The sequence below is a fragment of the Cupressus sempervirens genome, chromosome 3, assembly GCF_028749045.1.
Source record: "Cupressus sempervirens isolate cs-2001-9-10 chromosome 3, ASM2874904v1, whole genome shotgun sequence".
Classification (NCBI taxonomy): domain Eukaryota; kingdom Viridiplantae; phylum Streptophyta; class Pinopsida; order Cupressales; family Cupressaceae; genus Cupressus; species Cupressus sempervirens.
Genome location: NC_143120.1, coordinates 665,671,964 through 665,816,142, shown reverse-complemented (window position 1 = coordinate 665,816,142; position 144,179 = coordinate 665,671,964). Strand labels below are relative to the sequence as shown.

The 144,179-nt window shown below is 35.5% G+C and overlaps 1 protein-coding gene across 1 annotated transcript; it reads left to right on the top strand.

The window, feature by feature from the left end:
* The first annotated feature begins 32,675 nt into the window (after positions 1 to 32,675).
* Positions 32,676 to 105,758, top strand: BLOS2 (biogenesis of lysosome organelles complex 1 subunit-like protein). Its single transcript, XM_089821389.1, has 2 exons — positions 32,676 to 32,858; positions 105,239 to 105,758. Exons 1-2 carry the CDS (start codon positions 32,763 to 32,765, stop codon positions 105,527 to 105,529), a joined length of 387 nt encoding a protein of 128 aa, XP_089677515.1. The 5' UTR covers positions 32,676 to 32,762; the 3' UTR covers positions 105,530 to 105,758.
* The last annotated feature ends 38,421 nt before the right edge of the window (positions 105,759 to 144,179 follow it).

Here is a 144,179-nt window from a genome sequence, read left to right as displayed (position 1 = left end):
ACAATTTTAGTTACAATCTTGAGACCTCTAGTTTTAGCTATCATACATATAGATCACCCGAAGTCATCCTATTCTTGACATCTTTATATTTTCACAGTTGAAAGTTATAGCTCTTAGGTTTCTAGATCTTGGCCCATTTCTAGTTCTAATACAATCTGACAAGGTTTCTAAAGATGTGAAGTTACATCCTCTACTAACCCTCAAGGTAAGTACATTTCCCTTTGTCATTTAAAAAAACTTACTTTTATAAACTAGATTAGATCTCATGTTCTCTATCATTGTATGTTTTCTTACTTTTGTTGCATATCAACACACAAACCATGAGAAAATAGATACCTTAGAATTGCATAAATTACTTAAACTTTTCATTAGTACCCCTACATTTATTTGGGTTATTCTAACATGATTTGTGTTCTCCAAGGGGTTTTATTTAAGGGTCTCCCTCTTTTCCCAATAGTACATATAATTTGGTTGTCTAGTATTATTGATCACCATTTTATGCATCACAACTTCAACAGATCTCAAAGAGCTTGGTGAACTAGGGTGCCTAGTTCACTAGGCAACCACCATCTCCCTAAAATATGATGAATAGTTTATGATAATCCAAGAACTTTCACCTCAACTTGATTTAAACACATATGATGAGTATCATCAAGAGAGGGCATAATTCATTTACATTATAACCATCATATCGAGTCGAACATGTGTAGGATTCTAACCTAGGTGTATAATTAAACTCACATGGTTGAAATTTAATGAGCATCCTACAAGTCATTGAAGGATTTAACCAATCATAAAAGAACTTTGATATACACAAAGTACACTTTCTTTAAAAGTAGCATTGTAGAGTAAGTGCTAAAATTGGTCAAACTTGGATTTCATCTTATCCTTCATCTACATAGTGGATAGAATTGAGAGCACTACTTGGGGTCTTTCTCTTGGGGTAAGTACCTCTTTTGTCACCAAGGCAGACCTCCCTAGAGAATTTTGTATGTCTTTGCATCAAGATAAATACAATTTCTCTTACACCCAATATCCATTGAAATACAAGAAAGATGATACTTTTATCCAACCTTAGGATCTAATTTAACACAAAGTATGAAAATCTACCAAACAAGTTAAACATTTGAGTAAGAGTCAAAACTAAATGTGGTCCAATCTAAGACAAATAAGGGTTTTTTCTAAGTACCCAAACTAAATGTGACCTAATATGTAAAATCTAAAGCAAATCTAGAACCACAAAGCATTAGTAGTTTCAAATCAATTCTTGGACCCACATAGACAAGCTACACCACTTGTTAGTCTATTAGGGCTAGTTGGAAAACTAAAAATTAATTGTATTCAATAAAAAAATCATACAAAAAAAAATTAAAATACAATGGTATACCTTTATGAAAATGCAAAAATAGTGAAAAAGAAGCTCAATGCTAGTGAAACCTTATAAATATAGTAATTAGTAAGAAAAAGCATAAAAATAGAATGTAAAAGCATAGGCATACAAATCATAAGTGTAATAATAAACATCAAAGTATAAAAATATAATTTAGAAGGATAAAATCTTTAAAAAGGTTCACGATCTATAATTAAATAAATGGGAAAAGTAACTTTTTAGAAAATAGAGTTAAACACAATGAAAATAGAGAGGAGGAACATATGATTAGGGATCAAATTCCTACTTATGGTGACTTTGATGATTTCAAGCCTACAAATTCACAAATAACTTCCAACAAGATTAGAAAGGGGAAAAGAGTCCCACTAGGTGTGCCAAAATGGTGATGGCCAAAATGAATATACAAAAGTATTGTGAATGCTACTTTATCCCAACCATAAATAAGGAAATTATCTTCAAAAAAGTATAAGTAAAGTTAGACAAATACTAACCACAAGCAAATGATTTCATGAAACACTTGATTTCGTTGTTCTCTTATCTTCTAATATCTTTTATGGATGGAATGTGAGTGCTCTTAGCTTCATAGCACAAAGCACACTAAGCTATGGGTGAATGGATATAGTTTATTGATCAAGGATATGTGAATGAATGTAGTATAAACATGATAGTAACATGATAACTATGAACTCTCAAAGATTATAGTATGCAAGGGTACAAGTACATAATTTCTCTAAAGGCTCAAGATCACAAATGCTCTAGTAAGATCAAATGAAAGGAGAAAATATGTTTTACAGAATCCTCATGAAAATCAAGGGATAGGATTAAGAGGTTCTAGGAGAGTGAATATGATTGAAGATGTCATGCCTTGAATTCCAGGGTAAACTACAACTACACTTTCTTTTTTAGGTAACCTAGGTTGTTTCGAACATTGATCATTATAAGATACATTTAGGTTAGCAGTATACTAGATATGGGATGGCTTGGTGGTTACACTTAAATAAGAAGGTTGAAGTTTTGTGATGATGTATTCATATTATCCTTTGACATTTTCTATGCATTATAGTTTTAATCTAGCTCAACACCTCTATGAGATATGAGAGGGCACTTCTAGTAGGCAACAAGTTTTGGGGTGATTTCTCATATAATGACCTATTTATTAATAACTGGACAATTCCAGTAATATATTGTAAGGTCTTCTACTTGTAATTCATAAAACTCAAAAGCATGCATATGTAGCAAAATATTTTAGAGAGGGGTAAGTTTGTTGATACTTTAGTTATGTAGTTTGTAACATATATTTATATGGATCTAATATGTCTTATAAGATCTTTAGGAATATCAAATCTAAGTATCTTAGCTCATGCGAATTGACTTGATGCAATAGTAGTATAAATGGATACATATTTAGAACCCTATTAAATTCCATTTTAGGATATAATTTTTTTCTATTATATCTAAAGTACATATTATGATCATTAAATAACTCATGTTAGTGCTAAATAATTTAACCATATAAAATTGACTAATGACCTAAACATACATTAATGGTTGATTATTTTACCTATGCTAGATGATATGTAACATTGATTGTAACTATGTCGTTAGTTTCCTTCTAATCCATGTTTGATTCACCTCTTTGTATTAGACAATATATAAATCTAATGATTGGTAATCTTTAATCATTGCATATTGTGTACATCTTAATTTTTATAACAATTAAAATCTTGATTATACATCATGCATGTCAACTATATAATATAACAATTAAGCTGATATTGTAGATTATCACAATTAAATAAATGACCCTTATGCTTCTAATCCCTATCTAATTAATTTACTAATCTACTTACCATGCAAATTATTACCACATACTACTTTTACTAATCATTTATCATACTAGCTTACTCAATAATCCTTTTTATATTATATTAATTACTAATTTATCTATTTACTAAATTACAATTTTTTATTGCATTATACAACTACTACCTAATACTAATAGTATCCACTAACTAATCTACTTCTTAACTACTTCTAACACTAATCTACTAACACTAATCTAATCCTTAACTACTTCTAACACTAATCTACTAACACTAATCTAATCCTTAACTACTTCTAACACTAATCTACTAATCTTACTACTACTAACTTATTTACTAACTATAAATTACCTTTCCACTTTTCTAAAAATTATGTCCCTAAAATCTAACTAATTAAACCCTACACTAACCACTAGATACAACATCCAAATTTAATTTCACAATTCCCAAAACTTATCTACCCACATGGCCCCTTTTACTTCCTAAAGTGCTACTTTCTAATCCCTAACTATCCTAACTATCTCAGGCCCTTAGGCTCTTTCATTCCTCCAAAATTTCCCTACCTACAACCCTAATTCCCCCACTCCTCTACCTAATTCCTATGTGCCTCATTGGTGGTGGCCTATTAAAGGTGGACATCGACCAAGAAGTTACTGGCTATAGGGCAACTTATATGCACTTGTAACTAGCATTAAATAGTGAAGTCTCTTATATTTGCCTTAAATAATGGTGCATATATGTTGCACCATAGACGATGCCAACCAAAAATGGTGTGAGGTCTGAGGTGGGATCAGGGTCAGGTCTAGTACCTAGTCTTGGTCCTTGTGCAAAGTACAAAGGGATATGGGAAGTGGTCACCAACCAAAAGGAACCACTCCCTCATATGTTTTATTTTATATATTTTTTTTTTTTACTTTTTGAAATTCCTCCTTCTATTTGACTATATGAGTCAATGTTTTTCTAGGTATGGATGTATATGATAGGGTTTAAATAATATTTATTTTTGATGAGGGTGACTACCTTATCTAAGTCCTAGTCATGTGAATTTTGTGACTTATACTCATCCCTTATTTTTTACCAGATGATATTATTGTTTACTATATCATATGACTATTATTACTTTATCGATTTTCTATTTAGAGGATTCTAAGGAATATTCCTCTTGAATATTTTATTGGATTGTATTAGATAGTGGAGTATTTTTTCCATTATCATACACATTGTTAGATTATGGTGATTGATCAAGGAAGTACTATACATACTCCATAATTCATCGGTGGGGTTCAAAGCTACTATACCAACATTTTATGGCTAACATGTTGTACCTAATTTTAACCCTAAAGCAGCAAAAATACTTGTATAAATGGGCTTAGGGTTAGGGATTGTTTGATTGTGGGTGATGCAAAAAATTGCTTTTTGCGGCAGTATTTAGCTGTAAGGGATTATGGATTGTAATTAGGTTGTAATCACTGGATCATAATAATGTTGGACTTGTTGTTTGGTGGACATAGCCCAGGGATTGGGTGAACCACATTAAAATCTTGGTGTCTAGTGTTCTCTTTTGTGCGATCCATTATTTTATGTTATTGTTTATATTTGCATGTAATTGTTATTTTTGTCTATGGTTTTATCCTAACAAGTGGTATCAAAGTGAGGTTTCTTTTTTTTTTTTAATCCTCTACAAGAAAGTCTCACGGTTAAGTAGGAGTGATGGCAGATTAGGGTAAGCCAAGGGTTGACAAGTTTAATGGGAAGAAATTTTAGTTATAGAGAATGCAAATGGAAGACTATCTTTATCAGAAGGAATTATGGAAGCCGTTGGAAGGAAAAACCAAGAATTAGGGATCTATGAAAAATGATGACTGAGATCTTTTAGACAGAAAGGCACTTGGAAGCACTTGATTATGCCTGGCACCATCGATGGCATTTAATACTACAAAAGTGAAGATGACAAAAGAGTTAATGCAAACCCTAGGGAAATTGTATGAAAATCCCTCCACTTCAAACAACGTATTTCTCATGAAGCATTTATTTAATATGAAGATGGTGTTGGAAATATTCAAGACTAGCTAGGTTACTGAGAGGGGAAGGGTGAATCAGTAACCTCAAAAAATTTGCTAAATTCAGATCTTAACTGCAATAATCCAATTACCATTTAGTTCATTTAAATCAGATCTAACTGCATGCATGAAAAACTAAAAACATGAAACACTCATAACACTTGAACACAATAATTTGGTGACCTATAAACCTTCCAAATAGAAAGTAAAACTAGGGTGGGGATGATACCCACAAAACTTCAATACTGCAACATAAATTTGGCCTGTTAAGGCTTACAATGATCACTTCTAATGATCTGCCCTGTTAGGAGCAATTAGGACTGCAAGGTCCACCTTGTTAGAGGTTTTACAAACACACAATGAAGTATGCACTCGATAAAGAGATTTGAGAAAAGACTATTAAGTCTACCTTGTTAAAGGATTTGGACTAGTTCACCTGTTAGGATGAAACAGTAGATCTCTAACTTACAACTGAATTGTTGATAGAGATTCCTTGAAGTACTAATCACCTTTATGTGATAGATATGACTTTGTTGCTCCTTTTTCTGATATGGCCCTACAATACACTTTGTCTTCTATTGATTTACATTCGCATGCATCTATTTCACATTATTGTCACACTTTCATACTACCTTGGATATGATGCAATACATTACATATATATCAATCCAATTTACATAATTACAAAGTTGACCAATATACAAGTTAACACCAATATTACAAAGTTAGCCCATATGTAGATACTCAATTTTTGAAGACTGACTTGGTGAAGTTTTGATACTCGACATCCACTGTCATTGCTCGACATCATCATGCATTTGGTAGAAGTAGAAGCTTAGTCCATACTAATCACTTCAATGTAGTCTTGAACTTGGTTTGCATTGGTGACTCAATAGATACTGTATAACTTGGTATAAATTGAATTACTTGTTTACCATGACTACACTCGGTAAACACTAATCATCATACAGCTCGGTTAACACTAACTTTTCTTTATATGAACTGCTAGCTTGGTAGAAACTACAAAGCTTGGTAACCACTGAAGTGCTTGGGTTGAACTATTGGACTTCACACTGACTGATTCTGCTCGGTTTGAACTGTTGTACTTCATATTAACTGAATTCCCTTTGTAACCATCGGAATGCTTAGGAGGAACTGTAGTGCTCAGTGACTACTGGAATACATGGAAAACATTGTAGACTGTTTAATAAGCTCAATAGCCATACAAAATTTGAATAAGTTTTATCACTAATAACAAACTTGACTGAATGTCAACAATTTCCCCCTTTGGCATTAGTGATAAAAACACTTATCAACCAAAACTTATATACATCTCAATGTGATACTAGCTTGATAAGGTATATTATTTTTGAGATTTTTCAAAATTTGTCTTTGTAAGTAGATACAGTATACTATATCTACAAATTCTCTACTAAATACACTTTCTCCCTTTGCATGATTCTCCCCCATACAATATACATAGCATAACAAGTATCTCTCACTATATATGGCATATTATGTGTCCCTCTCCATATATAGCATACTGTGTCACTCCCTCTTTTTGACAATAATGCCAAAGATTTATTTAAAACTTCTTTACATGGAGACACCAATATAAGAAAGAAAATCAGAATGTACCTTAAGTATAAGTGCTAGAGTCTTATCCCAATTCTCTTGCAAAACTTTACATGAATGTAGAGCAACTTGCACTTCTGCAAATAGTTCTATCATGTGATTTGCAATGGAAAAGTTATTGTCATGGATCAATGTTTTTGAATAAGCAATATGCTTCTGCATTGTACTCATGATGGGAAGGATCATATTCTAAATATCTATCAATGTAGACCGGATCCTTACTTCTTCTCTCAACAACTCTACCTACATATCTGATAAGAATCTGATTTTCATGTGATATGCAGAGCTTGAACTAGGGTCAAGTTGCAATTTATGTGCACTGGCTTTCAGATCTTCATCAATCTTTGTCGGTTTTCTCTTTACTTCCTTTATAAACTTAGTAACACTACACAACTTTCCAAAAAGTGATGTTACATTTTTGCAAGAGGTTTCAAGATTGGTCAAAATTATGGAAAGCTCCACTTGCTAAATGACAATTTGTTGAGTAATGTACTCAAGCACTTTATTATCAATTTTTTTTTTGCTTTCTCAATCAATTTATCTTGACTACTAGAGTCCTCATTAAACCTTTGGACTGCCTCTTCTAATTGAAACAAACTTTTTTGAGAAGTATCAACTTCAACACCTATTGCCTCAGTCAAAATATTATTGGTGTCATCAATAATTCTATATTCTTTGTCTCTCTCCTCTCTCAATTCCTTTTTCTTTGCCTTCTTTTGGAGGAGTTGACCAGCTATATGCATTTGATCCATAGTGATATTATCAAAATCCCATTTAGAACTTTCTATCTCCTCATCTAAATCTATATCCTCCTCTATCTCCTTTCCTCTACTCAAAAATCTTGTACTCGAATGAGCCTTAGGTTCAACTATCCTTGTACTTGATGCCTTTGAGTTTGAAATGGAAACAATAGTAGAGATAGTAGGACTAGGAGTGAAAATTGATATAGTGCCAATAGATGGAATACTAACTGGTATGCTTACTAAATCCAAAACTGAAGTACTTGCAAAAGTATTCAAAATTGTAGTAGCCAAAATTGTAGAATCCAAAATTGTAGGAATCAAAATTGAAGTACTTACTGTAGAAGAACACAAAATTATAGAAGCCACTATACTCATTGTTGATGACTCAGTAGCTAAAGAAGAGGGAGGCTATAGGTTGGTAGATGAAGTGGTAGACACTTCTATCAGTGATGTGTTGAGTTGTGAGAGAGTGAAGAGTGATTGGACATTTGATGTATCTAATATGGTCACAATCAAAGTTGTTGAAGTTGTCTTTGACCTTGATGTAGCTACTGGTTTGCTTGGAGAGTGAGGAAGTGAGGCAATGACTGTGGTTGTTATCTTCATAGGATCAATCTCCTCATCATCTTCTTTGTCTTCCTTGGTAGCTTCTTCCTCTTTGCCTTGTTCAACTTCCTCATTGTCAAAATGTGTTGGCTCAGTATAATTTTCTTCCTCTTCATCATCACTGTCGTCATCCTTAACTTCTATAGGGAAGTCACTTTGTTTATGCAAATGATAAACAATCTTCCACATACTTTTTGCATTCTTAACCACATGCTCTATATTCTTTATCAAAATTAAACAAGTATTAAATCTAAGAGTCATCTTATCTTCATTTTTCTTTATGGACTTAGCATCTATCATGCTCAGTAGCAATTGCCTCAGGGTTTTTGCATAGATATATTTTTCTATTTGCATAGCAAAGTCACATCTTGGCTTTATTTTCTCTAATAATTCATTCGAGATTTGGGGGGCTATCTGATCTGGCAAGTACTTCCATTTTCCCATCTTGGTTAATACCAATTCCTCAACCTGTTTCTTTTCAGCCTCTGCCCTAGTTTCATACTTCAAGGATTTGAAGTTGGTTATACCAGCACCTTGTTCCAATTGTTTTAGTTTTTCTTGGAAGGTGGGAGGAGGTTTTTTGAAGACAATTTCACTACCTTTCTTCCTTGATCTCCTAGTGAACACTGCAGGGGATGGTTTGATGATGATCATCTTGCCTTTCTTCTTCACTAGATCTTCTTCCTTTTCTGACTCCTCTTCATCCTTTGCTTCATCAACATCTTCTCCTTTGCCCTTGGTTAACATAAGAGGTGTGCTAGTTTTTTGTTTTGCTATCCTCCTCTTGCCTTTGTTAACAGCTTGTGGAAGCTTGATTTCAAGCTCTATTCTTGCCTTGGCCTCATCATATGTTCCAAAGTGTGGTGCCTTTGGATCAATGGGTTAATTAATCAAGGTTTCAATAATGTCTTTGGCTTCATCTATATTCACCTCATAGGGAAGAGGTTTTACCCATACAACTATGGGTTTTACTATTTGAATGTAGACTCTAGCATAGTCTACCATGAAATAAACATAATCTTTGTAGTCTTCAACCAATTTTTGGGGTATCCTAAATTTTTTATTCATTTTCTCCTTGAAGACATCAAAATAGTTATCTATTATGCTAACAAAATTCTCTCCCATTTCTGCAATATACTCATTAATCTGATATAACACTAGCACATCCTTTCTCCATACCACTATGCCTTTTGAAGGAAAAAACTTTTGAACATAGAAAAATAAGCATGTCAACAAAGAACTAAATTTGCAAGGGTTGTTCTTGGAGGTTCTAATACTTTCCATGTTTTTGTTGAATTGCTTCAACAACAAATCTGCAAGATCATATGACAGATTGTTCTTCAAAACCTTGTAAGTTAGTCAACAGCTTCACATGACACATTTTTTAGATGGCTAGAACTATAAATCTTTTAAGCTATGACATGTATGCCAAATTTCAGTTTTGCATCAGTTACACTACTGATTTTCATACCTCTGTCATCCCACTTGGCTAGGGTTTTCTTTTCTAACACCACCCAACCTAGGGTTTTAGTGGTTTTGGCTTTAAAGAGTATGGAGAGGCCAATGATACGATGAATCATTTTCTTAGTGATCAAAACTAGTTGCTCAAGCCATAATTGACCGTTGCGAACTCAGCTTAAGATGTATCTGATCCATTTGATTTGAAAACTTTGGGGTAGGTGGGGAATGTGGGTTAAACCCTTTGCTTCTAGGTGTTTATGTTAAGGTTTAAGAACACCATTAACACATGATTCTGTTAGGGCATCATCCATTTCTAGGGTTCTAATTTATTGAATTGTACACTTGAAATGAGTTTGGATATCGTTAATGAGTAGTACCTTAGGAGGAATCTGTGATTGCACTTTGTTTGGGTCGAGGGTTTTAGAAACCGCTGGCACAAGTTTGAAATTGGATGCTTTCTATTCTACTCCTCAAACCAACATTTTTGATGATTTCCTTGCTTTATTGTTGCTGCTTGATGCTGCCATGGTTACTTGGTAAGCTATGAAAAACTTTAAAGAATTTAGCTACAAATTTCGCTCAAAGTCGCTTGATCGCTCTACAATTCACTTGTTCATAATAACACTTAGAATTCTCAGTAAAAAAATGAATTTAGTTTCCTACTTTTAAAAAAAAAATTCCATTAATGCTTGGTACTATTGAGCGGTCATTTTGCACGAGATCAATGGTAGGACTCCATTGCATAATTCCTATCTTGAAAAGCCAATCTTTTTAAGGATTTGCTCCAAGGTTCAGTATTTGCCTTGCGACTTTCCAAAATCTGCTTAGTAGAAGATAAATGCGAGTGTTCACAAGGAGGCCTTTTCTGGTTCTAAAACTCTTTTATCTTGGAATTGAAGTAAATCTATCTGCTATCTCAAAATATCACACCAAAAGAACAATATTTTTGTATTTTCTGTTTTTCAATGAATGCAACTCTAACAATGCAACTACTATGAGGTCCTACTCTAACAAGGGGTTAGCAAAGCAAATAAAGAAACTAAAAGAAAAATAATGTGAACTCAAATGACTTGAAATTAAAATTCCTAAATGGACATAAGCTACAAAACACAACACGCTATGAGTTAAACCTTCGAAGAAATTAGTAGGAAACTAATGAAAATAGGAGCAGTGCTTCCTAGAATCCACTGATGCAATTGTCGATGAGAATCTTTAACAAATCGAATGATGTTTCACTCTTCATCAAATTGCAAGGCCACGAAAAGTGTGCTCATGCGAGACAAAAAGCTATGTAGACACAATCAAGTGATCTCTTCTCAAGCTTGTTACATCAACGAAATTCATATATCTATAGCAAACACCAAAACTAAAAGATCGCACAACTAGAAACAACACAATAAACCTTTGGATCAATCACAATCTCATGAATAAAATCCACAAAATAATGACACATTCAGGCAAGAATAACTACACTCTGAATGCTAGCACCAAAAGCATAATTTTATTGCATAATAATGGCTACCCTGATTACATATTACAATAGGGTATTTACAAGAAGTCATCTCCTCAGTTTGTGTTTGAGAGTGAGAGATATCTTCATACAATAAGATGCTTCTAAACTAATAAAACAAACTAATTATATAGAAACTGCCTATCTAACTAGTGCTTAGTAGGACTCCATCCATTTTATATTCATTAATCGGATGCATGAGCCATTACATGTTAAAAAACAAAGAGAAAAGCATGTGAAAGCTCTGAGTCAAAGTGGAAGTGTCTAGGGATGCCAAAATTAGAAGCTGATCCTTCACAAGGTGTTAGTCGGAGTTAAACTGCCATCAAAATGCGTTTTTAATGCATGGAAAGCTCTATTTTTGAAACTAATAGTTAACTGTCAACACACCTCTGGAATTGTGGAGCTGCAAAGCTACGGACCTGCATATCTGCGAAGCTACGGACTTGCGTGGCTATGGAGCTGCGAAGCTGTGGACCTCGACTGGGTCAAAAAATCTCAAAATTTCACTAAGTGTCAAAACTAAAATTCTAGCATCTGGGTTTTGTTCTTCTTCATCCCAAAAGTATGTTTGGATGTTTGCCTTGAATTTCTCTATAATCTCACTGATTTTTGCTGCATCCAAAAAATCCAAAGCCTCATATTTTCCCTTGACCTTTTGTCTATAATTATCTAACTCAATTCAGGTATCAGCAGAATCCCCAAGTTTGGTATCCAATTCCAACAATGCTTCCTCAATTTTGAAGGCTTGTCGGATGTCCTCCTCATCATCAACTTCCACAAAAATCTTCTTAAAATTCTCCACTACTGTATCTACAAGTAGCATTCTCTCATGTTCCTCATCTTCAAAAATATCCAAACAAGCATCACTATAGTGCCTCTCTGCTTTCAAAATTTCCTCTCGGGCCTAATCATTGAGCCGATGAATTTCATCATGTAATGTTTCCATTACTTTATTGCTATCTGTTATATTTTCTATCCAGTCATCAATCATATCTAATTTATCTCTCATATATACATCAATCAAAACTTGGTACCTTTGCCCCTTTATGGCTTGTAGAGTTTGTAAATCTTTGCTCTAGGTGGGGACTTCATCAAAATTGTTGAAGTCCTGCTTCAAAATCACCACCATTTTATTCACATTTTCTTGAGTAGTGTGTAGCATCTTCAAGTTTTTTGTGATAATCATGACTCCTTTCTCTTCAAAACTTTCCCACCATTGCTAATAGAGTCTCAAAAATGGATCCATATGGACTTCTCCCCCTTCTCTAAGAACAGTATTCCAAGTCTCCTCAAGGCGCTTAGGATCAAGAGGACCAATGACTTCGGCCAAATATCCCTTTAGGATCTCAACCTACCTTTGAAGTGCTTGGATTTCCATCTCATCCTCCCCCATGTTCTTCATGATTTCCTTAATTCCCATGGTCACCATTAATTGAGATGCATCCTGTGTGGGTTTTCCCAACAAAACATTTTTCAATTCATAATCCTTGGGACTAAGGCTTTCTACGTTTGTATCTCTAGGAGGAACAACTACTTGTGCAAACAATTATGGGCTATTTCGTGTACCTATAACAAATGCCAATGGTATTGCCTCATGTATTGGGGACCCAAGTTTATTCAAAAAAATTTCAATCTCATAAATGTCATCCTCTGAAGCTCAAAATCTAGGTTTGGTGCTTCTTATCACTTCCTTTTGTAGCCACCTTGGAGTGTGTTTAGCTGGAGGTCTTCTTATTGAAGATGAGGGAGTATGTTCTGCAACTTCTTTCCCCTTATTGCTCCTCCTTGGAGTTGTTTTTGTCTGTGAGGGCTCTACTTCTGTTTGCTCAGTCTTAGTGGACCTTGTAGCTTGCACCTCAATGTCTTGGGGAGGTGATTGAGAATATTTGACTATTTGTCCCTCCTTTGACACTTCATCAGTTGCCCTTTGTTCTGGTTGCTCCTCTTGCGATGGTTCCTTCTGAACTTGTTCTTCTGATCTTGGAAGCAGAGGAGTAGCCAAACCTTTATCTACCACCGTAGCTTGTGGTGAAGATGGGGGAGTAGGATTGGGACCTTGTGTGCTTGGTGGTATTTGCATCCAACCTTCCTGTTGAGATTAGCTTGTAGGAGTACGCCTAATCTTGCCATCAATTAACATCATTCCCACAAGCATGAAGTCAAAATTAGACATTTTAAATATATCATCCCCTTCTTCACTTTGCTCATCTACCCACTGTTCACTTCATCTTCCGAAGAAGAGACTTGTAAGGGTCTTTCCTGGGTGGATGGTGATATGCTCAAGGTACTTCTTCTCCTTTCTTTTTCCATGGCTCTAGCTAGTTGGGTTCTTCTCTGTATGGGCACTTCTTCCTCTTCATCTGTCTCCTCTTCTTCCTCCTCTTCTTCTTCTAGGATGGTTTTAGGAATAGAAGGAAAAGGAACCATTCTCTTAGTCACCTTTTTCCTTTTCTTCATTCAAATCTTAATCTTCTTTTATTTTGTGGAGGCAAAAGGGGATACTGGTTGTTCTTGCAGAGGAGGCATAGAAACCTGTTGAGACTCATCCTCTTCAAATTGGGAAGGCACAAAATGGGGCAGTGGAGGATTATCTTGGACTTGAGTAGCTCCAGTATCCTCAGATCCTTGGACATCTTTTTCTTGTTGCTAGGAAGGTGCTTGCACTTCACCCTGTTCTGCTTGAATTATTTGCAGGGAAGTCCTCTTCCTTTTATTCTTTCCTGTCCTCTCTGGAGGATGATAGTATCCAACCGGGCAGTCAAGTTGGTATACTATCTTTGGCCTGATGGGAGATTAGAGCACAAAAGTAGGAATTGTAACTTTCCTTCCTCTACCTTTCTCAGGGTGGGCTTGAGCATGGAAGACTATAGTGTCAGGTATGGTATCAAGTGGAAAAGGCTGCTTGATCCATTCCTTCATCATTCTAACCACATGTCTTGCCTGATGATCAATATCATCGCCCTCCTCCCTGTCAACTTCCGCATTCATAATGGGTCTTTCTCCGATTTTGTCTAGGTTGAACAGGGGGTCCAATAGCTCCTTAGAATCTTGTTGCCTTATTTCCTCTGGAATATTGAGATTGAGGGTCTTCTCTACCAGATATAAAGTCATCGTACAATAATCCCATATGCGGATATCATAGTCATTTGTCGCGTTCATCCAATGATCTTCAATAGCATCTTCATGATGAAACTCTTTACCTGCCATACTCTCCACCTTCCCAACATTATCAAAATGTATCCTAGGAGAATTGTACTCCTCAAGGGGATAATTTTCCCATTCCCACTCAAAAGTTGGAACGTCTTGCTTCCACTTTACCTAGTATGGTCCAATGATGAGAGGGCATGTCCAACAAGGTCTTCTTTGTCTTTTCACCCTCTCATATGTTGATTTAATCTACCGAGAAATCTCTAGTAGCACTAGTTTGTCACTCGAATATATAGGGAGCTTCTTGGGATTGATAGTGGCACCACCTACCCTCAGGTATGTGAATGTCTTAAACTGAATGTAATAGGCCGTGAGAGTTTTTATCTATGCTTTTGCTTCATCAAATAGCCTCTTTCTATAATCTCCTTCAATGAATCGAATGATCGCAAAAATGAATGCATCATTCACGATTCTATATTCCTTACTTTGAGCAGATAGTTTCTTCTTTACCAGTTGGGGGTAGACTATGTAAGGCCAGGCATTGGGATCCTGCATACTACCTCTTCTATACAATGTGGGGTAGTTTGTCACTCTCATTGCAAGCAAGTATACTATGTAAGACGTCATATAAAACTTATTCTTATCCTTTATCGTCCTTAATTTCTCACACAAGTTTTCACTAAGTGTGGTGGCCCAGTCCAATGGTATCTTTGATGTTTTGATGGTTTTAATAAAGTTGATCATGAAGGTATTGAGGTGGCCTACTGCAGATAAACCCATGAATCTGCTCAAAAGGATGATGGAGTAACTGATATCCTCCTTCATATATCCTCGAGTCATATCCACTTTGCTTGTTATCCTTCCTTGAGGAGGCCCCTCAATGAGATAAGATGATTGGATGATATCTGTCACCTACTTCGTATGTTCCCTGTACCATCTCTCTGTTGATTCGTAGGAGAGTCTAATGTACTAATTCGCTCTTGGGAGATGGAAGATCCTCTCATTTTTGTTGGTTCAAAAATCAAGGACCACTTCTCCTATCACACTTTTCACCACTCTCTCTTCAGAAACAAAATGTTGCACCAATGTCATTACTAGTTCTACTAATTGCACTAATATGGGATGTGATGCTGCATTCACCAACCCGAAATGTATCAAGGACGAAGACAGATCTGATCTCTCAGTTGGTTTATTACAGTTTTTCAAGAATTCCTCCAATTCAATGTGTCCCAGGTCAGTATCTCAGATCTCGGCATAATCATCATGAAATCTCGATTTGGATGGTACGCCTTGGAACTTGAAGACTACAAGCTTGGGTGCTACTCTAGATGTGGACGCCATTTGATTACCTGCATGACACAAGAAAAATCGTTATTAGTTCAAAGATAAAACGTAAAAACTATTAAATTAAAATAAGCATAAGAAAAAGAAAATCCCCTTTGGGTATTTTAATTTATTTTTTTGTTTTTAATTAATTAATTATTTTATTTTATTTTTAAAAATTTATTATTATTTTTAAAGAAAAAAATGTGGGGAGTGATGAGGTGGATGCGCGTGCAAGAGGCATGGGGGTAAAGGAATGGAGGGTACACTACGAGCGAAGAACACACACGGTGGCGTGGGGTGAGGGAATGTTCGGAGGCGTGTGTGAAAGTAGCACCAAAGGCGTGGGGAGAAGCGACATAATTCAACACGCAATGCATTTGAAGTGGGGCGAAAGTGGTGCATGGCGCCAAGGCCGGTGCTCGCAAGATTTATGGGTGGCGCGCAGTGTTTGTGTTGTTAGGCACGCTGCATTTGGGTGAGTGTCGTAGGAAGGTTTTGATGGCATGCAGGTGCATTGAAGCATCACACGTAGGTAGTGAGCGGTGGGCATGGCAAGGGTTAATAGTGCCACGAGCTAAGTATTTGCATCGCGGGCCAAGTTTTGTGGCGTGCTTGAAGCGCTATGGTAGAGAGAGGTGTGATGGAGGGCGTAGGTTTTGTGGTGCACGGCATGGCACAAATTGCGCACAGGCACAAAAGCATTGATGGTGAAAGCTGCATCACGAGTTATGAAAAGCGCAACACGTAGGGTAAAACCACGCAGGACACAGAAGATTTACCTCCTTCAGTAGCCTGTAATCTGCAAAATAAAAACATAAATAAATTGCTATGAAGTGTTTGGGGGGTTTTTATAACCTCACCCACGGTGGTTTGGGATCGTGGCTTGCCTCAACGCGCGTGCTGGTGCGTAGTGCACACTCGACACATGCGCGTGCGCAACTAAAAATTATATTATTTATTTATTTATTTATTTTTAAATTTTTAAATTTTTTTTGTAATATTTCTGACACTAATACTAATTTCTTCTCCCGACTCTCGAATTGTGAGTTTGGGAGTCAAAAAAAGTAGTGGATCCCCATTCCTAGTTAGGAATGGGATGTGTGTTGTGGACACCACAATAGGTACGAAGGTAGCTATGATGACATCATGCGCAATAGTATGCTCGATAGGCTGTCATCCACTATTCAATTGAGTACTCGGTGAAGGTTTCGTAACTCGGTAACCATGTGTAGCTTGTTACTCCTGACTTTGCTCGGTAGAGTCCATAACCCAACCTTGCTCAGTAAAGAAGTCAACTCAGTGATAAATGATACCAATTTTCAATGATCCTTTTGTATCTTGAATACTGATTGGATCTTTGCTTCCTTTCAATTGGAACCATTTGGATGTGATCTTTGACAACACAGTTCCAGATCTTCCTTAAGAACTTAGTTGGAAATGTGAAGTCACCCACTTCTTGAGTGACATGACCATCATTGCTTGAACTAGCTTCCTTGGTAGATTTAGGAATCCATTGCTACCTCATTTTCTTTTGAATGTTATCTACTTTTGCTTTCTTTACATCTTCAACTCTACATGTATTCATGCAATTCTTGGCTAGATGACCAAGTTCGGTACAAGTGAAACATCTTATGGTGGTATCTCTTTTCCTTATGGAACTTTTTGGATGTGATATTTGACGATGCTGTTCCAAATCTTCCTTAAGAACTTAGTTGGAAATGGTGAAGTCACCCACTTCTTGAGTGACATGACCATCATTATTTGAACTAGCTTCCTCGCTAAATTTAAGAATCCATTGATGTCTCATCTGCTTTCGAATGTTATCTGCTTTTGCTTTCTTTTCATCTTCAACTCTACTTATATTCATGCAATTCTTGGCTAGATGACCAAGTTCGGTACAAGTGAAACATCTTATGGTGGTATCTCTTTTCCTTGTGTGATGTTTAACACAATTGATGCCCATGTGTCTATATTCTCCACAATAATAACATATATGCCAAGTGTTGTAGTCCTAACTAAATATTGCTTTCACAATTTGCTTTGTTGGATTGAATGACTTAGTTCTGCAATCTGATGCCTTGTGACCTTGTTTCTTACATTTGTGACATTTGCCTTCATATTTTGGTTTCTCTTTGCATTCATTAGCCTTGTGACTATGTTGATTGCAATTGTAGCATTTACCGTTAGTCCAACATCTATTTGATGTATGACCTATCTTACCATAGTGATTGGAAGTAGGTCTTTGATTCCTTTAAGCACCTTGTTTGGAGGATTCACCTTCTTCTTTATATCCAATTCCTACTTTACCCTTTTGTCTATAGAGATTCTGCTCATTTAGTTGATTCAATTGATTCATGTTTTCTTGGGATTTCGTCATTCTTTCATTGATTTTCTTTTTAGTGTTTAGGTCATTTTTCAATCTTTCACTGATTTTTTTTTTAGATCTCAGCTCATTTCTTATTCTTTCATTGATTTGTCTTTCCCATTTGATATTATTTCTTAATCTTTCATTGATCTGTCTTTGGCTCATGATTTTCTCATTTGCATTGGAGATTTGATCCATAAGATTTGCATGTTGAAGGGATTGGTTCTAGATCTCATTGTTCCTTCCATCCATTTCTTCTTTCATCTTGTTCCTTTGTTCCAAGATTTCACATAGCCTTACTAACTAAATTTCTTGTTCTCTTTTGAGCTTTCTTACTTCTTCTTGCAAGGAACCATTCTTCTTTAAGAGTTCTTTGATTGCATCATTTGCTTCATCTGAACTGCATGAAGGGAAAAAGTCTTCAATTCTTTCTTCAATGTATTGATGATCATTCGTTTGATTTGCAAGTTCCTTCCTTCTTTTCAAGGATTGGGAAAGTTTCTCCTTAGCTTTATTGAGTTGTGCAATGGCCATTTCTGGATCCAACTTTTCATTGTCAATTGCCTTATCAAATATGAATATCTCCATTACCCTTGATCTTTGCTCAAGCTATCAAACTTTATCCTGAGAACCACAAAACTTTGATACCAATTGTTGGAAATATTTAAGACTAGCTAGGTTACTGAGAGGGGAAGGGTGAATCAGTAACCTCAAAAAATTGGCTAAATTCAGATCTTAATTGCAATAATCCAATTACCATTTAGTTCATTTAAATCAGATCTAACTGCATGCATGAAAAACTAAAAACATGAAACACTCATAACACTTGAACACAATAATTTGGTGACCTATAAACCTTCCAAATAGAAAGTAAAACTAGGGTGGGGATGATACCCACAAAACTTCAATACTGCAACATAAATTTGGCCTGTTAAGGCTTACAATGATCGCTTATAATGATCTGCCCTGTTAGGAGCAATTAGGACTGCAAGGTCCACCTTGTTAGAGGTTTTACAAACACACAATGAAGTATGCACTCGATAAAGAGATATGAGAAAAGACTATTAAGTCTACCTTGTTAAAGGATTTGGACTAGTTCACCTATTAGGATGAAACAGTAGATCTCTAACTTACAACTGAATTGTTGATAGAGATTCCTTGAAGTACTAATCACCTTTATGTGATAGATATGACTTTGTTGCTCCTTTTTCTAATATGGCCCTACAATACACTTTGTCTTCTACTGATTTACATTCGCATGCATCTATTTCACATTATTGTCACACTTTCATACTACCTTGGATATGATACAATACATAACATATATATCAATCCAATTTACATAATTACAAAGTCGGCCAATCTACAAGTTAACACCAATATTACAAAGTCGGCCCATATGTAGATACTTAGGTTCTGAAGACTAACTTGGTGAAGTTTTGATACTCGGTGTCCACTATCATTACTCGGCATTGTCATGCATTTGGTAGAAGTACAAGCTCAGTCCATACTAATCACTTCAATGTAATCTTGAACTCAGTCTACATTAGTGACTCGGTAGATATTGTGTAACTTTGTATAAACTAAATTACTTGTTTACCATGACTGCATTTGGTAAACACTAATCATCATACAACTCAATTAACACTAACTTTGCCTTACATGAACTACTAGCTCGGTAGAAACTGCAAAGCTTGGTAACCACTAAAGTGCTCAGGTTGAACTGTTGGACTCCATGCTGATTGAATCTACTCGGTTTGAACTGTTGTACTTCATACTAACTAAATTTCCTTGGTAACCACTAGAATGCTCGGGAGGAATTGTAGTGCTCGATGGCTACTGTAATACATGACGAACATTGTAGAGTATTCAATAAGCTTGGTAGCCATACAGAATTTGAATAAGTGTTGTCACTAATAATAAACTTGACTGAATGTCAATAGATGGGAAAGGGTGGATCTATTGCAGATCATTTAAATTTGTTTAATATTGTTACTAGTCAATTATCTTCTGTGGGTATTAATTTTGATGAAGAAATTAGGGCTCTCTTGATTTTGTGTTCTTTGCCTGAAAGTTGGAATGGATTGGTAATGGCTATGAGTAATTCCATTTCTAAATCTAATCCTCTAAAATATGATGATGTGATCGGTGTTATTTTGAGTGAAGAAACTCAATGGAAAACCTTAGGTGGATCTACATCTGGAAGTGCTTTGAGCACACAAAGTCAAGACAGAATGACTAAGAAAGGAAGTAATTCCAAAAATCATAAGAAATCAAAAGGAAATTCAAAAGGGAAGAGATCTTAATTGAGAGGACCAAATGATTGCTAGTACTATGGAAAACCAGGGCATAAGAAGAAAGATTGTTGGACTCGAAAGAAAAATGAAGGGGAAAAGCAAGATGGAGACAAGGAGGCAAATTTGTTAAGTAACAAATTCAAAAAGGGTGCTTTGCTTATATATTTAAAAAGTATTGATGATTCATGGGTTTTAGATTTTGGTGCTTCATTTCATGCTACACCTCATAGAGGTTATTTCATTGATTATGTCCAAGGGGATTTTGGGCTTGTTTATTTGGGGGATAATGAACCCTGTCAAATTGTTGAAAAAGGAAAAATTAAGATTAAATTGCAGAATGGGAATCATTGGCTACTATATGAGGTAAGACATGTTCCAAGGCCAAGTAGGAATTTAATTTTAGCAAGGCAACTTGGTGATGAGGGTTTTGTAGTTACTTTTAATGATAAAAGATGAAAGTTTTCAGCAGAAGGTGTGAAAGTAGGCACTTTATATCTTTGTATAGGTCATATTGTTCCTTCTACTTTAATTGTTTCAGAGAAAAATAAATGTTCATGAATAGTTGCTACAGTTGAGTAGGGAGAACAAATAGTTGTTGTAGATTTTGATACAATGTTGTGGTACAACGGACTTCGGCACATGAGTGAGAAAGGTATGAAAATACTTCATTCAAAGAAAGTTTTACTAGGTCTAAAATGTGTTAATATGGATTTTTGTGAAAGTTGTGTGTATGGAAAATAAAAGAGAGAAAGTTTTGTGAAGACTGGGAAGAAAAATAAAAGTGAGAAATTAGAGCTTGTGCATACATATGTATGGGGACCAGCTCAAGTATCTTCCCTTGGTGGCTCTCATTATTCTGTTACATTTATTGATGATGCAACTAGAAAAGTATGGGTTTATTTCCTTTGACAGAAATTTGATGTATTTTAAACTTTTAAGAAATGGATATGCTTGGTTGAAAATGAGGCTAGTAAGAAATTAAAATGTTTTAAATCTGATAATGGTGGTGAGTATTACAATCGTGAATTTGAAAATTATTGCTCCACTAATCGTATTCATAGACAGAAAGTTGCTCCAAGGACTCCACAAGAAAATGGAGTGGTTGAATGTTGAACATGACTATAATGGAGTATGCAAGGAGCATGAAGTTGCATTTTGGGTTGCCCTTAAATATGTGGGTAGAGGTTATTAATACTGCTATATATTTGATTAATAGAGGCCCCTCTACTCCTTTGGGTTGTGGTATTCTAGAGGAAGCATGGACTGGTAAGAAGGTGAGTTATTCTTTTCTCAAAACCTTTGATTGTGAAGCATTTGCTCATATAGATTCTGAAAATAGAACCAAGTTGGAAGCTAAGCCAAAGAAATGTGTATTTGTTGGATATGACATTGATGAATTTGGTTATAGGCTTTGGGATTTTAAAAATTGTGAAATTGTAAGAAGCAGGGATGTCATATTCAATGAGAAAGTGTTGTACAAAGATTTGTTGCAACAACATGAGAAGAAAAAAGATGATTATGTAGTACTAGATGATACTCCAAAAGATGATGCTTCAACAATTCCTCATGATGTGAAACAACCACAACAACAAATACTACACACCCCATTGAATGATAGATGGTCAACAAGGCTAAGTAGACCTCAAGAAAGATTTTGTCCCTCTTTGTACTTGATTTTACTAACTAATGTTGGTGAACCTGAATGTTATGATGAAGCTATGTAGGTGGATACTAAGACTTAGTGGGAATCTACAATGAAAGATGGAATGGACTCTTTTCTAAAAAATAAGACATGTGATTTATGCAAGTTGCTTGTTGGTAAAAGAGCTTTACAGAATAAGTGGGTTTACAGGTTGAAAAAAGAGGATGGAGGTAAGAAAATATTTAAAGCTAGGTTAGTTGTAAAAGGATTTGTATAGAAAAAAAGCATTGATTTTGATGAGATATTTTCTCCTATTGTTAAAATGACTTCTATCCATATTATTTTAAGTATTGTGGCTACTGAAGATTTGCATTTGGAGTAGCTTGATGTTAAAACAACCTTCCTTCATGATGATTTGGATGAAGAGATATATATGGCTCAACCACAGGGATTTGAGGTCAAAGGTAAGGAGAACTTAGTGTGCAAATTGAAGAAAAGTTTATATGGCTTGAAGCAAGCACCTCGACAATGGTATCTGAAATTTGACAGTTTTATGCATGAGCATGGATATAGTGGGTGTCATTTAGATCATTATGTTTATTTTAAGAGGTTGGATGATGACAACTACACTATTTTATGTTTATATGTTGATGATATGCTTGTAATTGGGTCTAACATGGTCACATTAAGGGGCTGAAATGCCAGTTAGCACATGCATTTGCTATGAAGGATTTAAGGGTAGCCAAACAAATCCTTGGTATGAAGATTTGCAGAGATAGGAAGAACAAGAAATTGACTTTATCACAGGCTGATTATATTGCAAAGGTGTTGCAACGTTTCTCTATGGAGAATGCTAAAGGTGTCAACACACCTTTACCTGGTCATTTGAAGTTGACTAAGGAGACGTGTCCCAAGACACAAGAAGATGGGGATAAGTTTTCCAAGGTACCTTATGCTTCAGTTGTAGGAAGCTTGATGTATGTTATGGTATGTACAAGGCCAGATATTGCACATGTAGTGGGATTCATTAGTAGGTATATGAGTCATCCAGGAATTGAGTATTGGAATATAATCAAATGGATTCTTAGATATTTGAGAGGGACATCCAGTAAGTGTTTACACTTTGAGGGCTCTACTACTGATTTATAGGGATATGTTGACTCAGATTTAGCAAGGGATATTGATACCAGGCGGAGTACTATAGGTTATGTATTTGTTGTTGGTGGGGTAGATGTGAGCCGAGTTTCTAGATTACAAAAGGTGAATTTTTTTATCCACTATAGAGGTAGAGTATGTTGCTACTACAAAGGCAGCCAAGGAGATGATATGGCTTCAATTCTTCTTGGAAGAATTGGGACACCCTAAGAGGGATAAATATTTGTTTATAAATAGCTAGTGTCATTCATCTTGTGTCGAATTTTTCTTTGCATTCAAAGACAAAACACATACAGTTATGGTACCATTTCATTTGGTCAGTTTTGAATGATGGACAGTTAAAGCTGGACAAGATACATATAGATGATAATCCAATAGATATGTTTACAAAGGTAGTAACGAGGGAGAAGATGAACTCCTCTTCAACTTTGGTTGGTCTTCTAGACTAAACAAGAATAAAAGAACAACATCTAGGGTGGTTTGATCAAGTGGGAGCCTCATGGCGTAGCAACATAGCTATAGGATCAGTCTCCAAGTGGGAGATTATTTTTTACTGTGGAGCTTGATCAGTCCCCAAGTGGGAGATTGGTAGATTGTGTTGATTGATTAGGGAAGTATTGTACATACTCCACAATTACTTGGTTACTATATCAACATTTTATGGCCAACTTGTTGTAACTAATTTTAACCCTAAGCAAAAAAAATACTTGTATAAAAGGGCTTAGGGTTAGGGATTGTTTGATTGTGGGTGATGTAAAAATCTCTTCTTGCTGCAGTATTGAACTATAAGGGATTACAAATTGTAATCAAGTTATAATCACTAGATCGTAATAATATTGGACTTTTTGTTTGGTGGACATAGCCCAGGGATTGGGTGAACCACATTAAATCTTGGTGTCTTGTGTTCTCTTCTGTGCAATCTATTATTTTTTGTTATTGTTTGTATTTGCATGTAATTGTTATTTTTGTCTGTGGTTTTATCCTAACACACATTCCAAATAATACAAGACACATTCGTAGAATTTGTTGCTTATGTGTGCTTGTAATATGTCTTTTACTTAGCTTATTTTTCTAACTTAAGTATATTGTGACAAGAATTTTGGTTTGATATTTAGCTTTATGTTAATACTAACATTCTAATGAATGTATCAAATTGATAGTTCTATTGAAACTCATGTGAAATCATTGAAATTGAACTTGAAGCTCAAGAAATTTTACATACAATCACTTGTGATATTAAACCTAACTCGCATCTTACACATGGACAAGATCAATTATGAAATCTACTAGTTCAATCCTTCCTACCTATAATAAAAATTTAAATGAAATTTCTCATTGAACTAAATACCTTATGGAATTCCTTTACATGAACAATCATATTTGAAATGCAATTTTTGTATACTATTTTATGATTAAAAAATAAACATGATTCAACTATGCTTAATCATTCCTACGAGCATTGAGTACAAAGGATTATCTATTTGGAATGATTTCTTCTACATGCCAACTATATCATCAATGATATTCAACTCTTCATTTTATTACACATGAATACACATCACTAAGCAATGATACAATTACATCTCCATACAATCCTATATTTCTTACATGCAATCATGCATCATAAAAATGTAAACAAGGTGGAGGATTCCTCCATTACAAATGCAGTGCACAAATGTAAAGTTTCTCCTTCATGTTACATCCACACCATAAGAAACTCCATGCTTCTCCTATGAATCCATTGAGCACAAAACCTGTAATTTACATTTTAGCAAGAACCATGGAGGCTCACCTCCCATCCTAGGCCTCATGGAGGCCACCCATTGAGCTAGTAGAACCAAGGTTCAAACTAGTGACAATCAAGCAAGCTCACAAATGCAAGGTTCAAATTGTTGACAATCCCAATCATGGCTTCACAATTATTCAGAAATGGAATCATGAACATAGGGTGAAGGTGGGCTCTTCAAGAGGAGATTCATCATCTCAATACCAAATCACATAATTTGAATTCATCATGCCTCACAAGGCTTTCACAATACATTCTTCTATCCACAAATTTCCCTTGTCACCCCCAAAACACAATGTCAAAATAATGGCTTCAATGGAGCCCATACTCCATAAAATCTCTCTTCTCTCCAAGATAAGAGGCTCTCAACTACATTGTTGAGCCCAACTAACCCCTTCGCCCAAGGCTTTTCTTCCCTCCCAAGTGTGAGGGAAGAATTCACACCCCAAAACAACATTCAACTCAAAACAAAGAAAATAAGGAGAACAAAATGCAATAATTCATCAAAATCTTTCAACACACACAACAATATTATGCACATATGCATTTACATTCCTACATGAACATAATTTCTACCCCATCATTCAAGCTTCGATGAAAGATAAAACACATGGCATAAAACACCAACCTTGGTCCAATGAAAATGGAAATGAAAGTTGAGTAGAGCCCCCTTTTCCCTTTAGCTTCCACTTCTACAAAACCTTAGGTGTATCCAAAATTAGAGAGTGGGTGAAAACTCAACTAATTTGTCACAAGCCCTCTAATAAGGCCCCCAAAAACACTAACCCACCCACTAACTCATTTATGGAATAAACATAAGGCCCCCTTTCTCTTACAGTATTGCCCTTTCTAAAAATAAAATCTTGACTAAGTGTGAGGTTGAGGAAAATCATGGAACAACTCCATTTTCTAATTGCTTAAGGAATGATTTGTTTAGAGGGTCTCCAAAGTTATCTAGACATTTAAATGGTTCTCTAAAATTAGAGAGTGGGTGAAAACTCAACTAGTTTGTCACAAGCCCTCTAAAAAGACCCCCAAAACACTAACCTACCTACTAACTCATTTATGGACTAAACATAAGGCCTCCTTTCGCTTACACTATTGTCCCTTCTAAAAATAAAATCTTGACCAAGTGTGAGTGTGAGGAAAAGTCATGGAACAACTCCATTTTATAAGTTCTTAAGGAATGACTTGTTTAGAGGGTCTTCAAAGTTATCTAGACATTTAAATGGTCAAATTTAGATCCCTAACATGTTATACTACCATGTGGATACCTTATTTCCACTAAAATGACACTTTGGGACCACTTTTAGGTCTGCTATAGTCTCTATCAAGTTTGACTTCGAAATTCAAAATGATAGTGAGCTCTACTAACACTCTTCCAAGTGGAATTAACTTGAATATTTTATGGGGATTAAATTTAGGTTAAGTGACTACATGCTCAGAACCTTAAATGACATGTCATCCACACATGGACAATTTAAGAGTCGAGTGACACCTTAAGGCACATACACATCACAATGACATGTCTCTAATTACACATGAATTTAAATCTATTATGCACATACAATTCACATTTTCAAAATAAAAAACATAACAATGAGGTTTCGATTCTTCCAATAGATTTACCTTGGCTTTACTATGTTCATATAATTTTGGGCCTTGGTTCTCTTATTAAATTCCATGGTTCAATTTCTTGCACACTAAGCTCAAGCATCAGTAGTCCAATGAAAAATATCATATAAAGGTACATGTATATATGTGTACAATTGATTAACATTACATAATGACATTCACATTACATATGCATATTAATTATCACAATTTAACTTTCCTTTCTAATCAATATCATATGAAATATTTGTAGCATCAAAATATCATAATCTGCATGTAACAACATTAATTCCTTCTTAACATTACCTTATTAACATTTTGAACATCATCTTGATTCATTTTATATCATAACAATGAAACACTGAAACCATATCTATTAAAACATCAAAGCATATAAAATAGGTCCTAGTACATAACATAAGTGAAACACGAAAATGTAAACATCACAAGCAAATGGATGCTATGAATCAATGTCCAACCTACTCAAAAGTGTGTCAAAACATTGAGTCATCGGTATCAAAATGTGAATAAATCATCTGTGCTATGATGGGTTGGGGTGAGGCCTCACAGAAGAATAAGTAGGGATTAGGTGAGGGTGAAGGAGATTGAGGCATTATGAATGCATGTCTAGGATTGAGCGATAGGTAGAAGAGTATTGACTTTAGGCATAAGAGTCAAAATAAGAGACTTACAACATTTGTCACATGCTTTAAATTTATGAGTTGATCCATGTGATTGCAAGTGATGGGTGTAAATGGAAATAAATGGATTTAAGGATTTATAAAATAAACAAAAGTGTTTATTCCATAAATACGAAATCACGTAATAGAAAATGGGTAGTTAAATGTATATGAATTTATTTAATTTTTAGAATAGAAAATCCTAGTGAATTATTCAAATAAATAAGAATGTTTATTTAAATAATAGAGAAAGAATATAATTAATCAATTAAATAAATATGATGCCTATTTAATTTATAGACATTTTTTTTACTTCATAGGTGTATGTTTCATTGTCTATATTTCTAGACCTCTATTAGTCACCACACATAAGACAAACATACACACACATTAAACTAGCATTATTAATAATGTTCAACTCATATTGCTACTAGTCTCCCCCTTACTCATTGGCGACAACATTAATAAAATAAAAAATAACAACTTCCTCTTGTTGTTCTAGTTTGTCATCAATATCAACAAGTTTCACATCAAAGACAAGACAATACAAATTGCCAACAATGTCCATCTCATGTTTCTTGTCATTCAATGTAACATGATTTACATTGTCTTCTAGATATGATTACATAGGATTATTACTTGATAGACATTATAAGTTACTTTATAGAGTCATATTCAGGTTTTGGAGACACTATTAATTACATTAATGTTCTCTTGACAAAGATGATTCTTCTTCAGATTTTGTGATTGAACACTGTGACCATCATGTCCATTTTCTACATGATCATTCCTCATAAGTTGACATGAGTGTAAATTCTTTGTTGTATTTTCTAGGTAGATTGTGTTCTAATTCTTACATGAACATTTTAGATCACACTCTGTGATCCATCATCAGGATGAGAGAGCTAAAGGAAAAATATGGTAAGATTGTAGACCAAGTGTATCCTTTAGAGAAACATATCTTTGCCTTTGGATTGTGCTTTATAGTAATCTCCATGATTTTCTACATTACCATCTACATCAATGTGGCCTAGAATGTTTAATTTAATTATAATATATTTCAACATCAACATGGACACACTTGAGTAGAGTTCAAAGGAAAAAATACATTATCCTACTTTCCTCATTTTTCTTTTAGGCATGAGAAGACATCATGTTTACTATCTTGGTTTTTTTTCTAAGGGGAAGAATAATGTTTGACAAGATTGGGCCATCTTCAACATTTAATGTTGAGCATCTAGAATCATTGTGAGAGATTATACAATAAGAGGGGGTTATATAATATGATCTTTCTTCTTCAACTTCTCTAGGTTTGTTTCCTCACATGAGATTTTATCTTTCTCGTTCTTCATGAAGAGTATTTCATCTCTTTTTTTTGGAGGAGTTTTGTTCCACTACGTTTCTCATTTTTTTCATCTACAAGGGATACCATTTGTACATTGGTACCTAACATGACCTAGTAGTCAAGAACGATTTAGTAGTCGAGACCATCTTTGCATCATTAGTGTTTGCATACTACTTCCTAAATTGCAATTACAAGGGAGTGTACTTCTAAATAAGGTTGTATTTGCAAGTTCAGTTTACTTAGGTCCTAACCCAGTAAGTCTTACTTTTCATAAAATCTTTTTTGAAATTTACTTTTTGTGTCAGGTCATTTGATATTTGTAGTTTCATGCCATATGAATGAAGCACTTGTCACAATCTTGTCTAATCCCATATCTCACTTTGGCTATATATCCAAGGGGTTCTCTTTGTAATACAAATCCATTGCATTATGATGCATTGATCACAATTTGATCAAATATTATCTTACATCTATTATTGCAAATATATGCTCTTTCCTTTCTCTCCCATAGAAAGAAATTTTGGTTGCCAGTGATCCCAAGAGCTTTTGAGTGATTATTAATTTGTTTTTAACCTATCACAACATGTATGATACTACACCTTAGAGATAAATGAAGACAAGTATTGATTCTAAAAACTCATTTGAAAAACATTTATATTTTGTAAAGACTATAACACGATATCAAAAGATTTAATAAATAACATTTAAATTAGTTTTTTCTCATATATATATATATATATATATATATATATATATATATATATATATATATATATATATATATATATATATATATAAATCAAAAAGTGGCATAGCACTTATATATTTTATTTATTAATAAACTAGCTCAAGGGGTTCATCAGAGAAAGAACTAGCAAGAAAACTCTATTTCCTTATCGGAGTACATGATTGAAAAGAGATGATAAGGGTTGATAGTTCATGTCGAAGCATACATACAACTAGATACAATTACTTTACATGGAAAAAGAGTCCCAAAACATGGTAGTCCATAGAGAACCCCACAAATCTGATGTCGTCATCAAAAAACAAAAAGGAAACTAGTAGGTCAATTGTGTCATCATGATCCCCAACACTTCATATAGGATGATGGCCTGCTACATCCTCCAACTGCTTCTTGAGATAGCATTTCCAAGGTAAAATCCTTGTCCAATCATATTGGTTCTCCAGAAATAGAATTACTCATAGCCATTACCAAGCCATTCGAGCTTTCAAACAAAGAACACAAAATCAAGATAGCCCTAATTTCTTCATCAAAATAAATACCGGTAGAAGATAACTGACTAGTAACAATATTAAACTCATTCAAATGATTTGCAATAGATCCACCTTCTGACATCTTCATATTAAATAAACACTTCATGAGAAATACCTTATTTGAAGCAGAGGGCTTTTCATACAATTTCGCTAGGCTTTGCATCAACTCTTCCATTGTCTTCACTTTTGTAATGTTAAATGTCACTAATGGTGTAACGTTAAATGTCACTGATGGTGCCAAGCATAGTTAAACACTTCCAAGTTCCTTCCTATATAAAATCTCCCAGTCCTCATCTGTAATAGTTCCATGTTTCTTGGATTTTCCTTCTAGCGGCTTCCATAAGTCCTTCTAATAAAGATAGTCCTCCATTTGCATTTTTCATAACTGAAATTTCTGCCCATTAAACTTATCCACCTTCAGCTTACCCTCATTTGTCATCGCTCCCACTCAATTGTGAGACTCCCACTCAACTGAGAGACTTTCCTGTAGAGGATAATTGAAAAACAACCTAGCTTTGATACCACTTGTTAGGATTAACCTTAGACAGAAATAACAATTACATGCAAATATAAACAATATCAGGACATAATAAATCACACAAAAGAGAACACAAGACACCAAGATTTAATGTGGTTCACCCAAACCCAGGGCTACGTCCACCAAACAAGAAGTCCAATATTATTACGATCTAGTGATTACAACCTGATTACAATCCATAATCCCTTACAACTCAATACCACCATAATAAGAAATTTCACATCACACACATAATGAAAATCCCTAACCCTAAGCTCTTTTATACAAGTATTTTTACTATTGTAGGGTTATAATTAATTATTACATGTACAATACTTCCCTGATTAGACACCACAAACTAACAAAAAGGTGTTATATCAGTGAAGAAAAATTGAACAAATGAACATTTTGTTCCTTTGCATGATGATGGCAAATTCTACTTAAGAATAGAGGTCCTATAACAATTCCATTGATTATCACGATGTTTCAGAGTAGGGTCCAATTATGCCAACATATCTCCCCTTCTGATAACTTAACTATAATCAAGAAAATTGTGAACAACCTATCTGATTGGAACATGAGAAGTAGAAACACACCATCTAAATCAACATCTGAGACTTGAGTCATGAAGGCCAACTCTGCATTTTCCAATTTCAGCAAAAAGATAAACCCTCATGCATGAAGAGTGTGAAAGCAAATGGTAAAAAAGGAATCATAAGAGGTTGAAAAGATGAAAAGTGTATCGTACATGTACATAACATGTATCTTTTAAACTTCATTCATATGCTTTAAGTCCCATTCATAACACTTAGCTAAGGATGGGATTTCAAAAAAAACAACCTCTAGATGACGAGATTCAAATATAGAGCCTTCACATCCAAGATTAGCTAGACAATCAGCCAATTTATTGCCCTCCCCAGAGTGTGAGAAATAAGTAGCATGAAAAGAATTAATCAAATCCCAACATTGTTGGATATAAGCTAGTTTCCAAGTATGAGAAGATCGTGAAAGGCAAGAGTTTGCAATTACTTGAGAATCACCTTTGATATGGACGGTGGAAACATTACATCTCTTAGCCAAAATTAGATTTCCCAACAAGGCTTGAGCTTTTGCAAGGTTGTTAGTTCCATCTAATAAAACATTTGCTTTGATTGCGACTACATCACCTTACCAATTCCTAATGCAAGCACCCCAAGCCCGACTTACCAGGATTCCCATGAGAGAAACCATCAAAATTTAACTTTAGAAAATCTCTACAAGGAGGAGACCATTTGATTTGAAGCCGAATAGATTGATGATTAGAATATTAGTTTGGGGAGAAAATTGGGGCAACTTTATTTGCTTCCATAATTTTAGAAGCTGATGATTCCAAAGAGAAAATGAGATATTGTTTACAGAATTGAATATACTGGCATTCACTATCTTTGAAATTGCATTCTCAATCCCATCGAGAACAAATTCTAAATCTGACTTTTCATTATGAAATATGATCTTGTTGTGCTCCCCCCAGATGACCCAGATCACAACAACTAGAATGCACTTCCAAATACATGCAAATAAAGATCATGAAAACACAACTGACCAAGATTCAAACTGATCCTAGAGACAATTTGGAAGAGGCAAAGACATTTGAAGCTTGTTAAGAACAAAAACTCAACATTGATAAGCAAAGGAACACTCAAGAAGAAGGTAATCTGTAGTTTCTCATATAAATATTAGAAAAATATTAAAACATATATATATATATATATATATATATATATATATATATATATTATAAGAAAAAAATAAATATAATTTAAATAATCTTCTAAATTTTATTAAGAAGTTATATTGACCAGTTGTGATAAGCTAGAGATAAACGCACTAGGGAAAAATAATTTAGGGTCCGTTTGGTTCGTGGAATTTAAAAAATCGAAATTTCAACAAACCTTGGTTTTGCCAAATCAAGATTTTACAAAGCTTCATTCCAGTTTTGAGATTTTACTTGAACCGTTTGTTTCACTTGAAAGATGCATGTGAAGACACTTTTTTATGCGTAAGCTTGGAGTTGAAGGCAAATTTCAAAAAATAGTCCAATCTATTGTTTTACACTCCTTAAAAAACATAACCAGGTTTTGATTTTCAATTCCTACTTGCTAGTAGGAAGTTGGAAAACCTAGTTTTGAGGCAAAATTGGAGGTCCGATATGCTAATTCCATTTTGCCAATTTTGAAACAAACGCAAAAATTTTCAAATCCGAATTTTGGAAAAGCCAATTCCAATATTTGTTCCCATAAACCAGTACTTGTGCTACAGTTCGAAATCATTTTTTTCCCTAAATATGGACGCTTTGAAAATGGAGATTTAAAAAGTTACAGGCGGAACTTTATTGCTCAAATTATGGAGTCAGAGGAGGAGGAGAAGGAGAAGGCACTCGCTCAAGCTCTCTTTGATCTCTTCTCAAATGTATCGTCCTTGGTTCAAGGCGAGCTCCAGGTAACCTCTCAGCAGGAGTATATTTCTCATCAGTTGGAAACTAATCTGGTGTAGCTTCGCGTGAATTTGTCACTTCTCTGGAAATTACTCTAAACTTAGATCTTTGCACGGATATTTCTTTCTTCAATTAGTTTTTAATTTTTATTTTTATATCTATTGAATTTGAGTTTTAAACAGGGAAGACAGAGAATTCTCTGATGTAAACAAGCGCGTGCGAGTTTTAAATAATATATTCTAATATTTTCTATGTATTGTTGGGTGAGAGGGAGGGATTTTCTCTAATTATTCGTTGAGGGTTGGACATTGTTTTTAACATTTTTAATTTTTTTTTTCTCAAATTAATTATGGGAATGACATATAGGTAGTATAGTAGTGGACAAATAGCATTTTCATCCGAAAACTTATTAAAAGAATTTGCACCTGTCTTGGTTCAATGGTGATTTAGTTAATCACACAGCCACATAATTAACAGGGGAGAAAACTCGAAAAGATTTGCAGTCGACTGTAATACTGGAGCACAGCGCAGTAGACTAGGGTTGAGTTTTGTCACTAACCATGACTTTTTAAATTTTCGTTGACACTATCATCGTGGAAATAGGTTCCGTTTTACATCGAGTCCAAAGCCAATTAGATAATTGCTATATTCTGGCTTTAAGCTTATGAGTTTAATATTCAAATTAGAGGAATTGAAATGAAGATGAATGCAATTAGTGAAGATGATGACATAATTTTATGATTATGCAATCCATCAATATTCAAATTTCCTGGAGGTCAATTAAGCTAGGTTTAACACATGGGTGAATTTGAGAGATGGAATATTTCTATTTGTGGAGCATGGTCGAAGAATGACTTTTGATATAGCTGTCTACTTATTCATCATATTAATCTGCATAAAGAATACAAAGGTGCCCATATTAAAGATGCTGATATTTGTGTAAAAACAGTTGTTTCCATAAAAAAATTGAAATAAAGATTTATAGTTTTAGTTGACCGAATGTTTAAAGCAAATTATACTACTAGGTTTGGGTAGACCATAATCGCAGCCTAATTAGTGGCAAATAAGTCTTTAGTTTATCTTATTTATAAAGTTTTTCAGAATAAGTTAACCCTCTCATCTGCTTTTTTCTTTTCTTTTTAAAAAGGTTGTCTAACAATTTGGCCATTAATTCACAGAAAAGGAAGTGTGAGTAAGATTTCTATTTTATTCACATTATTCCATCCAGTCATTGGATGATATGATCGATTTTTGCCAGAATTATTCTGTCACAGAATTATTATCTTTGTTCAGTTGTATAGTATAGTTGAATTGTTTTTTAATAGATTTTGACTTTTCTTTGTACTAAATTGAGACATGACTTGATTGCAGTAAATGTGAGTAACACAGTGATTGAGAAAGGCTGCTGTTAACTCTTAGAACTAGAAAAGGAACAGGAAAAGTTGAAGGTGGATGGCACACTGTCCAGCCTGAATATATCCCCTGTATAATCTTTAACAACTGCTATGTAATCAATTGTGCCCAGGAGGTGGGGACATATTTGTGAGTTGTTATTTCTGTGTTGTAGAACCCATATTCCTTTAATGACATTAGATTTCCCTATTCCATAATGTTAACTGTTGCTATTTCTAAATTCAATTGTATGAGAATTAGCATCTGTGGGTAGAAAATGGTGGAGATTATTTTGGGATTCCAAAAGCATTTCCCTAGAAAGCCTTTTGTTATATATCCATTTCAACACATATTCTATCAGTAGTTGATAAGTATCTTTGTTGAGTCCTAGCAGCCACAGATTTAATGTTTCTAAGAGAGCTCCAAAAATTAGGAAAATTTTAGGATACTCGAGAATAGAAAAACCTTTAGGTTTTGTAAAGATCTTGATTTTTCTAGTCTTCCATACATGTGAGAGTTTGATTGGTATTGACCCAGAGTTGTCAGGATTTAAGCTTACAATTGTCGAATTTGCATAGTCGGGCCAACTTTATTTCTGTTGGCTGGGCTCAAATTCTTTTGAGTGCTCAAGGATAAAAGGGAAGTGCATTTAATATTCTCTCAACAGTTTTCAATTAGAATAGTGTAAAAAACTGAATACAACAGGTTCATCATGAACTGTTCAGCATAAAAGAGAATGAAGCTAAGGAAGCTACCATAGCATCATACTTTTAAAACTACCAGATCACCACTAAACATGACTTACAGGGTAGTCAACCCATTTGTCTCACTTGAAAAAGTACCAAAATAGTATCAGATCTATACTGTATATCCAAAATATTTACATAGTGCGGATTATCAAAGTGCGGATTATCAAAATTAAACATGCTATTTATTTATATTCGGGCCCCATCCATCTTTAGAATCCAATGCTTGCAAGAAAGCTGCATCGAACAATTCATCATTCCATCCTGGTAGAACAAAATCATTAGTCAGCTGAACCTCTTCATCAGTAGAAACATTTGGAACAGGCTGCTGGGTACTAGTGGAAATGTGCAGATCCTCCATCATTCTTTCAATTTGTTTAATATCATTCGGGTCCATGATATCCTTGAATTGATCAAGGTACTTGTAAGCCTTGACCTCGTCTTTATGAATAAGTAGCATTCCGTCCCTGACCAGTGTCATAAATTGAAGCATAGAGATTTCCAGAAAAAGTGACACCTGAGACATAATGGAAAAATGTGCGAGTTTACAAGTAAACTCAGTAAGTCCTCTATCCTCCTGCTGAAAGACCTCTTCATTTCTCACTTTCCAAAGAAACCATAAAATCTCATGGGTACGAACAAACCAAAAAGAGTTAAGCTTAGAGTCAAAAGCTTCAACATATCCAGCTAAAATTTCACTCCAAGAAAGACCTGCTTTTGAATTCCATACAATAGGATTGCCCAAAAAAATTGACCATATCATAATAGCAAAATCACATTGAAAGAAAACATGTTCAAAAGACTCAATTGTATTACAAACTTTGCAATGACCAGGAGTAAGACTTAAAGACTCCAAGTTAGATCCTAAGACAAGTTTTTGGAGTAATCAAAGCCACTTAAAACAAACTTTTTTGGGTTCCACTTTTGACTGCCATAAGTATGAAAAAAGAAAGACCATTCAGAAAAAGGAGAACACAATCCCCACCCTTGGATCACCCTTTCAAAGATTTCAGGATTAAACACAAGCATATTATATAGCCGTTTTACTGTTACTTCATTAAGCACTATTCCATCCTTCCACGATAGTTGTTTGAAAAACCTGTTTGAGTCAATAGCCTTGGAGAAGTTACATGTACCAAGTGCCTTGCAAATTAATGTATACGTTTTCTTCTGAGTCTGTGTGATAACATACCTCGTTCTAATTTCATCCCAAGTACCCATCCAGTGTTTTGTTGAGCAACTTTGTGTAAGTGCCAAAGATTTTCCATTTAGGTACAATCCCCACCAAATTGATCTTTCTGTGACAGCATAAGATGGGGAAGAACTAGCAACAGCTCTAACTAGTAAGAGTATCCTTGAATGGTCCAAGCCTTCCAGAGGGTAGCAAAAACATTAGAACCAAAGACCTTGATCTTGAAGTCACCTAATAGTAAATCACAGAATGGAATGTTCATCCAACTTTTACCTATTGAGATGATAGAACATTGAATGTTATTTCTGATTAAGACTTTCCAAGGTTCATTACCATATATGGCCTTAAGAATCCACTTAGAAGCAAGAGCAATAGCATGATTTTTTAAGTCCTTCAAACTAGGCCCACCATATTGCTTGGGTTTACAACACCACTGCCAATTCACACAGTGTCTTTTTTTGTTTCCCATCCCATCAGACCATAGAAAGTCTCTCAAAATTTTCTCAATTTTATCTATTTGTTGATTAGTCATTAACGTAGTAGAAGCAAAGTAAAGATGATGAGACAACAAAACTTTTCGCACAACTTCTACCCTTCCTGCCAAAGAGAGATAGTGAGTCTGCCATTTAACATGTTTCTTTTGAATTTTATCAAAGACCCCCTCCCACATAGGTTTAGTAGAAGGATTAACAGAAAAAGGGATATCAAGGTATTTGACAATCTCATTAGGGCCTTTCCATTGCCAAGACATCAACTGAAACCATTTAGGAGGAGATTTAGACCAACCTAGAACTGAGGATTTATGAGGAGCAATTTTGGACCCTGAGGCTAAACAAAAGAATTCAAGTCTATCCAAGGTGTTACGAAAATTCATCTCCTCGAGTTCCAAGAACAAAGCAGTGTCATAAGCAAACTGAGAATTTATTAGAGAATCATTATTAGGAAGGAGGAGACCTTTAACAGGAGGACCAAGGGAGGGAGCTCTAAGCAAATAAAATAGAGCATCAACAACAATCACAAATAGGGAAGGGGCATTGGGACGACCTTGTCCAATTGATCTCCCAAGAGGAATAGGGCTGGTAAGATTGCCATTCACATCTATGACAGTGGAAGAGTCCTTAAACAACACCTTTATCCATCTGCAAAAATACTCAGGAAATCCAAAAGCTTGCAACATCCCAATAACAAAAGGCCATTCAATTCCATCACAGGCCTTTTCAAAATCAAGTAATATAATAGCCACATTCTGCTTGCTCTTCTTAGCCCAATGCTCCCAACTAGTTATTAAATTTTCCAATATATACTTGCCCTTAATGAAACCTGTCAGTGTAACTAAGATAAACCTATTGAGCAAATTTTCAATTCTTTTAGCTAGCAATTTTGCAATGATCTTATAAGAGATGTTCAATAATGTTATTGGCCTCCAATTTTTTATTTCAGCTTTGTCACCATTCTTTGGGATGAATTTGATCATGCCTTTATTGATGCTTTTGCCCAGGGATCCTCTACTAAATGAGTCTTCATAGAGTGCCAACAAATCATTGGAAATCCAATCTATATTAGTTTTGTAGAACTCAACAGGAAGACCATCACATCCTGGTGATTTGTCATTGGCTAAAGAGTTAATAGCCCATTTAACTTCTTCCAAAGTAATAGGATTGTTTAGTCTGTTACTATCTTCTTCTGACACTTTTTTGGGAATCAATTGAAGACATTTATCAAGTGCCTCATAGTTAGCATCAGACATCTTAGATGAAAGAAGTTGAGAATAATACTCAAAGAAAGCTGACTGCATTAATTCCACTATTAAAGTGAATGTGTTCAATGAATTCCCTTTTATTCTTTGCCTTGATAATACTAGAGAAGTATTTAGACCCCCTCTCTCCTTCCAAATTCCAATTCAATATGGATCTAGCTCTTTGACAGTGGATCTTATAGTTTTGGATCTTCCTTAAAGAGTGTTTAGTCTTAATCAAATCGGCTTCTAACTCCAAATCTTGAATTCTGATCTAGAGATCTTTCTCTATTCGGTTAAGATTAGTTTGTGCCCTAGTTTCTTTAGCATTTAAATCCATACTTTTTTTTTAACCAATATTTTGGAAAATCTTTTGCCTAACATCAACTAATCCTTCCCACATTTCTCTTGGTTGAACATCACCACTAACCAAATTATAAATAACAGTGACCTTCCTGAGAGCACCAATAGTATCCTGGTCTTTAAGAAGAGAAAGATTAGGTTTAAAGGGCTTGTTAACATTCACCCTAGGAATTGGAATCTCATCTTGCAATCCAATCGTTGCAGAGATAGAGGAATGGTTAGAGAGAGAAGCTGGAGTAACTGTGATAGGTGGGTGCCCAGGATCAGAGTAAAAACAGAGAAGAGCAGAGTTGGCATAAATTCTATCCAGTCTACAATAAACCCTTTGAGAACCCTTTTGATTATTGCACCAAGTATACCAGATATCCTGAAATTCTGATTTTCTATCTTCTAAAGGATCTAACACATTAAATATTCTCTTAAATTTGTTCCAGAAGAATAATTCATTGCCTTTCCAATTGAAAGAGTTACTTCCTATTTTATCCTCCCTATGTTCCACCATATTCAAATCACTAATAAAGAGCCACCCAGTATTAGGCAAATTATTTGAAGCCCATTCCCATAGTGCTGCTCTGTCTCTATAGTCATTAGGTGCATAGAAGTTACACAACCCAAAGCTCTGACCATCTTTACTAAATACAATCCATAATGCCTATGACAAGGAGAAACTCCTCTATTAACTATATAATCCACCCAATTAGGTTCCACAAGAATAGTAACTCTGCTGCTCCCCCTCTCCCTTTCATGGTTGGAGTAGAATGCAGTGACATGATCTGAAAGCATTTTTGAAATAGTGTGAGCCTGAAATCAACTACTTTAATCTCTTGTAAACAAATAAAATCTTTTTGTATAAGTTTACTGCACCATCTTCTGACAATGTATTTTATATTGTTCATCTCCAATTCTCTAGTTATGGATGTTGATCATGTTCATGGTTTTTAGAGTTGTTCTTACCATTGTTATACAATCTGTTAAAGCAATCAGTGATATCTCCCTGTCTATTTTAATAACCATTAGAGTTGGTTAATATTTGGTTATCATTGCCCTTTCTTTTCTTATTTCTTTTATTGGTGACTTCAACAAAAGGGGGCTCAGTTCTATTCTTATCTGGAGAAATTTCCATCCTTGAAGACTTTGAACCATTCAATTGCATATTCTTATCAGTCAAAGAGTGATTGACATTCTTAACCAGCTTTGCCTTCTCAACTAGAAAAGTAAGAGCAAGTTGTTGAGCATTAAGCTTGATGGGGGTTTCAACCAAAGGCATTGGAACACCACTTTCTTTTGGACAGTTAATGAATTTTAATTGGTTAGAACCACTTGTGATGATCTTAGAACTAGAGATGAGATCATTAGTAGGAGTTAGCTCAACATCATAAAAAGGGTTGACAAAAATATCAAATTCCTTTCCTAAGGCAGAATTAGAAAGCTTATTTTTATCATTTTCCATAGGCTTATCCATCTCTAGAATGCTATCAAAGTTACCGGAGGATGTTGCCAAGGGTTTCTCTATTTCAGAACTAGATGCTTTATTAGCATTATCTTTAGGAATCTCAAAGTTAGCAGTTTGAGGTCTAAATAAATCCGGATAGTCCTTTCTTGCATGTCCATTCCTTTTGCAATGAAAACAAGCACCTAGATTACCAAGTTGGGAGACTTTCCATGAAAAAGCTTCAGAATCAACAGTAAGGGAGATATTATCAAGGAATACAATTCCAAGTTCGAGAGCAACCAGAACCCTAGCATATAAATGTGGGAGGGTAGTCTTAGATTGTTCTATTTGCAGAACCAAGCCAATAGGCTTCAATAGATGGTGGATAAAGGGCCAAAAGTCAACATTCAAGTTCTCAATTTTCACCCAATTCGGTGAAGCCTTAGTAGACACTTTTCTGCATTCCTAGTGGGCGACCATGGTAAGGCTTTGAATAGAGATTTACCCACATTCCAAAATTTCTTGTTAAGTATTCTTTCTTGCATACTATGAGTCTTAACAAATACAACAAAGAGCCCTCTTTGAACCATTCTACAAAAAGTAACATGAATATCAAGTTTCTTATCCCAAACATTTACAAACCATTCATCGAAAAACTTTCGGGAAGGTAAGAACCCTTTATCTAAGCATGCAAAGAAAATTGCAACATTTTTTAACTGAGATTGTTTTGTTTTAATAGCTCTTACCATATCCTCATTCGGCAAGAGAAAAAGGGTCTTTAGTTCATGGGACGGGATCTTACCTTCCTCCTTTCCTCTACCAACACTAGATTCGGAGTTGCCTCCATCCCCGAGTCTATCTCCATTGGCTGCGGCTTCATCACTTTGAATTCCATCCATAGGGATTTTGCAAATCTTGCTAGAAAAGAAAGTCGACGACGGGCAAGAAGTTGAAATCTCCTCCACCACAGCCTTATGCGAAGGTTTCTCAGGCAATTCCTTTTGCTGAACTCGAGAATTATCCTGGTCATGGGTGTTGTTTAAAACCTCATCAACTTTCATCATTTCTTCAGATGCCTCTCCTTCACCATCAACCATGATTACCTCCTCTTAGTCTCTCACAATTGATCCAGGGTGGGTAGATAATGGTGGGGTAAGATTTAACAATTATTAACAAGGAAGCCCAAATGACAAACAACCAAAAACCACGAAAGGATACGCAGTAAAGCACACAAACAAAGAAAGCAAGTATTGAAAGCAAGGAAAGCGGTGAAAAATAGGGCACGAAGTGAGAAAAAAGGGCCGAGAAACACGTTGTAAGGTATGGGAGCCGAGGCACATAAGTGTTTGGCTTCTGTATGTAGTTGTAGAGTGAGCAAATTCACACCAAGAATTGTCAAAATAAAAATAAAAATTTCTCAACAATTTTCACAACTGCTTATACAAGTCAATGTAATTTAACATAGGGTATCTCTATTTAAAGAACAGTTGAGGAGAGAACATGGCCAACAGGTTCTGGCTTCAAAAACACTCATGGATTTGAATCTTCTATAAAATTTAGGTATCATTTATTAGGTTTATCACCTATCCTCCAAGATCACAGATTGATCACAATGAAACAATTTGTTAGAGGCTGAAATAGTAGCTAATCAAGTGATACCAGGAATCGTAGGATCATGATTGCATGACTAGGACATTTAGTGGGATCTTGTTACAGTTTCAAATTAGTCAAGTTAGAAGAAATATACAATTCAAAATTCGTGCCGTCTTCACCCAATGTAGAGTAAAAGATATTTGTCTCGTTCTTTTCCAGTCAACACATTAATATGTTATTCTTGTAGAAGCTGGCAAGGGAATTGATTTCCTTATTAACTTATTCAATTTTGCACCTTTTTGAGTTATTTTCCTTTGACAATGTTGCAATAATTCTAAGCCTTGCCAATTTGTCGAAGCCTAAAGTTAATGAGCCTTATCTACTTTTTGCTCAACACGAATTATCTAGCTAGAGCTAGGTGGTGCAGGAGGATGAGGCTGAGTTTTATAATTTTGACATTTCTATGGATGGGACAACATTTCTTACAATACATTTTGGTAGCTTATGTTACTCAATTTTGGAATGCCAACAAAGCTTTCCATAAAGCAACACAAAACTTCTATTGTTTCATTGTCAATGTTTCAAGTTAACAGACCCTTCTAGTTGGGGCTTGTTCTTCAGATGGAACTTCCAACTCCTAGTGGGGAGAAGGTGAAGAAAGTAGGAAGTGTACAAACAGAATCCCAGAATGTCAAATAATCTCATGCATTCTGAGTTGGTTTAGATTCTTAGAATACTAAGTTTTCAATGACAAAAGTGATCTACTGTTGACCATCCAGTGATTTGTATACTAAGTTATGCTAGTTATGACCAAGCAATAAGATATCTGGTAATTTATCCGGGAGTTTTGTGGAATCAATTTACAGGGAATTGGCCTATCACAATCCAGGGAAATCTCAAATTAATAACAGCAATTGGGACATCGATCATTATTAGTATTGTTTTTGTTGAAAATATGAAAAGTGGGTAAGTATATTGTAAAGGAAAAATAATTACATAAATTACAAACTCAAGCTTGTACACTAAAATAAGCTCAGTTTTATCCAAAGACATTGAATCTGATGAAACATGAGTACATATGCTAATTTACCAAAGGTAAACCAGTGGCAAACCACAATTGTAGACAGGATAACTCTTCAAAACTGCAACTTTTGCTAAGTAATAATTGTTAAATGGTCAGCTGACAAATGCAAGACATTGATTGTGTTGAAACAATAGCCCAGAAATCAAAGATAATAACCAGCAAATAGAAAGAGAAAAACTGAAACAAAGAACACCAGAAATATCCCGGGAAAACCCAGTCACACAAAAAAATATATCTTTATTGATAATAAAAGTTCGAGTGTACAATATCCTTTGCTTGACGCAAATATATAACAATAGGAGAGACTCTTCACATGATAACCGAAACGTCTCTTGAGATTTCTATAACTCCTATAATTAATTATGACTCTTCGAATATTCATGCCTCAACGCATGAGAATGACACATGTCATTTACATTTAATATTACAAATTAAAGCTTAAGTGTCTTTTTCAGCTGAACGTAACAATAACGATAATAACGTTCACATTTCCAGAGATAAAGATCTCTATCACAGCTACCATCTTTAACACTCCCTCTTAGCCAGAGAGAGATCTTTAGCTGAACAATCACACAAGACTGCAACCAAAATGTTAATAATAAATTCTCATCCCATATATCCGATGAAAAGATGAAACAATCAATCATATTCATGGAATCGCTCAATATGAAAACCTGTAACAACCAATCATATTCATGGCATAACACAACATGAAAACCTGTAACAACCAATCATATTCATGGAATCACTCAACATGAAAAATTTGCAAGACTCACAGCTAAGCCTTTGTTCACGGACTCTCTCAATGTGAACTGACATGGAATCTCTCAACATAACATCAACTCCCATCACGGAATCTCTCAACGTGATGACATCATGGACTCTCTCAACATGATGTTCACTATCGCATAGTGAAAGAGTTATCATAGCTGATCTTACAATCTCATTTATTCACACAAGAATAGAAATAGGCATAACAAACTAAGACTTGATTCCATTTAAGTCTCAAATTTCATAAATACCAGAAGCATCACAAGTATCTATGAGAGTGATGGGGATTCCATAAGTACTCCCTCTTAATTATGAAGCCTCCCCTTGAAGCTAAAATCAAGCTCAACATCTTCCTCTAGAGCTATAATCCTAATCTTGTTGCATCCTGCAACCAAGAGAGATTAGTAAAATAATCTTGTCATAAACTTTCAAATCTAATCATGATTGAAACTCTTTTCCAATACAAGTCTCAAAAAGTCTACTATACAAAAGTATGTAAAAGAAAACAAGAGTTTTAATGAGAACTCAATCAAGAGCAACTCCTTCTGAAACCCAATTTTCAAGAGAGATAATCATAAATACTCAATTATTTTTTATCAACATGCACACGAACGAATACAAAGAAAAACTTCTACAATCAAAATAATGCATGTGATATCACAATAATACTCATCTCTTTTATGTGCAACCTATTCTAAGCACATGCATAGAGAAAGAACTCCCTTTCAGTTTTCAGAACTCTTTCATAGATTCTCATTTTTGAAAAAACTCCCTTTCACAAAATATTATAACTCTTCTATACTCAATGTCGATTAAAACTCATGCAAACATGTCACAATGAATACGACAGGTAAACGAGCAGATGAGAGTATATCAAAGTTATCTATGATATGAATACAAAAATAACATAAGCATACCTAAATTTAATAATTCAAATGACAACTCCTATTACTCTACCAAATCTATTAAAGACGAGGCCACGCCTTATAGGAGTAAAGACTTACCTATGATAGGTAACACACAATATTACCATTACCTGATCATTTTGGATTGAGAACGATCAGGAAATGCAAATAGCGATCACCTTTTCATACCCAACATATTCAATTTTCCCTCCTCCATTCACAGATTACTCCCATGCCGAAGTCAATACAATCAAATTAGATGCAGATCAATACAAACGAATTAGACGCATGAGAAATACAAACGAAGCAGACGCATGAGAAATAGTGCACAGACCTTTAGGGTTTGCAATGATCTCAATCTGATGCAACAACTTCAAATCCCTGAAATTTTACACATAAATCTTGTGCTCCACCTATCGCAATTTCACGGCACGAATCTCCGACCAAAACAACAATTCCTTGATACACTGGCTCTGATGACGTCCCATATCATGACCTTATTCAGGGGAAATTGGGGATTCGAACCCCCACCAACTAGGGCCAAAATATTGCACCAAAATAACATCTTGATGATTCCAATTCCGCCACCATTGTTGAAATCACGTCGGAATGTTTCTCAGAAAGGATTGTAGTTATATATTTGGAAGCCCTGCTCTGTGTCAATGGCGAAACAACTAGAGTCCTGATTGAATCACTTGGCGTCAACAAGTCAAAAGCCATTGAGGCTCTTAATCATGCTTAAAAGATCTGAATGTTCAAGACCTTTCGAATCAGCGAACTCCAGAACCACCTCCTCTGCCATTTCTCTCTTCCCCACTTCAAGACAGAATTTTTAATCCTATCGTGGGGATGAAAAAGCAAGTCTTTTTCTGATAAAACTATAGCCAAATGTACATGTAGGTGTATTCAGCAAAGCTAAGAAAAATGGGCAGTTAGAGTTCAGCGCGTTGCTACTGTATCCTCACGCTTTCTTCCACAGATTTTTTAACAGTGTGTTCTCTATTTGACTCTCACCCAACCAATTAATGAAATACGCTATCAATCAAATCTCATAAAACATAAACACAAAATCACTTAAAAAACTCCATGATCTACAAAGACTGCAATAGAAGAAACACACAATCACTCCTGAAACAAATCTTAAACACCCCCGAAAGCAAAATATAGAATTGATAACAAATTCTACAGATTTAAATCAAACCCTAACTGATATTTTTTTGATCAATAATAAACCCTTATAATATATGCATGCAACAAAATGAGATACAACCAGAGGGAGAATAACCAATACATAGATTCCTTCAATTGCTGTTATCAAAGTGTAGCTCTGATACCATGTTGAAACTATAGACCAGAAATCAAAGATAATAACCAGCAAATAGAAAGAGAAAAACTGAAACAAAGAACACCAGAAATATCTTGGGAAAACCCTTCAAGAATGAAGGGAAAAACCTAGCCACACAACAAAATATATTTTTATTGATAATAAAAGTTCGAGTGTACAATATCCTTTGTTTGACGCAAATATATAACAATAGGAGAGACTCTTCACATGATAACCGAAAGGTCTCTTGAGATTCCTATAACTCCTATAATTAATTATGACTCTTCAAATATTCATGCCTCAATGCATGAGAATGACACATGTCATTTACATTTAATATTACAAATTAAAACTTAAGTGTCTTTTTCAGCTGAATGTAACAATAACGATAATAACGTTCATATTTCCAAAGATAAAGATTTCTATCGTAGCTACCATCTTCAATAGATTGGACCACATGACAGGCCAAGAAAAATAGTAGAAGTATTGTGAAAAGAAAGGGACCCAATCTCTTGAATGATCAGTCATCATTAACATTGGTTGAATGCTGACATTATTCAGCATAATTTGAACATGGATGTCAAAATCACACCTCTTAGTCATTTAGGATATCAGTGTAAAGTCCCCTTTTTGCAATAGAAATTAATACGAAATAATAATAGTAAAATTAAAATATAATAACAAATAACTATATAATAATAAGATATAATGCAACAGAATTACAAGTTAATGGAGTCAATGAAAGGTCAAGGGATACATAATAAAGAGTTTGTGACTCCCTTAACATAAGATATAAAAGGGAGGAGAGTTCATTTCAAAGGGTACAAGGAAAAAATAAAAAAGAAGGGAGCATGGGAACCGAGGAAGGATTAATGGAAGAAGATTTGAATTGGAAAAATTGATGAAGGGTTGCCACTCTTTCAAAAGGTGGTGAAAGGGTGGTGTTGATGTGAGTTATGTTTCACTCCAACATACAAAAGCAAATACTTGGTATTCCAAATGAAACACCACAACTCTTGAATAATGATGCTCATATGCTAAATGATTTTTATGTTTTATGTTCAAATGAGACAACCCCAAGGTTACTTTCTATTGTGGACTTTAACGCAGTTTTAATGGTGTGAAATGCTGGTTATCACAAAGGGACTTATGCAATTCATTCAGTGGATACAAACTCAACTTTAACTTCTTCAATCACTTCCATCCAAAGGACTTGCAAAGAGAATAAGGGCTTAAAAAATCTAATCTTGCAAAGAGAATAAGGCCTTAGAGAATCTAATCTATTTCTAAGAATGTAAGACAATGTTAATTATGGGTTGAGCCTCTAACCAATCCTTGCTTCACCGTGTCAACTAGGAATAGGAGGGTGCTAGCTTCTAAGGATGCAGGAATGGTTCTCACATTGTCAATACTCATAAATATATCTTATGTGCAATCTAAATGGACATTTCTCATAGAAGTTAAACACTTACAATATAGGTCTAGACTAACCTTGCATTGTTACAAACAATCAACAAGTGCCAAAGGTATGGACGCTAGGACCACTACTAATCACCATTCAACAATATCTTCCATTCATCTAGTTCTACTTCTACTTAACATGAAATAAAATCCTAAATGGGTAAATGCAAAAACCTTGCAATACTCTAAAGCAACACACGTAATCCACCATGAAGACCGACAATAATCAACGATTGCTTTGACAGCATTATACAAACAATTTCAACAAGCCTCCTACTCTACTCTAATCTTATCTAATCTCCCCCAATCTAATCTCTAATGAGTTGGGTCTTGGCCTTTCATAGTTATTTGATTACAATTAAGGGCCAAGATCGATTTGAAATAAGGGGCCAAGATTCGCCCATTACAAACCCTAATTAGGGTTTCCACCATTATCATCTAATTACATGAAAGCACCACCCCATGGACCAATAAGAGAATTACAATGCCTTTGAGGTCCAATGAGAAATAGATAAAGGCACTAAATGCCGTCTGCATGTACACTTCACATAATATAATTGAATGTGCCTGAACATGTGTAATTGAAGCCTTCCAATTGGCTAGAAATAGAGTTGGCACTACCTCAACATCCTTATCTCACAAACTTGATTAGTTCTTTGGTGATGAGAAATTATCTCTGGATACTCACCATTATCAAGCCTTGAATTGTGATGACACATGCACAAATTGCTTCACCTTCTCAATTTTTCTCCATCTTTTGAAAATTTTCTTGTAGTTATGATGTTAATCTTGTTTGTACTTGCAAACTTGATGTCTCTTTTGATGCCTTGACCTTGATCCTCAAGACTCTCTTTTGCGGCTGTCTAGGGTTTAGGTAAAGCATCTCAAGTCTGATAAACAACATTCCATGGACAAAGATAATCTCGTTCTTACTATCATTAAAGCCTTGAAGGAGTGTAAAAGATCTAAGGCCACAAGAGAAGCCAAGAACATTTTTCCAGCTAATCCATGGTTTGATGAGGAGTGCAAAATGACAAAAAGCAATGGGAAAAAGAACATGAATAGAGAAAGTAGAAAGGAATATGATCAGCTGATTAAAAAGAAGAAAGAGGAGTATGTGAACATGAGGAGAATAGAGTTGATTAATCTTGGTAAAAGCAGCCCCAAAAAGTTTTGGAAAGAGCTTCAACAGAGAAAAACACAGATAGAGAACAACATCACAGGAACCAAATGGCTGGAATATGCCAAGACCCTCTACGAGTGTGATTTAGGAGAACATAGAACCATGGTAATCGAGACTACAAGTGAGTTATTCAGCCAGAAGGATATTATTCAAGGCATAAGGGGGTTAGCTACTGGTAAAGTGCAAGATATAGATGGGCTACAAGCTGAATACTTAAAATGGGGTGCGGAAACCATGGCACCACACATCACTAAGATTTTCAATAGTGTTAATAGAGAAGGCTTCCCTATAAATTGGACAAGCATGGTGATTCCACTCCACAAAAGCGGAGATATAAACAACCCTTCTAATTACCCAACCATCATGATCAATCCACTCTTCGGAAAGTTATTTGATAGCATGGTGGAACAAAAAATCAGTAAATGGGCTGAAACAAAACGCAAAAGAGAAAAAGGGCAAGCAGGCTTTAGACTGAAACACTCTACTATAGATCACGACATCACTTTCAAATATTTGATAGAGAAAGTTTGGGACACTTAGGGTGTCGAGGCTTTCTATTGTTTTGTGGACTTTAAAAAAGCATTTGACACAGTGCCACGTAACAAACTTTTGGATAGAATGGAAGAGTTGAAAGTTCCTAAAGAACTTAGGTCTATTGTTCACAGATTATATGAGTAGGTCAAAGCTAAAATCAGAACGATGGAAGGGCTATTAGAGGATTTTGGCAACAACATTGGGGTTAAGCAAGGGTGTTCGCTATCTCCAACATTATTTGGGCTCTATATAGACAAGTTAGAAGAATGGATAAACAAGAACAATGGGGAGGGGGTACAACTGGTCCACTTTGTGATAAGATTGCTCATATATGCAGACGATCTCATTATACTTGCTAGAACGGCTAAAGGTTTGAAAGAACACTTGAAGGCACTACAAAGTTTTTGCCATGAAGTGGGAATGCAAGTGAACACTAGCAAAACCAAAGTTATGATCTTCTCGCTGAAGAAGAATAGGGGTATACAGGACGAGTTCTTGTTTGAGGGTAACCCTCTTGAGATTGTGGAGGAGTACAAATACTTGGGCATAGATTTTCATAACAAATTCAATTGGGATCCATGCAAATCAAAAATGATTCAAGGGTGCTAGAAGGCGTTATATTCTTTACAAAACAGGTGCAAGAACGCAGAATTATGGGATTGGACGACCATGAAAACTCTTTTTGGTTTGTTGGTCACTCCAATTATTCTATATAGATGTGAAGTGTGGGGCAGTAGTATGTCTGAACAAAAATGGTGACAAGTAGAAAGAATTAAAAAACACTTCACATGCAATCTTAAAGTCAAGTCCATGGTGCCGTATGAGATCTTATTGGCGGAGGTGGGCTCCTTTCCGTTAAAAGCCGTAGCATTGGTTCGGATGCTAAGCTATTTAAAGAAAACCCAAGGTCTAGAAACACATTGCTGGCCCAAGCTAGTCGTAGAGGAAAAACTTGTGAGACGGAAAAGCACATGGATGAAGCAAAATGACAAATGGATGTGAAAGTGGGATATCAACATCCATACTTGCCCAGATAACATTAAAGAAATAAAGAAGTTTGTCATGGAAAAATTTCGCAATATTTTATGGACAAGGCACATAGGGCAGAAAAAATCTTATTACATTAAAGAATTTAACCCCACTTCTAGTCATGATGAAAAGGCCTATATAAGAACACCTATTAATTGGAAAGCAAAAATGCTGATGGCACAACTTAGAACTAGTTCACATTGGCTACGATGTGAAATTGGTAGATGGCAAGTTCCAAAGGAAGAGTGGGCAGACAAAACATGTTTATTCTGTAATATGGGAGCAGTAGAGACGGAGCAGCAGTTTGTTAAGGATTGCCTGGCATACAGTGACATCATATCCGGTTACACAGAGATATTGCAGAACAAGGACTTCAACTACTTATTCAAAGAAGATCAAGTGAAGAGAACAACAGCTCTGATTATCAAACTTCAGAGAAGGAGAGACAAGTTAACCAAAACTTTGCAGCTAGATTAGTTCCGCTCAAGCCTTGGGGGGGTGATTGTGTGGGTCCCATAGGCTACTTTTAGCCTCGTGGACACATCATTAAAATCTATCATATCATATCATTGGATCTTTCAAAGTGAACTTGGATTTCCAAAGGAAATTCAAGTTGGTGATGATTTCTTTCTCTTGTAGATTTATCCTATTTCTTTCATAACTTGTTCTATGAATTCCACTTCGATAATCTAATCTTGATCCACCTTCTCATTTGGAGTTTTGAGCCTGATCTTGTAGCATCCATTTTTGTTGGTGTGATGATTGAGTATTTGCATATCATCCATGTTCTGATTTTCCAAATCGCTCCAATCATTGGATCTTGATTCAACCCTCTCTCTTTCATAGTTACCTTGTAAAAGCAAATGGGAAATTTTATTAAACTCGCAAAGTGATAAGAATAAATGACGTGAAGGAAATCTAGTCTTACATGATATGAAAATGCATCTACATTCAACTTTTCCCTCTACTTGATCATGAATTCTCAATTTTCTAAGGTCTTATTCTTTCTTGTTTCTGCCTAGATTTCTTCTCAGCGATCTCCAAATCCGGTTTTATCCTTTCAAATTTCCTCAAAATCACCCTTTTAATTAATAAAATTGTTGCCTCTTAATAAGTTCGATGCCTTTCTTACTGGGAAGTTGGTGCCTTTATGCTAGGTTCATTGACTTCCTAAGGAGCTCAATCTGCTATCAAATGAAATGAATTTCTTCTTTGTTACAAAAGTGTTTTTGCGCTGAAAAGAGGCGGCTCTTGGTCTAGGCCGATTTATCCTTGCTTGGCCAATCAATTTGGTTTAAATAAAACATTTTAATTCCTTCCAATGAGGCTGACCTATTCATTTGGTTCTGACCTATTGTCAATTTGGCTATCAGAATTGCTCATATTGATCAGCCTCATTTTTTTGAATGAAATAAATTTAAACTTCAGTATTTTTTGATTTTCACCCTGAGCATTCACATGTTGTGATTTGGGCAGAGATTTTGAAAAGTTGGGATTGATAATCATAAGTTTGAAGTTATTCCACCCAAGGATGTAGATTTTCATTTTCCCTTCATACATTATTGCTTCCATATTTCAACATAGTAACCTCATGGCAGAGATTTTGAGGAGTTCAAATTGGAAATCCTATGTTTGAGGAAATTCTGCCCAAAGATTGGAGTTCATGCATCGCCCATATTTGTAAATTTTGATCAATTTTCTTGGAGTGATATCAACTTTCATTTCAAAATTTTCATAGAGGAGTCCGACTTTGGTTTTCACTTTAAACTCATTGTATCATTGTGGGAGACATGGTGGAAGTCCTAAAATCTTGGGAATTCCGACCTTGTTTTTAATCTAATTTCATTTCATTTTTGCTCAAAACAAACTTGATCTTCCTTTCGAATCTCATCAAACTTGCTCCTCAAACTTCATTTTTCTTCTTTTTAGTTGATTTGAGTTGATAACTTTCATTGAAATATTTTCTATAGCTGGGTGGAATTTTTGGATTCTTGGGATTTTGCAAGGGCAGAAATCCCAAGAGTTGGAGGTTTCTGACCCTCCACTTTGCATGTTTCATTTTGTCAATCAAGTTCAAATTCATGTTTAAAAAAATGACTTCCAAGGTTTACTCTCCATAATTTTCAATCTGATTTGCAATTTTGCTTGGCTGAAAGTGCATTGCCATAAGAATTCAGTCCATTTAATCTTTACTCATCATTTTTCTCCAAGAATTTAGTTGATTTCATCTTTTCTCCTTCAACTTTGTCCTTCATCATCATCTTGGCCTTGAAATTTTACCTTGGGCTTCCTTCAATCTTGGGTGGTTTTGAAAAGTTGGGATTGGAAATCCCATGTTTGAGGAAATTCTGCCCTTTATTGTTTTGAATGAGATTGAATTCTATTTCGTTGTTCTTTATTTTTTTCAACTCCAATCGACCTCTTCCCTCAAGTGCTCTTTTCATGGGTGGAGATTTTGGATTGTTGGGATTGGAAATCTAGAGTTTGGGCAAATTCTGCCTAAAGATCCTCATGGTGGAGATTTTGAGAAATTGGGATTGGAAATTCCATGTTTTGGAGAATTCTGCCGTGAAATCTCACTTTAATTTTCACAGCATTTGGTCTTTGTTTGAAAGGAGGGGCGATGTCATCTTATCACTTCTCATATCCAAACTTGTAACCCCCTCTAGACCATGGCAGAAATTTCGAGTTGGGATTTTTCTTGGGCAAAATCTGATTTGGCATGTTGAAATTCCCATCTTGTTCACCTCAATCTCTTCAGCTTGGAGGGCAAAATGACTATTATAAAATATAACATTTAATATAAGCTACATTATATTTTAGATAAGTACTGTCGGATGTTTGAGAGTGGTTTAAGGTGTTAGAATGTGAGGTTGATGCTATCCATGTTGTCATTGATGTCAACATATTCATATTTCAGCCTCTTAGTGTATTGGTTGTTGTATATTGATAGGTTTGGCATATTGGTTGTGTATCAGTTGATGTGTTTTGATAGCTTATCTATTGGTGGAAGTGTTCAGTGATGGATCTGCTATCAATGTTTATCCTTCTATGTTTCGATGGTAGATCTAATCGACGTTGATAGATCTACTTGGCATGCAACATGTGGAGGATCGTATGTTTTGGTAGATCCATGCTGAAGCATGTTATTTGCATTTTGTTCCCAATAAATTTGTAGTGTGTTCATTGTGACCGTTGGCACCAAAGTCATTGGCGATGGTGTTGCGCATAGTTTTGGTCGAGATGCATTGTTTTGGTTGAGGTGGTCCATGTTTCACTTCTTCCCTGCTATGGGAATGTCACAGTGTGACCTATTTTTAAATTTGTTCTACTTGATAGGTTTGAGGGCAGAAAGTAGTATAAGAAGAGCAAAGATTTTAGTTGGTGTGTGTGCATAATGCTTATATGCGAATTCTATGCGATGTAAGTGTGAATTTGTTTGAGGTGCAGTTATTGCGAGTTGGTGAAAAGAGTGGTAGGTTGTGTTGCAAACTATTAGTTACTATGTTTAGTGGTGGATTTAGCTTTCATTTCTTGTATATTGGCAATGAGCCTTCATTAAATTTTTGAGCAGTTAGCCACATTGGTATGAGTCTGTCGGCGGTGATCCAAATTGCAGTGAGCATAATCGATAGTGAGCCTCTTGTAAAAATAACCAATCCTTACAGGTGTTTCATTTCATCAGAATTAGCTTCTCTGTGGTTTTTTTTCCAATTTGGGTTTCCACGTAAATCTTTTTTTTTCTCTGTCTTGGCGTTCTTGTGCTTTTCATGTTTACATTCTCTATAAATGTTTAATGTACTTAACTATAGATTAGAAGTTGTTATTAATAGTGTTTATAAGTTGATTAAGAGAGAATAAGTTTTATAATTTGTGTAGGAATAACTGATTTACCGCCCTCTCAGTTCCTCAACCTATTCAACAATTGGTATCAGAGCTTGGTTCCTTAGTAGAGAGATTAATTGCTTGAGGCAGATCTGATGGTGCACCAATTGAATATCCCTATGTTTGATGGATCTAAGTACAACTCATGGAAAGATTAGATGAAAGGTCATTTGGTTTTGGTTGGTTACAAAACTTGGAAGCATGTGGAGACAAAGTATGTGTTCCCTTAGAATGCCCTTCAAACCCAAGATGAAACTGAAGCATGCAAAGAGAATGAGAACGCAAGGCATGCTATTGGTAGTGCTTTGTCAATGACAAAATTAGCTAAGGTTATTTCCTTGAAGACTCCTTATGAAGTTTGGGAAAATTCAAAAGAAATCTATAAAGGCAATCATAGGGTTAAGTTATCTAAGAAGCTAATGACAAAAAGACATTATGAGAATCTGAGGATGGATGTGGTAAAGACATTAAAAGCTACTTTTAGAGAGTTGAGAATGGAGTTAAGGATTAAGGTGACACCATTACCGATGAAGACTTCATAGAGAAGATCTTGATGACACTGCTTGATAATTACAATGGCAAGATTACGCCTATAGAGGAGGGTTTTAAGAACAATTGTTTGACAACTTAATGACATTTGAGATGAGGAAGTTTGGCAGAGACAACTTCCAAGACAACTAAATCTGAAGAAGAAATTGATAGTGATGATGAAGAAATGTTCCAGGCTAACTTTGCAAGAAGATTGAAGAAATGTATCGACAAGTACAAATGTATGTTACCTCAGAATTTTTTTAGATGTGGTAAGATTTCTTGTTTGGCTACTAGATGTCTGGAAAGAGGTCCTATATGAAAATTTAAGAGGCTCAACAAGAGGGCTTATTATCAGAATGGAGATGCTAGTATTTCAAATGATGAGTCAGAGGGAGAAGACTGTGTTTTACGCTAAAGAAGAAAAAGAGAAGTCAGAAGTTGATATTTCTAACATTTGTGCTGAAGTTGATGATGATGTTGAAACTGCATTGTATGTTAGAAAAAGAATGAATGACCAATTGATAGTGGTTGTTCTCATCATATGACTAGAGACAAAGGTAAGTTTGCATCACTTGAAAAGTATGATGGTGGTCCTATTAGGTTTATTGATGATAAGGCAACATATATAGTTGGAAATGATCAATTTCTTTTGATGGAAAGAATATTACTGACAATGTTTACCATGTAAAAGGTTAGTGTTATAATCTTGTAAGTGTTGGACAAATGTGTGAAAATGATTATGATGTCATATTCAAGAATGAAGGTTGTGCGATCAGATAAAGGACTGGAGCAATAATTGCTGTTGGAAAGAGGATTGGTACCAACATGTACCAACTTAAAGAAGCTATAGAAAGATGTTTGATCTCTTGGGTTGATGATAGTTGGATTTGATAGCGAAGGATGTGCCACATCAACTTTGATAACTTGGTAAGAATAAGCTTATACATGTTTTTAGAGATTTACCAAGGCTGAGAAAACTAGATACATTTTATGCAAATGATTTTAGGAAGGAAAGCAAAGGAGAGAGAATCTTTCAAGGCCAAAGATGATTCATCTACAAGTCTACTAGAACTTGTTCACATCAACATCTGTGGTCCTACCAAAACAAGGATTTTCAAGCTAAGATATTTTATACTTTTTATTGATGATTATTTGGGATACACGTGGGTTGCATTTCTAAGATAAAAATTTGAAGCATTTGAGAAGTTCAAGATATTCAAGGCAAGAGTTGAAAATGAATGTGGTAAGAAGATCAAATGCTTAAGATCTGACGAAGGAGAAGAATCCTCTTCTGATGAATCTGGAAGATATTGTGTGAAACATAGCATCATAAGATAGTTGTCAGCAACCAAAACACCACAACTCAATGGTTTTTTGGAGAGAATGAATCGGACAATGTAGGAGGCAACAAGGAAATGATCAAGGAGGTGTTGATGTGAGTATTGTTCCACTACATGTAGAATCAAATACCCAATGTTTTAGGATGAAACACCAACTTCTCAATCCTTACTTGATATAAGGTCAACTCTCATGCTAAGCTTGCAAAGTAAGATTGTGAAGTGACTTGAAGGTTCCTTCTATTGTGGATGCCCATTCAATGAAATAATGTGATTTCGAGTAATCATTTAGTACACTATTCATTTAGTGGACATCAAATCTTGCACTTCTAAAAACTTGGCTTCACAATGTCAATACAAATATAGTTTTGATTATCCAAATCTCTCTCCATCTCAAACTTAAACTTACTTCTACTCATAACTATGAATGTGAGGAATCATGGATGGACTTGGACTCTACTAGATGCAGCATAATCAATGAATCTAGTGAACTAGTACAAGCTTCTAAGGAACACTTACGGTTTCCAAATCAATACCTTGTCTCTAATCCCATCAAATGGATGTAAACCAAAGATTCATATCAATTGTAGTTAAGTTCTTTCAATCATCGAGTTACTACACAAGGCACTCCTACCATCAGCAAGAGTTTGGTGGCTCGGATTTGTTTGGGCCAAGCAAGTAAACATCCACAACGACCTCCATCCAGCTAAACTACTTCAATATGAAAAGGAAATTTTCTCCAAGTGAATGATTGAGGGTACCACGAAACATTTTAGAGCAATATTAAGTAATTTACCATGAAGAACCAACAATGAATTATCCATCACTTCAAAAGCATCATAAAAACAACTTGATCAAGTCTTTCCCTTAGCCAGCCTACTTCTACTTCTAGCTCTCTAATGCTTCTCCTCTAATCCAACATTGGAATCCTTATTTTACTCCTTACAATTGAGAGGGCCATGGCCTTTTATAGTTGATTCATTACAATGAAGGGCCAAGATTAATCCAAGATCAAAGGCTGAGATTTAACCCCACAAATGCTAATTAGGGTTACCAAATTTACGACTAATTACATGAGTGCACCAAATCATAGGCCAATATGAAAATTACAATGATTTGATAGCCAATAAGAAAATAGGATACTTGGTGTAACTTGATTGACCATGCTTGAAATTGGATTTTTCTGATTGGAGAGGATAGCTAGGTGTCACCTCATCATCCTTATCCTATAGATCCACTTAAGAACAATTTCTTGGAGTCACCTTGTAGAAGGTGTTTGTTAAAACTAAAAGTACTAATATTTCTTGCTCGATTGTTATGAAAGAACTCTCGATGAAGAATATCTCCTAATGGGTAGCCCCCCAGTGTCAACTCTTGTAGGTGAATGAGATGGTTCATGTTTAAAATTGGTTACATCTTCTCAAATTTCTCATGGCCTAAATCTAATTCACCTTCCAATAGCGGGTCTTGGATCTTGCATCTTAAATTTGTAGACTTGATTGCATTTATGAACTTCATGTAATTCTTGATTGTTCTCGAAGTCTTCAGGTGATTGGAATTGTCCCTTTTGATCTCAATCTGCATTTGCAGTTTGGTGTCTTCAAACCTCATTTGCAATCTTGAGGCCAAGTTTGAAACAACTAGCAATTTTACATCTTCGTCCTTCAAACTTAAATGATTACCTTGCAACATAAAGGGAGGAGAGGGACGTTAAACTTTGCAAAGCTAATAAGTATAACAAATGAAGAAATCTAACTGAAATTACCCCATATCAAAACAAGGAGGCCAGAACGAAATTCCTTAAGCCCAAAGATCAATTTCCCTTTGGTTTTTTTTTGCTAATCTCAAGTTTTGATTTTTTTGCAACTTGATATGAATTCTTGCTAAATCTAGGAACCAAATAGGTTTGATGTAAAATATTTCAGATTTCATTATTCTTTCCTCCTATTTCTGATTTTGAGAATGAATCCGTCCCACATTTCCTAGAATCTTAAAAGATTTTGATTTTCTTCATGTTTTTTTTTACATGGGGGTCTCCCTACGATTGAGCCCGATGACGACCAATGGCCGGTGCGAGCTAGGGCAAGACTAGTCCCCCATAAGTGAGATCAGCTGCCACAAGATGTCTCACCTCTAAAATGCGGGAGAGATTTGAACCCGAGATCATGGGGAACTGCCCTCAACCTCAAGCCAGTTTGTCTACCCATGCGGGCTTGATTTTCTTCATGTTGATATTCTGCCCTCTCTCTGAGATCAAATTGCTTCTCTGCCAGGAATAATTTGCTGACCAAAATGAATGTAATTCGCTTCCCATTGAGAAGAAAATCGGTGCCTGATTTTTGTGGAATGTGCTGATTGCAGAGGTTTGAATTTGCTGCCAATCAGAGTTAATTCACTGCTAATTCCCTCCTAACTCACTGGTTGCAGAGCAGAGACATATTTGCTTTGATTTGATGTTGAAATGAATGATTGGGAGTCCTTTTTATAGGCACTCTCGGGCTGACTGGGCACAAATTTCAAAAAGGCTGACCTGTGTTCTGAATAGTATTTATTTTGTTTTTAAAATCTTTGAATTTTCCAAATCAAGACCAACCTTTTTAAGCTTAAAAGATGGGCAGAAATCATAAGGATTTGGATATAAAATCTTGGGAGAGGGCAGATTTCACCCACTCTTGGGCAATGCCAAAAACACAAAACTCAAAAGTTGCGTCCTTATAATCTGATTTGCAAAGTGAATTCAGCTCTCTTCTCTAATCCTGCAAGGAAAACGGTATTAATAATGGAATTATGCCTGATTCTTAGAGTTCAGAAAATGTGGTGGTTTGGGCAAAAATGGCCGAGGATGATCAGATTCCGACCCTTCATGGGCAATAATGTAAATGAACATCAAAATTTACCCCCTTAAACCATCGATTTTGTAAACAAACTCATATCAACCCATTCTAGCAGTGAAAATGTGATTTGGAATGGATTAAGCCTGTTTTGAGAGGTCAGAAATTACAGAGCTTGGGCAACTATTGCCCATGGAGGGTTGAATTCTGACCCTTCACGGGCAATCTCATCAAATCACCTTAAGTCAACCCTTGCTCCTATCACCTCACTCAGGTTTGAATTCAAACTTAGTTCATTTTCCCTTTTGGTTCGACTAACTTCACTTTTTATACAAGATCTATGTGATGCTCCCCTCAAATAGAATTTATAATTTATAATTAAATAATAATAATAATAAGAATTTTAAAAAAGTAATAATATGAAAATATTTAATAAAAATTATATATAAGATGGTGTGATTAGTGACCATTAAAATCTAATCGTTGTTACGAAGAGGATCAGTTAGCTAGAGTTGTGTCTCATCTATTATGAAGGGCTGCAATCCTTTCTAATAGAAAGATATAAGAAGACATTGTCCATCATTCAATTCATCATGGAATAGGAAAGGAAAATAATTATTTATAGTTGATATCCAGAATACATATTAACAATGCCTATTAAAAGAGGATTCATTTTATTAGATGGCTGGAAAGTATCATATGCCAGCGTAGTGATATACTTTAATCTGTCTATAAATCAATGATGAATTGCAGAATATTATATCTGTATTCTGTTAGATCAGAGAATATATATATGTAAATTGAACATTGATAATTGTATACAGAAATTATTTTAATTCTATTACTATTTGATTCATGGGAAGGAAGTCTATGATGTTACCAAGGAGGGGTTTGTATAAATCCAAGCAAATGGATCTTATTACAAGAGAGGGTAGGGGTCAGCGCTCTGTAAGCCTTCGTGATATAGGCTTGGACCTGTAAACTTTAGGGGAATCCATTGTTGGTTTCTAGGCAGCTTGGATAACACCTACACCTCCCATCCTTGAGTTGAAAAAGGAATTAAGGTTGGATATGAGTGTTAAGGATAGCCTAAATCTAATAAGTTAAGTAACTAATCCTATCAAGGAACACCCCAATTCAAACCCTAATTGAGAAATTTAGGATAAAATAATTGAAGTCTCAACAAGGGACATTACAAATGGTACCAGAGCTCTGATCCTGCCATCTTGCAAGGTAAACATGAATAAATGAGTCATTCTAGTAAAGAAGTATTAAAAATCTAACAATGTGGGAATTATGTGTGTACTTTGTGTATGCTTCATGTCTTCATGCATTAATGTGTATGCTCTGTATGTTTTGTGTTTTCATTCATTTCATATTTCAAGTGTATATCCCATGTGTGTTTCTACTATAGTTTATCTAGCATAATAGAATAACTAGAGAGGGATGAATCTGAGGCATACTATCATGTAAACAAGATTTTGGCCGAATTCAAATGACACCATTATAAGACGGTCTAAGATCATCTCTCAGAAAAATGAGAAGAAACTTGCCTTAATTCACCAAATGTTACTATCAAATTATAAGGAGAAAGACACATAATTGCTCGAGGACCAGCAACATTGGGGAGGGAAGGACTGTGATGCCCCCCCTCAGAAATAGAATTAAATAATAATAATAAGAATTTATTAAAATAATAATATTAAATTAATAAATATATATAAGATGGTGTGATTAGTGACTAATAATATCTAATTGTTGTTATGAAGAGGATCATTTAGCAAGAGTTGTGTCCCATCTATTATAAAGGGTTGCAATCCTTTGTAATAACAAGATATAAAAAGACGTTCTCCATCATCCAATTCATCACAGAATAGTAAAGGAAAGTAATTATTTATATTTCATATTCAGAGTACATACTAACATAGCCTATTAAAAGAGGATTCATTTTATTAAATGATAGTAAAGGAAAGTGATTATTTATATTTTATATTCAGCGTACATATTAACATAGCCTGTTAAAAGAGGATTCATTTTATTAAATGGTTCGCAAGTATCATATGAAAGCATAGTGATATGTTGTAATTTATCTATAAATCAATGATGAATTGCAAATTATTATATCTGCATTCTATTAGGATTAGAGATCCATATATATATATATGTATATATATATATACGTAAATTAAACATTAATAATTTTATACAAATTATATTTTCATCCTATTGCTATATGATTAATAAAAGGGAAGTCTGTAATGTTATCAAGGAGGGGCTTATATAAATCCAAGAAAATGGATCTTATCCCAAGAGAGGGTAGGAGTCAGTGCTCTGTAAGCCTTCGTGATACGGACTTGGACATGTAACCCTCGAGGGATTCCATTGTTGGTTTCTAGGTAACTTAGATAGCACCTATACCTTTCATCCTTGAGTTGAAATAGTAAATAAGGTTGGATATGAGTGTTAATGATAGCTTAAATCTAATAAGATAAATAACTAATACTATTGGGGAACATCCCAATTCAAACCTTGATTGAGAAATGAGGGATAAATTAAGTAAAGTCCTAACAAGGAACATTACAATCTACAGGGCATAAATGACAAACTATGGGCAAATACTGCTTGAGGAGGGTTGGAATCTGACCCTACCTGGGCAATCTTCATGAAACTCCATCAATCTCCCCTCAAGTATTTTTCCATCAAGTTTGCTCAGCACTCAATGTTTCATGGCTTAAGTCAAAGAATTGCTCAAAATGAAGGGGTGGAAAACTGAGAGTTTTGGGCAAAAATGCCCAAAAAGGGTCATATTCCAACCTGTTTTGGGAAATCCCAGCCCAACTTGAAATTTTCTAAGTATCAAGCTGCCAAAGTATTCATTCTCCAAGCTGTTTTCTCACCGAACTTACCAATTTTGAAGGCAGATATGAAGGGCACTAATGATTAGAGCTACAATGGGAGGTTGGATTACAACCTGTTTTGGGCAATCTTCGCCAAAACAAAAAATTGAAGTCCACAACTCCTAAAAATCTCATTCGTTTAAGTCATTTCCATCAGATTTGGCTAGTTTTCATGATTCCAAGCTGATATCAAAGATAGGAGCTAAAATGGAATGTCGGATATCCATGTTTTGGGCCATTAATGCTCAAAAAAGGTTGGATTCCAACCTGTTTTTGGCAATCCCAGCCAAACAAAAATTTCAAAGTGTTGAAACTCTAAATTCGCCCCACCTTCCTCATTTAGTTCCGCCACTTCTTTATCTTGCCACGTGTCTTAAAAAGAATCGATTGAAGGCTGGAAATAACTTCCAAGTTTTGGTACTGAATTCCAAAATTTAAGGTCAGAGTTAACCTTCAAACTCTTCAAAACCCCTTCTAACAAGACTAAGACTAACCCCTGCCAAATCACAGCATCTTAACTCCTTAGAGATCTTGATTGATGGCTGAGACTAGAAAAAAATGCAGCTATCTTGACCCCCTAAATGACTAAGCCTACTATAGAAATGAAATGAGGGTTTGCCATTTACAATGGGGTGATGGTGTGTAAACCACACAACATGAGGCAAGTCTACTGGAAGCATACTGGAGAGAAGCTATGCACACTTTTGTGAACACTCTAAATAGGGTTCCGCATCAAAAGAAATACAACAAGACTTCATATGAACTACGGCATGAAAGAGCACCTGTTGTGAAATATTTCAAAATTTTGGAAGCAGATGCTATATTAGAAGAGATGAAGATAACTTGGGCAAGTTTGATAAAAAAGATGAAGAAGAAATATTTTTGGGTTTACTCTACTAGAAGCAGAGTGCATCGGTGTTATAACAAAAGGCCAAATAAGATCTATAGTGCAAATGTGAGAATTGATGAAGATTTTTAGAAGACACTAGAAAAACATTTGAGTTTGAATCTGATATAGGGGACACGGAGGACAAGAAAGAACAAGAGGCAAAGTAGACACTTGTATCTATGAGTAAGAAAACAAGATATGTATAGAAACATCATTTTGTCACTAGGAGCAAAGCATCACAAGAACAAGCATTATTTTCCTTATCATCAGAAATTGAGCCTAAAACTGTACCAAAAACTTGTTATTGTCAGAGTTGGATTAATGCAATGAAGGAAGAGCTTAATTAGATAGAAAAGAATCAAACTTGTGTATTGGTGCCTAGATTGACGAAGAAATATTTGATAGGTACAAAGTGGGTGTACCAAAACAAGCTAGATGAAAATGGAAAGGTAGTGAGAAATAAGGCATGATTGGCATGCAAGGGGTATTCTCAGGTTGAAGGAATTGACTTCATTGGGACCTATGCTTCTGTTGCTTGGATGAAGGCTATTAGGATGTTCTTGGCATTTGCAGCAGTCAAAAGATTCAAAGTTTCTCAGATGGATGTCAAGTTTTCTTTCCTAAATGGAGAACTGAAGAAAGAAGTGTACATTAAGCAACCATATGGATTCAGTTAAGTAAAAGATCCTGGTGCAGTATGCAGGTTGAAAGGCACTATATATAGATATCTAATCAATCGAGGATTCAATAAATGTTGGGGTGACAGCAATCTATACTTCAAGATATACCTAGATAAGATTCTAATTGTTATTGTGATGTGGATCACATCATCTTTGGAGGCAAAGATGACTTATGCAAGAAAATTGATGAAGAAATGCAGAAGGAATTTGAAATGTCAATGATTAGTGAGTTGAATTCCTTTCTTGGATTGTAAGTAAGTCAAAACAGTAAAGGCATTTCCATTTCTCAATCCGTGTATGTGAAAGAATTGCTAAAGAAGTTCAATTTAGAGAATTCAGATCGTGTTTGCACTCTTATTGCTACAGGCTATAAGTTGACGAAGGAGGATGATTCACCAAAAGATGTAAGCATGCACAGATCGATGATTGAACGATTACTGTACTTGATTGCTACTAGTCCAGACATTATTTATGCAGAATGATTGGCAGCCGGATTTCAACAAGAATTGAAAGAATCACATATTATGATAGTAAGAGAATTTCCATATACCTAAAATGTACTAAAGATATGAGATTATGGTATCCAAGAGAATCAGATTTTACACTCACAACATATACAGATGAAGATTGGGCTGGTTGTTTGGATAACTGAAGGAGTACTAGAAGTGGGGTGTATTCTCTTGGCTCTAGGTTAGTTGCTTGGTCAAACAAGAAGCAGGATCTTGTAACTTTATCAACCGCTGAATTAGAATCTATTGCAACATCCTCATGTTGTACTCAGGTATTATGGACGAAACAAACCTTGAAGGATATAAAAATTAGTTTTGATGAAGTGGTTCCTAGCATGTGTGATAATACTAGTGCATAAGGATGTCAAAGAAACCATTGATGCATTTCATAACAAGACATGTTGACATCAAATATCACTTTATGAAAGAGAGTTTTAGAAGGTGAAGTTAAACCCACAAAGGAGCAGGTTGCAGATATATTTACAAAACCTTTTGTGCAAGGATACTTTTGAGTATCTCAGGGGAAAGTTGGGCATTTTGCCCTGTAAGTGTTCATGAAATTTACTAGTGTGTGCATTTGTCTAGTATTTTGCATGTCTATTCTTTTGCTGGATCAATGTTATTGGCTTCCTCTCAGAGTGAGCGAAGTATATTAGCTAGAGGGAGTTTGTTGGCTCCTTGTCATTGTTGTCAAAGAGGGAGAAGTCTAGAATTGTGCTTTGTTATTGATGAATGTTGCCATCATTGACAAGAGGGAGACTGTTAGAATTTGAGGATGTTATCCACGTTGTCTTTAATAATTGTCATTGATGTCAACATATTCTTAGTTCATCCTCTTGGTTTATTGGATGTTGTATATCAATACGTTTGTTGTATCGGTTATGTATATTAGTCAACATGCACCGATAGCCTGTGTATTGGTGGAAGTGTTCATCGATGAATGCACTTTCAATTTTTTATCCTTTTATGGCTTGGTGGTAGATCGACTCAATGTGAAGAGGTCTACTTGTCATGCAACATGTGGTGGATCATATGTTTCGGTTTGATCCATGTTGAAGTGTGTTATTTGTGTTTTGGTCCTAACAACTTTGTAACACGTTCATTATGATCGTTGGTACTAAACTTCTTGGTGATGGTGATGTAGATTGTTTTGGTCAAGTTTTGGTGAAGGTGGTCGACGTCTCATTCCTTCCCCACTACAGGATTGTCTCGATGTGACCTATTTTCAAATCTGTTTTGGCTGATAGGTTCAGGGAAAAAGCAATATAAGAGTGACGATTTCAAATGTTGTGTGCATGATGCTTGTATGTGAGGTATATGCGATGTAAATGTGAATTTGTCTGAGGTAGTTATTGTGAGTTGGTGAAAACAATGATAGACTTGGTTGCAAAGTATCAATCATTGTGTTTAGTGGTGATTCAACTTTCATTTCTTATATATTTGGCTATAAGTCTGATTGCATTGCTAGCGAGCATTATATTTCTGGGTAGTTAACCACATTGGTAGTAAGCCTACCAATGATGGCCCAAATTGTAGTAAGCAAACAATTAGTGAGCTTCTTGTAAAAATCACCTTAGCAACTGTCACCCTAACACGTGTTTCATTTCTTGAGAATTAGCTTCTTTGTGTTTTTTTCTAATTTGGGTTTCCACATAAATCTTGATGTTCTTTGTGTTGGTGTTCATGTGCTTTTCATGTTTACATTTTTTATGGATGTTTGATGTGCTTAATCCATAGATTAGAAGTTGTTATTGATATTGTTTATAAGTTTATCGAGAGAGAGGGAGTTTTATAATTTGTGCGGGATAAACTAATTTACCTCCCTCTTAGTTATTCAACCTGTTTAACATAAGGTTTATAGGAGATAATAAAGATTTAAGATTTTGGGAGTTTCTTTAAAATTCCAAACTTAGGCAAACTCCAAGATTTGAAATGCCTTGATCAATGTTTTTTCTCACAACTTTTCTTGACTCTCCAAAACAAGTTTGATATTAAAAAGGATTTTTAAAGTATTCTAACCCGTTCCATCAGAGATCCTTTGATTTCAACTCCATCCTTGATTAGTTTCGCCTAACTTTCACTCATATCTCCGACCAACTTGACTTCTCGAGTGAGCCAAAGTTGCTCAAACTCATCTCTTAGACTTGGAGACTTGAAAATTGCTACCAACAAAGATCACCTAAGCCCACTACTACTGCCAAAGCAAAAAGAGGGGTCCCTATTTGCAATGGGGTGATGCTGTAAAAACCTCACAATGGGTGGGGTGATTGGAAAGGGCAATACACTAAATGTTGAAGTATAGCATGAGTCAAAGTGATATTGAGTTTTTGAATTCAACTTCATGATTTACATGAACATTGTTTTATGTCTTATATTATTGATAAGAATAATGTATACACACACACACACACACACATGTTTGATTATTCATAAATGACTTTACTTATCAAATCGGGCTCTTATCATAAGTAGAGACTATTGTGTATCAGTGCTCTTGAATGCATTTGTTAATGCCACCGATTGATCATTAGTTAAGAAGCAAACTAATTGTGTTTGTTTATTCACCAAACAGTGATCAGCTATGTCCACATAGGGACATGACCCTACGATGTAGAGTCATGTCTCTACGAGGACATGACTTTGGTCATATTTAACATAGAAAGGATCAAGGAAGACTGATATCAACCACAAGGCATATACAGTCCTAGCGATTGCTCTCTCTCCAGAAAAGAAAAGATATTACTCAAGTCAAGTTCGTCTATCCTTTGTTGCTGTTCAATTTTGAATATTGTCACAAACAGATTGCCACTCAAGTTTGAAGATCTGCACAATTAGAACAGTACAATTAAACTGTTTTTTTAGTAAGTAAATTTGAATCTGTACAGTCTGTAATAATAATTTGTATCTCTATCAGAGATCTGCATTTACATGGTATCAGAGCCATCCTGATAGGAATATATATACTTTTCAGATTTAAAATTAAAACTCAGATATATCAATATTAAATTTTATCCTCAAATTTCAAAATGGTTAATCATGTAAAGATTAGAGGACAGGCTTGAGGGGGCATCGAATTTTTCATCATGGAAATTTTTAGTAATGATAGTACTAGGAGAAATGGAGTTAGAAGAGTACATAGAATCAAATAAGTAAATACCTGAAAATGAACCAGATAAAAAGCCATGGAAAAGGCATAACAACAAGGCCATGAAAATCATTATAGACTCAGTGAAGGATCATATTCTTCCGTCTATATCTAGTCTTAAAACTGCATTTGAGATGTTCTCTATTATTAAGAACACTTTCAAAATTAACAATACTAGTAGACTACTAACTTTAAAGCAAGATCTCCTAAACATAAAAATGAACAATGGGGAGTCAATTACATCCTATTTTCTAAGAATCTCTGAGTTAAAAGGTCAACTTGCAACAATTGGAAGTCAAGTTGATGACAAAGAACTTAGCATCATAGCATTAAATGGACTTCCACTATCTTGGGAAACCTTCATTCGTGGTCTAAGCTCTTGACCTGATCTTCCTAAATTTGAATTACTCAAAAATGAATGCACACAAGAAGAATCAAGATTAGTTTTCAAAGGTTTAAGCTTTAATCAAGAGGGAGATATTCAAGCTCTTCATACAAATTCAAACAATAAAGCAAAGAAAGGTAAATTCAAACATAATAGGAAGGAATTCAACAAACCACATAATAAATGAGATTGGTCAAAAGTAATATGTTTCAAATGCGACAAAATTGGTCACTCTCACAACTTGTGCCCTGAATGATAGAGAATTCAAGCAACCCTAGCAGAAATCAAGGTAGAGAAAGAGGAAAAAGAAGAAAACTTTGCATTTTTTCTAGCTCTCTCAAGTGAATTAAACTCAAACAAAAATACCTGGATTATAGAAAGTGGAGCATCTTGTCATATTATAGCTTTTAGAGACAAATTTGGAAACTTCAAAGAATACTCCCATGAAGAAGTAACCATTGGAGATAATTCTACTCATTCAGTTAAAGGTATTGGGTCTTGCTCAATTCATCTAAATTCAGGTATCACTCTCCAACTTTAAAATGTTTTATTCGTCCTTGGTATAAAAAGAAATTTGGTCTCTATCTCCGGTCTTGCTGATCAAGGATATAGAATCACCTTTTAAGATGATAGAGTTCTATCTTGGCCAAAGAACTCCAACATCAAGAAAGCTATATCTATTGGATTTAGAGATGGAAGTTTATATAAACTTTGTAATCAACAAAATTTAGCCCTAAGTCATGAAACATCAAATTCTACTGAAATTTGGCATAGGAGACTAGGTCACCTTCATTTCCGTGCATTGTCATCAATAGGGAAAATTGTAAAAGGATTACCTAGTCTGAAATCTGATCACTTAAGCATTTGCAAAGGATGTGCCCTAGGTAAAAACACCAAGCAATCCTTTCCTAAAAGCATTCACAAATCAAAATCTGTACTTGAACTTATTCATACTGACCTATGTGGTCCTATGTCTGTACCTTCCCTAAATGGGTATCTCTATTATGTAATTTTTATTGATGACTATTCTAGAAGAACTTGGATCTACTTCCTCAAACAAAAGGAATCAATTGAAGTATTATCAAAATGCAAAGAATTCAAAGCACTAGTTGAAAACCAATCTCGACAGAAAATAAAAACACTAAGATTAGACAATGGAGTGAATACATCTCTGAAATTTTAAAAGATTTTTGCATTACTATTGGGACTAAGAGGGAGTTTTCTGTACCATATAATCCTCAACATAATAGAGTTGCAGAACATAAAAATAGATCAATTATTAAATCAGCCAGAGCAATGATGCATGACCGAAATCTTCATACTTCTTTTTGGGCTGAAGCGTCTAAAATTGCAGTTTACATTCAAAATAGATGTCCTCACTCAATATTAGAAAACACCACTCTTGAAGAAGTATTTTCGGTTATCAAACCAGATCTAAGTCACCTAAGAATATTTGTGTGTCCTGTTTATATTCATATTCCTAAAGAGAAAAGAAAAAAACTAGAACCAGCTGGAAAGAAGGGAATACTCATTGGATATAGTGAAACAACCAAAGGCTACAGGATCTATGTTTTGGGTCAAAGAACAATTGAGATTAGTAGAGATGATAAATATGAAGAAGATATTGCCTTCAATCTTTCTAAGAACATTGATAAATGAGAGGGAGAATGATATTGAACCTCCTTCACCTACTATTTCAAATTCATAGAGTATTGAAAATGCTAACAATAAAAAGAGGCCAATTTTGGCTAGGAAAATGATAGAAGAGAATCATGTTGAACTTGATGAAGTAATCAATGAAAGCAAGAGAACAAGAAATCAGTCATGTTATGTGGCATTGTTAATTGCATTTATCAAAATGGATCCTTCAAATATTGAAAAAGCCTTATCAAGCAAACCTTGGAAAGAAGCAATGATGTGTGGGATGTTGTATAAAAAGAAGAATATAAATCAATAATAAAAAATGATGTGTGGGATGTTGTACCTAGACCTAAGAACAAATCAATTGTCTCATCTAAGTGGCTATACAAAATCAAGCATGCATCTGACAACAACATTGAAAAATATAAAGTCAGATTTATAGCATGCAGGATCTCACAGAAGGAAGGTATCGATTATGTACATTTGTTAGAACTATCTTAGCAATTGCAGCATCCAAAGGATGGTAAGTTCATCAAATGGATGTTAAAACAACATTCTTAAATGGTGAAATTGAAGAAGTTTATATAGAGCAACCTGAAGGGTTCATCACACATGACAAAAATTCCCATAAATTAAAGAATGCACTATATGGCCTTAAATAGGCTCCTAGGGCATGACATGAAAGAATAGACAACTATCTAACAAAGTTAGGGTATTCTAAGAACGAAGCTGATCCTACCTTACACTTCAAAATTGATGGTGATGACATGATTATTCTTGTGTTATATGTTGATGATTTGTTAATAATAGGTGAAGAACATCTTATAAACAATTCTAACAGGAACTAACAACAGGGTTTGATATGAAAGATCTAGGTCTTTTTGACTACTTCCTAGGACTAGAAGTCTGGCAAAAGGGGAACTACATTTTCCTAAATCAGGGAAAATATACTATTGATATTTTGTCAAAATTTGGAATGATGGATTGTAAACCAGTTATTACTCCTATGGAAGTCAACCTACATAAGCTGAAGGATGATATGATTGAATCTGAATCTATTGATCTTACTTACTATAGGCAGACCATTGGATCTATAATGTATTTGGTGAATACTCGTCCTGATATATGTTATGCTACTAATACCTTAAGTCAGTTCATGTGTGCACCAAAGAAGATACATCTAATGGCAGCCAAGTATATCTTAAGATATCTAAGAGGTACAGTTGGTATAGGACTCAGATATGATCAAGCTGAAATCAATCTTCATGGATATTCAGATTCTAATTGGGCAAGCAACTTTACTGAAGGTAAAAATACTATTGGATTTTGCTTCAGTCTTGGATTTGGGATGATTTCTTGATTCAACAGTAAACAATCCTCAGTTGCATTAAGTTCTACTGAAGCAGAATATATAGTCTCTTCCATGGGAGCCATAGAAGCTGTATGGTTATGGAAATTACTAGTTGATTTGTTTAAGAAGCCTCTAAAGCCAACTATCATTCATTGCGATAATGAAAGTTGTATCAAGCTTTTAGCTAATTCAGTTTTTCACAATTGATTTAAGTATATTGAAATACCTTATCATTACATTAGAGATATGGTAGATCAAGGTGTTATCAAACTAGAGTACATAAGTACAAATGAGAAAACAACGGATGTTTTTACCAGCCTCTTGCCAAAGTGAAATTGGAATACTTTAGAGGAAAACTTGGTATGATTAAATTGCAATGTTGAATATTGAATTTCAATTTCAATTTATATGTACTTATGCTTCTATGGTTGTTTAATCGTATCAAATATGTAATGAAAGGTGACGATCTTTCATGGACATATATTCAAAAGGTAATCTTTGTAAGGTGACAATCTTGCAAATGACAAGCTTTTTACTATGACAGTTTTGTTCCAGATACGCTGAAAGTCATTGATAACGAATGCATTATGATTACTCTAGATATTGTTTTAGACAATTAGAGATCATAATATATGTTATGATAGTGTTCATAACATGGTGATTGTAATTATTTGACAAGCCACTATTTCAGAGTGTTAAAGTCAGATAGTGTGTTGTGTATAGATATCCTTAATATTGATATCTCATAAGTTTTTTGTCACTTCTCCCTTGCTAAGAGGGAGTGTTGAAGTATAGCATCAGTTGAAGTGATATTGAGTATTTGAATTCATGATTTACATGAACATTGTTTGATATCCTATTTTATTGATAAGAATTATATATATATGTTTGATTATTCATAAATGACTTATCAAATCAGGCTTCTATATATATATATATATATATATATACATGTGTGTGTGTGTATATACACACATATATGTTTGATTATTCATAAATGACTTTACTTATCAAATCAGGCTCCAATCATAAGAAGAGACTATTGTGTCTCGAGGCTCTTTAATGCATTTGTTAATGCCACCAATTGATCATTAGTTAAGAAGCAAACTAATTGTGTTAGTTTATTCACTGAACAGTGATCAGTTATGTCCATGTAGGGACATGACTTTGGTTATATTTAACATAGAATTGATCCGGGAATACTGATATCAATCACAAGGCATATACAGTCCCACTGATTGCTCTCTCTCCAGCAAAACAAAGATTTCACTCAAGTCAAGTTCGTCTATCCTTCGTTGCTGTTTAATTGTGAATATTGTCACAAACAGACTACCACTCAAGTTCGAAGATCTGCACAATTAGAACAGTACAGTCAAACTGTTATATTAGTAAGTAAATATGAATCAGTAGTCTGTAATAATAGTTTGTATCTCTATCAGAGATCCTGGATTTACACTAAAGAGGTGCGACTCTTTCTCTCATTAGAAATAAAAGGGAGAAGGATTCATTTGAGGACATTCAAGGTAGATTAATTTGGAGAATTATTTACTGTTCTCGAAAGCAACAATGAAAAGTGGTGACTCAAATCTTATGAAAGGCAATGACCTTTTCACCAAGAAACTATAAAGGAGAACTCATTATAGGCATTAAAGGACCACCTATCAATCATCACTCATGATTCCTTCGTTCAACCAAAAATCATTAATCTCTCATGATATCCTTCAATCAGCAAGATCAAGCAAACAATCATCGAATCCTTATCAATCATCGCTTCATCTTGGCATCGAGGAAGCAAATAGTTTAGGAATCAAACATCAGTCTATTAAATTAACAATCACCTAATAATCACTCACCAATACCTCAAATCATCCAATCATAGGAATTCATTCGCTCAACCAGTCAATCATCAAATTGGAATATAATATTACTATATAATCTCTCATATCTAGATTTTGATGGGAAATTGTCTCATGATGGTGAGACTGCACATTTTTTGCCATAATTAAGCACTCCTTCACAACTAGGTCAACAATCTGATATCAATTGAAGTATTGGTTGCAGGATAAACTTTTTCATTTCTCACGTTCTTTATTGATCAAGCTCACTAATGGAGGAATTGAGGTTTTGAGATAGAAGACAGATCTGAGAGGGTAAAAGCATGTATATATTACTAGAAATTATCTTATTAATCATGAAGATGATTGAGTTATTTATCTTCCACAATATTCCTTTGCTATCAGCGATCTTAAGTCCTTAACTGAACATTGGCAATAGCCACAATACCTATGAAGAGGTACATGGTTAGTTTGAGGAGGCAACGGTCATTTGAGAAGACACCCCTCTTGGATTGCGATTCATTGTGTTCCCTCCCAGTGGATATATAAGGGAGTAGTTCCTTTAGTGGAAGGCATGGAATGAGATAAGAGAATCAAATCATAAGAAATGCAGACATACTTACAGTATGAACTATAGATTGTAGACTTACAATGCTAATTATGTGTTGTGTTATGGGTTACTGTACATAATGAAATAATTTTGTGTACACATAGATACCTTACAGTTAATATGCATTTTATGATTGCTTGTCATAGTATCATAGATATATTGCTGATTCAGGAATGTTTTAATATAGAAAATGATGTTATGCATATTTCTATTCTTTTACTGCTGTGATAAGCCATGTCAGGATTTCAGAAGGTTCATTATTAAAACTATTAACCCCTCATTACAGGCGTGATCACCCTTAGGATCATTTTGAATGGCTAAACTAGAATTACCCAAAGACTGTCTGAGGTAAAAGTGTAAATTAATCCTAACCCTATGCCTAAAATGGTTAACCAACATGAAATGGTGACCATAATCTTAGTAAAGCAGCCATCTAAAGTAAGATACTCTATCACCACAAACATAACAAATCTCCAGGGGCGAGAAATGGATCTAGGGCTAAAGTAAGAATTACCGATTTTTACTAGCCTATTACATTCCTTAGCCGAGTTTGCAAACTCATCAACTGCCCAATCTAAGAGCTTCTTGTCCCGGTAGAAGTTAATAACCTCCGTGTCAAGTCCCATAGCTTCAGCAATGATATCATTAGAAACCTCCATACTTTGATTCCCCACCACAATACTCTCGTCTTTCCATATTTTGACAAATTGCCGGGTAATGTCAGGGTTACTGCCTTTCAATTTCTCTATATAACCTGTAAAATTCCCTTGCTCCAATATGTCCCAAATCTCTCTTCTTCTTCCACTCTTTGTAGCTTGCTGGTTCAATTCTCTTTCTCCTTCCTCCCATCTTCTTCTCACTAAAATGATGGCTCTCGCTTCTCCAAAAAACTCACTGCAAGAGAAGACCAGAGTCGAAGTCGCAGCCAAGGATTTTAGTGGGAAAAAAGAGCCACAATCTGTGTGGTATTGAATGATAATACACCATTGTCCTTATAATAACCCACCGCTTCTCAATCTTGCCCATATCATTATTACTCCTTGATGGCATATTCATCATTAATGAAACATTTTTGTTTACTTCTACCTTTTTCATTCTCAATCAATAAAAACCCCTCGGTAGGGATAATATCATTTTGATTCCAAATTAGCCTTTCATCACTCTTGCATGCCATGTTAGTCGCCCAGTCAGCAACTTGATTAGTTTCTCTATAGTTGTGAGTGACAACACAATTTTCAAAGAAATTGATAAGATCAATGGCCTTACCTATAATATTATTAATAGTCCAAGAAGGATTAGTAACTTTATTAAGACAATTAATTATATTAAGGGAATCCCGCTCAAGCCAGAGCTTATTAAATTCAAACTTTTTGCATGGCTATGACCATAGAGGGCTTCATTTGCTTCTGCCACATGGTTAGTTTGAACCCCAATAGGAATGGCCATTCCACCCACTCTATCCCCATTCATTTTCCTAATAATGATACCATAGCTAGCTATTCTTGGGTTTCCCTTTGAGGCCCCATCAAAGTTAATCTTATACCAATCCTTCGGAGGACAATCCCATCTTGCTAGATCCCTGAGGTTAGGACCATTTTGCACCAGACTAAGACCATTCAAATTCCAATTCTGAAACACTGATTCTTCCCAAGCATTCTGAGGTTGGTGCCCTTTTCCACAATATCTGATATTCTTAGACACCATATTCTCAATCTTACAAAACAACTGACCTAGATTAGTTTCCTTACCCCTAAACACCCTATCATTTCGTTCCTTCCAAATGCCCCAACAAAGGAACGGGAATATAAAATCCCACAACCTCATAACCAAAGTATTAGTAGAGGGAGACTTCCATCCATTGACAAATCTTGAATTGTAAAGGGGAAAACCCAAGTAATATTCAACAAGCCACAAATCTTTTCCCCTAATCTTCTAGTATATGGACAATGAATAGTCATATGATTAACCGATTCGTCAGCTTCGTTACAAAGATAACATCTGTTGACAATGTTAAACCCTCTCTTCAACAAATTATCTGTTGTCAAAATTTTATCTTGCAAAAGAATCCAAAAAAATATGTTAACTTTGGGAGTCATACCTTTAAACCAAGCTTTGGGCCAGCAAGGCTCTTGATGCTCTTCAAAAGCATTAGCATACATCGAAGACACAAAAGATAATCCATTAGAATTATATTTCCATATCAGAGTATCCTCCTCTTGGCTTAAAAAGACAACATTCAAAATCTTGTTGAGATCATTAAGACTTTTATCCACTCTATTGAGGTTAACCCAATTATTCTCCTCCCAGTAGTCTTCTACAAAAATTTCGAAGAGATTCTTGCACTGCTCCATAAAGTCGTTCCATCTTTGATCAGAACTGAGGGGGTGATCAAGAATCCAAATATCATCCCAAAAAAGAACATCCTCTCATTTCCCACCTTCCATCTGACCCCTTTATTAATAATCTGCTTTTTTTTTTGTGCATGTTTCCAAATCATTGAACCCCTTTGTAAAGTCTCATTGTTAAGGAAGAGTTTAAGATCTTGATTCTCCCTATTATACTTATCATTTCAAATATCTCGCCATTTTCCTTCCTCTTTATGCCATCTCCATATCAACTTGGCAAGCAATGAATCATTCATAGAGGCAACTCTTCTAAGACTAAGGCCACCTTTATTGAAAGGCATGCAAACTTTCTCCCATGCAATCAAGGTCAATCTTTTCTTTTTTTCCATACCTATCCATAAGAAAAGCTTCTAATTTTTTTCAATTGCTAAAGCAAACTTTCTAGGGATCTTAAAAACACTCGAAGCATACAACGAAACATTCTGTAAGGTGAATTTGGATTTGAGAACAATAACCAGCCTGGTTGAGGAGGGATCCTTTCCACCCCGCTAACTTCTAATAGATTTTATCAATCAGCTAACTCCAAAAAATCTCAAGTAGGTCTAGACAAAGGGGTAAACCAAGATAAGAGCCTGGTAAGGTATCAATCGTACAACCAATAATTCTTTTAATTTTATTCTGCCTATTATCATTAACATTGATGAAATATATCAAACTTTTGTTCTAGTTGATAATTTGTCTAGAAGCTTGCCTATAATCCTCCAGAGCTTTCTTGATATTTCTTGCATTCCTAATTGAAGCTTCTCCCATCACTATATAATCATGCACAAATTGCTGATGAGAACAAGTCAGTTCTTTAGATGAGGGTTTTAGCCCAACAAAATAGACACCATTTTCTCCACAAATATAGCCTCAAACCATGAGAAGCCCAAAAAAAGGAGTTGGAGAGCCATTCACCAGCACCGTGAAGGTGGCAAAAGAAACCAGCATAACGACCAGCGCCCTAAATCTCTTATTAAAATCAAAAGCTTCCAACCCTCTTCGTAAAAAAGCCAAATCCACCCTGTCATAAGCTTTAGATAAATTAAGTTTAAGAAGGAACCCCTCTCTTGGACATGGTAAGGGAATGAATATTCTCATGCACTGAGATGATAGAATCTAAAAAATGCCTGTCGAGGACAAAACCATTTTGCTGTCTGGAAATCAAATTAGGAAGAAAAGATAAAATTCTGACATGTTAATATTATATCATAAACGAGATTTATCATTATGTTTGGGAACAAAAAAAGGGACAATCTTCCTTTTAATGAGGACTTCCAAAATAGGGCTTCATAGAGGTCCCTGCCAACACATGCATAAGTTCGTTGTTTTCTCTGTCAGTGCACGATAGTTTTCTATTAATTTGAAATTTCCATTCACCTCAATGTCTGAGATCTAAAGACAACAAATTGAGGTGGAAGATATCTGCGAGTTAATATGTCAATCATTCATAGGTGCATGACAAACTATCTGGAAAATACATTGATGTCCACCCATGTTTTTCACAATCTGCACCACATATCATTTTTCTAAAATATTTGTGAGAACTTTGATCTATTAGGTGTGATAATATCAGTGTAGACGACTGAAGGAAGACGTATGTGTGAAATTTATTTTGAAGAGGGTATGACTGCAAGGATTGGATTTAACAAATGTGTTCAAAATGTAAAAGATATAAATTAGAGAAGTATTTTCCTCGAGTATTATATTTATCTATTCATTGCAGTCAACCTCTTATTCATCTACTCTTTGTAGTCTCTCTTATTGGTAATATTATACGTGTAATAAGACCTATGTGCCTTGATCTTTTCCTTGTTATTGCAGGAAGAGGGAGCTTGACATTTCAAGCAACCTTGAAACAAAGGGAGCAAATAGAGGATATGGTTTCGTCACTGTCAGTAATATCGATCATTTTGATTCAGAGGGAGTAAACCAATGATGTGATGGAATCTTCAGTGATCGATAAATTGTAACAGTCAAGTGGACTGAAATTCATGCTACTATGTGAATGGGCCTACCCCTTGTGTACATCATATGAAAGTGGTGAGTTCATTTGAATCATCTACGATAAATGATAAATGATACTTGACGTATGAGTTGTAGAGTCATTCAAGTGGCATAATCATCTCAATCAAGATATTGGCATATTGTGGACGAGTTTGTGTTCGTTTCTACTTACTTGAACCTTCATTACAAGGTAGATGTTCTATTCTCAAATAAGCTAAGAAGACAATTTTTGAATCTTCATGTGCAGATAAATACTTGTATCTTTTACATTTATCTATTCATTCATTTGTAATTCTATACATCGGGGGTTATTTGCTTTGATTTTTTCCTTTATGTTTAAGGATATTCTTAGAGGAAAAGAAGGTTGGTACTTTACACATGCTACCAAATATTGTGCAGACTCAACTTAATGATAGTAACTCTAAAGACACTGATGATCAAGATGGACAAAATAAGCCTCTCATCTTTGATGATTGAGATTATGAGATTCTTCTACATTAAGGAGTATGACACTTCTTCAAAGGCAATGTAGGAGCTTAGAAGATTTATACTCAGAGGGAGTCTAGAAATACCTAAGGGTGATTGCATGTTGTTGATGAACCTACTTCTATGTATATCATGAGGGAGTGATTAGTTCGATAGGCATGCTTGAGTAAAGAGAGTTTCTAAGGAGGTAACTAGAGGACCTGACTTCCCAAGATCAATGTTCAGAGGGAGAAATTTTTGTGAGATGCAATCCTTTGTGGATGATATCTTCTCCATGAGGAGTTCTAAGAGAAATTCTTTATAATGCGCTCTCCTCTATGAGAGAGAAGTCTGAGATGAAAACCCTTTGTACCACCCTTTGACTGGGTTCATGATGGCTACTATTTCACATATGATATGTAATGAAGGGTGACAATCTTTCATTGACATATATAAACATAAGGTAACCATTATAAGATGATGATACTAGAAATTGTAGACCTGTTATCACGGTTCTTTCGGCTGGATTTTTCTGAACACCATGATAACGAACAAACAAAAGGTAATCTTTGTAAGGTGACGATCTTGCAAATGATAGGCCTGTTATTATGACAGTTTTGTTTTGGATACACAAGAAGTCATTGATAACGAGAGCATTATGATTACTCTAGATATTGTTTTGGACAATTAGAGATTATAATATATGTTATGATAGTGTTCATAACGTTGTGATTGTAGTTATTTGATAAGTCACTATTTCAGAGTGTTAAAGTCAGATAATATTTTGTGTATAGATATCCTTGATATTGATATCTCATAAAATGTTTTTGTCACTTCTCCCTTGCTAAGAGAGAGTGTTGAAGTATAGCATTAGTGGAAGTGATATACTCATTACATTGAGTATTTGTATTTATGATTTATATGAACATTGTTTCATGTCTTATATTATTGATAAGAATATATATATATATGTCTATTTTTTTATAAATGACTTAACTAATCGGGCTCTTATAATCAGAAGAGACTATTGTGTTATGAAGTTCCTGAATGTAATTATTTTACCACCACATGATTGTCGATTGAGAAGCAAACTAATTGTATTTGATTATACACCGACGGTGATCAAGCAACGACATGACCCTGCGTGGCCTTTGGCCAAGCAGAGCCATGTCTCTACGGGACATGACTTTGTTGTAGCTTCTGTCGGATTGATTTTATCATGAGATACCTCTTTGATGGTTTTATCTTTACGATAAATATCTTATATATATATATATATATATATATAATATATTATATATGTAATATAATATATATTATTTATATTATGCATTATATATTATTATACAATAATATATTATATATATGGTTAAAATATTAATATTATATATATGCTTAAAGCTGAGTTATACATATAGTTATTTTAAATAAATGATGATTAACTATAGGGACATGTCTCTTGAAGAGACATGTCTCCTCTCTTATTTATATAAGATCCAAATCTGCATTTGAAAATTATCAATAACAATGGCCATGATTCTACATTTGCAGAAACGATCTTAATGAATTTTAACAATATTTTCTTTTCACAAAAGGGTGTAGCCATTGTGAGTGTCATGTTGAGAGATTCCATGATGCAAGTATTTGAAAAGATATCTCTTTGCACTTAGGGAGTGTTGTCGATATGTAGCTGCAGGAGTTATCTTTTATACCTGCGATGGTTTCCGCTCTTCATTCATGATGATGACTCTAATTTTTGGAAGATATGTCCCTGGTTAAGAGGGAGTGTTGGAGATACAGCTTTGGGAGGGTATCTTTCTCCCAATTTGAAATATATTAATAATCTTTGTTTTATTGAAGTCATCAAAGAGTCGTCAATTTGAAGGGACAAGATATTGAAGAGTCAAAAGTCGAGACAATGAATGGTCAAGACAATAAGGGTCTTCACTTTGTAATAGAAAGACAATGAAGGGTCAAACCAATGTTTTATATTCTTCAAGAAGGAATTCGCTGATAGATTTTTGACACTCTTTGTTGAGTGATTTTATCAAAGGGATATTGCATTTATTGTCTGCAGATCATAGTCATGATGACCATTGCTTCAATTTTGGCTTAGTTTGGGACATATTGTAAATCTGTCTACTGCTTTTTCATTAATAAAATGATTCTTGTGTGGCTGGGCTTCTCCCCCTCAAGTTGGAGGGTTTTCCCAGGATAAGTTACTGTGTTTTGAGTTCAATATTTTTGTTTTCTGTTTATCTTATGTCTGATTATAAAAACCAGCACCTATCTTATATGAGTCTTCTTAAATTGATTTGAGCAATCTAGTGATTAGATCGACACTTCAATACATTCTTCTTTCTAACTAAAGAGATTTATTTTATGAATTATAATTATAAATGATTTCTAACTTGTTTGTAGGGTCTCTATCAAAGTGAAAGGTATCTCAAAACCCTACTTGTTTTTAAAATGGTTGCATGGATTTATAAATTATTTTCTATTTTTTTCCTTGGAAGGCCAGGTTTTGCACTGAGTGTTTTATGATGCATAGGCAAACCGTATTCTAGTGTAAACCAACAGTTTACGCATTGAGTAGAACCAGAGCAGGACTGGGACCATATCCATAATGGAAATCAGCTGTACCGTCACGAAAAGATGGAAAATGCAATCAAGAACCTTGTAATAAAAAGGGTATGCTATGCTTGGTAGATGTGTTCAAAAATTAGTTAGGAAAAGATTGTGTCAAAACTCAGCCCAAGGGATTGGTGATATTATCTCCAAGTGAAGCATTTCACTGCAGAAGTGGTATCATCTACCATAATTCGTGGTTCCAACTTCTAACCTATTATGCCTCAGGCTAATCATTATAAATAACCAGAAAATATACTATATGGCAACATAACCACATGTTAGATAGCCATTTTATAGACAATACATCAATAAGCCAAAATATAAAAATCAAGTTTAACACCTTTCAAATTTGCAATGCGTTCAATTGAGAATTAAGCATCCAATGAGCTTGTAGGATTTGCACTAATGTTCTGTGTATTTTCTAATCACTTGCCATGCCTAATGACTAAAGTGGTACCAAAAAGTAAAACATAATTTTTTTTTTTAACCATACAAAATTCTCTTTAAGCAAAGGCGATGCATCTCAGTAAGATTCCTAACCATCATTAGAGAGAAGACCACTACAACTTCCTTGTTACAGCCCAGACAAGCAAAAAATCATCTTCATATTTAACTAAGACAAGAATGATTTACTCTCTAGAGAAGACTTAAAGGTTCACAGAAGAGATACTAGTGACACCATATGTGAAATTCAGGTAATGTGATTGCTTTGTTTTTTGGGGCCAAGGAACATATGTACATTTGCAGTATCTTAACATAACCATTGTCGTGAGAGTACTGGACTGGCCATGGTTGCCTATCAATATTCCCATAGGCCCTGTAAAGAATATGCCAACTGCCTACAGTCATACACACAGGTCGAGAATTGGATGAAAATATGTAATAGTAATACCCTTAATACAAAGAGAAGAAAAACTGAAAATAGACTTTGATCCAATGATAGGTGGTTTGCAAATCACTTGTCAAGATGGATTGATTATTCGTGTGATAGATGTTGCCCATATCTTCAGAGTGCCTTTGTGGAGATTATCATTTCATGCTAGTTCTGCTGAAGTCGTCTGCTCAACCTGTGTCCCCAGCCACTCAATATCTTCCATCTCCTTATCTACGTGTGCCCAAATTCCTGTGCTGTTAAGCTTGAATAGTGGCATTGTGACAAGGCATGATGTTGCCCTTTCTCCTTCTTTCTAGCTGCTTTGATCAGTACCAATAGTCCTATATATAGATTGAGAATGGGTTAACACATAATAGCCATAATACAAAGATAAACAAAATACAAATTAAAACCAACAAAGACTGGGTGGCAAGCCACTATTCAGTAACGAGTGGTCATGCATGCCCTGGACGCAGCCCAGAAATTTTAGTTGTCTTTATGGAGATTATCGTCTATTGCCATTTCTGCAACAGTTTTGTCTTAAGCTCTCAGTGGCCATTGAGAAGCCATAGAAAGTGAAAGTTTCATGTCTGGTTTCAGAATATAGGTTAAAACAGTAATGTTTAGTTTTGATTATAATTAATAATCATCTGGCATATCAAGTAGAATTAAAATGGTTGAAGCAAAGTTGCAGATCTGGTACTTCATGGTAGAATTTGTGATGTCAACCTATAGAGTTTGTATATTTTTGTATCTGATATCTAGGAGAATGTGAGTAACAGCTCTCTATGTTTGCACACATAAAATTTTGGGAATTATTTATTCCATTCATACCTATTCTGAAACATTTGGAGGGGGATTCTATTTTTTGATTTTGTGGGGTTGTTAATATAATGATCTTGACCCTAATTCATGTATGCTCCACAGTCCTATACATAGATTGAGAATTGGCACACAATGCATAATGCTTATAATACAAAGACAAATGAAAACCAAAACAGAACCAATGGAAAGTGACTTACAAACCATTCATCAAGATGTATTGTTCATGCATGCATTAGATGTTGCCCTAGATCCTCATGTTGTCTTGGTGGAGATCATCATCACGTGTCACTTCTGTTGCAGCCATGTTCTCAGCATCTAAATGTCTCAGCCATGTTCTCGTGTCTAAATGTCTCCAATAGAATATTGGGGGTTCACTTCTGTTCTCAGCCATGTTCCCATGTCTAAATGTCTCCAATAGAATATTGGGGGTTCTCCTGGCACCAACTTCCCCCTCGCTGGAATCTCGAAATTGTCGACTAGTACTTGATTAAGGGCTGCCTCCAAAAACAAACCAATGGCATGGTGCAGCATGAAGAACATCCAGTGTTGGAGTGCCATAAACTCCTCCATCCTGTCGGCGAGGACTGTGGCCCAATCGTACACTGTGCCATTCATGATGCCGTTCATGAATGTAATCCACGGCAAAGCTATATTTGAGGCTCGACTTGCCCCTGTCAACCTGCTTTTGATGACATCCATGATACATCTCCAGTGGCCCTCCTGAATAAAATCCCTCCATAGCCCTCTGCTCTTGGCACCCTTTACCACCAACTCCATTTCCTCTGTTGTGAGATTGCGGCCTACTAATTTCACCCAATATTCTTTTTGTTCTTGTAACAACTTGTGATTTTTGATCTCCACTTTCCAACCTCCTTGGCCAGGAATGCCAAAAACCCTACTGAAATCCTTTGGTTTGAAAGAGACTATCATATGGTGCTTCTTGTACACAAATGTACTGCGTCTGTTGTTCCTATTGTATGATTCTATCATAGTTTGTAAAACCAATTCAAACAGCCGAATGGAAAATACTGGAAGTTGTATTGCCCAATGTACTTGCGCTTGTACTAGAATTTGTTTGATTACTTCTGTGTCTGGAGCTTCTTGCCACCATTTCCGACACTCGCTACCATTTAGTCCTTCAAACTGAATCATGAGGTGTGAGAGGTCAGCCTTCACCTTTTGCTTCTTACTGCTGGATGCTGTTGGCCTTGCAACTCGAATTCTAGAAGCCAAGACTCTCGCATTCTTCTCCATATTTGCCTTTAACTAGTTTTTCCACTGCTTTCTTTTCCTTGCGAATTCCATAATAACTGTCTCTTGTTTTGTCTTTTAATGTACGCAGAAAAATGGTTAGGGTTTCTCTTTTTTTTCTTTTGTCTCCCACGACAATGTTTCCTTCGTGAATTGCCTTTGCTGTCCTCTACTTGTCTATGAATATTTTTTCTTTTGTGGATGATATGTATTGAAATATGGTTCCTGTAGATTATCAACACCAATAACTACCGCGGACTGCCCTTCTCCCCTCCGTAAACCTCCTTTGCCTTGCGAGGATTATCCCTGGCAAAGAAAACATTCTCCATGGCATGTATTTGAAAGACTCCTTTAGCTGCGATTTCTTTCTGATCCTTCTCCACGGCTTCTATGTTTTTCCAACTCCTTCCGTGGAACCATACTCCTACGGCTGCAATTTCCCTTAAAATCCTTGGCACTCGGCAAAACTTCTTTCTAGCACGTAGTTGAACATTTTCCAATGGCTGAGTGTTTTGTTGCGGCTAAGTTTTAACTTGTGGCAGAATGCTGTTTGTCGGAGTTTTAAAAACGTTAGCAGAAGTTTAATAATCATCCGTGGGAGTTAAAAAGGCGTTCACAGGAGTTTATAAGATGCCTGCGGAAAAGCCACTGCAGGATGCGAGTGGCCGCGACCACGTGTTCGCGGGACACTTAGTGTCCACAAGACACCCCGCGTCTGCGGATCTGCGGTTACCTCACATTTTTTCATTTTTATTTTTTAATTTTTTTAAAAATATATATATATTTTTAACTCGGTCTAATTGGGTGATTATTACTTACTTTGCCTCCTTATCGTTCTCGATAGATTTTTAGCTTCGATCCATTGATAGCCTTGAGAATCTCGCGCCTGTCCAAGGTCCACAGTTTGATGGATCCGTTGTCACCGACTTCTCTTTATATGGTCCTAGCCACTTAACCTTGAACTTGCTTGGTCTTATCTCGTTACGGCTGTTGTACCGAAGCACGAGTTGGCTTGGCTGGAACTTCGTCCTTTTCAAATGTTTAGCGTGCCACGCTTTTTGACGGGTCTTTGCCACTTCTATCGCGCATTGCGCTGTTAATCTATATTCGTCTAGTTTGTTCAATTGGTAGAGGTGTTCTTGCAAACTCTCCATATCTCCTAGTCTATTGTCGATTGCAATTCTCAAGCTTGGAACTATAAATTTGGCTGGTACCATTGCTTCTTGACCAAACATCAAGTGGAATGACGTCTGTCCCGTTGTGACTTTGAATGTGGTACAGTAGGCCCACAGTGCCGAAGGTTGCTTCTCCTCCCAATCGGCCTGTTTGATGCCACATGATTTGTATATGATGCCCACTAGAATCTTATTTGTGGCTTCTGCCTGACCATTGGCTCGCGAATAGTACGGACTTGACAATGAATGAATTTTTTTGAATTCTATTGTCAATAATCTAATCACGTGGTTGACGAAGTGACCTCTGTCACTCGTCAACTGAATAGGTATATTGTACCGGGTGATGATTTGTTCATACAAGAATTTGGCCGTGTTGATTGTGCCTGTGCTTCTACCCACTTTGTTAGATACTCTGTGGCTACCACTATGTATCGGTAGTGCTGAGCCCTACTCGCCTTCAGGGGACCCACGAAGTCTAGTTCCTAACGTTCAAACAACTCTTGGGCGTGGGACGGGTTTAATGACATGAAGTCCCTCTTTAGCGGTTTGCTAGCTCTTTGGCATGTGTCGCAACTCATCATCCATTCCCGTGCGTCGTTGTGAAGTGTGCCACCATAAACTGACAAGTAGAACCTTCTGTGCTGTTGTGTCAGGTCCCATGTGGCCACCTGCCAGTCCTTCATGTGCTTCCCTTAGAACATTTTGCACTTCTTCCTCCATGACACATCGCCGTAGTATTTGATTAGGACCCATCTTATAGAGAAGACCATTTATTAACTAAAATCTCCGACTTTTGAGAACTAACTTCCGCCGTTCACCTGGCGGCATCTCTCTTGGAAATTGAGATGTTGACATGTACTCTTCAATAGATTTGTACCATTTCGGAAGGATGGTGATTCTGAATAGATGTGCATCCGAAAAGTCGTCATTGACCCCTTCCAGTGGTTCCTCGGACTTGAGCCAAGAGAGCTGGTTGACAATGACATGACTCTTCCTGGGTTGCACGATGATGGTGAAGGTAAATTCTTGGAGCAACAACAACCATCTGCTGATTCTGCTTTGGATGATTGGTTTGTTTACCAGGTACATCAACGCTTGGTGATCTACGTAAAAGGTAAATGGTGTAGCCAATAGGTAATGTCTAAACTTTTGCATCGAGTACACCATCCCAAGAGCCTCCCTTTCAGTGGTACTATAATTTCTCTTGGCTTTTGATAGTAGCCGACTTGCAAATACACTGGGTGATCGAGACCATGATCACCAGTCTGCGCCAACATCGCACTGATAGCGAAGTTTGATGCGTCCACGTGGATGTGGAACTCCTTGTCCCAGTTAGGATACGACAATATGGGTGCTCCCAGCAATCTATTCTTCAATTCTGAGAAGGTGGTCTCCTACTCGGATGTCCAGATGTATGGTTCTCGCTTTCGTGTCAACTTGTCTAGAGGTAGAGCAATTCTCGCATAGCTCTTTAAAATCGTCTGTAATACCCAATGTGCCCAAGAAAGGACTTGACTCAAGATACGTCCATCGGGGCTTCCATTTCTACTATGACCCTTACTTTATCCAGGTCGGTCTCTAGTCCCATCTTGCAAACGATATGTCCAAGTAGTTTTCCTTGAGGAACCATGAACCGACATTTCTTTGGATTTAATGCCAGCCTTGCCCACTGACACCTCTCCATACATTCCTGAAGTGCCTTTAAATAGTTGTCTTGTTCATTGAAAATGGACCAATCATCCAAAAATGCGCGAAAGTTGCTGATCGACATCTTGTCAAAGATATGCAAAATGATCCTCTAGAATGTGGCGGGTGCGTTACACAATCCGAAGGGCATTCGGTTGTACGCATACACAGCATCCTCCACCACAAAAGTAGTCTTCAGTTTGTCTTCCTCCATGATGGAAATTTGGTTATAGCTAGAAAATTCATCCATAAAAGACTACATCTCATGTCCGGCCACTTCCAGAATCGTGTCAGTAAATGGAATTGGAAAGGGATCTTTTATTGTTACTGCATTGAGGCACTAGAAGTCCACGCATATCTTGATTTGGATCTCGTCCTTCATCGATATCACAATAGGTGACACCCACTCACTTGTTTGAACCTTGAATATTATGCTAGCCTCCAGCATGTGCTATGTCTCCTCATCTACGTAGGCGGCGTAGTTTTTATTCATCTTGTATGGGTGTTTCTGCATAGGATTGGCTCCAGGTACTAGTTGTATGCGGTGGACACACATCTTCGTTGGGATTCCCTTTAAATCTTTGTAGGTCCTTGCGAATACATCTTTGTACTCGAGAATTTTTTTGAATGCTACAGCTTTCAGTACTGGGTTCTAGTTGTCTCCCACGAGTATGTTCCTTGAGTTCTCTGCGTCTCCTAGATTGGTAACTTCTACGGATGGCTCTTCATATCTTAGCTCTTTTCCCTCAAAGCAATGAGTAGGACTCTCATTGATCTCTGCGTTTCCCTCTCTGTACTCCACGAACTGTGGTGGAAATACCTCCTAATCTTCGGCTTCTTCGATGCCAAGCATGTACGTATGGAAGAGTTCATAGTCTTCCATCTGCCAATGAAAGAATCTGTTTAGCGAACTTGTCTCATCTTTTGAGCACTCCTCCAATTCTAAGACGCCTTCGTCATTTGGATTCATTCTACCTTCCTCTCTCTAGTGCTCTTCGTCTGACTCAGACTCCGACGATGAGGCCATTTCTTCACTTACCACTTGGGTTCGGAGATCAATTGCAAACTTCCGCCAGGATGTTCTTCTTCCAGTTATGATTTACCTTCGCAGCCACTAGCCATCCTCTTCCAAGAATGGCGTCATAGCCCTTTTTCTTTAATGGGATTACTACAAAATCCAACACAAATGGTTGTGTCCCGATAGTTACTTGTTGGGCCACCAGGGTCTCGAGGGGTTTTGTCCCCTGTTGATTAGCGCCGAGTAGGTTAAATGTAGATGGCCACAAGGTTGGCTTCCCCAATTTCCTCGTCTCCTCGGGGAGAACGTTCACCCCGGACCCACCATCCACAATAGTGTTCGTCAGGATGGTTCCGAGGATTCCCATCTCGACCACTGCCAGATGTCGGCCGCTGCTTACCGTGAGCAACATGGGGTCTGTTGCTGACCCTCCTGGTACCGTTGATTGTCCTTTCGTCTCCGCCGTGGTTACATGATATTCAACAATGTCGTTTTGAGTTGCGGTACTACTTGTAATAGATCCTGGACTCTGACGGGCACCTCCATTTGTAGGATCTAATTGACTAAGTTGTTTTCTCCCTTCGATCGTTGGGGGACAGCCTCTTTCGTATCCTTTGCAGCTTTCATTGCTTTCTCTATGTCCTCCTGTGTCTCCCGCAACCTTTGCTTCTCCGTGCGGGGATCAGGATAGGTGGCCTGTTTAGCCTGGTTGTGGGTAACGACCAGAACCTTTTCTTTGTCGATGTTAATGAGATTCACTTGTATCGGGCAGTTCGCATCTTCATGGTCCCCTGGACCACACCATCGACATAACTTCTACAGAGTGTCATTCTTCGGACACTCTGGCAAAGTGGCCCCACTAGTTACATGCCCGACATTGGATTATGGGCCTCCCTTTCGAATCATATTGAATTCAGTTTCTATTGTCATTTCCACCTCTTCCTCCTCAGCGGTTATTCCGGTAGTCGCTAGATGTGTCATTAGTGTTGCCCTCAGTCTCATTGTTTGTGTCGGACGTGGATGGTTGTTCTTGTGCGAACAATATTTGTTGGCTCCTAGTCCTCATGCTGAATGGACATTCTTTTGTAGAATGCCCTAGGACCTGACAGATATCGCACTTCGGGCATGCTCCCTTTGAATGACACTTTTCTTCGCAATCCGTGCACTAGATTTCTCCTTCCTCCATGCGGCCACCTGTTCCCATCATTGATTTGAATTCCTTGCACATCCGCTCCAAGTCTTTCTGGAGTGCTTGCACTTTCTTGCTGGGCTCCTCCTCGCCATCAACACTGCTTCCCTTGTCGGATGATTCATCACTTTCAGAGGATGATGACAATTTACTTCTCTTCTTTTTCTTTGTCATTTTGTTTTCGCTTTCTAGATTCAGGGCACAATCATATGCATCAGTGTATGATGTGGGTGGAACTATCTTCATTTTTCTTCTTGATGCCTCGCGGAGGCCTTCTACAAACCAGCGTTTCTTTAACTCATCTGTCGGCTAAGTTCCCATTTGGCTAAGAAGATCTTCAAGCCTTCGATTGTAGGCTCAAACAGTATCCTTCTTCCCTTGTTTGTAGTTGTAGATTTCTGCTACAACCTCGTTATCATCACGGAGCAGTCAGAATTTGGCTTGGAATGCTTTCTTTAGATCATTCCATGTGGAGATCTTTGTTTTGTCCATGTCGGAGAACCAATCCACCGCCAGTCCCCGTAGACTGGCGGGAAATTGATTCAACCATTCATTTGCATCCGTGACCGAATTGGTTGTCCATATTGTTTCGCACGTACGACAATGCCGCACGGGATCCTCCTTCCCGTTGCCTGTGAACTTCGAGAGTTTTTGTTTTTTAGATATTGTGCTTCTTATCCGTTAATTACCACTAGATCGTGTCGCTGAACTGTTAGAAGTTGATCCTGGTGGATTACTTTGACCACCATGTAGTGCTGCTTCAACACTTCCTTTCACCCTAGTGTCCTTTGTCGGCCTCGCCTCTTCTCCCACTTCTTTAGAGGTTCACTCTTGTAGTGGTGTGTGTGATAACTGTAAAAATTGCTCCTTTGTCTCCTCAAGCACTACTAGTCTATGTCGAGTTTCCTCCAGCAACTCCTCGTTGCTCTGTCCTTGCCGCTTCGGCGAACTGTGGCACCCTTTATTGGTGCTTGTGATCCCCGCTACGACCACCACACTAGGTGATTCCTCTGGCTGCCCCTTAGTTCATTTCTTGGCGACTTGTCTTATTCTCCGCCAACGTTTGGCTTTGCCACGTACAATTTGTAACTCGTCGATTTCCTCCCTCAAATTTCTATTCTTATTCAAAAGATTAGGCATTTGGCATATAGTACCATTATCACAGCCCAAAGGAGTAGAGGGACCTCTATTAATCAAATATATAGTAGTATTGACAACCTCTGCCCACGTGTGTAAGGGCAACCCAACATGTAACCTCATGCTCCTTGCACGATCCATTATAGTCCTGTTTATGTGTTCAGCCACTCCATTTTCCTACAGAGTCTTTGGAACAGTTTTTTATATACGAATACCGATAGTGGAGCAATAATCTTTAAATTCATGACTGCAATACTCACCACCATTATCAAATCTGAGACATTTTAAATTCTTACTAGTCTCATTTTCAACCAAGCATTTCCATTTCTTAAAAGTTTGAAATACATCAGATTTTTGTCTAAGGAAATAAATCCATACTTTTCTAGTTGCATCATCAATAAATGTAACATAATAATAAGAGCCACCAAGGAAGATACCTGAGCTGGTCCCCATACATTTGTATGCACAAGCTCTAATCTCTCACTTTTATTTTCCTTCCTAGTCTTCACAAAACTCACTCTCTTTTGTTTTCTATACACAACTTTCATAGAAACCCATATTAACACATTTCAGACTTGATAAAACTTGTTTTGAATGAAGTACATTCATGCCTTTTTCACTCATGTGCCCAAGTTTGTTGTGCCATAGTGTTGTATCAGAATCTACAACTGTTTGTTCTCCCTGCTCAACTGCAGCAAATGTTCTTGAACATTCATTTTTCTCTGAAGCAATCTAAGTAGAAGGAACAGTATGACCTGTACAAAGACATAAGGAGCCTACTTTCACACCTTTTGCTACTACAAGGGAACCTTTTGAAACCTTCCAATTTTTATCATTAAAAGTAACTACACAACCCTTATCACCAAGTTTCCTTTCTGAAATTAAATTCCTACTTAGCCTTGGAACATGTCTTACCTCATGTAGTAGCCAATGATTCCCATTCTGCAACTTAATCTTAATTTTTCCTTTTCCAACAATATGATAGGGTTCATCATCCCCCAAATAAACAAGCCCAAAATCCCCTTAGACATAATCAATAAAATAACCTCTATGAGGTGTAGCATGAAATGAAGCACTAGAATTTTAAATCCATGAATCATCAACACTTACTAAAGACAAAAGCAAAGCGTCCTCTTCGGATTTGTTACTTACCAGATTTGCCTCTTTGTTCCTTTCTGGTTTATCTCCTTCATTTTTCTTTCAAGTCCAACAATCTTTTTTCTTATGCCTTGGTTTCCCACAGTACTAGCAATCATTTGGTCCTCTAGATTGAGACCTCTTTCATTTTTACTTTCCTCTTTATTTCCCAGGATTTTCGAAATTATTTCCTTTCTCAGTCGTTCTGCCTCTGCGTTGTGTGTTCAAAGCACTTCTTGATGTAGATCCACTTGAGTTTTTCCTAAGAGTTTCCTCACTCAGAATAACACTAATCACATCATCAAATTTTAGGGCATTAGATCTAAAAACAGAATTACTTAGCCATTACCAAGCCATTCCAGTTTTCAGGCAAAGAATACAAAATCAAGAGAGCCCTGATTTCTTCATCAAAATTAATACCTATAGAAGATAACTGACTAGTAATAGTATTAAACTCATTTAAATGATCTGCAACAGATCCACCTTCTATCATTTTCATATTAAATAAATGCTTCATGAGAAATACCTTGTTTGAAGCAGACGACTTTTCATACAATTTCGCTCGGGTTTGCTTCAACTATTCTGTCATCTTCATTTTAATAATATTAAATGTCACTGATGGTGTCAAGCATAATCGAATGCTTCCAAGTGCCTTTCTATCTAAAATCTCCCAGTCCTCATCTGACATAGTTCCTTATTTCTTAAATTTTCCTTCCAACGGCTTCCATAAATCCTTCTGATAAAGATAATCCTCCATTTGCATCTTCCACAACCGAAAGTTCTGCCCATTAAACTTCTCCACCTTTAGCTTACTCTCATCCGCTTACAAAATTAGGGCTAGAATAAGTCGTCCAATTGGAAAATAGTAGCCGACACCTTTTATAGTATAATGACATTTTTGGCTTCAGGGGTGCTGCCTCTAAAAACTCCCGAGTGGGCATTGCCCATTGACCCTGTTTACTGTATGGGGTAAATAGATTAATGCATACAGACAATAGACAAGGACATGTAACACAACAATATTCCTTTTATTATTTGCATATATGCCGAAGAGATTATATAATGCTTATAATGATGATTACAACAATGATCCAAAGTTGTACATGTATCATCCCAAAGAACCTTCCCGAAGGGGCCCGTCGGCTACATAACAATTACCGATGACATCAACTTGTCGGCTACTCAATATTTATCGACGACATCATCCTTCCCAAAAGAAAAAGTCGTCTCCGAACGACAATTACAAAATATCCAAGATAGATTAACAAAACGGAATACATTAACTGACTAACTATAACAAGATAGATCTATTTCTGTCACACCACTTTCACATTCGTCTCGTGCCTGCACCAAATTGGTCTGCAAACCATGTTGCATTTGTAGCCTCTGCTAACACAATACTATCTCCTTAATCAAGCTGACCTTGATAGCCACTCGTGCTGCTTTCTCTGCTTCCAACTCCTGTGTACACTGAGCCAAGTGTCGCGGTACTGACTTAAATTGGATGATTAGCTTCTCCCGAGCTCTCTATGTATCCACCAAGACAGCTTCACATCCAACACCTGCTCCAAGTGTCTCAAAGCCTATCACCCCTCTTGAAAGGCTTGCTCTGTTGATCTTTCCACCTTTGGTACATAGACACTATGCTTGCAGCAGCTTCAGGTCTCATCAACTGGTCACACTTCCCACGACTGATAACTGCACCGACTGGGGGATTAGGGGGCGTCGCCCTCAGCGGGGTCAAGGGGCAGTGCCCCCGCGGGCACTCTCAAAGCCACACAAAACTCCATGGAATACACTATTTTTGTGATTTTCTTCCGATCCCACACTCTTTAGGGCAACTGCTTATGTTTTACTATCTATTTATGTCTTTCCCTTCTCTTGGGCATCATGCGTTATTCATTCTGAACATTTTTGATGTCTTTTTTTATTTTTTTAGCTGTAGATTCTTTTTTTTTTTTTCACTTCCTCTTTCCTGTAGACTCCATTTGTTCTGCTTACTTAGGCCAGTTATCCCTTTGCACGCAATTTTTTTCCCCTTTCCTAGAGTTCGTACGGATCCGTATGACCCTTTCTCACGCTTTATGGATGTATAACTAAAACAATCCCTCACTTGCATGACTGAATGATACTTTTTCTGCACTTACTTCATTTGACTGGTTGTACGGCCACCTTCCAAGAAGATCTTCCTTTTTAAATTTGTTTCTTCAATTGTTCGTTGACGGGGGACTATTCCCTTCATGATGGATTTATAACTTTGACCCGTTCACTGTGTCCTATACTTCCTTTCCGTCGAGCGTCCAGAACTTGATCGCTCTGTTATCACCAACTTCCCATATTTTATATGGTCCTACTCATTTGACTTTGAACTTTCCAGGTTTGATTTGATTTCGCCCGTTATACTTTCATACTAACTGGCCCGGTTGAAACTTATTTAATTTTAGGTGTTTATCATGCCATGCTTTGCTCTTGTTCTGTGTCACCTCCGTGGCCCATTGTGCCTGCAATCATCACTCATCAAGTTAATTCAAGTTACATGATTTCTCCCTCAGGTTTTCCATATTGCCCAGTTTGTTCTCGAAACTTGGTACCATGAATTCCGTCGGCTGCCACTCTTTGTTGTCAATAACTGTATTCTTGATTTTAGAACCTTCACTCCGTACTGCTGAAGTTTTTATTAAGCCCTTCCTCTTTGTTTCCTGTGCAAACCGTACGATGTGTTTTCCTTACTGTCGGCACCTTTCTACTAATTTCATGGTGTGGTGTAACCTTTTCTTTCTGCGCGGTCTGTTCACTGTGTACTGTACAGTGGAATCTTTCCTTTTTTTGGGTTCCTACTGTATGTTCTTCCCTTCAGCTTTTGTTGTAACTGCCTTTCCTTCTTCTGCTTCTCTATATTCCTTCAGACATTCATTTCCCTCTTCTTTCTTACCTTCGTCAACCCTTAACATATTACAGCTCAAAAAGAGCTCGTAATCCTCCATTTGCTAGTGGAAAAGGCCGTTCACCAAATTCAAATTATCGTTCGTCGATCCACCTTCTAACTATAGGACTCCTTCTGGATCTGGTTCCATTCGCTGCTTTCCTTCATCCTCTTCTTTGGAATCGGATGAGAGAGCTTCCTCGCCCATCATTTGTGTATGTAAATCAATAATGAATTTTTGTCCTTCATTTTCTAATGAATGTATTCTTCTTCCAGTCATGCTTAACCTTTGCTTATACGAACCATCCACGACCTAGAATGGCGTCATATCCTCTCCTCTTTAGCGGGGTGACGACGAAATCGAGTAGGAATGGCTGCGTTTCAATAGTTACTGGTTGTGCCATCAGGACACCGAGAGGTTTAATGCCGTGTTGGTTCGCCGTCAGTAATTGGAAGGTAGGTGGCCACAACATCGGTTGTCCCAACTTCTTCCAGGTATCTTCTGGTAACACATTCACGCTTGACCCTCCGTCCACAATTGTGTCTGTCAGAACAGTTCCTAGAATTTCCATTTCGATGACCGCTAGATGTGAGGGCTAGCAGCATTGGGTCCTTTGTACTTTCTCCACTTTCCTTCTCCCTTCCATGTTCTCCCAGTGGTTTGGCAGTTGGAGCAATGTTTGTGAGTGCCGATTGAAGTTGAGGAGTTGTGAGCAGTAGATCGTTTATTTTGATTGGTACTTCAGTTTGTATTATCTGTCATACGATGCTCTGTTCTGCGTAGTTCTTTGTTGAGGTACCGGTAGTGTCCTTCCATTATGATTTCTCTGCCTACGTTGCTTTCTCAATTTCCGCCCGCGCTTCTTCCAATCTCTTCTTTTTTTCTATCGGGTCGGGGTACAATTTTGCTTGTTTACGGGTGATTGCTAAGACTTCTTCGTCGGTGCCAATGCTGATCAGATTTACTTTTGATTTCAGGCACTTGGCATCTTCATGATCTCTAGGACCGCACCATCGGCATAATAGCTTTGGTGTATTTGCTGATGTACAGTTTCATGCAAAGTGGCCCCACAAATTGCATGCTCTGCATTGAACCATCGAACGACCGTTCGCATCATACTGAATTCGGTTGCGGCCTCCATTATTATTGTTGGTATTGTTGTTTTGCCCTCTTCTATTATTTTTGTACCCACCCAAAGTGGCACCATCACTGTTGGTGTTTCCGCTCCTTGCGAAAGCCTCCTATGTCAGGAGCACTTGTTGATGCCCTCGTCTTCATATTGAACAGGCATTCCTTTGTGGAATGTCCCATAATTTGGCAGATCTCACAGAACTGGTTCTTTGGACAGGGTCCCTTCATGTGACCTGTCTTGCATTTTGTGCACCATAGCTCGTTTCCCTTCGTCTCTTTTTGCATATTCTTAAATTCCTTCATCATTCTGATCATATACCTTCTTGCTGCCCTTTTCGTTATCATTGCTATCTTTTGAAGATGCGTCATCTGAGTCAGATGAGTTACTTTTCTTCTTTTTCGTTTTCTGTTCGCTCCCTAAGTCCATTGCTCGATTGTGTATGATGATGGCGGCACAATCTTCATTTTCTTTCTTAACTCCAAGCGTAGTCCTTCAATGAACCATCGCTTCTTCAGCCCATCTCCCGGCTTACTTTCCATTTTATTTATTAACTCTTTTAGCTTTCTGGCATATACATAGGTAGTTTCATTTTTCCCTTGCTTTGTGGTGTAGATCTCGGCTACTATCTCATTGTCGTCCCGTAGCAATTGAAACTCGGTAATGAACTCCTTTGTAACTCCCGCCCATGTAGTTAATTTTTGGAGATTGGCGTCGACAAACCAATCCACTGCTACACCCCTTAGGGTTGCTAGAAATTGTCGAACCCATTCATTTGTGTTGGCTACGCCATTGGCCATCCAAATTGTTTGGCATGTCTTTCAGTGTCTGATTGGATCGGCTATTCCATCACCATCAAACTTTGGCAATTTCTCCTTTGCTCCTGCCATTATTACTGGATTTTGTGTACGGACGTTGTTGGCACTGTTCGGCACTGCAACATCGGCGCTGTTCTGCACTCCGATATTGACGCTCTGCACTTCGATACCGACGCTCTGCACTCTGACATCGGCGCTTTGTACTCCGATACTGGCACTGTTTCGGGCAGTCATCTTATTTCCAACATCTACATTCTTTGGTGAAGAAAGGTCTTCGTTAAGCGAAATTGTCCATTTCGGAAGTGTATCGCGGACAAAGAGTTCACTCCACGCTCGTGCTTCCTCGACACTCCAAGCTATGCGAGTTAATTCCCTTCCGTCTGGATTCTCTTCCCTCGGCGTATATAGATTCAAAAATTCCTCCTTTGCTTCTTCCACCAAATCCAACCGCTGTCGAGTCTCTTCCAACAATTTCTCGATGGTTCAGTGTTCGTCGGCAATTTGCTGAAACCTCCGTCTGCGCTCGGCCTGTTGTGCCAAAATTAAATTTTCTTGACCTATGCGTATTTCATTTTTTCCCTTTTTCTTATTCCTATCCTTGTTAAGTTGAATCGGCATTAGTCTTCATTCCTCTGTCTTTGTTCTAGGTCCATTGGGCAACAGTGCCAAATGTTTATCGTATGGGGTAAATAGATTAATGCATACAGACAATAGACAAGGACATGTAATACAACAGTACTCCTTTTATTATTCGCATATATGCCGAAGAGTACATAATGCTTACAATGATGATTGCAACAATGATCCAAAGTTGTACATATACCATCTTGAAGAACCTTCCCGAAGGGGCCCGTCGACTACATAACAAGAACCTTCCCGAAGGGGTTGTAATGTCCCCTCTTTAGTTCGACATGGCATTAATCGTGGATTTGCCTATTCTAGACTCTCGTAGGCAGATGGGGTTGATGAGAGAGTCATTTTTTGGCATTATTTGGTGATTAGATGGCTCATTGTGCTCTTGGAGATATTATTTTATCATCACTTCTTATACGGGGCCTACATGTTATAATTCTAAGTTGAGTTGCACTTTTATTTTATAAAGTTATTTATTATAAAAAAGTGCATTATAATGGGATTTTATAATGGATGTTTCTAGAAGTTCTTAGTAACTTCTTAGAAAAGGATGTTTCTAGAAGTTCTTAGTAACTTCTTAGGAAAGTAGATAAATAGAGGGCTTGGGCTCCCATTTGGATACACGGGGAATTGATGATTCTACTACCATTCTCTTTGAGCATTTGTGGCACCATCCAGGTCTGCAAATATTCAGCATAATCCTTGAGAACGATACCTTTCAAAAGATTGCATAATTGAGGAAGTGAAAGACCTTCTGAAGGGTTGCCCTTTGGAAGTGGTATTCAACAATTTCAAGTTGAGCTTAATTTGAATGCTCAGACTACCTGAGGGTTTGAGTTTTTAAAAGCAGTTCGAAAAAGCAGTCCGAAAAGTAGGTTTGAAAAAGCAGTTCGAAAATTAGGTCCGAAAAAAGCAGTCCGAAAAAGTAGATCCGAAAAAGCAGTTCGAAAAGGCAAAGCAAAAAAGCGGATCTGAAAAAAGCAAGTCAAAAAGCAGATCAGAAAAAGCAAAGTAGAAAGGCAGCATTGGAGAAAATTATTACAGCCATCTACAATCAGGTTCCTCTGGATATTACATGTATTGTTCTTATCATTTAGATGCATATTAGGAGGTAAGGCTGTAGGTGAAAGTTGTAACAGATTTAGGCATTATTCATGCGGATGTAAGCCAAGAGTCTTGGCCATTTCATACTAGCATTGTAGTTGACATTTTATGTGCAATAAAGGAGACATAAGTTGCCGGTCTGATATAGTGTAATTTTATATGTATTTATCATTCATGATCAGCTTATTAGTTTGCATGCCAATTGTTTAACAAAATGTCAATTGGCTGTAGGTTCTCTTTTTGGCATAAATAATGTTATAAATTTCGCATCCCAAGTGTTTGTCAAAATTACTAGTTGCTGTAGCTACATATTGCAAGTAGTTTTCAGTCACATATATGCATTGAATATTGTCAAAATAAGTTGCACATTCATGTTAGGTCATTGTTTAGTCAATTCAGAGTCTTCTTGCAAGCATTCTTATTATAGGGGCCCGTTGGCTACATAACAATTATCGACGACATCAACCTATCGGCTACTCAATATTTACTGACGACAAACCCCACCTTGTACTGCGACAAAGAGCATACCTTGACCTCGTCTTGGGGGTGCTGCCACCAAACCCCTGTAGAAATAATATGGGGAGAAAATTGTGCCGAATAAACCTCCGAGTCTGACTAGGCTCTACATCACAACACTTGCTTGCATCAGTAAAGATGGAACAAAATGAGTTTATTAGACTCCTTGCAGAATCCAAGGCATCAAATTCTATCCATGAAATTTTAGTATTTTCTATTGATATTATTTAATTTCCTGTCCCAATCCATACTTATTCTTGATTGTCAATTTCATCATCATCGTAGTCTTAGGAGATGTAATCTACACATTTTCTCATTGACCCTACTTCGCAAATAAGGAAGTAACATCTAGTTTTTCTATTAATACTCCATTAGCATCTCATCCAATGTACCATAAAACATGTCAAGTTCATTACTTTGTCATCAATTGTATTGAGGAATAAAGTTGATTTCATAATAGCTCTTTAATTTTGCCATCGAATTTGTTTTTATTACCATCTTATCAAATGGATCGTGGCACACCTTGACTATTTAAAAACCATGAGGTCATTGGGATGAGTAAGAGAACATAAGGACTGAGTCATGAAATGATGACACCAGTAAGGCAATACCTGAAATATTGGACTGCACTTTTGATGTTTCTGACTGCTAATATCAGTGAGTAAGGTGTAATTTCTCCTTTTAGGATAAATAGGGATAATGGGACGATTACTCTAATTCCTTAGATTTACATTATATAACTTTTTTATAAAATTGTGTAATTGATAATATGCTATTTGCTATCCAATTGAGAGTACGCTATACAATTGCACAAGTTGGAAGTTTTAAAGGTAATAAGTCTCCAAGTCCAATGCTTTTTCAGCGTATTTGCTGATTGTAATGTTTACTGGATGTCGTTTCATTTTCCTCCAGTCTGTACTGATCCAAATCTCCCTTTTACGCTTACTGTATTATCCTTCTTGGTGAAGGAGTGTACCCCTTTGGATGGTGAAGAGTCAGGTCTCTTCCTAACCGTTCTACTTATTGACACAACAAACTCCACTATCAATTCCGATTTAGCCTTTCATCATTACACGGCTTAAGGCTGTCCTTATTAGCCGTCCTTTATATTTAGTTGACACATAGTATTGCTATTCTATTCTATTCTATTCTCTGATTCATTTGATCATCGATCTGCTCCAGTTTCGTGTGAATTAGGACCCTGCTTGTCTTATCTTCTCGTTTCAAAATATAGTCCAGGCATATTATTATCTCAACCAGCATATTATTGTCCCAGAAATATAATTAATAATTTAATATGTGTGCTCCTGGTGTTGTGCTTATCATGCCCTTTTTAATAATAAATCATGGGTGGCATTAATATATCTTCCTTTGGTAGTATTAGAATAGGGAATATATAGGTAGGTATGAAATATTTATTTTATTCATTGTTTTCAATTTATTCATATCCGTTATCACTGTTTAGTATTTATTTATTATAATAATAATATTTTATTTTTTATTTTTCAATCCTATTAGGATTCCAAACAGGGGACATGACATAACGTGCTTCTGCAATCTTGAAACTATGACTAATTTTTATGGTTATTAGTATTAAGTGTAAGCTTTGCCTGCAAAAAACAATGTTGTCCATGATCAAATTTAATTGGTTACTCATAAAAGATTAATTAGTGTTGTGTTTAATGGTTTTGATCTATTTCTCTAGGGTGAATATTTTGTACCTTCTTGAATCATTGGATCTAATGATGCATTGACAAATTTGGTGTTCTCATAGAAGCTTTGATCTTTAAAATGACTAGTGGTAGTGAAGTTGTCCAACTCCAAGGATGAAGCTGTTGGAATTTTGAGAAATTATTTGATACTTAAAGCTGTGTAACCTCACAATACACAGAAAAATGAAGTTGTCAAACCCCGCAAGAGATTGTTTATAGTGTCCCCCATTGGGACTTTATTTGATTTACCCTAAAATTCACAACTAGGATTGGAATGTGCTTGAAAATAGTGATTTCTTAGTCTTGTACTGTTCCTACTGGATTTCATTCATAATACATTTTAGAAGTTGACATACTTGGGGCCAATTTCTTCTCTTTAACCTCAATGAAGTGTCCCCTTCTAGAGTTTTCTGTAGTAGACACAATTGCAATAGTTAGGGTTAGAGAAGTGTTTTTCCAAGTAAGATATTTCATCCATTGTGTTTCTGGATAAGTCCTGCAACCACTAAATAAGGGCAAGTGAATATACAAATTAACTATATAGTATGATATAATATGTCTTAAGCTTTACAAATTGATAATGAAAAGAGATATACAATCCTAACCTAGAGATTAGGTATAGTATGATACATATTTGTATTTTATGAAAGAAACTCACTTATACCACTTAACTTTCATGATCTTAACCATAACGAGGAATGAGATAAGAAAGACCTGATGAGGTGCCCTCATTGTCTCTACCCTAGGCCCAAGAGTGGGGAATTCGTTCCCCTTGGCCCCATGCTTCATGAACACAGCATACCTAGCAGAACTTTTAGACTGTTCCCCTCCATCAGTCTATTTTACTCACCTCATATATATAAGGATCCTTTCCTTAGCTACAATAGTTCTCCCATATGAGTGGTGGAAGCATTACAATAGGGTGCTCTGCACCCTAGGCTCAAGAACAGCTAAACTCACATCAAAATGGCAGACCGTACCATTTTCAGATTTTGCAAGACATCGAATTTTTATGAAATTTTCAACAATTCATTTTCATGATATGTATCTCCATTGCTGTTAAACCACAAAAAACCCAGTGAAAAAACAGTGTGTTTCCAGGTTTAGATTTTTTTCTAAAAATTTTTCAGTGTCATTTTGCATAGACTTTAGCCATATCCATGCTTCATGAGGGGGTGCACCTAACGAGGCCTCACCACTACACCTCATTACAACAACATTCCATCCTATATGGTTAATCATTGTAGACAGATATGTTGATAATTATATTGACAAATATGCATCTATATCAGATAAAATATATATTGTAGATTATGTATACAAAGCTTGATTAAGGTGACAGTATGTAATTTATTTGTAGTCATATTTTCTGCATAGCAGTCCAACATAGAAATAAAATGTAATTAGTGTGATCAATGTAATGTGTACCTTTGCAAGTACATATATATTACAAACTCCATATATATTTATATCAGATAATGTGAAGTAACTATAGACAACTTATTCATTAGCATGCGTTCATATTCAGCACATGAATGGTTAAATAAACAGGGATATATGTATGACATACCACCATGTTTGGAGGGTAGTGACTGGCTGTGCCTGGATGGTTGATCTCCTATATGTTTGACTTTGATTGCTGACAATCTTTTGTTTCTGTGCTGGCCATTAAGCAACTGGGGACTGGTCCTTCTCTTTTTCAATGCTTGATATTAGTGTGCTAAGTCCCTTTGGTTTCTTTGTTTTATGGCTGACGTTTAGTGCTGCTGATTTGTTGTCTGCTCTTTTTCCATATTCAACACGTTTCTTTGATGCAATTGATGATCTGGTTGTGTTCAAGGTTTGATGACTTTTTATGCACCATGAAGAGGTGTGTGTGTAAGCGGTCATGACTCTTTAATCAAATGGCACCTCTTGGCATTGCATCCTTCCTCCTCGACTAATCAGGGATTAGTTTGACGATTTTAAATCTGTTCATCAATTATTGAATATACTCAAAGCATGATAATGAGTCTATAGTTGCAGGAATTGTTCTACTCGGATAGTTGAATCTTAGGTCGATGCTTTGTATGTATGTAAGATTAGCCAATTCGAGGGGAATGATCCCTTGCAGTTCATCATACACCACGATTAGCTTTACAGGATGGTGACTTGTATTGTTCTCAGCATGTAATTACACATGACCTCACACGGCCTGATTGTGTCGTCAAGGGTATAACAGTTTGTATTCTCATTGTTATACTGAAGCCGATATACTATATAGACTCTAACTTGCATGCTCGTTATTTAATAAGATTAATCTTAAATTTAAACTTATTTAATCACTTATATAATATAAAAATTTATTTGATATTTAAATTTTAAATTTATTGATTTACTATTAATTCCAATTTCAGAAAGGAGACATCAGAGTCTGCCCTTCCTCAAGCAATGCCAATTTTTATACAAATCTTTTAGTGAGAATGGCTTCTGCTGCAATACTAAGATATCATCTCAACTCGCAGATTGGAGTTTAAGAATCCCAAGATTTGTAATTAGTTTTCTTTCTTCCCTCCCAGCGAAGGATGAAAGTTGTATCATTAAATTGATCTTGGATCGACCCAGTGTTTACCCAATAGCTTGTCTCCATTCATGATTTCTAATACAAAGTCACATCTTCTTATTCATTCTAGCTTATCCTCATAATCCAGATTAACCAAAGTGGAATCATATCTCGAGCATACATTTGAAAGTATGAAATATGCATATGAATACACGGAGCATACACATTAGTGCATGAAGGCACTGAGCAAACACAAAGTATACACATCATACTCATGTTGTCAACTCCATTGTGTTTACCTTTATCCTATAGTATGATTGGATCATACTTTGATACCACTTGTAATGTTCCCTATTGGGATTTTTCATTTTTTACTCTAAACTCCCAACTAGGCTTTGGATTGTCATTGGAAATAGCTATTTACTTAGTTTTGTAGTGTTCCCTACTAGAATTTATTTATAGTACATTTAGCAGTTAATCTGTGTTACTTGGGGACTGGGTTTCTGGCATAATTTTGACCTATCCCAGAAATGGGCACATCTTGGAAACTCAGAAAATTGTGAAAACCTGTGCCCTGGCTGCGCATAAAATTAATGCCTAATTTTTGATAGTTTGTTTGACTTCCACTCTCATGTGAATTTTCAATTTAAATTATCTAACACAAATGTTATATGTTAAGGTTCTATATTTATAATGAATATAAGCTTGCCATACCATTTTTGTTGTATGAATATTTAAAAATTTCCCAATATATATTCAAAATGTTCCCTATTCTTTATATAGCTGTCCCTTGCTCTTGGAAAAAAAATCCCTCCTACAAACCTATTTCCCCTCCTTCCGTTCCCCTGTTCTAGAAACTTGGTCTAACATAGCAGTTAATATTCTTAAAGCCAATTTCTTACTTCTCTCTAATCACAATGTAATGCCCCCTTCTACAACTTGCCCTAGTAAACACAACTGCAACAATGAGGGTTAGAGAGGTGTCTTACCAAGTAAGATATTTTGTCCATTGTGCTTTTAAATATAAGTCTTGCAATCACCAAATAAGGGACAAGTGCATATACAAACTAACTATATTGGTAGTGTAATATAATTTGTCTAAAGATTTACAAATTGATAATGAAAAGAGATATATAATGCTAACCTAGAGATCAGGTATCAATATAAATGAAAGAAACATACTTATAGCACTTAACTTCCATGGGCCTAACCATAATGAGGAGTGAGATAAGAAAGACATGATGAAGTGCCTGCATTGTCTCTGCTGTAGGCCCAATAGTGGGAACTCTTTCCCCATTGTCCCCATGCTTCATGAGGTTGGCATACCTAGTGGAATCTTTACACCATTTCCCTCAATCACTCTATCTTACTCATCTTATATGGTTAGGGTCCCTTTCCTTAGCTTCAATAATTCTCAGATATAAGTGGTGGGAGGATTAGAATAGGGTACCCTTAACACAACGCTAGCCCATTACTAGAGTCTGGAATCTCTCGTCCCTTTTGGCCTCATGCTTCATAAGGTAGTGTACCTAGTGAGGCCTCACCATTCTTCCTCATTGCAATTACTTTCCATCCTATGTGGTTAATCGTTGTAGATAGATGATGTTGATAATTATATTGACCAATATGCATTTACATCATTTAATAATGAAATATATATTGCAGATAAAGTATACAAAGCCTGATTAATGTGACAATATGTAGTTTATTTGTACAATCATATACCAGTCCAACATGGAAATAACATGTAATTAGTGTGATCAATGCAATGTGTACATATATATATATTACAAGTTCCATGTATATTTATATCAGATAATGTGAAGTAATTTTAGACAACTTATTCGTTAGTGCGCAGTCATGTTCAGCACATGAATAGTTATATAAACATGGATATATGTATGGCATACCACTGTGTTTGGAGGGGTATTGGCTGGATAGTTGATCTCCTTTATCTCTGACTCTGATCGCTGAGAATCTTTTGTTTCTGTGCTTGCCACTGAGCAACTGGGGGCTGTTCCTTCTCTCTTTCGATGCTTGATGTTGGTCTGAGTGCTTTTGGTTTCTTTGTTTTATTGTTGATGTTTAGTGCTGCTCATTCATAGTAAGTTTTTTTCTTATTTGATACCTTTCTTTGCTGTAATTGTCATTGATGATCTGGCTGTGTTCTCCTTACTCGATGACGTTTGAAACAAGTTTTGATGTCCTTTTATATGCTGTGAAAGATGTGCGAGTGTAAGTGGTTGCAACTCTTTAATCAAATGGTGCCTCTTGGCATCACACCCTTCCTCCTTAATTAATCAGGGATTAGTTTGACAATTTAAAATATTGGTCATCAATTATTGAGTATACTCAAGGCACAATAATGAGCCTATAGTCGCAGGAATCATTCTATTTGGATAATTGAATCTCAGGTCGATGGTTTGTAAGTAGGTAAGATTGGCCAATTCGGGGGGAATAGTCCCTCACAGTTCATCATACACCACTATTATCTTTACTGGTAATTTGTATTGTTCTCAAAACACAGTTGCACGTGACCTTGCATGGCCTGATTACGTGATCAAGGGTATACCAGCTTGTATCATCATTGTTATACTGAAGTCGATTTACTATATAGACTTTAACTTGCTTGTTTGTTATTTAATAATAAGCTCAAATCTTTAATTTAAACTTATTTATTCACTTATTATTTACTTTATATATTTTTTAAATTATTACCATATATTATTGATTTCAACTTTGGAAAGGGGACATCACGTTGCTCCAGTGAAGTTCTTCAACTCTGCAAGGTCCTATTATTTCTCAAGTGTCCTGAGGCATTGCTATTGTTCTTATTAATTTTATTTATTAGAGTTGACATGTTATTACTGCTTCTGACCAGCTTGAGAGATGAGTTCTTTTGAGTTGCAAATAAGTGACACAATCACAGTAATAAATGCCAAAGGATGCTTCTCTTTGTAAGTCTTTATTTGCATCATATCTATGTTGAGAGTGGACAAATATTTGGGGAAGGGGAAATTCCATAGTCTTCTTAAAACAACATTGCACTTTCCTCCAATCGATATGCATCTATTTAATTTAATGTTTGGATTTGTACCACTTACACTGCACCAGTTAAGTGACCTGCACAACTTGTAAGGTTAAAATCATGGAATTGGATTAGAAATCACAAGAAATACATAGACAATGAAATGAGCATAAGAATAAAATGGAAAGGGCCAGAGCTAAAATAAATTAATACAAGAACAGGGGCCTTTAGATCCTTTGAGTAGTGGATAAAGTTTTCTTTAGTGTTAATAGTTTAACTGGAAAGTTCAGTTTCACTCTTGTGAGTCCTCTGTTAGTCAATGCGGTATTGATAGGGAACCCAAACGTAAATTATAAAAGCACTATAAAAAAATTGTTAAGCTAATAACAGCCGGTCGAAATATAGACTATGATTTTTTCGGTTGCACTTGAAAACATTTTCTTCATATGCATTTTATGAATGTGATTGCGGTGTTTTATGAAATTGTCTATTCATGGTTTTGTCTTGTAAACCATGATTTTTATTTCCCGTCAAATGAAAAGACAATCATTTACGTATTGTCTTTCTTCTATTGCAGCTCTCAGTTATTATGAATACTATTGTTGCTTCTAATTAATTATATAATCACCCTATTGATAATAAGTTTCCTTGCGCAGAGATCCTTAATTTATTGCTTCGAATGTTTTTTTGTATGCTCTTTGAATGGACTCACAGTCCCCTTGCAGTTTGTTTATTTAAGCATACCGTCTCTCATACTCATTTGTTTTCTAGTTTTCAAATTGCTAAAGTCAATTCAGTCATTCATTTCTTGGACCCCTTTCCTGCTTACACATGAAACCTGATGTTGCGTGCAAAATCACTGAAGCTCCATATGATTTGTTTTCTTTGTATGGCTCAAAGGCGAGTTAAAAGAAATGATTGTCTCCGCAGGGCACAAGTAATCTGTTGGAACTTCTCGAGAAGATGAACTTAAGAACAGCAGATGAATATAACAACTTTGGAGACATTGCTTCAGGTCTTAGGGTTTTTGTTGAGCAATTGAAGACAAAAAATGAGAATTTCCATGAATACATGCAACAGATAGATGAAATTGATCAACAAGTGACAGAACTTGAAGCTGTAGTTTCTACGCTGGACAAGTACACTCACACATTGGAGAGTAAAGTTCGATCTGCATATGTTGAATCTCGACTCAAGCGACAAGAAAAGATCAATGCATGATTAAATTCTCGTTTTCAATTAATTAATTACAAGAGGGTAAATGATTGATCTTTTTATTACTCCCAGCTGGTTCACATTTTCTTGTTTTTTACAAGTATAGGAGCTTGAGGTTGAGTTGAGTTGATTAAAGGCAGTTGTCTGACATTTGCAGTAGGTCTTCTTAGGAAGATGAAAGATTAATGATATGTTGTGCTCTTTGAGTTTTAAATATGTTAAAAATTTCAGGCAATTCCGTATGTTCATATATTTTCTTGGAATTACGTTTACTTTCAGAAGAGGATAGTAACATTTGTACATACATGGAAATCACACGTTAAACTGAAAGTGCAAATGAATTTCAGTTAGAGGTGTCTAAATGGGAAAAACACAATACCTTGTAGATGCTCAAATATTCATGAAAACATGTGGAAAAACCCCAAATAATCTTTCATGTCAATAGAGCTCAGTGAATAAATTGAGAAACAAAGTCTGAACTTTGATTATAAGACAAAAGCAAAGATTCAATGTTGCCAATTATCCTTTATCTTTGTGAGTGAGTTTCCTAACTTGACTACGTATTGGTATATACTCATGTAGAAAACAATATTGGAGAATGCAAAATTTAGATAGACAGACCCTAGCACAGGGATGACTAGATAAGTGTAGTGAAATTTGATGCCCCTACATTCATAACTAATTGCGTCAATGAGCACAATCATAATCATCCATTATTGGTCAAATATATCTAAATCATTTTCATTTGATGTAAGCACTTGAGTGTCTATGATCAGTTTTGAATTAGGACCAACTACATCAAAGATCAATTTGTTGATCATCTTTGATAGGACTTCAGATTAGCAATTTAGAAATGTGCATGTGTAGTTTTTTACCTTATTTATGTATGCTAGAAAAAATATTTGAAAGTGCCTCACTTGATTTTTTTTTCCCAAATGACGGCAAAAATCATAATTTTGTTGGTTCAATTAGCTGCATTTCTTAGTGTGTATGCACCCTAAGAGTGCCCACAAGTAGAATTACATAGGTTTTTACTTATATGGCTATCCATTAAAGCAGTTTGTCTCATAGTCAGAGTACTTCTATTATTCCGTTAACATTAGATTAGTTGTAAAGGAAAAAAATACTAAACCCAAATGATTAGATTCTATTAAACATGGAATATGTTAGATTGCAAACTATCAATTGTTTTTATGGTAGAAAATTAATGAATTCCTTCGAGAATAAAACCTAATGAAGTTATCTTTCTTGATTCCATTATTCATATATTACAGAAGAAACTCTTTGCCTACTTGCACAATATAAACTTTTTCATGGCTATTTGTCTTTCTTTTGCATCTAGAAAGAATTTGGAAATGCATTTGTACAATTTCTCTCCCACTTCTCCATTCTCAAATGATAGATTATAGTAGATAGAGAAATTCAAGAAATGCTCTATACAATAGATGCTATGATGTGGTAGGTGATTCCATTTATCATCAATGATCCACTAAAATGGCATAAATCCTTTCTCCTCATTTTGCATTTCGTGTTGTATTTTTGTCCTATCTAGTGATGGCTTTAAAAAAACCCATAGGATGTTTTTTCTCCATTAACTAATTCTTGAATTCTGATCAAAGATTTTAAATTTTACACTCTTTTGTGTCATAAAAAATGTATCATCAACACAAATGTAAAATGGTAATTCCATCAATGTAGGTTGAAAAGAAAACTTCTACCCAATTGAATGAAATCAATATGCCTTGAGGTCCACCTTTTAGGCACACATGTAATGTTGTTAATAAATTAGTTGCAATTTTTTTGCACTTGGTTTCACGAGCTCCTTATGTATGCTAATGGTGTTCATCATGCTTGGCCCCAATATCAAATCCCCCCCTTGAATTGTAGATTTAACCCAATCAAGTTTTCTAATGACCTCAAGAGTTAATTGAATGCAATGTATCATAAACAAACTCAAAAACAATGAAAGCTAGGATACCTAAGTTGGGCTAATAGTAGAGAACTTGTACTCTTGATAGAGGGATATTGCTAGGGTTGGGTATATATGTTGTAGCACAATTGATTGTAATTGCATCCTATATGGAATGCAAGGTAGTCCTAAACTAAACCATCTATAGACTTGAAAATAGATTGCTTGGTATCATGGACTATAAAGAATTTATATCATTTTTGCATGAGAAGTTTGCTTGTTGGCAAGTGGATTTTTTGCATTATTAGTGATGAAAACTAACTATATATTTTGACACAACCTCCACTACAACTTTATCAACTAGTAAATACAAGTTGGCTTGGTTCTATCTAATACATTTATGACTTAAGAAGATCATAGCATTGTTCGATTTAATAATGAATTTGATAAATATGATTCCTTCTATCAATTTAATAAGTTAGTGCACCCCCTAGCCCTTCAGACTAGGCAAATTTTGAGTCAATTTGTGGTCTTGGTCTTGGTTTTTTTGTGGGTTTAGTTAAGGTTTGAACCCAAGCAAGTTGGCTCATGTAGTTTGACGAAGGTCGAACCAAGGTTGAACCAAGGTAGACGTAAGTAGACCAAGTGTGAAGTAGCTACAACTCCATTGAGAAACATTCTATAATTTAGTGTGAAAAACAATGATAATAGAATATGAATATGATCTTTAACATCACAAAGCCAATTTTTTTGAATTTGATATATTTAGTATTTATTACATCAAATTAAGCTAGTCCTCAAGATTTCTTTTAGTGAAACTTTTATACCCCATTGTTGATAATGATGTGACCCCTGTTTGATTAATTTGGAAGCTTTATATTGATAAGTCACATTTTAAACATTAAAGGGATCCCAAGCTACCTTTATCATATAAGATGTTAATTACAAACAAACAAGCTCTTTGTAGAATGAAAAAGTAATAAGCATTTTAGGACTTGGAAAACGAGAATGTTATTGGTGCAACTGATCCCATTGGCATTCACACTGTTTGTGAATCAACTATTGCTTTTGAAGAAGAATTTTATATATATAATACATTAGATAATTGAAATTTATTATATTGTTTGCATTGTGGAAAGACAAAACAATGATACTTGAACTCAATATTATTGTTTTGAGTATTATGATGTTATGATTACAAGTTTTTAGTATTTGTGTTGTTTTTTATAATACTATGTCACATTGTAATGTTAATTGATGCTTCTAGGTGCACGCACTCATACACACACGAACTAATTGACTGACTGACAAACTGACCTACTGACTGGCTGGCTAGCTCGCTAACTAGCTAGCTAACAAACGAACAAATGAACCAACGAACCAACGAACCAACTAACCAACAAACTAACTAATGAACAAACGAATGAACGAACCAACTAATGAATGAACGAATGAACTAACCAACCAACTAACCAACCAACGAACTAACTATTTAACAAACAAACAAACCAACCAACCAACGATCTAACCAACCAACCAACCAACCAACAAACTAACCAACGAACCAACCAATGCACCAACCAACGAACCAACCAACCAATGAACCAACGAACCAACGAACTAACGAACCAACAAACAAACCAACCAACCAACCAACGAATGAATTAACCAACCAACTAACTTTGACTATTATGATGTTATGATTACAAGTTTGTAGTATATGTGTTATTTTTTACAATACTATGTGACATTCTAATCTCAATTGATGCTTGTAGGCACGCGCACACACACATGAACTCAATATTATTGTTTGAGTATTATGATGTTATGATTACAAGTTTGTAGTATTTTTGTTGTTTTTCATAATACTATGTGACATTCTAATGTTAATTGATGCTTCTAGGTTCTCTCTCTCACACACACACACGCACACACGCACGCACGCACACACACACCCACACACACACACACACACACACATGCACACACACACACACACACACACATGCACACACGCGCGCGCGCACACACACGCGCGCGCACAATTTTTTCTAATACTATGTGACATTATAATCTTAATTAATGCTTCTAGGTTGTTGCACATGCACACACACATGCTTGTGCACATACATACATACATATAATTTTAATATGTTTTTGTACTAATGAGCCTATGCTTTTGTACTAACAAACCTATGACTGATTTTAGAATTATGTTGTCCCAACAAATTGTTTCTACAAACCCAAATTTGAACCCAAACGTAAGCTGGCAACTTATATATAATGCAACAACTTTTGATTTTCCATCACTTATTATGTTGAACAAACTACCTTACTACCATTTTACATTGTTTCTCTTAGGATGCCAACTTGTGTGTTCTTATATGATAACATTTTGAAACTAGGGCGCACAATAGTATTGGCATCAACCATGACATCTTGGTAAGGAAATTGAGCAATGTTGAAAAAATTTGCCAATTAGTATAAAAATCTCAAATTGCTTATTTCTTTATGTACATGAACACTTTTCTTCCATCACATGTTCTTGAATGTTGATTGGGATCTACATGTGACAGTGTATAAAAAAATATCACCTCATAATCACTAGTAATATATATTTTAAGTTATTGGTAGTGGTACAAAAGAAGAATGATATTGCAATAATCATGCCCAAATAGTTGATATTCTTCATTGTGCATACCAAATTCTTTATTTCATATTACTTGAGCTTGTGCCATTTGAGCCTCAATTGTAGGCCCTTGATACACGCCATGTAGGTAGAGACCTCCAAAACTTGTTCAACAATAAAGTTCTTGGATTTTGTCAAGCTTCCATGTGTTGAGATTGTGGGTCTATTAAGGAGTAAAGAGTTTCAAAGTCCAAAAATGTACGTAAAGCTTTTGTGTGTTCAAGGGATGGTTAAAGAAAAGCCTTAGTAATATATATTTTAAATTATTGGTAGTGGTACAAAAGAAGAATGATATTGCAATAATCATGCCCAAATAGTTGATATTCTTCATTGTGCATACCAAATTCTTTATTTCATATTACTTGAGCTTGTGCCATTTGAGCCTCAATTGTAGGCCCTTGATACACGCCATGTAGGTAGAGACCTCCAAAACTTGTTCAACAATAAAGTTCTTGGATTTTGTCAAGCTTCCACGTGTTGAGATTGTGGGTCTATTAAGGAGTAAAGAGTTTCAAAGTCCAAAAATGTACGTAAAGCTTTTGTGTGTTCAAGGGATGGTTAAAGAAAAGCCTTAGTGTTGAAAATATTTAAAGGCAATGAAGGTGATTTATATAGAAAACATCTACATTTGAGAGGGAGGACATGGATTGTGATTTCTCAAATGTTTTTCATTGTAAAAAGTGTCACAAGGAGGGAAGCTTAGGAAGATGGAGGAACATGACCACTTTGGGGAGTGTGAAAGGTGACAAAGGTGTATGAGGTGTAAGGGATGTTTAAGTGCATTTAAAGAAGATCATAAATGCACTTGGTTGGAGAGTGGGAGGATGTGGTATGAGGGTTGACTTAGTATTTCATAATAGATAAACTATCCTCTTAATAGTTCGTACCATACAATAAATTATAGTATACATAAAAAACATAAAACCATGGATGGTAACATGAAAAGCCATGGAGGTGTTCAGGGCATATAGAATGTAGGGGACAATTTTTATAGATCTTTATCGGGGACAATGTAGGAGAAGCACATAAGAAAAGTTTGAAAATAAAGATTAAATGACTGTTATCGATGCATCACAATGAAAGAGATCTCAAGTACCATGAAACAATCAATAGATTGATCATGTAACTCTAATTTGGAAACAAAATATGTTAGTTTGTTATAGGCAACCAGTCAGTGTATAATTTGTAGAAACACAACGTGTCATAGTCAATGCTACCTTTACATTTAGCAAACAAAATACAATTGGAAAAGCTGACCACATCAAGATGTCATCTGTAAAGCGGTGGGAAAGGTAGTTACATTTGTCTAGAGTCTGAGAACACATTGTATTTTTGGCGAACAGTGGAAGACAAAACATTTTAGATTTTGGGTGACAATTGGGCACGAAAGGATAGCACATTTTGAAGTTTTAGGTGCAAAGAAGAACAAAGAAGTAGAGAAAAGGTTTTGAGAAAAGGTGTGTTATACATTAATAAAAGATAATTTATATATTTTTGTTTTTCTATAAATTTGTCAAAATGCATTGGCTATTGTATTTTTATTTTGTTTTTCCATATTCCTACTTTTAGATATTGTTTTTTTGTTGTATTTTTTATTGGACTTATAGAGTAGAATCCTTAATGAATTTTCAATGAGAGGGAGCAAAATCACAAAATATTTGCGAGCATTGATGTGGGGAAGAGTTAGCCTAGAGAACAATTATTATTAAAAGGTGGGGTTTAATTTTTTTTTTCCATAGTTTTTAAATATATGATTTCTTTGGTACATTAGCTTGTATTCATGTGACATGCCTATAAATTTCCACCAAGTTGAAAGAAAAATTGCAACTGTATGGGTAAAATATTTTACAAAATGTTAGTATTCGTGAAAAGGACATTTGATTAGCAGAAGTAGGTGGAAAACACACACTATTTACTTTATATGAGTGAGCTAGAGTAATTGGATTATTTTTATATCAGTTAACGAATTTGGGTTTTGAAGGGGTTGGGCTGTACTTCAAAGATGCACTATGAGCCTAAGAATTATAGTTGTAGGCATTGGGTGTCCATGGAAAAAAGAGTAGTTTGACCTTGAATCTTTATGGTTTGCCCACTCCTTCAACATCCCTTGCGAAAGCACAATGTTGTCAGAAGATGGTCGAAAATAGACAACAATTTCCACATTTACGTGTTGACATAGATAAACTACAATTACCCTAATAGAAGTTATTGATTTTAGGAAACTCTGTTGGGAAAAAGACGAACAATCACTTGATTAGTACACTTATAACATGAGGGAAAATGGTACTACCTCATGAGAACATAGTCTCAGTGCTCCAACCTAATCTTGGTTTCCAAGACGACTAGGAAGATATAATCTCATCTCTTAATACATTTGTTTGGAGAATTAGAGGAATGTTGAGCACTACAGGAATGCTAGCCAAATGTTGAAAGAAGAGGAATCTAGGGCCGAAGCATTAAAAAGAGCTGTTCAGAGGAGGCAAGTCCGAAGAGCAGGAAGATGGTTAGAAGTGAAGCTTGGAGAGAAAATTAATCTAGCATTCTGGAACAAGCAAGGTTCCTCAAGAGCACCAAAGAACAAGGTGGGCAAGACCTCGCCTTTGAAAAGCTTATAAAACTCGATTTTCCCATCCTAGATATTCCTAAACGAAAAGGTGATAAGAAAAGTCAGAGAAAACCACCTTCACTTGTTAGAAATCAAAGTTCTTCACATACTACTTGCCAGGTATTGGCTTTAGACGGAGTAACTGCTCCCCCAGTTGTCAATTTTCTGCCATACATTGTTAGAACAATCATGGATGCTCCTTGGGCTGCAACGACAGGTTCGTTAGCACTGATGACTTATCACCCAGTCCCATCTGGTTCGAGGAAGAATTTCCCTAAGTTTTAAGGCAACGGGAAAGTTACTACGGATGAGCATATTAAGGCCTTTTTCGCAGCTACTCACATCTTAGGAATTGCTCATGAAGATGTAGTTGTAAGGCTATTTGTAAAAAATTTAACGAAAAATGTAGCGGATTGGTTTTATCATGTAGATGATGGCTCAATCACCAATTGGGATACAATGAGGATGACCTTCGAAACAAGATTCATAATGACAGAGGATGAGCACGTCTTGTTAACACAATTGACATCTATTAAAAAGCAACCTACCATGAGTATGAGGGATTTCGTTGCAAATTTCAATAAGATAACTAGTAGGATTCCCACTGCTAGCAATCCAAAAACATTTTTCATAAGCACGATGCCACCAGATATCAATTATGATTTAAGGAGGGCCTATCACACAGATTTAGCGAATGCACAAAAGAAGGCGGTTGAATTTGCAGATGACTTGATCTCCGCTAGGAAATGGAAAAGAGAACTCCAAACCAAGGGAAGTTCCAGCAATACCACTTCATTTGATGAAATGATTCGAAGGTTATCAAATGAATTGGTGGCAACAAAGAGACAAATACTTGGATTTAATCACTCTTACCAGTAAAACTATCAAAATCCATCAGGAAGGAATAATGATGGAAAATTTTCGCAACTTACAAGTTCGCAATCAAGGTTGGCAATTGAAGCGACACCTAAGAAAGGAAATATATGCGTGTTCCATTTGACAACAAATCATGATAGTGAAAGTTGTCTAGAGACTGCCCGTATGATGCAGTTGCTATCCACCAATGAATTGAACACTGCAACCGTTTGCATTGAGTCAGATTCATACTCAAATGATGACTTTGGAAATCAATTTTTGGAATATGAATCAGACTTTGAGCCAAAGGGTGAATGTTATGCAACTATTGACGCAACTTCATACATAGTATTAAACAGATGTCAAAAGCTCAAAAATCAATCCTCTAGTCATGCTCCAGGAACCAACCCCACTTCTTCATCAAATAATATTCACATTGATTAAGGAGCATCGACATCCCAAACAAGTAAGGACAAGAGCCCTTTTAATTTCATTGAATTTTGCAAGAAGTCAAAGATCCAAATCTCCCCTATAGATTATCTGATATCTCATCCCTCTAAGTTGAAAAGATTAGTAGATCATTGTAAAGGAAATGCTTCAGATTCGAATCATATTGTTACTACTGAAGAAGAAGAAGAGTCTTTGACATCTAACCTGTTTAATCAAGAAGATTCCACTGTCTTAGTGACCTTTCCCAGGAAAAAACCTGACCCATTCTACATCTCACTATATATCAACGGATGCAAATTAAGTAACTGCATAATAGATTCAAGCTTGTCACACAATGTGATGCCTTATTCTGTAACTAAAGCCTTGGGTCTCACCCCTACTAAAGTTCAGGGAAGGTGTTATTCAATGGATGCTAAACAAGTCCCCTTGCTTGGACAAATCAAGGATGCTTAGGTGGCTCTAGCCTCTCATCTAGAAAATAAACTATTATTGACTATCTTAGTTGTGGATATTCTGGCAAGCTACTACCTGCTCTTAAGAAGAAGTTTTTGTAGGGACTTAGGAGGGGAAATAAAGTTAGATTGGTCTCAAGTAGTCATACCCATAGGAAGCAAGAAGGTCAAATTGGAACCTGAAGAAAAGGAAAAATTTACTGTCCTAAAGTTAGATGATCCTAAAGCTTAGATCCTCTATCAAGAGCTAGAGTTCGGTAATTACATGCTATTTATTGAAGAAGCTCTAGATGAGTGAAAATTTGAAGACCTAAGAAAGGAAATCCTCAATGAGGAGGAAGAGTCATTAGGTATATGGACATTGGAGTTTGACGGAAGTTCTTCTTCAACAGGATCTAGTGTAGGTGTAGTGTTAATACCTCCTGAAGGAGAGCTCGAACCCATGGCTTTCAAACTAGAATTTGGAAACATGAATAACACAGTAGAATACAAAGCCCTACTACTCAGGATAATAGCTGCGAAGAAAAAAGGAATAAAGATCCTAAGAGCTTGAGGTGATGTGGAACTCATTGTGAAGTAGATTAGGGGACAATACTCTGTGAAGAATCATAAGTTAAAAAATTATAGAAATAGGGTTTGGGATGAAATAGAAGGCTTTGATGCATTTACTATTGAATCAATACCAAGAGAAATGAACACTAAAGCAGATTCGTTGGTTGTTTCCACTTCCTTGTTGGTTCCTCGTCCAAAATTCAAGGATAAGAAGTATCAGGTTGAAATTGTATATCGAGTGTCTGTCCCTAACAATGAGGAGTCTTGGCAAGTCTTCGAAAACGACAAGAGTCTATAACTATTCTTAGAAAATGACAAAGCTACTTATCAACACCAATCCAATAAAGACAACCATGGAGACCCTGATCATGAGCAAAAAGAAGATCAAACTGGTGAAATCCAATTGCGAGGTAATATAATTCCCCCATACTTTGTATCTTTAGAAAATCATTTTAATAAACATGATGCTTACATCAAGCAAAAGAGGACATAAAAGGGTCCTACTACTGGTGAGTATGAAGGGGTGAATATTGGGGATGATCATAGTCCTAAAATGATCAATATTTGAAAGTGTTGTTCACCTGAGGAGAAAGAAGCTGTTGGACAACTTTTCATAGAATGCCAAGATGTATTCGCCTAGAGCTACAAAGATTTGAAAAGTTAAAGGGGCAAGAAGGTAAAACATCAAATTGCCATGAAGCCTGATGCAGGTCCTTTATGACATAAATAGAAGAATTACAATCCTAAAGTAGCTGATGCTATATTTAGGGAAGTAGACAAGATGTTGAAAGAAAGGATCATTTATCCCATCCATCACTCCACCTGGGTAGCTAATATAGTACCAGTTAGGAAGAAGAATGGAGAAATAAGAATCTGCGTTGATTTTCAAAATTTGAACCAGGCATCCTTGAAAGACAAATTTTCTCTTTCTAACATGGATTACCTATTACAAATTGTAGCTAGAGCTGAAATGATGTCCATGCTCGATGGTTTCTCGGGTACAATCAAATAGAAATGGAGGAGAAGTATCAACACAAAACTGCTTTCACTACTCCTTGGGGTACGTTTGCATACCATAGAATGCCCTTTAGGCTCATAAATGTTGGTGCCACCTATCAAAGATGTATGAGTAAAATGTTTGCTGATCTAAAAGATTGGATTATTGTTATATACCTAGATGATCTAACTGTGTTTTCAAAGAAAAAGAAAAACCACATAGAAGATTTGAAGAAAGTATTGCAAAGGTGTCGGGAACACGAAATCTCTCTAAATCCTAAAAAGTCCATTTTCTGTATGACAGAGGGAAAGCTTCTTGGTCACATAGTTTCCCAAGAGGGTATTAGAATTGACCCTGAGTGAGTTGAAGCCATTCGAAGGTTAAGCCTACCATCAAACAAAATAAGAGTTAAATCATTCTTCAAGCAAGTGAATTTCCTCAGAAGATTTGTACTAGATTTCCTAGAGACTACTAAATGCATTGTAGACATGATGAAAGGAAATTCAAGTTTTAAATGGAATGAAATTGTGAAACAAGCTTTCTAGGATATAAAGATTGCTATTGCTAATGCTCTAGTACTATATCATCCAAATTATAAATTGGATTTATCCATTTACTATTATGCCTCAGAACACACCTTATCAGCTATCCTTATGCAAGACAACAAAGAAAGGCTACAAGCCCCCATAGCTTTTATGAGTATACCTTTGAAAAATCATGAGTTGAAATACTCACAAATTGAAAAACATGCCTTTGCAGTAGTAAAAGCACTGAAGAATTTTAGGTTCTATATCTTGCACTCGCATTTTGTGGTCTATGTACTAGAAGTAGCAGTAAAAAGTGTGTTAATATAGCAAGATGTAGGATGTAATGCAAGAGGAATGTGGATAGCGAAAATGCAAGAGTATGACATTGAAATTAAGCCTACTAAGCTAGTGAGAGGTAATGCCTTATGCAAAGCAATCGCAAAAAATAGAATTGTCGAAGAAACAGAGGAATCAGGAGAAAAGCAGTTAGTATTAGCAGTAGGCATGCAAGATTCTTGGTTCAAAAATATTACCTAACTATTGACCTATAGAGAATGTCCTGAGGGTATGACGAAAAAACAAAGAAGAGATCTCAAGCTAAAAGCGGCCAAATATGTAATTTGGGATGACAAGTTGTTTAAGAAAGCTATAGTTGATACTTTCCTTAGATGCGTAAACAAACAACAAGAAGAAAAGTTGTTGAGAACATTTCATGATGAAGCATGTGGTGGACATTTCTCATCCACAGTCATAACTTTCAAAATATTAAGACAGTGTTATTACTGGCCCGAAATGTTTAGGGATGCCTACTCTTGGGTGTCAAAATGTGAAAAATGTAAGATGTTCACTAGGAGACCTCAGCTAGCTGCTCTAGCTCTCAAACCTGTCGTTATTGAAGGTCCTTTCCAAAAATGGGGCCTCAACTTTATTGGTCCGATCAACCCAATATCCAGTGCTGGTCACCAGTATGTTATAACTGAGATCGATTATTTCACCAAGTGGGTGGAGGTCAAAGCAACCAAGAAAGCTACTTCTGAAGTAGTGTGTGAATTCATTACAAAAAACATACTGGTTAGATTTGGTGTCCCTATCAAGCTGGTGATGGATAATGCGACATATTTCTCTTCAATTGAGATCACCAAGTTTTGCTTTGAACATGGCATCATAGTTAGTCATTCATCTGACTATTTCTCGCAATGAAATTGTCAAGCATAATCTAGCAACAAGAATTTGATGAATATTGTCAAGAAATTGGTGTCGAATAATCATAAAACTTCGCATAAGAAAATTCATGAAGCACTGTGTGCAGATAGGGTGACCCCTAAGAGAGAAATTGGTATCTCTCGTTTTGAATTAGTCTAAGGGACTAAAGCTAATCTTCCATTGCCCTTGGAATTAGCTACAAGAAAACTGAGAACCGTAATTGAAGATAATATCTATGGATATGGTTTAGAAAAAAATATTTTGTACTTCAGCAAGCTAGAGGAAAGAGAAGAAATCATGGATCATATCACACAACACCAAATGCGTGTGAAGAGTCTATTTGATAAAAGAGCGAGACCGTGAAAATTCATGGTAGGAGATAGTGTGTTACTATGGGATAAGTGAAGAGCACCAAAGGGTATGCATAGGAAATTTGACATCTTGTGGAAGGGTCCATTCACTATTCATCAGGCGTTCGAGAAAAACTCATTTAAATTGGCATACCTATATGGTGAGGTGCTACCATTGACTTTCAATGGTCAAGATTTGAAGCTTTACCAAATTTTAAATTGAGAATAGGTAACCCCTTATTGTACTATAGTTTTGTTTAGTTCTTTCTCTTTGTGTTTTCCTAGTTAGGTTTCTCTTGTTTTTCCTTGCTTTTGTTTTGTTGTATAGCCACCTTTTAGTTTGTACAAATCCAAAGATCTTGGTTTCCTCGCTTGGGTATGGCTTACCCAAGTCCCCAAACAAAGCCAGTTGTTGCCCCACTTTTCTTCCTCTAACCGATTAGTAAAGTGGAAATTTGTGCTTCAGTAAGGTCCTCGCTGTGTTCAAACTTAAGTCTAAGCCCCCTAGGTGGAATGAGTTTTCATCGTATTATCCATTCTCCCCTTCACATCTCATAGCCAGGTGGTTCTCCTTTTTGAAGTAGGGATTTTGTGGGTAGCTTAGTAGCTAATCTGATGGAAATTCACATTGCTCCTGCAAAGATCATCTACAAAGTTATATCTTCTTGCGGTCTGCCATTTACTCAATAAAAGCATAAGCTTGCAGAAATTTGGACTTTGTCTTCTCATCAGCAGGTTTTCAATCCATGAAGATGATTTTCTGCAAAGAGTTCCAAATGATGCATTCGGGTCAAGATAGGACAATAATGAAGTGCCTTATGATAATTTCCCTTTCCCTTGATAATTATCTACCTTAGGAAGTATGCAGGTTTTGTCATTGCTTCAATAATCATTCTAGGCGGAAAACTCAAAATCAACTTCTCCTTGGCGGGTTTTCTACCCATGAAGTTGGTTTTATGCAAAGGGTAATTCTAAAGGAAAGGAAACAAAAGTTGGGCCCCTAATGAATTTTCGCACTCAAGAAATCTCTGAACCCAAAGGAAACCATAGTCAAAAGGTGAAGTAAAATGGAAGCCTGGGCAGAGAAATGAAAATTGTCTTCTCCTTGCAGGTTTTCAACCCACGAGGATAATTTTTTGGATTTTAAAGAAAACTAAACTTGGAAGTAGATTGGACCCACAAACTGTGCACAAAACTTCCAAAGATGATAATAGGAGTATCCTAACTATTGGGAGAAAAAGTTACTAAAGTAGAATTCAACTCAGCGGGTATTCTCTTATAGAGTATTCTATTTGTGACTTTTTGAAACTTAATGGGAAACGAGAAATTAAGTGTTGGAGGATATAATATTACCATTGGGCCAACGAAAACATGAAAAGACACTGAGATATTTGTTAAAAGAATTCATTTACTATCTCAACGGATCTCTCCTTCAATTCATTCGTGTGGTGCGAATTCTAAAGATCAACGAATCAATTGAAGCTCCTATATAGATGGAGACATGAACAGTTGTAAAAACTACCGCTCTTGCTTGAACTGTTATTCTATTAATTTGCACAACTTTTTCAAAAAGGTAGTATTTGTGCATTTACTATCCTTTTCTTTTCTGGATTTTTAAATTAACTCTCAAACAAAATGACAACTAGATTTGCGGGTTTTGATGGGTTGAATGGAATTAAGTGGTCAGTACATAATTTCATGGATACTTCTCTTCATTTCTTTGACATGAAAGATTTTTAGAAGAGAGTGAGATCGAAGCCAATCCACCCCATTACTGAGAAGCTCTGAGGATGAGGGCTAGTTGAGCCAGCTGGTTTTCCAGTTGCAGTCTAGGCTTTAAAACTAATTTATGAATTCATAAATCATTATAATCTAGACACCAAGCAGATTGTATTGCTGGATAATACAATATTGATCTCTATTGATAGGCAAATTGTGGTGAATTTCCTTCAGGTTCCAGAGCGAGAAGAATTTTCAGATTTAAAATTTGGAGGAGCCATTTCAGAATTTTCCATGAAGAAGATGATTTGGAGAAAGGAGATCATGTAATCATGGTTCTAAAATCCATGGAGTGCCAAGAGTTAGGTTCCTAAGACTCTGTTTGCGACTAATCTCAAACCTAAAATTGTCGACATTATGGTCCTCTTACATAGATTGAAAGGTGAGGTAGAAGCCTTAAACTTTGTTAAGCAATATTTCTTTTTGGTGGAAGTCATATGTTCTGACACCCAATATATTGATTGGGCCTATGAGGTAAGCGAGAATCTGTCCAATGCTCTTCGTGCCACAAAATTTGACAGCACTTTCTATATGTCTTCTTTCCTCATTTACATGTTAGACTCTCTATAGTTATGGCCAAACCTCCAAAGGGTGGAAAATTTCCCTGATGATGTGAAGTCTTTTTAGTTCTACCCATGTATACAATTGGAAAATAGTTATGCAGAGTATATAAGAGTTAATGACGCATTTACCATGGGAATTTGTAGGGAGCTCCAGGGATGCCCAGAAAGGAGATTCAACCTTGAATCTATGGCAGCTATTAGTTAGTTCAAGAGTTATTTCATGCAGTTCTCATTCTTTTCATAGTTGCGTCTTATAGCTTTTGATGGATTCCCCTTGAAGCTATAGAGATATCCAAGTGATATGATCATGTTGATTGAGATTGTGAGACAAGCAATTCAAGTGAACATGCTGAGTGGGAGTTTAAAGAAGAAAGGTTATGAGTTTCCTATGAAGGTGGGAGTTTTCAGTTGTGAGTCTTGTTCTAATGCAAAGATCATGCTAAAGGTGTTCAAGATGAAATACATGTTGGAGATGTATGAGGTCTTGAGGCCTATGTTTGATCCAAATGGGTATGCAAGAGATGTTCTGCAGAGTGGAAGTGTAATCAAACATATCACCACCATCGAAGATTATTGGGTTGATTACAAAGACGAGTTCGAGAGTTGTGATCATGCTTTCACCAGGATTACAATGGATCAAGTGAAGATGTATGAAATTAATCTCGATGTTGAGGGAGTAGAAGATGATGGGCAAAATATGTACAATAACACCTATGTGACAAAGTTAAGAGGCACTCCCATCAATTCTGAACCTTACGAAGATGTAGGAGAGGATTTAGATGTTATGATGGCCTAGATTATCAAAAGGACCAAAAAATGGATCCAATGGACCACAACCAGGAAGGGTTGAAGAAAAAGTACTACAACTCAAGCCTCTCTAGCAGCTGCATTGACTCCCTCCTCTCAAGGTGGCCCATTAGGTGTAATAGTGGCTATCACTCAAGGACCGACCCAACCATCAGGTAGAGGTGATCAACCCCCCTACAAGAGCATTCCCCTAGCTCAGACTTGCTAGGACGATTCCCTCCCAATAATTGGATCCCCATCAAAACAGAAGAAGAAGGCGAAAGAAGAAAAGGATAGTGCAGCCACTCCTCCCCCTTCGCCTCATAGCAGTCTGGCCCCGTTTGTAAGTCTTGCACTTCTCTTGCCAAGTAGCCCTCAGGTACAAGTGGTGGATTTGGGAGGTGCTGGAAGCGGTGAGAGTAAATCTACTAAATCCAATGAAGCAACGAAGAAGATTGCAGGAGAAGAGAAGGGATAAGATTCTTCAAAACTTGTTTCACAAACTCTGAAGAATCTTTTTTCTTCGACTACAAAATCAATCACTCTGACCAAAAGAAAGATGTTTAGCATAGACTCTCTTCTGGTTGCCTCCAAGGTAATAAGCACATATTCATGGCTGGTAGACACCCTAGACAGAAAAAGAAAGAGGAGGGATGAAGGAGCTCCCAACAAAGATACTCTATCTCTTGCCATCCGCTCTAGATCGACATTGAGCAAGGTCAAAAAGAAAAAGACCTTGTCCATCCTCAGACAAGAACATGAAATAGGGCATCTGACCATAGAAATTGCAAAGCCTACCAAGGAAGGAAGATTTGAAGATATGTCTACAAATGATTTTGCCTTGCACTCCATAGATCTTGGAGAAGCCAGACATGACACCAAGGTTGGCTTGTGGAAGTCAACAAATGAGGTGATTGAAGAACAACTAGAAAGCCTTAAATTGTCAAAGGTCAGGATGAAGGTGGAAATACAAGAACTAAATGGCTTCATCAGGCAATTGGTCACCCCATTGACAAGCATCTCTGGTATGCCTATTACTAGTGATCCCACTACTGCAGATGTTTAGGCACTCATCTCTTAGCTCTAGGAAGATAATCACTTTGGGCATATTGGTAGAGAGTAGGAAAAAAATCCAATTTGAAGGACTCTCCATTATAGAGAAGATTGGTAATGTTATATTGAGGTTAGGAACAAAGAAGGATAACATATCAACGAATAGAGCCACCTTGGCTGCAAAGAAAACTAAGAGTGATGATTGTGTTTCCTTGTTGAGGATGATTATCCACATGAAGGAAAATGAGGCTGTTGAAGTGAAGATTTTTCCTAAAAGAGATGAGCCCTTAGTCGAATGGTTTCAGAGCATGCAGTTCAAGTCCAAAATGATCATGGCGGCAGACTAGGGGCTTAAAGAAATTGAAGCCAAAGTAAAGGAGGAGCAAGATAGAGATTATGAATGCTTAAGAGGCTTGCATACGGAGTTGTAGACTAGTGGGAAAGGAAAGGTGATCATTGGAGTAGCTATCATGTAGACAAACTTCTCCAACTTCATAGATAATTTGACAGGAATATCTTTCGATCACCAGAACAGAGTCTCCAAACTTAAGAAGCTTGATGGATGTGTTCATGTGGCCATGGAAGAATTACAAGATCGGTTGGGTGCTATCAAAGATCTAGACTGAGAGCATTCTAAATGGCTCTTGAGATACACTAATGTAAATGTCCATAGGCATGAAGAGCTAATTCCAATAATTGTTGCCACTAAGGACTATAGGAGAAAAGTAGAAAAAGGAAAGGAGGTGAAGTGATTCATTTTTTTTTTTCGCTTTCATATTTCCATGTAATCATTATAATGGACAAATGAACTCTTAGCCATTTGTTATTTTTGGAAGAGATGAACCGATTGAACTTCCTTTGTAACGGTCATCTCAGAATCCTATATGTATCATATTGAAAAATTAATTAAAGATCGACTAATTTTTGGTGTGAAATACTTGATGTTGCAGAGTCAATTGAATGGTATTTTGTGTCAATTATTTTCTATTCCAAGTTGTTAATTGTTGATTGTTTGTCTTCTCTTTATTTGAATAAAACAAGGAATGAACAGAGCTTCATTCCCCTGTTTTGAGACAACGAGTTGAGCATGATAAGTACTATTATCATAGGTTCAAAAGAGATCTTTTAGGTGTTTTCCTTCAAGTTAGTCTTTCTTTCTCTACAATTTAGTTCCTAGTTAATTAAGTTTAGTAGTAGTTAGTATGCAACATTGAATTGTTAAGCCTTATGAGTTCATAAACTTAATTAATCCTCCGAAATCATTTCTTGCCTAAGTTAAATCTTGTATAGGTTTGGTTTGGTTTACCTCTCCTATTCTCAGGTTAAGAACATACCCTGTTTAGATTTAGGAACAAACAAAATTCATTACAAATTTGCAATAGGGAGCTATACCTAATAATTCAGAGGAAAGTTAGTCTTCTTAGAAGCAACTTTCTAACTGTTGTAACTATATATTGTTCACAAATAAGGGCATCTAAGAGTTAAAATCAGAAAGAACAAATATGTTTACCAACATATTTTTGGCGACTTTTTTGGGGATAGAGATGAATAGTTGCTTGATTAATACACTTATAACATGAGGGAAAATGGTACTACCTCATGAGAACATAGTCCCAATGCTCCAACATAATCTTGGTTTCCAAGACGACTAGGAAGATATAATCTCATCTCTTAATACATTTGTTTGGACAAATTAGAGGAATGCTGAGCAGTACAGGAATGCTAGCCAAATATTAGAAGAAGAGGAATCTAGGGCCAAAGCATTAGAAAGAGCTACTCAGAGGAGAGAAATTTGAAGAGCAGGAAGATAGTTAGAACGTGAAGCTCAAAGACAAAATTAATCTAGCATTCTAGAACAAGCAAGGTTTCTCAGAAGTACCAAAGAACAAGGTGGGCAAGATCCTATCTTTAAAAAGCTTACATAACTCAATTTTCCCATCCTATATATTCCTAAATGAAAAAGTGATAAGAAAAGCCAGGGTAGACCACCTTCACCTGTTAGAAATCAAAGTTCTACACATACTACTTGCCAGGTATTGGCCTTACATGGAGTAACTGCTCCCCCAGTTGTCAATTTTTTTCCATACCTTGCTAGAACAATCATGGACACTCCTTGGGCTATAGAGACAAGTCCATTAGCATTGACGGCTTATCACCCACTCCCATTTGGTTTGAGGAAGAATTTCCCTAACTTTTTAGGCAATGGGAATCTTACTACAGATGAACATATTAAGGCCTTTTTCGCAGCTACTCACATCCTAGAAATTGCTCATGAAGATGTAGCTATAAGGCTATTTGTAAAAACTTTAACAGAAAATGTAGTGGGTTGGTTTTATCATCTAGACGATGGCTCAATCACCAATTGGGATACAATGAGGATGACCTTTGAACCAAGATTCAAAATGGCAGAAGATGAGCACGTCTTGTTAACACAGTTAACATCTATTAAAAAGCAACCTACCATGAGTATGAGGGATTTTGTTGCAACTTTCAATAAGATCACTAGTAGGATTCTCACTACTGATAGACCTACTACTAGCAATCTTAAAACATTCTTCATAAGCACGATGCCACCAGATATCAATTATGATTTAAGGAGGGCCCATCCCACAGATTTAGCGGATGCACAAAAGAGGGTAGTTGAATTTGAAGATGACTTGAGTTTGCAGGGAAATAGAAAAGAGAACTCCAAACCAAGGGAAGTTCCAACAATACCACTTCATTTGATGAAATGATTCAAAGGTTATCAAATGAATTGGTGGCAGTGAAGAGGCAATTACCTAGATTTAATCATTCTTACCAACAAAACTATCAAAATCCATCGAGAAGGAATAATGATGAAAAATTTATGTAGCTTACAGGTTCACAATCAAGGTTGGCAATTGAAGCGGCACCTAAGAAAGGAAATATGTGCATGTTCCATTTGACAGTGGATCATGATAGTGAAAGCTATCCAGAGACTGCTCATATGATGTAGTTGTTATCCACCAATGAAATGAACACTACAACCCCTTGTCCCGAGTTAGATTCATACTCAAATGACAACTCTGGAAATTAATTTTTGGAATATGAATTGGAATATGAGCCAAAGGGTGAATGTTATGCAACTATCCACAAAACTTCATACACAGTTTTAACCTGAGATCAAAAGTTCAAAAATCAATCCTCTAGTCATGCTCCAGGAACCAACCCCACTTCTTCATCATATAATATTCACATTTATCAAGGAGCATCGACATCCCAAACAGGTAAGGACAAGAACCCTCTTGATTTCATCCAATGTTGCGAAGAGTCAAAGATCTGAATCTTCCTTATGGATTATCTAAAATCTCTTCTCTCCAAGTTGAAAAGATTAGTAGATCATTGTAAAGGAAATGCTTCAGATTTGAATCATAATGTTACAACTGAGGAATAGGATGAATCTTTGACATCTAACCTATTTAATCAAGAAGATTCCACTATCTTAGTGACATTGCCTAGGAAAAAACCCAACCCATTCTCCATCTCACTGTATATCAACAGATGCAAATTAAGTAACTGCATAATAGATTCAGATGCATCAGACAATGTGATGCCTTATTCTATAGCTAAAGCCTTGGGTGTCACCCTTATGAAAGTTTAGGGAAGGTGTTATTCAATGGATGCTAAACAAGTCCCCTTGCTTGCACAAATCAAGGATGCTTAGGTGGCTCTATCCTGTCATCTGAAAAAGAAACTATTATTGACTATCTTGGTTGCAAATATTCTGACAAGCTATGGTCTGCTCTTAAGCAGAGTTTTTGTAGGGACTTAGGAGGGGAAATAAAGTTAGACTAGTCTCAAGAAGTCATACCCATAGGAAGCAAGAAGGTCAAATTGGAACCCGAAGAAAAGGAAAATTTTACTATCCCAAAGTCAGATGATCCTAAAGCTTAGATCCTCTATCAAGAACTGGAGTTTGGTAATTACATGCTGTTTACTGAAGAAGCTCTAGATGAGCAAAAAATTGAAGACTTGGGAAAGGAAATCCTTAGCGAGGAAGAAGATTCATCAGGTATATGGACATTGGAGTTTGATGGAAGTTGTTCTTCATCAGGATCTGGTGCAGGTGTAGTGTTGATACCTCTTGAAGGAGAGCCCAAACCCATGGCTTTCAAACTGGAATTTGGAAACATGAATAACATAGTAGAATTTGAAGCTCTACTACTCAGAATAATAGCTATGAAGGAATAAGGAATAATGATCCTGATAGCTTGAGGTGATGTGGAACTCATTGTGAAGTAGATTAGGGGGCAATACTTTGTGAAGAATCATAAGTTCAAAAATTACAGAAACAAGGTTTGGGATGAAATAGAAGGCCTTGATTTATTTACTATTGAATCAGTACCAAGAGAAATGAACACTAAAGTAGATCCGTTGGTTGTTTCCACTTCCTTATTTCTTCCTCATCCAGTATTCAAGGATAAGAAGTATTAGGTTGAAATTGTATATTGAGCCTCTATCCCTGACAATGAGGAGTCTTGGCAAGCCTTCGAAAATGACAAGAGTCTGTAACTATTCTTAGAACACCAGTCCAATAAAGACAACCATGGAGACCTTGATCATGAGCAAAAAGAAGATCAAAGTGGTGAAATCCAATTGTGAGATAATATCATTCCCTTATACTTTGTATCTTTAGAAAAGTTATTTAATAGACATGATGCTTACATCAAGCAAAAGAGGACACACTAGTAAATTTAGCTCTGAATTTTGACAAGAAAAGGTCAAAATTCTGACAAGAATTGGTTGAATAGACGACTAAACCTATCGTTAATCTTTTTTAGTCGATTTTTCATCATAGTAACTATGCATCAAAAATTTGACTCAAAAAAGGTCGACTTATCGATGCGAGTTTTGTCGATTTCCTTAGTCTAGCCTGAACCCTTATTTCCTCATTTGCGTCCATCACTAGTCAAAATTTTGACGTACACCCCTTGAATTTTTTGATGGTAAAGCCAAACGTTTGACCGCAAAAAAGACCAACCGTCGTCGAAATTGCGACCAAGATCCCTTTAAACTGTCGTCAAAATTGCGACCAAGACCCCTTAATTTTCTATGGTAGTACCATACATGCGATGACAAAGGGAAGACATGTTTGTCAAAATTGAGACCAATGCTTGGTAGAAATTTAGATGAGCTGCGCCAATTATTGGAAAAGCTTTGCTCTCATAGGAGCCTTCTAAATTGCACAAAATTGGATTCTAAAGCATAATTTCTCGGTGTGAGACTTAGGGTATCATGCACATTTCTACCTCCACACCATTGTTTCATTTATATCACATGATTTATTTCATACTAAGCAATGGGAAGGAGGAAGAAATGTGCACGATATCTTGAGTCTCCACTAAGAAATTGTTCTTTAGAATCAAATTTTGTGTAGTTTAAAAGGCTCCTGTGAGAGCAAAGCCTTTGCAATAATTGGCATAGCCCCTCTAAATTTTGGTTCTTGAGATACCATTGCTTGTGAAGATTGTAGGGAAAAATAAAACTAGGAAAGAATTATTTATCAGGAATGAAAGCCAATAACACTAACTAATCTTTATTTTTCAAATAGATAAACGTGACAAAAAAACTTACAGTCCCAATCACATCATCATAAGAGCGCATATATAACTATAACCCCTTATTTGGTTGCTTGTTGATCAATTCCTTGGCAAGAGCATCCAAGACATAATATTAAAACACAATCAATCACTAAGCCTATTTCTAGCAATTGAACTGTACTATAGAAACAAAAATTGCCTTAAAATTGACACCTCACTAGTTGTAGTTCATCTGCATCCGTAATGGCTTTACAAATGTTGAAAGCTTACCATTTGTCGAGAACACAAAAGACACTCGTAGTTTAGTTGCATCAATAAAAGTAAAGTTATTTGAATGTTCAAAAAATGTGAAACTTCCACTTAATAGCTAGAAAATCCATAATTCCTCAGTATACATCATCTTTGATGAAATGTTCACAAGTGAATGATTTTCTCTAAAAGCTCAAACTTATGCACAAAGAAGCACCATTCTCTTGAAGATATATTTACAAGTTACAAGAATGATATATTGAAAGGAGAACGATGAGGGCAAGAGACTATCATCAATATCGATTGTGCAGTTGCAGATAGGTAAGTGATAAACATTAAAAGGTAGTACAAGGAACCATTTTCCATGTTCTGATATGATGAAATACCTTGGAGGTGGTTCTAAACCTTGATTGCTTAATGTTGGATTTGATCCAATGTTACCATTATCTAGAGGAGGTCCCACACCCCACTTTCCTACTGATTCTGAAGGCTCAATGACATAAACTCCTCTGTCAATCATTCCAAGAGCGAATTGATTTGAGTCAGATGGATGTGATGCAATTACTAGAGGATAGACACTGCATGAATAATCGAAGGATACATTTTGAGTTAAATCATAAAATACGAGAAGGTTGTCGCATGAATATACTGCACTTGAAATGGGAGTAGATAGAGAATCATGAGGTGTCCACTTCAGTACAAGAAAATGTGATATCAGTTTACACTCATATAGAGAAGGTAGCTTATATCATTATCACTTACTAAATTTGAATTCTAAATTGTTGACAAATACTTACATAATGAAAATGGTCAAACTTAGAAGCATCATAAATAGCAAGCTGGCTCTTGTGAACAACCAACAAGTGAACTTGATCATTATGGAACTGTACTCTTGTATCCCCAATCGGTGGTGATGATCTTCCTGTCTAAACTTGTAAATTTTTTGACTTTCGCTTCTCCCATCTATCAATGCTCCAGAAATAGAGCTCCCAAAAAATTGGCCAAACATTTAGTAATTTGTATCTATAAACATGTGAATGTACAAAATGAGATGGAAATGGATATACAAAATGAAGATAAACCTGGGCATTGGCCCCAGAAGATACCAATACATTCAAAGTGTGTGAAAATGCCAAGCATGTAAATTTCTTTTGATGGCCTTTAAGCTTCATTTTTACCTGGTTAGTTTAAACAAGTTTTGAAAAGACACAAGTTAGAATGTCATCATATTGAATGACCCCAAATACTCTTCCTATAAAATAAACACCAAAACAAAATGAATAGAATGAGGACAGTTCACTTTGACCGTGTATAACATTTTTGCATCGACTTTACAATGCATATTTTAGAATCTATAATCTAGATAGTGAAATAGTGAAAAAGAGAAGTGCCATGATGTATCATTTAGTATAGTGATCTTGAAAAGAAAGTCATGCTAGATCATAAATATAATTTCGGAGATACCTGCAATCAAGTCTACAAGCTTTCCAATTTGAGATACAAATTAAGACTTTTTCATATGAGTGTGGTCAGGTTTATAATAGATTGGACAAGATAATGAGCTAGAAAAGAGAAAAGCTATGATTTCTAATTCTGAGTTTAGAAAAATACACAATCAACTTAAAAAATGAAAATTCAGAGTGAATAAAGATTCTGTTTATAAATAGTTTACTTAGTGTACATTATTTTTCTCAAAATTTAATGAATTTGAAATATTTTGATATGACTTCATAAATTGCTTTTCCATCAATATTTATGAGTTATTAACAAGACATTATGGCAATGGCACATATCCATTATCTATCATGATCAAGATAGGAAGTCAGAGAACACGAAAGTTGTGATGGTAGATCATAGAACATGATCTAAAATATTGATAGGAAAAAATGATAAAAATAATTGAATTTGAAAACAAATTAGGCAATCTTACTTTCTTGGTCTATAATAAATATTTTCAAAGAGTTCAAACACCCATCAATATAATGAATAAAAAATTAAAAAAAATCCTAACGATGGATTGTAAGAAAATGGATCATATTCTATAATGCATTATTGAAACAATGATCTAGAAAAGACAAGGTGATAATGGATTATAGAAAATGTTGACATGCAAGGAAGGAGGAGTGTGATATCGTGTATATCTCCCGAAGAAGTGACTACGACTGTCTCCCCTCATCCAAAAGTCACACCAAATAAAATAAGCATACATATATGTACATAAGCATAATCTTTTAGTTGGGTTGGCTTAACACCAAATCATACTTATTCATAAGCACTGTGTTCAAGTGTGATATTGAATTAGAACTCTAAGCAACATATAAAGCATGATCCAAGGTATTGAATAAATATGATTCAAGGTACACTTTTAACGATGCATTTAAACAACATACTACGATCAATGTACAATGCAAAATAAGTTCTAAGCATCATAAGTAATCCCAACTAGTACATTAAGGATAGAGATACTTCTAACTATTAATAATTCAGTTGATGCATTAATTAAATCAAGACCCTATAGAACCTTTTAGGAACTTGTCAAGTAGATAGATGTCATACAGATTTAAATTCTTAAAGCTAAACATATAATTAAATACACCCTTATAATTCCTTCATTGATTCAGTCTCATGTGTTATTTGTTAAGATAAATCTTATATTCCAAAATTTTCCAAATTACTTATACTAATACATGGGTATTACAGGTCATTCTAGATTTCCTCACATTCTAGTTGACATTGGCATCTCCAATCCTCTCCTTTGGGAGCAAGTTATCATGGTAGGGGATAGGTCATGGGCTCAACTGCTAGATTATGAGGACTTCCCCTTTTGGAGTCATCAATGCTTCTCCAGAGGATATTTGGTTATAGATTATCTTTTTGCATGTCAAAGAGGCATTGTCACTTTTTGGAGGGACACAAATGATAATTATTTGACTATTTGTGCATCTAACTCTTCCTCTAATGACTCTTCATAGGGAAATGATGACTCCTCCCAATGTTATGGTTCTATTGAACTAGCCTTTTGTGGCCTAATGGATATGACCCCACCTCTTGTTGTTGATGTGGTCGACTCTAGCCACATGCAACGTTCTCTAAATTTTGTTGCTCCTGATTCACATCAAGGCTTGACTGTTGAGATAAAATATTGTCAATATCTAGAAATTATTGTTGTTGATTCTCTCTCGAAATGGGCTCTTCTACATTCCTCTTGTAGTTGGGACCCTACTGAACTTAAGGCTTGAAATTTTCCAAAGGTGGAAAAAATCAGTATGTAGACTCTCACTCACCTCCCCAAATGGTGGGTGAGTTGTCTACCTATTATTGATGTGGACTAGAAGTTGTGTACTAGTTTGTTTCTAACAATCTTTCTTGACTTTGTTGTACATGTTGGAATATTTAAGAAATGAAAGATGTTGAGGCAGGGGATAAATTTGTATCCAATTAGAATGTGGATAGCCAATCATATAGGTGGGGTTGTTCATGAATTCCCAAGCAGCAACCCACTTAGCACAATTATCCACCTTTGACACATTCTAACCAAGAACTGTCTTTTAATTGGTCATCACTTTCCTGACTACCCAACAAAGATAATTGAATAATATCTATAAGAGCTCACTTACATTTTATGATATGGATTAACCACATAAAGTGGGTGTTTGATGCAAAGAAACTAACCTCTGAATAGGGAAAAATAGTCTCACCCCCCTTGATCACATTTGATAAATACATGAGCATTGTGGTAGTTCTATGACCACCCACCTCTTTGTTAAACTTATCATGGAAAAAACCAACATGAGGTTCATATTTCTGGCCATTTTCATAACGTAAAATCTATATTTCCTCGCCATTTTCTAAAAACACCCATAAAAGAAATATTAATGAGCGAAACTTACAAAAAAGATCTTTTATAGTATTGGAAAAATTAGGGCTTACATTTTAATGAGGTCATTTCATGATTGAAATCTTGGTTAAATAAAGTGGGAAGGGCCTAGCTTGAACCAGTAAAATTACATTCAATGAAACTAGTTAATGAATTTCTTTTTTCGTAAGAAATTGTACAAGAATTTACAATGTTATAAAAACAGAACAACATTTTATAATCATCATCAGAATGATACAAGTTCTCTAAAAGAATCTTTACCAATACATCATGAATTAGACTTAGGTTACGACCATTTTTCAACATGTTTTTACCTTTTGGAAGAAAGGTCTAGGCTGCTATTCTATCTTCAATCCTTGCAACAAGGTCATCCTAATAAAAATGTACAAGAAATGCCAATAAACAACCTTTGTAGAGGAGTAAACATAAGCCAAGAAAGATCTACTTATTACATGATCTTAATCAATATAATCTATAATATGGATGTTTGGTAAAGCCCAAGTGCCTGCTTAAAATTTCATCCAACTAATTTATAATGAATAGTCTCATATTTTTCTACATTTTAAAATCAGGCTTTGATTGATGGATGAGCCCAACATACCTGAGATTTATTTAATAACATTCCTGAGCTTGTTCAAATCTCACTCATAATAGTCTTCCCTGATTCACTATTTGGCACCATTGATTTCTCTAACTTGTCTCTTGCCTGAAGTTAACATTCCTGACTGTAAGGAAATATTTAATAGTGCAAAGTTCAATGCTTAGCCCCCTTACTAGACTGCTTAACTATTGAAAAGTATAGAATTAACCAAAACAAACCAATGTCACAATTAAAAAAAACAAACACAAAAACAATTAACCAACTCACATATTCTGATTTATACTAAACAAGAGGCTGCTTCTAAGTCTTTGAAATTTGGTGGGGTCTCCAGTAAGCTAGGGATTGATTCTAATTTAATGTAGTAGTTCTTAATACTAGATTTTGTTAGTATATTTATTTTATTTAATCACACTTACAATTTTAATTCTAATTGGTCCTCCATACATTTATGACACTTGTTCATTCAAGTAGTCACCATTTGGGAATTTTTTAAAGTAAATTTTTTCATTTCATTTTGATAGCTCATCTTAAGGTCCATTGGAGTGGACTCACGACCACTCATTGAGTATTGGGTTTGACTTTTGATTAGATCCAATTACTCTTGTCATATGCACTCTCCTCCTTTAATTGTTTAATCCATGGATGTCTTTTAGGCTCCTTTCATTATTGTGCTTCTTATTATCTCTTTACATCTTGCAGGTTTTTATAGATTTGTGTTCTTTATGATCATGGTTCAGGTCTAATTTTGTTTCCATACTTCGTAAAATATGGGATCTTTACTTTAGTTTCTTATGTTTCTTTTGTTTCAATAATATATATTTAATATAGTTAGAATAAATAAACTTCATACAATTAAATTGACTAAAAATTTAATCAGAGTAGGTTTAACCATGGACAAAATTCTATAGTTAAGTGAGTTCTAAGTTGAAGTAGTACTGGGATGAGTGCCCTCGGCCAAAGTCCCAGTGCTTTACTAGATAGATTAGTGCCAATCACTACTTGTGAAACATAGATTAATGAATTTGACTCAAAAACTACAGAATTAAATCATAATAGCAATATCACAAAAAAATTAGCCTCTAAATAAAGAACCCCTCTCAATTTCAAACCCCAATAGAAATAAGATGATCTTACAGATTTATACTATCCTGCTCTACAAGGGTTTTAACAAAACAACCAAAAATTAATTTATAAAAACAATTGAACTAAACTAAACCCTTATTCAAAACTCTAATTTTTTTTTTTAAACACATTGACACAACAATGACATTCCCTTTATAGTCTTAGATGATTTAACAAGAGAAATGGCTACTTTCTTTTGCATGAGCATTAGGTAAATGAAATTAAATCCCATTAAATTGAGTTAGTGGACATAAAGTGTTATAATGATAGGAAAATGTAATTACCAATATGTAGAATGACAATCCAACAATAAGGCAACTAATACTCATTCCTCCTATAGCAATCTGAAGAAAGTTTTCTTTATTATTCTTCAAATTAATACATAGTAAATGTCCTTATAGTAGTCTATATTCAGGGCCTAACTCATACCATTAGAAGTGGTCTCCTACCAGATTTGTCCATCAAAAATGCACCTACTGCTATCTTTGGCACCTGCCAAACACCACTTTCTAATTAATAAGTAAGACAAACGTGTTTGATCATTGAGAGGAACTAAATAAGGTATTCTTTTCTAGAATTGACCATTGTTGGCACCTGAACTATAGCAATTGCAACTGATGCTGTCTGACCCGAAGAATAGCCTACAATGAAGTCCAAATTAATTATATTACATTAAAGTCCAAAAGTCTTTTGACCTCTTATGAATTCCTTCTGCCTATAGTTTTGACTTGATATTACTTTTTATGATCTTGTTGTTTCTTTATTGTACAGGTTTGAACCCTACTCCACTTTATCTAATCAGAACAATTATATTATATCTAAAATAGAAAAGAACATATTTATATCAGCAAAAATGAAAGAGAAACATCTAATATCCTAATGTAGCTTCTCACCAGCAACCTCAAAGATTGCACTGGTATAAAATATAACACCATTGATTCCACCAATTTGTTGGCATACCGCTAGGCCAACACCAACCTGATACAAAAAATATAATTGTTAAGTTGTAAAGGATGACTGTATAAATAATTAAGATTCAACAAACAAAATTTTATCAAGTACAATACATATTATGAAGTTGTAAATGATGAATGGATTATTGGAAGGAACTGTGGATGAGTAGATAATTTATGGAGAACCAACAAATCATTGAGTATATTGCTTACAATGATAGCAAGAGCATAGTTTCTGTGAAACAAATCAAGTATTTTGGTCTTGGGCAGATTTTCCAACTCTTCTATATATTCCTGTTTAATATATTCAATAGATTGATAACCTAATATCAGTAGCAATCAACTATTTTTGTTAACGTCTTCATTGGGACTGATTAGCTCCAAAGTTTTACTCAAATTTTAGCTTAAATTGAAATTGGAAGCTGACCTAGTTGATACCGGTGAATGCAAAATATATATTTCTAGAACAGACAAAGATACACACTAGGATTTTAGTTGCTTCATATGACACATCACATTGGATTCCCCTAAGAGCTTGTAACGCTTCTTTAAAATCTTTATCATGACTAGCCTTTCCCTGGAATGCATTGACAACAAATGTATTAGAAAGAGCACCACATTTTGAACATGTAGGATTTTTTAAATCATATATTGTACAGTTCTTAGATGGTCATTTTAAAACATCTCACATTAATATGAAAATTGAGCATGGAAAATAAGACAATTTTGACTATTTAATACTTTTAGTTTAGAAAACAAGTCATAAATTATGTTCTTATAGTAAAATAATACTTTGACTTAAGAAAAAAACTACATATTATTAAAACATGACATCATGCTTTAAAAACTAAAAAGGTACCTGTAACGAAGAACTTCATTTGGACTTTCTAATTGGTTGTCACTATTAACTATAAGCTCATCTTTAAAGTTTGAGCTTTACTTGGTTTCGAGAATAGTTTAATATTCCAACCACATGAAGGTGGAAGCTCATTTGGCCTCTCCCCTCCCCCTAACATCACTCTAAATTCCCCATTAATATTTAATAACATTCATTCATTCATCCTTTTTTGAAATATAACATTCAATCATTATAATCACATGATAAAATTCATTAACACATAAAATTCATTAACACACAACATTAATGAATAATTCATTAACGCAAAATTCATTAACACACAACATTAAAGAGTAAGTCATTCATGAATAATTCATTAACACAATATTCATTAACACCCAACATTCACGAATAAGTCATTAACACATAAAATTCACTAACACAAAACAATAATTTCTTTTTGGCTTTCTTGCTATTTTTTTTTTCATGAAATTTTTAAGAGAAATATCAATGTCCTCATCATCCCCCTCCTCTATTGGTTCTAACACATGTCTCCTCCTCATCCATTCAGGAACATCATGAGGCCGCTGCACCAAAGTGGGGTCCGCTACAATAACGAGTACTTCATGAGTTAAATTCACACCATTTTATATTAGTGAATTAAAAATTATTATTTAAGTAAAAGAGCTATAAATCAAAAAATTAATTTAAAAGAACAAAACATAGATTTTCTTTACCTAAATGTGCGACATGAGCTACCTGCTAATCAGTTTGAACATCCTCTGACACTCATTCAGCACGAAATGATTCTAAATCCTCTAAAATATACACAAAAAGGTTACACCAAGTTCAATTAAAGATGTTAAATTGTATTAATAATTACATAATTAGTTTTAAATAGAAAATGAGCACCTCCATGGATAGTATGATGCACATCAGGGGCTTCATGATGCAAGGTATGATCTATGTCACGATTAAGAGGCTACATTGCAATGTCATGCACATTATTATCAAATAGATTGTTGCTCAAGTATTCAATTTCTAATATATTTTTTGGCATATTTACTTGTGCACATGATGTAGGAGACTGTTTGGTTGGGGCAATGGAAGCTTTTCATAGGCATTTAGCCATGGCTGCATAGCCTTGCTTGAAGGCAATTCTTTTGTCTTCTTCCATGGCCTCTAGATTAAAATCAACGCCCTACATTTTATTTACATTTTTTATTAATTAAAAAAATTATTTTCATTTTATAAATATTTTTTCTTTGCAATTCATATATTGCTACTTACAACTCGTGCTTTGATTTTAGAATATCCCCTAAAGCCAAGTTTGTGCTGCCCAACTTTTTCCAACCTGGCCTTTGTTGCCTTTGATGTGTCTTGCAACCTATGAAAAGTTTGAAATATGTTAGATGATATAGATATAAAGATCAGTACTAATTAGTGCATTATTACATTAATGTACTAGTAGTTAATACTATTGCATACCTTCTTACACTTGTTGGTGTAGTTTCTCTTTGATCATCCACCCCTTTCTCCTTTGCATCCAAAATGAACTCATTCCATTCCCTCACTGTAACAAAGGGAGGACGTTTGTACTTCGAGTTTAGGATGAAACTCTTTCTATATGATTCCCTCACAACCTTAAGATGTTTGCAAGCTTTTTGTAACATTTTCTTATGATCAAAATATTATTACCAAACTCATGCTCTAAATCTTTGATGAGCTGATCTTTTAATTTTTGATCTTGAAAGTTCCACCTTTTAAGAAAAAACATAAAATTGTTAGATATAGCTAGTAAAAGAAAAGACCCGAATGAAAGGAAAAATGTTGCACCAATTAATGATATGAAAAAAAAAAATAGTGGGATAAAATTAGTTCACTTATGATGTTCCACCTTGTACATATGGTGGTTCCGAATATTTGTAGTGTGAGTTCATAAAGCTTCCTATAAAATGTATCATTTCTTGCAAAAAATGTCATGGGATAATCAATCCAAAGCTTCTTATGAATAGGTAAATGCATAGTACAATATAAAAAATAATTATTTAAAGTACCTGGAATCTTAGGACATTTTAAGGGCATCAATTCATCATTGTCAATAAAAAATGATGTCTTAATAGCTCCCGTGCTAGAAACATGGGTAGCCCCAAGAAATGATGGTGAATTATCACCAATACTTGCACTATGATCTATCTCTGGCGTAGCAGATGGTGCATCTCCTAACACAAAAAAAATCCACTATGTAATGCACCCAAAATAAAAGTACAAATTATCAAGTCATAATTAACACAAAATCAAATATAGAAAAATAAGGATTTACTAGCTGGACGTCTCCTTGTTGCTGACATTGCAGTCGGCAATCTCGTATGGACGTCCGTCAACCTCCTAGGAGTCTCCTGCACTTGATGACTTGAACAATACATTGTTAGCAAAGACATTTTGAAATAATAATAGAGTTAACTTAAGAAGTTTTTGAATTTTTAAAATAAAAAATTCCTTGTAACTTGTCAACTAAAAGATTATTTTACTAGTGGCAGTCAGAGCTCTGCTACTGTCACCCACACCGCATTGTCCTTGACTAAGTTCTGGATCAGTTGCCAAAAAATCTTGTAACATTAACACATATTACATATTTTACTTCAAAACATAAAAGATTATAAAATATAAATCTTTATTGAACTTTTGTTATAACTAAAGATTCATTATTGCTTACTTCATAACGACAAGCTTGCGCTCAAATCAGATAGCCTTTTCATCATCTGCTCGGATGGAATATTTGCTTCATCGAAAGTTCTCATTATTTCTAAATTATTTTTTAAAATTTTTTTCTTCAACATTATTTTTACATTGGGAGTTTCTATAATATCGTCATTAGAAGGGGTAGCTAGTGGCTCTGTAGTTACTACAGGTGCTTTTCCGTTATCTCGAATATCAGATTGTGAGAGGAATATTAGTAAAACTATCATAAAAACTCAAAAACTATAAATAAAATAACATAATAATATAACATTTTTCAACTATCTAATTTTTATAGTTTCAATAAGGTTTACCCTTGCTGAAGAATGGGTGGGAGCCGCATCCTTGTGGCCTCTATCATCTGTCAGATCCATATCGTCTTGTCACAAAGATTAAACATAAAAACTTCAACTAACTGAAAGCAATAGACAAAAAAAAGGAAACTTATTAACAAAATGGTATATAGTACTTACAACCCTCATGATAGTAACTTTTTTTGTATCTATGTGATTTAAATGGTAATCTATTAGTAGTTCTTCTTCTGCACTTATTGATTTTATTGCACAAACAAAAAATTCATTCCCCTCATGTGCCTCAAATATGCAATTGGGTTGCTTACTAGTTGAGGAAGGTCACTTACTATTTATAAAACCTGCAATATTACCTGTTTCTTTTGGTCTCCCATCAATATACATAATTTTTTTTTTACTTTGATCATTTTCTTTCCATTGTATATAATTAGCTGATAGTGCACACCTACGCATACTTTTTTTATATTGAATAATCCATATCCAATCACTGTAATTGTAACATGGACCGACATACTTGAAAAATTTGACAACTTTGTTGTAACATACCTTTATCTCATCTATGGAAAATAGGCCCAAACCATGTAATGAGATGGAACAATGCGATAATCCTCTCATTAACACAAAAATTTGTGTTAATTGGAGGTAGCTCATTGGGTACCCATTCTTTCTCAATGTGTGTGTACCGAAAGGGCACCTTGATGTCGCCTTTGGTCTCATCATCATAAGAACATGACCCCCCATTAGCAAGGAAAATTTTTATGCATTTATCAAATTTTTTTCTAATCTTTTGACCTCTAGTTGATCTCCCTATTTTAGTTGTGCTACATGTAGAGCTTTCATTTACCATTTCCTCATTTCCCTCATTTGATGTAGATAGATCTAACAAGTACCTATTTGGTGGCACCTACAATCTATCAAATGGAAATTTGATAATATTTAAATAATATGTATAGAATAATCAAGTCGTGACTCATTCATGCAGTTCTTCTTTGTCTATACGTGAGAGATATAAAATATAGTAAGTTAAAAGTGATTATACAATTATATTTCTATATAGACCTTGTTTGTTTATATATACATTATATGATTATATAATATGTCTATTTATAACATATGTGGTCAATGATAAACAAGAAGAATATAAGAAAATTATGTCTATTTATTGACTTATAACTGCTGATCCATGTCACTGTGCACGATCCAGGCCAAAGGGGTGACGATGTCTGTAGTCAATTGACTATTTGCAAAAAGGGTGATAATCAAAAACAATATAAAAAATGGTAATTATAAATAAAATATGTTGTAATCATTAGAATTGAACACAATAAATACGTAATCATATTTCCTGCATATGTTAATCATTTATCTTAAGTTAGCTAAAAATTATATGATACACGTATGCTACAGATAACTTAGAAGACAACATGAACAATATGAAACATCATAAACATGAACAAATTTACCTTATATATGGAATGCAAGATCGTCAACAGAAGGGGTGATGATGTCTATAGTCAATTGACTATTTGCAAAAAGGGTGATAATCAGACACAATATAAATAATGTTAATTATAAATAACATATGTTGTAATTATTAGAATTGAACACAATAAATATGTAATCATATTTCCTACATATGTTAATCATTTATCTTAAGTTAGCTAAAAATTACATGATATGCGTATGCTAAAATAACTTAGAAGACAACATGAACAATATGCAACATCGTAAAGATGAACAAATTTATCTTATATATGGAATGCAAGATCATCAACATAAGGGGTGCTAGTCAATTGACTATTTGCAAAAAGGGTGATAATCAGACACAATATAAAAAATGGTAATTATAAATAACATATGTTGTAATCATTAGAATTGAACACAATAAATATGTAATCATATTTCCTGCATATGTTAATCATTTATCTTAAGTTAGCTAAAAATTACATGATACACGTATGCTACAAATAACTTAGAAGATAACATGAACAATATAAAACATCGTAAACATGAACAAATTTACCTTATAAATGGAATGCAAGATCATCAAAAAAAGGGGTAACAATGTCTGTAGTCATTGATTATCTTCTTCTTCATCATCCTCGTCATCATCATCATCATCGTCGTCGTCGTCATCATCACCATCATCATCGCCATCATCACCATCATCATTTCCATCATCACCATCATCATCGCCATCATCACCATCACCATCATCATCATCACCACCACCACCACCATCATCATCATCATCATCACCATCATCGTCATCACCATCATCTTGATCTTCATCATCCACTTCTTCATCATCTTCAATATCTTCTTCTTCCATAACATTATACTTTATTAGCCTTCCTCTTGGATCATGTCTAACAACAAATGACCAACCCTATTTATGTAGAACCTCTGAGTAAAACACTTGCTCACATTGGCTTGGAAGAACATAGGGCTCATCTCCAACAGGCTAAAAAAATCTTGTATTAATCATTGTAAATCCATTATCATGTTGAATAACCATTCTATTTGGATCATTTTGATTTAGTTGTAACTTGTACCATTTGACGACGAATAAAACTACTTTGAAGGAGTTAAATTCGCACTCAATTATATCATCCAAGATGCCATAGTATTGATTTTAAGATTGTTGAGGATGTATGTCATTTCTAGATGATATACTGGTGACCTCAAAAATTGCAGTTATCTCAGAATCAAAATTTTTCTTTGTGTCATCCAAGTTTTTTATGCAAAATTTTTGGCCATGATAGTACATAGCTTTGTGGTGCTTGACCTGCAATTTTTGAAGCATGTGTAAATTATTTTCATCGTGAGTTGATACAAAACATACATCGAGTTATGATCATTAATAAATTTCTACATACCTCTCCACCTCTTAAATCCTTTACTAGATCAACTACCATCGACGTAACATTGGAATCTCCATTAGGATGAGCTTTTGTAACCAATGAAGCAACACCTTACCATGTTAATGAGCAACCATTTTTTTGACATCATTCAATCCATACCATCATCCAATCAAGATTGTTTGCAATATAAAAATGTATTGCATCCTACTCTCAACCACCGGTATTAAAAAAAATACACCAATTATAAATAACTTATATTGAAGATTTATAAGAATCAATTAACTACAATAAAATCTTAGATTTACCTCTCACTTTCCTTGATCCACCTTTTCCCATCAAGTACTCCCCTTTGAATTTGTTAATTGAGTTGGGATCACAAATACAATCTACATGGATCTTTGCTGCAAACATAGGAAGATATTCACTAATGTACACCATGGTTTGGTATACCATATATACCTCCACCATAGAACCCTCAGGATGTGCTCTCTATTGAACCAAGCCTTTCAAAATTTTTAAGTGCCTCTCAACCATCCACATTGACCTGGTTAGTATAGATCCACACAATTCAATCTCCTCAACTTGATGTATGAGGTAGTGTTCTTGTGCATTGAAAAAACTTGGAGGTAGACACTTTTGCATTTCATATATAAGAAGAAGAATTTTTCTCTTCCAATATTTAATATCTTCTTTATTGATTTCTTTAGATGATGACCACCTCATGTATTTTTCAAGATCAGATATAACCTGTTTGACATTGTTGGTTAAGTGGTGTGAGAGAGATAGAGGTAGAACATACTGCAATATTTGTAAAATGATCTTGTAAATATTTTATAAAAGAACACAATTAAAATTGCATGCAGTATACAAATATATAGTGAATACAAAATAACATGAATTACCTTAATAAATGTATGCCAATCATGTTTTTTCAACCCAGGCCCAAATTCACTTTTCTTTGATATGAGATTGTTTATGTTTGCAGCAAATCCTGTGGGAAATCATTTTTTTTTATGACTTCTTTTATAGCATTGCTCTACTACTCTGACAATAGCCAACTAAGGGCACTTGTATCAATTTGGTCTCCATTTTTATTTGATTGAATGCCATTTTTCATTGCATGGTTGGATTCTTCAATGTCACTACAAGTTTTGACAATTTGGTCTTTCTCACGCCTTCTATCCAAGATTTTTCATAATATCTTTGTTACATTCTTTCCAATATGCATAGGATCAAAAAAATGCACAATTGAGAGTTGCTCATAGTACGGCAACATAGTAAATTGCGTAGGATAAATTTTTAGTCCTTTTGGAAGTTGGTCATTGATGCCTTGAAAACCTTCACAAGCATCAATTACATCATCAGTAAACAAAATACAATATCAAAATATAAATTTGAAACAAAAACCATCAGATGGAATGAAATTACCTCGATGATTTATTTTATTGTATGCCAACTTTCATAGGTGAGGTGTCATTCTCTATGGCTTTGAAGTAGTCTCTTCTTTCCCATTGAAAAGATGTTTTTTGATAATTCAGTACTTATGATTTTTGTGCAAAAAGTGTCTATTCTCATCAACACCTACTTTCTTAAACTTTTTGAATGATGAGATTTCGTCTTTGGACCATACACTAGACATGCAAATTTTCCCTTTGTCTGAAGACCTACAAGATCACGTATAATTGGATTAAATGTGTTAACTTTGTGTTGTCACTATAACATACCAAAAAAGAGGTGTTAAGAAGAGAACATACCACAAAAATGTGTTAGCCTAGGGGCATCATGTATTGTTCATACAAACATTGCATGAAATTGAAATTGTCTTTGTTCTATTAGTCTGTAGATGTCATACATAGTAACCCCATTTCATAACACCATCAACTTGTCAATAAGGGGTTCAATATATACATTGATATCTTTAACTTGGTACTTACCTAGTTGAATGAACAAAAACATTACATAATTATTATGACCATTTTGATCGATTAGTAATAATAAATTAATTTAGATGTCCATTAAATCAAAATATCTAGAACAATCAATGTCAACATTATGTGCTCTCTCTTTATTGACAACCAAGGAGGTATGTTATTTTTTATAACAAAAATAAGCCACACTAAGTAGATCTCATCTCTCCAAAAGGATTGACACCATTTGCTGCCAATGAAAGCTTGAGATTACAATGTTCTTCTTTAAAGTGTGGCCTTTTTTCCTCTATTTTCTTAAATGCTGAACCATCTACAAACATTTGTATAATGTCATCTTGACTTCTATTGCATGCATGGTAATCGATAAATTGTGCCAAGCTATTGCACCTAAATAATCATTGTAGACATGGAATAATGGGAATATTCCAAAAAACCTTGCAAGGCACATTTTTTGTTAATCAATCTGATTGATATCTACTAGTATGACAAATAGGGCATTGTGTTGCAAATTCATGCTGTTTATGATATATAATATGATCATTCAGACATGCATGTATTGTTTGATACTACATTCCAATATCTTTCATGATGGCAGATAATTCTCGGTACGAGTGAGGTAGAATGTTTGATGGTGATAACAAACTCTCACCTATCAACCTATGACCAAAAATATAATTTGTTAATTTCAAGAATATTAATTGCTACATGAACCAAATGTTAATTTTAAGGGAGGTACGAGTAAAATAATGAAAGAAGATGACATACCTTAACATACGTGTCATTGCTACGTTGGATAAACCATTCATAACCTTCAAGTTCACCAACAATAATACAACGGAAAGA

Bases quoted from the DNA above. Each gene is read 5' to 3' on its own strand.
- BLOS2 (XM_089821389.1), top strand. From the start codon at position 32,763: ATGGAGTCAGAGGAGGAGGAGAAGGAGAAGGCACTCGCTCAAGCTCTC. The intron at 32,859-105,238 runs GTAACCTCTCAG...TTGTCTCCGCAG, and splicing joins TGGTTCAAGGCGAGCTCCAG to GGCACAAGTAATCTGTTGGA.